Genomic DNA, 144,179 nt, shown 5'->3' with positions numbered 1-144,179 from the left:
GAAGGAGAAACTAACTCCTCAGGGCAGTCAAGCGGCTTGCATGGGATCACGCTACTGGCTGAGCCAGGACCACAAACCTGAACTTCCATTCCAGGGTCTGTATTCCGGTCAGTTTCCCTGCTTCAGTTCATTCTGTGCTTATTGACCACTTGCCATGGGCTAAGTGCTATAGAGAATCACACTGGAATTCCCTACTCCTGAGCTGAGTATTGACTAGGTGAAAGGGACAGGGGTGAGGGGGATCTGCCTAACCGCCTTGGGCTTGGGCTGTGCTGAAGCTAGCAGACAGGAACTCCCACAGAGGAGGCGGTGACCCAGCTACTTGAGTCATTACTATAACTGCTCAGGGTCCCCTCTCCCAGGCTGGCTGGAATCAGGGCACTCCTTCACAGGATGCAGAAATCATAACAGGCTAAAAACCTGCGCTAGGGCTTACCATACTTCTAAAATTACTATTAGAGCACATCGCAAATACTTCTATAAGAAAAGTTTTAAAACATCTTTTGAAGGTAGAGAAATTCCTAAGTCAAAACTTGTTGCCAAAAAGCTAAACTCCTATTATATATTTGCTGTTATGTAACCACACAGCAAGGTTGCATAACATAGCAGCAAGTAGTATAAACAACGACCACAAAAAAAAAAAAAAAAAAAAAAACCCTGCGAACAAGCAAACAAACAAAAACCTGCTGGCCTTATTTTTCTGCCTGTAAAAATCAGTCAGGAACGTAGGCAGTGTAACAGAAACAAGAGCCCTAAGTTGCCTTCCTTACTCAAAGTGAACCTGTCCGAATATCCTCACAGTCAGCCAACGAATCTTGAGTCCTCATTGCTGTCAGATGTGGAGTGACAGCCTCAAAGCACACAAAATGGACACAGACCTCAGACATTCAAAGGAGTAATTTGGATTTCCGTTTCTTCTGTCAATGTCGTGGCACAGCAGGGTTAAAATGCCATCTGTGACACCAGCATGCCATATGAAACTGGTTCAAGTCCCAACTGCTCTACTTCCAATCAAGTTCTCCATGAATACCTCTGGGAAGGCAGCAGAAGATGGCCCATGTATTTGGGCCCCTGCAACCCACAAGGGAGACCTGGATGAAGCTTCTGGCTCCTAGCTTCCACGTGGCCCAGATTTGACTCTTGTAACCATTTGGGAAATAATCAGAGGGGAGAAGATCTCTTTCTGTATTTCTTTCTCTCTGTGTAACTTTGTCTTCTCATACAAATAAATATACATATATGCAACACACTTTTCATTAATTCATATTTTAGTAAGAACGTCTTCAGATGAACAATCAATTTTCTTATCAAGGATTTAATTAGCAGTAAATCGTATGCATTATTTATGATGAGTTTACAGGGCAAAAACCAAAAGACAAACAACAGAGTGCCAGATACCTTTCCAGTGTGGCCAGTCTGGGGAGGGCACTGCAGGACGTGATGCCATGACGGACAGAGAAAAGTAAGTAGACTGCTGACCAAGAAACACTTCCCCTCCTTTTTGCCTATGGGTCTCGGTGTGAATTTCTCAACTCAGGAATCAGTGAATTTAACAGCTTAACAATGCAAGGGGGCAGGTGGCATGAAGAGCTGTGGAAAGCGCTCTGCCAGAAGGAGTATGCGGCTACTGTGTTAGCGCTGGAGTCCAGCAAGTGCCAAGCCAACCAGGTCCCTGGCCTCCTGCCATTCACCCCTAGTGGACTGGGTGTATTCTGACAGCTAAAGGCAGGCCAGTGACAAGGGGCATCATTGCAGATGGTGACGAGAATCAGACACTGAAAGAGAGGCAGGTTCAAGTCAAGGCGCTTAGGGATACAGCAAAAGGGTCTCTGACAAGGTGATGTCACATGGAGACACCAAAAATTTAAAGGACATCTGAGAGGTGTACCAGCAAGACATGTTGCTCAGGAAAGTGAATTTCACAAGGATTCCTCACACCCAAACAAAGGGAAACATTGCAAAGCCAGCTGTCTGTCAGAAAATTCTGACAGTAAAAATGCCGTTCGAGATGCAGATTTTCTTACAGTTTCTTTGCTTTATTGATTTGAAATGCAGATCATTCCTCTAAAAGCTGAGCCAGTCTGAATCCTGGAGCCAAGAATTCCACCCGTGTCCCCTGTACAAGTGGCAGAGACACAGGTGCTTGAACCAAGTGTGCACTAGCAGGAAGTCATGTCAGAAGCAGGGGCAGGACCCCATCCCTTTAGGGACGGAGGCATCTCCAATGGCAGCCTTGGCACAGAGCCACGTGTCTGCACACAGATTTCTCACTAGCAGGTGTGATCTCTGTCCCTAATGTTCTCATGTACTTGTCAGTTAACCTGCTCACATCTTCAGGAAGAAAATCCCTTACACTGAGAATATCTGTTCATATCTAGAAATCAACTTGGATTTTGCTAAGAATACTTGTCATGTGAACAAACAGCAGAATCACAATAAATAAAACAAAAGCAGGGGTGGTTCCGGGTTACTCTGTCGGAGCTGGGTAGATCGGGTTGTCAGGAGTAGAAATGAGGTCAGTGCTCACAGAGAGAAAACTCTCCTTCAAGCAGCAGAATTCCAAAACCGTGTGTCTACAGGAGGAAGCTGCTGGCTTTACGGGAGCATGAAAAATTAATTATCAATAGAAAGGTCTTTACTTCTTTCAGAGTCCATATATGTATTGACAAATAAATGATCTTCATCTCCCCAGAGGAAAGAACTCTTCTCTGGGATTGTTTAACCAATTTACTAACCTTAATCAAAGGTTTGGTGGAAAAAATGAATATACTTTCTCAGATGGCTCCCAGAAAAGAGAGACAATGGGTTTTTTTGGTGTTTTAGTTTCCTAGTAAAGCAGTTACTTGAAATACAGTTTCCTAAAAAAAAAAAAAAAGAGATTGTCCCATAAAACATGTGGTCTTACTGTTAAATATGTAACATAGAATACATGTATCTACTTACACTTTCTTATAAAATTCCAAATAGGAGAGTTTTAGAAATTACAAGATGTAAGGATTAAGAGACAAAAAAGTAGAACAAAAATAATACATGCAGCTAGACATTGGTCATAGCAGTTAGGCACATTTCCAAGTTAGGGATTCAATTCTTGGCTCTGGTTCTTGATTTGTTTCCTGCTAATGGGGTCCCTACGAGGCAGTGATGATAGACCAAATGATTATGTTCTTGACATGTACCTGCAGGATCTGGATTGAGCTCCAGCTCCCGGCTTTGACCCAGCCTAGCCCTGGCTGTTGTGTGCATTTGGGAAACAAACCAATGGATGAGGATTCTTTTTGCTTTTCAACTAAATAAAATCTTTTGGAAAAAAAAAATCAACAAATAAAGAGGCAACGTAGAGGCTGAAAGCAAGTGAATGAGTGGTCTGCATAAGGAAATGGGTCTAAGAATGCAGATCCCAAAACCAGCAGAACGAAGAGCTGTGGATGAACTATGTAGGGTTCTGTGGCAACGAGAGATGTCTCTAGCATCGAGGCTGAAGGAAGAGGGGGAAAAATAGGAAGATTGGCTGAAACTCCAAACAGAAGTCAGACCCAGCAATGAGGCTCCTAACTCCCAGAATCCAGGCCACCAATGTGTCCACACCCACACCTGCCGCCCTGGCAGACAATGAGAGACATACTCTGTGGGACTGGTGAGACACAGGGTCTCTCGGCAGATGAAGGTTGAAGACGAGGACACGGAAAGCAGGGAAAACGGGTTGATCAAATGCTGGAAATCTTACTCGTCTTTATCTACAGCTTTCGGAATAGTATTTAACAGGCTTAGACCCCGAGCTGAGACTGGAAGAGTCTTCCCAATGCATGACATGCTCAAAAGAAAAGGCCTAAAGACAATGGCATTCTAGTCTTCCCAATAAACGGCCATGCCCAGTCACCCCAGAGTCAAACGGTGGTTGAATTAGTCAGTAACCTAACTACAATTCCTTCAAAGATGCACACACACAAATACAATCACATTCAGACTCACAGACCCACACACATACACTCAGACACACAAATACATACACATATACATGTACACATATAATCATGCATACACACATATACCTGCACTCAGGGACACCCCTTGTTTTTCTTTTACCCTTTAACTTGAAGGGAGAAAGGACCAAATTCAAGCAACAAATAAAAGCAATGTGAAGAAGACGTACTCCAGGATCTTCTAGGTTCATTCCATGGTTGGCAGGATTGATTCCTGCAGTCTCCAGACCCCTGATAGGCAACCAAAACCAGGGGGAGAGAGAGGGAGAGAGAAAGAACACTCCCATTCATTGGTTCTCTCCCCAATTGCTTGTAACAGCTGGGGTTAGGCCAGGAATGGCATCAAGGCTTTAGGAATGAAGTCATTGGGCATCTTAACTGGCATCTTAATCACAAGGCCAAAACCCTGCTCCTAGAGTCCCTTCAAAAGGCTCACTTAACCAGGTCATGATCACCCTGACCAATCTCTCTTTTGATTAATTAAGTTCAAGTCAAATGACATCTGCAAGATCCCTTCACCTTTGCCACCCAGTGCAACAAAAATGACAACGCTAGTTCATCAGAGTTCAACAATACAAAATGATTAACTTATAAAGTTTTGCAGGAAGAGAAAAAAATCCTGCCAGTCTTTCATGGCATGGCTGCATAACAGTGCATGAATAATGTTCACATCGTTATAATAATTATAACACCCTGAATTGGGTGTGAATAGTATATGGATAATGAACAAATAGGTTGTTCATTGAGGCTGGCAGTGTGGCATAGTGGACCAAGCTTCTTCCTGCAGTGCTGCCATTTATATGAGCCATTTTGAGTCCTGGCTGCTCTTCTTTTCATCCAGTTTCCTGCTAACAAACCTGGGAAAGCCGTGGAATTGAGTACCTGCCACTCGTGTGCAGCACCCAAATGAAGTTCCACACTCCTGACCTCAGCCTGGCCAACCCCAGCCATCATGGTCATCTAACAAGTGAGTCAATGAATGAAGAGAATGAATGGAGAGATATGTGTGTGTGTGTGTGTGTGTGTGTCTGCTTTGCCTCCCACCCCCATTACTCTGCATTTCAAATAAATAAATCTTTAAAAAGTGAAAGGTATGGGTCCGTGCTGTGTTCCTCTGCAGTACACAAACACCATATGGGTGCTACAAAGTGTCCTGGCTGCTAAACTTCTGATCTTACTCCTTGCTTATGACCTGGGAAATCAGTAGAGCATGGCTTAAGTCCATGAGAGACCAGACAAAGTTTCTGGCTCCTGGCTTCAGACAGACTCAGCTTTGGCAGTTGCTGCAGTTTGGGAAGTGAACCAGTGGATGGAAGATTCTATTTCTCCTTCTCTCTGTAAATCTGCCTTTCAAATAAAATAAATGCTTTATTTATTTGTTTTTATTATAAAGCAGATATACAGAGCGGAGGATCTTCCGTCCGATAGTTCACTCCCCAGGTGGTCGCAGTGGTTGGAGCTGAATGGATTCGAAGCCAGGAACCTCTTCTGGGTTTCCCACATGGGCGCAGGGACCTAAAGTTTTGGGCTGTCCTCAACTGCTTTCCCAGGCCACAAGCAGGGAGGCTGGATGGGTAGCAGGACCATGGGATTGGAACCGGCAACCCTATGGGATCCCAGTGCATGCAAGAAAAGGACTTTAGCCACTAGGTTACCGCGCTGGGTCCCTATTTATTTTAAGAAAGGCTGTGTATAGTAGGGAGGTAGGGAGGGAAGTGACCTAATTCTTCTGTTCTACTGCATTAGAACTACGGGTAATATCTAAAGCTGTCAAAAAGAAAAAGGGGTTGTCCAACATGCTGTTTGGAGAGACGGAGGTAAGTATGCAGAGAGCAGCCCAAGGTGGTGGAAGTGCCTTTGGGAACGAGGACATGAAACATGCAGAGAAGACACGAGGTTGCCATTACTTTTTAGAAATTACAAGACTTACAAATCTGTTGTACAGCTTACCTTGCGAATATCTGTAACTCTGACAGGAAAACAGAAAAGAAAGAAGCACAAATAAAGCCATGACCTAGAGAACTGATTTATTTTTAATATTAGATATATCAGTTATTTAATTCCTTATATAAGTTCCTCTGTAATAGTCACTTTGTTGTTATATTTTAAAATCAAGTACACCAGAACTTAAACATCAAATGAATGCTTCCTTTCAAAGCTTTCCCCTGAAGAAGTTGGGCACTTAGTCCAAGTTGTTGCAAGTACCTGAAATATTTTTGAACTGTCTTTAGAATTTCAAAGCCTGTGGCAAAGTTCTTTAAATAACTTCAAAGGCATCAATTCATGGATTAAATATGTTAAAAAAAGAACCAGAATTCACTCTTAATCACATTAAATTTGAATGGTCAAGCTAGATAAAGCTATTTTGGATAAAAATCAAGGCATGAAAATAAACCAATAAAACTGATTCTTACGACAGCTTATAAATTAGCCGGAAAGGGGACTTTTAATGGGGAAAATATTCCAAAAATATTTTGTTTTTGAAGCATGATTATTACAACATATCAAGTATTATAATATACAAGAGTATAAAGGACATTATGTATGAAAGCATACAAACAGGAATAATTTCTATTAGATAATTGCAGTGATTTTGGGGGGCAGCAGCAGTTGAGGTGATATTGCTTGCATATGGTCAGTGTGTCACTTTTCTGAATGCAGGGACCAGCATGTGGCACAGTGCTCAGGCTGCACCCTGCATGCCAGTGTCCCATGGCGGAGAGCTGCTTCGGGTCCCAGTTGCTCTGCTTCTGATCCAGCTCCAGAGACGGCTCAAGTGGCTGAGTCTCTATCCGCTCTGCAAGAGATCCACACGGTGTTCCCGGCTTTGACCTCGCCCAGAGCTGACTGCTTCCGTGACCATTTGGAGTGTGAGCCAGAGAACGGAAGCTCCCTCCCTTCCTCCCTTCCTTTCTTTCTCTCTTTCTCCTTCTCTTCCCCTTTCAAGTAAATAAATAATGGAAGAAATCTTTTAAAAAAAATCTAGGCAGCAACGTTCATCCGTAAAGGTCAGCAGAGTACACTTGAGTGGACTTCTACCAGACACTAGGCGAGCCATCGAAGATCGATGAAGCAGGGAGAGCCCCTCGAGTCCTGGTATTGCCGTATTGATAGGTTCAGATGAAGAGCATGGTCAACACAACGTCAAAGTCTGCCAGCAGCCTTGGGTTGTTAGGTAATACATAAGTGTTTATTCTTAAAGCACATTTGAGAGTAGCCTAAGCTACACGAAAACACAGACCTGTCACCTGAGATATTAGATCTAATCTCTGATCTTTGCGAGTATGTATAAAAGTCTTCAACACATCACAGGAAAGTGTAGATTATGAAAAAAAAATGCTTTGTACCAAATGTTTTGCACCTAAACGAACCCCTACTAGCTTGTTTTAAGATGTCTAAACAGGATTTGGTCGAGGGCACTGAGATGGATAAGACATCAGTCAGAATAAAAGCCCCTTAGAGCAGCATGAATGCACCAAAATTAGAGCAAAAAAATGGTAGTGTTGGTAGACAAATGGCACAAATGTTCCAAAAAGTTTGTGAGGGTATTGTGCCAACAAAAACCACAGCTTTTTTTTTTTTAAGATTTATTTACTTTTATTGGAAAGTCAGATTTATAGAGAGAAGGAGAGACAGAGAGAAGGATCTTCCATACACTGGTTCACTCCCCAGGTAGCTGCAATGGCCTGAGCTGTGCCAGTCCCAAGCCAGGAGCCAGGAACCTCCTCCAGGTCTCCCACATGGGTGCAGAGTCCCAAGGCCTCGAGCCGTCTTCTATTGCTTTCCCAGGCCACAAGCAAGGGAGTTGGATGGGAAGCAGGGCCGCTGGGACACGAACCAGCACCCATAAGGGATCCTGGCTTGTGCAAGGCGAGAACTTTAGCTACTAGGCTACAGCACTGGGCCCAAAACCCAGTAGTTTACAAATAGATAATTCATTCTTTTTAAAGAATGATTGTTTTTTATTGGAAACGCAGATATACAGAGAGGAGGAGAGATAGAGAAGAAGATCTTCTGTCTGATGATTCACTCCCCAAGCAGCTGCAATGGCTGGAGCTGAGCCAATCCGAAGCCAGGAGCCTCTTTGGGGTCTCCCACGCAGGTAGAGACCCAAAGCCTGGGGCCGTCCTCAACTGCTTTCCCAGGCCACAGACAGGGAGTTGGATGGGAAGCAGGGCCACCAGGACTAGAACCGGTGCCCATATGGGATCCCAGCATATTCCAGGCGAGGACTTTAACCACTATGCTATTGCACCGGGCCCACCAATGGTGCTTTGATCCTGGTGCCTTGGTAGCTCTCCTGGAACTCCCTGCTTACACACATGTGACATGCGTTGTATATCAAACCTGATCATTGTAACAGATGTCTGAGCTAAACTGTGTGAAGTGTTGTTTTGCTGAATATATATATATATAAACTGGAACCCTGGAAATAAACTTTGTCAGCTGCCCAAGAGAGCTCTGTCCCCTCATTTCTTTTCAGTCACATCTCCTCCCCAGGAACCTGCAAGGTGAACTTATACTCTATACACATGTGCCTAAGATTACTTTCACATGTCTTTTTTTTTTTACTGCACAATTTTATTACTTTAACTCTCAGAAGACAATCTCATTGCCAAATTCTTAATGTGAGAATGAACAGGCAACTTGATTTTTGCTTCAAAAAATCCTGAGTATTTCTTTTTTGATTAAAAATATGATTCTATTTAGCCATACTTCAAATATCTTCAAACTGCTTGACCTTCTTCCTAGGCTTCCATTCACTATCCTTTTAAGCTTTTCTTTAGTGCAGTGGTCCCCGCACTTGGGTGTGGATCAGAACCTCAGAAAGTCAAAGAACACAGTGGCCCAGGCTCACTGGGTTGGAGAGGGCCTGGCCCTGTGTATTTTTATCAAGAACTCCACGTGCTGCTGATACCAATCAAAGCCTGAGAAGCACTGGCTTGCAGTTGGGAGACAAGGTGAAGGTGAGCCAGCTGCCTCCAGCAGAGGGGTGATCTAGCCCTGAATAGAAAGCAAGACGAGCCCGTCTAGACAGGGACAATGGCTTCAGAGGCCAGGACTGCTGTCGGCTAGGTTCCCGACCTGACATGCTACTGGGGTTTGTGTGCAAGATTTTTATCTAGAGCTGAAATCGAACATCAATAGAATATTTTTACAGCACAAGTTGCTATAAAAAATGGTTTATTCTGTAGAACTCACCAAAGGAACATTTTTAAGTCATCTGGACACATTGTACCAGGTTAAATTAGAACTGTTAAAAGCTGTGCCTCAGAATTTGCATTTTAAGAATACACTATAACACAGAGGGCAGACAATCCATACATCTTTTCATATTACTGGTTCACTACTCTTCTATACAATAAAAATTAAATGGCAGTTATTTTTATTCTTACAACAAAGTGTTAAGCTAAAATGAGAAGTCCAGATTCAACAATACAATATTTTCTATACCCAGAAAGGCAACTATTTCTCAGATACTTTTTCTTTAAAACTCCAGTCTTCATGTGCTTTGTGTCCTAAGCTATGGCTAATATTCAATATAACCTAAGAGGGCATCCTTCCATTCCAAAGAAAAACTTCATCACATTCAAAACATTATTTGCATATTCATAAGATTCCACCTTAAGGCACAGACATGAGCTCTTTTTCTTGCAAACTATTACATCAATAGGAATATACAAATAAGCATCAAGAAAAATGCAACTAAGAATATTAAATGGAAAAAAAAGTTCACTCACCAGTGCACAGTTTAATATCAGATGGAGAGTATGCTTGTTTGATTGTAAAGTACATTTTAAAAGAAATAATTGTGCTTATTATTAACATAAATATTTAATCTCCATTATCACCAATAATTGCTAATACTGATGCGTGAAATTCTGAGCAATTGCTTGAATTTACTAGAAAACAAACTAGTATGAATTTTTTGGAAAATTTATTTAAATTTCACCCAAGGGGCTACATTTTTAAAATCAAAATGATACACCAAGGCTTATTTGAAAGCATTTTGCTTTAACAAAGGCATCCCAAATTCAGTTGTAATCTAGGATTGAATATTTCCCCGTGAAAATACAGCATATCAAATGCTTGCGACTTGCTTGCCAGAAACCAGTCTGTGTCATTAATCTGACTGGTAACTAGTGGTCATCCTCCCGAGATGTACCTCCTGGAGGTTTGGGCTTAAGGACAACTGTATAATCATTAGCAGAAAACAGATGTTCTTGGTCCTCAATTGGCCCACACCAGATTGTTTCAGTCTTTCCTATACATTAAAAGGGATTTTATTCCATTTGCTGGAAATCCAGATATACAGGGAAACCACCAAAAGTTCATTTATCCCAAAAATATTTCTATCTCACCCCACCCCTGGAGCAGTAAGTGTTGCAGTGTGGCATAAGTATCTGAAACGTGTACAGAATACAATCCCTGGCTGGTATTGTGACACAACAGGTCAAGCTGCTGTGTACCATGCCAGCCACTTCTGGCTGTTCCATTTGCAATCCAGGTCCCTGCTAATGCAGCTGGGGAAGAGCAGAGAGGCTCCTTCCACCCAGCTGGGAGATCTGGATGCAGTTCCAGGTGCCTCGCTTTGACCTGATCCCATCTTCGTCACCCATCTGAGATGATGGTGTGTGGAGTAAACCAATGAATGGACGATAATGTGTCTCATTTTCACTCTGCGCATTGCAAGCAAGCAAATAAATAAATAAATCCTTTCTTTTGAAAAAGGAATCACTTTTAAATGAAAAGACACGAGTCCAGCTAATGGGGGAAAATTCCTGAATTAAAGTGTTCAACATTTATAATTAATAATGGACTGAGTGAAGACAAAAGATATTATCCTCCAGAGTGCAACAAGAACATTGACTTTTTAAAATAAGTTGGTATGAGAGGAGGTTATCATACCTTCCACAAACAGAGGCTGCCAGAAGTTGTGGCTGGCTTAAGGAGCCACAGACTGTGTGCTGCAGATCACAAAAATGCTGATGGGTGAAGCTGAGGCCATTACCTACTCGTGTCTTTCGTTAGAGTTTCTCTGACTTTACCTTTTAACCTCGACTATTCTCCACTTGTCTAAGAAACCAGCTTTAGGATTAGCAAAGACCTTTAGTTGTATCTTCATCAGGACTGAGGGTCAGTAGTGGAGTCGTCATGCACAGTCTTGGAATCCATTTCAAAGTGGGCAGAGAACACTACTACACAGCTGTTGAAGCAGGTTGCCACTAAGTTGCTTTATTGTTTACACGGTTTCTTTAGGAAGCAGTGGAATGGTTTGAATATTCCATTTCTTTCCCATAAGACCCTTTAGTGATCCTGCTCCTGCACCCTGTGTAAGCTACTTTCTCCATTCTTGCTGGGCAGATACAAGCTTATTGTTCACTTGTCTGTCAACTAGACATACTGAAAAGGACTTTATGCATTTTTTTAGTACACATCTAGAACACTCCTCAATTTTATGTTCTCATATTCATGCCAAGACCTCACTACACACAGTCCACAAGTGAGAAAATAGATTACATTCAACTTAATTAAATTCTTATCATCGTTCTCAACTACCAATTTTAAGGAATTTGAATACACCTGAACAGTAAATATTTTTTAAAATAAAATAATAATCTCTAATGATATATGAGGAAAAAATATCCAAACCTCTCATGTGTATTTCTAAAGAAATAAAATCTTTTAATGAGAGTTATTGTTGGAACTGTATTGGTGTTTAAACCAAATCATAACATTGCAGGTCTTTACTGAATGGTCTACATTTCTCAGCAAGATTCCACTGTTAGCTTGGTAAATTTATTCCTAATTCACACACAAAAAGTTATTCCACCATTGATAAGTAAATAAGTTAGCTTTAGAAGAACAGTAACCACTTCACAAAGGAAATGGAGTGATTTTCATACCAGAGTATCGAGAGAAGTTCCAAGTCTGCCATTTCCTTGCTACTATGCAAACATATTTTTTAAATATTCCTATTTGAGACTATGGCAACTCCAAATACTTGGCTCTTTACTTCCCAGATTAAAGAAAAAAAATCACGTTATTTTGGCTGGAGCACCACTGTATTCTACATATGTTTACTAATTAAAACCAAGGCAAGATTCAGCAGGAAGTTACACCAATATTTGCAACAGTGGCATTCCATATGAGAACTAGCACAAGTCCTGGCTGCTCCACTTCAATCTAGCTTCCCGTTAATGTGCCTGGGAAAGCAGCAGAAGATGGTCTAAGTGCTAGTAAAAATACAGATATAACAGTGGGTTCCCCAGACCTGCGGACTGTTCGCCTCCATCCTTAGATTTAACCAGTTGTGAATTGAAAATGTTAAAAAAAAAAAAAAAAAAAAGAAGAAGAAGAAGAAGAAGAAGCATCTGGAGTCCAGCATGGTAGCGTAGTGGATAAAGTTCTCGCCTTGCATGTGCTGGGTTTGTACCCTGGCTGTTTCACTTCCCATCCAGCTCCCTGCATGTAGCTTGAGAAAACAGTAGAGGATGGCACAAAACCTTGGGACCCTGCACTCACATGGGAGACCTAGAAGAAGCTCCTGGCACCTGGCTTTGGATCAGCTCAGTTCCGGCTGTTGTGGCTATTTTAGAAGTGAACCAGCAGATGAAAGATCTTTGTCTCAGTCTTTCTTTCTTTCTTTCTTTTTTCTTTTAAGATTTATTTTTATTACAGAGTCAGATATACAGAGAAGAGGAGAGATAGAGAGGAAGATCTTCCGTCCGATGAGTCACTCCCCAAGTGACCACAACGGCCAGTGTTGTGCCGATCCAAAGCCGGGAACCAGGAACCTCTTCCAGGTCTCCCACGCGGGTGCAGGGTCCCAATGCATTGGGCCATGCTCGACTGCTTTCCCTGGTGACAAGCAGGGAGCTGGATGGGAAGTGGAGCTGGATGGGATTAGAACCTGTGCCCATATGGGATCCCGGGGCGTTCAAGGCGAGAACTTAAGCCGCTGGGCCACGCTGCCGGGCCCTCAGTCTTCCTTTCATTCTGTGAATTTGACTTTCCAATAAAAAAATAAATAAATCTTAAAAAAAATAAGCATCTGTCCCAAACATAAAGATGCTTCTTTAGGTTATAATTTTTGAAATAATATAGTACAACAACTATTTACATAGCATTTGTATTCTATGAGGCATTATTGGCAGCCTAGAAATGATTTAGAGCACATGGGTAGGGATGCATAGGTTGCATAAAAGTACTGTGCCACGTTACATAAGGGATTGAGCATCTGCAGATTTTGGTATCTGCGGAGGCTCCTGGAACCAATCCCTCCCAGATACTGAGGGATGTCTGAACTTTTCTTCCTCTAATATTCTCTTCAAAATGTTGCCATTACTTCTTAGCCCCAAATAGCCCCTCTTTTAGCTGACAAAACACTGGAACTTGTCTCCAGAAAGCATGTATCACTGTTAGTTAATATAGCATCCAAGCTTGCTGTTCAATGATACTGGACAAATACACAATCTAAATGAGGTTCATTGAAGTCATATCTCTAATGATATCTTCTGAATACAATGACTGGTCAAAAATTAAAGAGTGTTAGGGAGAAGGAAGTAAGAGTATATAAAAAATACCTGTAGGTAATTCTTCATTATTTTCCTGTTTGGGCTTTGCATTCTCAAAAGCATTTATATTTATTTTCAGTTGTAATACTTTTTGATTAAGTAGGAGAATATCAATATCCTGGGGTATAAATAGCTTTAGCTGACAGCAAACAAAGACTTCTGGGTAGTCACAGAGTTATCATAAATTTCACTTCCAACAAAAGACATCAGGGTTAACAAAATTGTTTAATTTGCTTAGGCAAGATGAACCTTATGCCTCGGCAAATTATTTCATGAGCTTTATGTTGAATAATGCTCTAGACAGATACTTTTTTTCTCCATTTATACCCAAGTAGGAGTTAGCATGTAGTTTATTTCAAGTGCATAATATATGTGGAAAAAGTGCTTGCAAATTAGAGGAATTACTGTAACACAAGTCTGCCTTAAGACATACAGGCTCTCAAGTTAAATAGGAATTACATTCTTTAGCTAACAGATTTATGAAATGTAATGAAATTTTGCTACTGGGTAGTAAGAATAGACTGTGTAGACTGTTTCAGTGGAGAATTAGAAAAAGTAAGTAGGAGATGATGTGCAAAAAGAACAATGAAATAGGAGTTAGAAACCTCTATGACCTTGAGCTACTTGACCTCTCTGAACTTCCGTTTCTTTCTCCTTAGGGCAGTAATCCTAGTCACCACTAAAATTAAGATCAAATTATAGACTGTACGAGAGTGTGTTTTTATGGCTTTCAAAGAGTCAGCTATGTTAATTTGAAACATTGTTATATAATAGGTAAGGGTCATCCTATCTAGGTGCCTGAAATAGGATAGGAGAAATAGCCTGCCATATGTAGGGTAAGCTGTGCTAATGAATGAAAGACTTTGCTAAAATTCTCCATAAGCCCAGCAGAGCGCTCTTGGCACTGTCTTAGGGAACGTGTGTAGAGCAGGAAACCTGGTGAAAATATCAATGCCAGGATCCCACCTGGATTTGTGAATTTAGAGTAACAAATGAAGCCCACAAGTAGTTTTGAAGGACAATTTTATTGAAGAGTGATGGGTCTAGAATAGAGGCAAGGGAATATTTTTTCTTAAAGAATTAGCTGGTCAATATTTTTGGTAATGCAAGTCACATGATGTGCTTGACTCATCTTTGTTGTCTATGTACAATCCTTTAAAAATCCCAAGAACATGGGCTGGTATTGCAGTACAGAGAGTCAAACACCTGTCTGCAATGCCTACATCCCATCCGTGCATGGGTTCAAATCCCAGTTACTCCACTTCCGACGCACCTCTCTGTGAATGTGGCTGGGAGGCAGCAGATGATGATCCCAGTGCTGCCCATGTGGGAGACCTGAATGGAGTTACAGGCTCCTGGCTCCTGCCCGGCCAAGCCCTAACCATGGAAGCCACATAAGGAGCGAACCAAGATATCTGTGTGTGTGTATGTGCGTGTGCGTGTTTTTAACTCTGTTTTTTAAATAACGAATTTTTTTTTAAATGTAGAGAATATTTTTAGCTCCTCAGCCATATCAAAACTAGCCAGGGGTGGGTAGGAGGTAGCCACATATCGCGAGAGAGTCCACATTGTACTTTGGGAAAAAATACACACACACACACATCTATACATGTGTATACATAGTATTGAACTAACCATATGAATGAATATATTTTTACAACTCTGGGTATACAGTGTTGTCTTACCCGTTTTTGTATTCCTAGAACCCAGTACATCTCCTAAACATCACACTCAGTAACTGTTGAATAGATTAATCGAGAAAATAGGTGATACAGAATTTAAACACTTGTTATAAAGCTTTTTTTTATCAACAATGAGAAGCACATACAGAATTTAAAGCACTATATCACACAGGAAATAGCAACACTGAAACAAAATCAAGCCAAATTATTGGGAATGAAAAATGCAATAGAACAAATTAAAAATTCAGTGTAAAGTCTCAATAATAGAATGAAGGAGGCAGAAGAAAGAATCTCAGAATTGAAAGATATTTCTTGTCACAATGGGGAAACAATCAAAACCTGGAAGCAGAACCGGAACAAGTTTTATAAAGTACTCAACAATTACGAGACACTATTATAAGACCAAATATAAGAGTTACAGGAATTTCAGAAGGTGCAGAAAGAGAAGCTGGGTTTATAAACATATTTAATGAAATAGTAAAGGAAAATTTCCCTAATCTGGAGAAACAACATCCAGAAGGGGTACAGAACTCCCAACAGGGTTGACCGAAAGTAATCTTCACCATGACACATGGTAATCAAGCTCCCTTCAATCAAACATAAGGAAAAGATCCTTAAATGTGTTCATGAAGAAAATGAATTGACATATAAAGGAATGCCAATTAAACTCACAGGAGACCTCTCACAGGAAACTCTACAGACCAGAAGAGAATGGAGCGACATAATCCAGATTCTAAAAGCAAAAAGTTGTCATCCCAGAATACCAAGTAAAGCTTTCCTTTGTCTTTGAAAATGAAATAAAATTCTTCCACAGTAAAAAAAAAAAAAAAGAAGCTGAAATTTGCCTCTTCCAAACCTGCCCTGCAAATGATGTTTAAAGATGTTCTCTTGACAGAGAAAAGGAATAGCACCCACCAAAACCAAAGGCAAATGTGAAGAACGTCCCAGTAAAATAACAACAGAAGACTAAATCAATGAACAAGCCATTGCTAAATATCAGGAACAAATTATCACCTATTTATATTAACCCTGAATGTAAATAGCTTAAACTCATCAATCACACATCATAGATTAGTAGATTGAATTAGGAAGGGAGTAAGAGAAATCTCAGGGCCTATGAACTATATCATAAAATGATAATAAAAAGTGAAGAAATAATAAAAATTTTTTTTAAAAGAAAATGGTGAGAGGTGCAAGGGAGAATCCCCTTTTATATCCCATGACACAAAACTGTATCATGGGGGAAAAAAACAATAAAAATGAATTGGTATTAAAAAATCAAAAATAAATTCAGTCCAGTCTCAGGTATTCTGTTGGAGCAATGGAGGATGGCTGGAAACCAAGGATGTACTAACAAATATTAGTACTAAAGTTTATCTATAGCATTGCCAAAATCTATCCAAGGGTAAGAAAAGGAGGATTTCCAATTAGTTTGCAAACAAGCAGAACAAAATAAAAACAAACTCTACTGGCTTAGTATTAGTATTTGCCAACATTAAGTATTTTATCATGGCTAAAATCTATTTTACTTTTTGTTTAGAAGAAATGTGGTCTTCATTTTAGGGATGGTTTTAGGAAGATGTATTGGGGCAATATTTAGGAAAATATCTCCAGAGACCATGTCTGAGGATGGAAATGGGAATATATCTTCGAGCAAAGTATAAAGTGGCCTCTATAGGAGAAATTTATTGGCAACATATTGATCTCTGTAGTGGTGTATGAGGATGCTGCATAAAACGTGTAGAAAATGAAACTAAAAGACCATTTTAAGGACCCCAATTGTAGCACAGTGGCTTAAACCAACACCTGTGATGCCGGCATCCCATGTCATAGGATCAAGTGGAGTCCTGGATGCTCTGCTTCCAATCTAGCTCTCTAATAATGTGCCTAGGAAAGCAGTGGGAGATGGTCCAAACATACAGGACCCCGTCTGACCCAACCCTGGCTGCTGTGACCATTTGTGGAGTGAATCAACAGATGGAACATCATGTGCTTTCTTTTTAAAAAAAATTATTGATTTTTATTGGAAAGGCAGATAGATATATACAGAGAGAAGGAGATATACAGAGAGAAGGAGGTACAGAGAGAGATCTTCTATCTGCTGGTTCACTTCCCAAGTGGCCTCAATGGCTGGAGGTGAGTCTATTCGTTGCCAGGAACAAGGAGCTTCCTCAAGGTACCCCATGCAGCTGGAGGGTCCCAAGACGTTGGGCCATCCTATGCTGCTTTCCCAGGCCACAAGCACAGAGCTGGACGGGAAATGGAGCAGTTGGGATACAAAGTTTTTTACCCTCTTACTTAAAGAATTAGATTAGTGTTTGCTCTACTTATCTATGTTTTAAATGTGAGTAGTTATATGAATACATTGCTTAATTTAAAGCCATTGAAACTGACAATATGAACACAGTGGTGAAGTATTACATAATGGTGGGTTTATAGTTGTCTAACTAGCCCAAATGTTCTATATTGTAGATTCTGCCTCTTGACCACCTGGATATAAGGATTTGACATTTTAACTCGGGTCAAATGGAGCGTCCACCCTTTTGACTGGATTACTGCTCTGGCTGCTTTCTCAACTGAGATGTGCCTTCTCTTCGAGGAAGCCTCTTCAGTTTGTTGGCTCCCCTGGTCTAAATTTACTCCATCTGACATGGCATGTATCTGCACGTTGTGACTGCCACTCCTTGATATGAAGGAATACTGCTTTCTGAAGCATTAGCCTAAATATGGTCTCCTGCTTCTAGGATCAGTCATACCCATTCCTCTTGAATGTGCTTATCTCTCCATGTCAAACACATTTGATTTGCTTAATAGCATCATTGTAGATATTGATCTATGGAACTTGCCCTGAGCCCTATGTTCTTAGAAAATAACTGCCATTAATAGTTACTTACCTATATATATGCAGGCTTTGTGATCCCAAAGAAGGCTTTCTGCCAAGATCCATCCCTTGTCTTGAGATTTTGGGAGGCATAGCCAGGGGCATCCTTTTGATCCATGGCAAGGCCAGTTAGCAGTCCTCTGATTCCCATCATGCATGCCATTAGTGATTAGCTAAACGATTAATCCCCAAATGGACACAACTTTGACAACAAAAATTGGACAACTTTGAACAGGTTTCTCTTCTACCCCAGAGTCCCATTCTGTGCCCCACCTTTGAATCCTGGAATGCAGATCAGGCTCTCCTAACAGCCACTCCAGAGGATCACTAGACCACAGAAAAACCATTTCTGAATCCACAGTACATCCACATCACCTGATCATTCCACTATCCCATACCTAGTCCCGTCTAGCCTTCCCTTGCCCCTTTCTACAAAAAGAAAATCCCATTCTGCCTGACCTTGCAGATGTTTCACATCTTAGGTTCTGCTCATTCCTTTCATCGCAGTTGCCACACTCCCACCTCACCGTCCTTAAATTACAACAACTCTCTTGAATAAAACCTCTCCTGATCTGAGTGCATATCTCTTTTTCTTTCATAATGTTACTCCCCCAAGCTTGAGTCTGAGAGGTTCCCTGGTATCACCTGGTTTTCCTAATCAGAAGCCTCAGTTCTTCACTAGAATGTAGGCTTCTGAGGGCAGGCTCTGAGCCCTCTGTATCTGGCAGCCCTGCCCCTTTGCTGAGGTCTACCATTAGTAACAGGTGCAAATCAGGTTTAATGACTTAATTATCAATGAAATCAGCAGCCAGGTTTTTGATTTTCCTTTTTCCCCTGTGAAAAACTGCTGTCTTTACCCAGTCATGTCCATGGGTGTATGAATAAAGGTAGTAGACACAAGGGGGCCGGCCACTCAGGTATCAGATCTTTGCTGCTCTGTAGGAATGACGTCTCAGCCCAGGAGTGATTTTGGTTATACAGACTTCTGGCAACAAGCATTGCCATTCTCCACTGTCACTTCTAAAACCATGTGGGAAAGCAATTTTGATTATTGTTGTAGAGGCCATCAGTTCTAGAAAAATATCCCAGAAGAAAATGGGCTTTTTTATTCCTTCTGGCTCAAAATAGTGACTTATACACTTCTGGAGATGGAAGGAATACCAGTTTCAATTTATCAAGCCCATAAAATGTTAACTGTGTCATTTTGTTGAACCTTTATGACATACATCACCAAGAAATGATTTATACCACATCAGAAACATGGCTTCCTTGTTCTCCACTCCAGTGCGGGGATCCAGGCTAGCCTCGAGTAGATAACACAGAGCTCGGCTCCTGTTTTCAGAAATAGCCTCCACACTGAGTCAAAACATCTTTACCTCAAGCTTTGTTTGCTTGTTTTTCTCGGAGGTGTTATCCCTGTCACTCGGTTTCTTGGCCCAAATTTCTGAGCCATTTTCAATCACCTTACCTGGTTAGATCTCTGACTTTCTGGTAGCCACACTCCTTGATAAGCAAGTGTCTGTCCAGTCTGCCTCATGTTTTGTGGGATCTTAGTCAATCTTGCTTCTCACCTCTGGGCCCTCAGACATCACCCACCCAAGTCCACTCCATCCAGACACCTCCAGCTCATAGCTAGTCCTGAAGCCCATGATGACTTTGTCCCAGCTCATGCTGACACACTACTTTCCCTGGATGCTTGCCTGCTCACTATGGCTGCTTCTATTGCATGTTTGCATACTGCTGCCCACAGTTCCAGGAATGCACCACATAATTTACAATGAAAGATCTAGGCATTACAGCCTATTTTCAGTAACTCTAAATGCCATCAAAGTAGCCATGTCTTGCTTAATGGCAGGGATGCATTCTGAGAAATAATTTAGGGTTAAATTTCATCTTCGTACAAACATCATAGAATCTACTCACATAAACCTAAATGATATAACTTAGTATACATGATAGCCCATTGCTCCTAGGCTACAACCTTGTACAGCATGTTAGCTTGCAAACTATTGGCAACTATGATGCAATAGTAAGGATGGGTGGAATACAATATAATACAATATAATAGCTCACAGCTTTGAAGGCTGAAGTTTAAGTTTGGATGACCATGTGGGTTTAGCTTCTAATGAGGGTCACAAATGACAGTGTCAGAGTCCATGCAGAGGAAGGTCACATGACAAGCCAGGAGGCACAGCAAGCAGCTGAGCCACCTCAGGCCATTACAGTGCAGCCTCTTGGGAGAACTATCTCCCAAGGACATGTCTGCAGTGATCTTCTGGCCTCCCACCAGACTCCTTCTAAACACCACAACCGGGGTATGTTTCTTTCCTCTTAGGACTTTGGGACTTAAAATCCTGCATTAATCCAGGAACTGAATCCTGCTCAAATAATCGTAGGCACTGGCCAGGATCAGAGCTCCCAGGACTGAAAGTTGCTCTGAATGAGTTAGTGAGTCAGTTGGGGCGGGGGGGGCGGTGTGGAGAATGTGAAGACTTTGAAGATGTCACTGTACACATAGACTACAGCAAAGTTATGAAAAAGTCAGTAAGTTAACTTTAGGGACAAGCATTGTCATGTTGCAGGTAAATCTGCTGCCCACAATGTTGTCATCCCATTTGGGTGCCAGTTAGTGTCCCCGCTGCACCAATTCCAATCCAATTCCCTGCTAGTGGGCTGGGAAAAGCAGCAGATGATCCAAGAACTTGGGCTCGCCACCCACGTGAGAGACCCAGATGAGCCCCTGACTCCCTGCTTTACCCTGGCTTACATCTGGCTGTTGTGGCCATCTGGGATGGGATCCTCTCTGTAACTCTGGCAAAAACAAATAACTTCTGAAATAATACTATTAACAAGTTGCTATTAGCTTACTATAACTTTGATGTCTTAAACAAAACTTTTTAACTTTGACTCTTGTAATAGTACTTACCTCAACACACACACTGTACAATTGTAAAAAAATCATCTTTCTTTATGTCATTATTCTATAATCCTTTTTACACTAAAAATGCTCTAATTAATTGTTGAAAATTAAGACATGGGGCAGGCATCATGGCATAGTGGGTTAAACTGCCACCTGCTAGGCAAGCAACCCATATGTGTGCCAGTTCAAGCCCTGGTTGTTGCACTTTTGATCCTGCTCTCTACTAACACACGTGGGAAAGCAACAAATGATGGTCTAAGGGCATGTGCCATTGCCACCCATGTGGAAGACCAGAAAAAGCTCCTAGCTCCTGTCTTTAGCCTGGCCCATGGCCATTGGAGCTCCTGGTTTCATTCTGGCCATATGCATAGTTTCAGTTAAGGGTGGAGGTTGGCTATACACTTCTCCTGTGAATAAGGGAGGAGCTGGTGGGGGAAGTGAAAAGCTTTGTATGAAACCATTATGGTTGGTATATGGCATTACAAATTCCTCTAAACGCACAAAACATACATTCTTCCCCCCACTCCTAGCCCCGAAATAGAAATGAAAGTATTTTCCCAAGATATACTAGCATGGGTGCATTCAGTACTTTTTTTAAAGGACAAATTTTTTTCATGGTTAAAAAAAGAGATTGTAGGAGATGTGAAAGGGACAGGCATCAATCAAAAATGTCAAATTATCTGACTGGATGTTATTTTACTTGCAGTATGTGTCTCTATTGAAATCTACTTAAATCCTGAGACTTTGAGATAAATACTCTTCAGGACTATGAAATATGTCAGCTTTTCCAAAGTGTATTTCTCTCTTTTTCCCATCTGTGAAAACATACAAGATATTTAACAAAACAAGTTTAATTCTTTCCTCCAGACCTTTGTAAATGAACTTGTTGACATGCTAACACCTAACTGTTCTACTTTCAAGTTGCTGTAATTATTAGAATGTAAAAAAAAAAAAAACATCTAATTCCTAGAGGCAATAACTCTTTAACATTTTATTGGACTTCACCAGAAGGAAAACACTTCTAAGGCTATGGCTCATTAGGTTTGTGCTCTCAACCATTGCATTGAGACATTAATCTGGAAACTAGATAAATGACAGAGCAAAAAAAAATTTTTTGAAAAATTTAGAAGTGAAAAGTTTAACATGTTGTGATTAACTTTCATTATCTTGATGTTATTAGCAAAAGAAATGAATAATGGGTGCTGAATGAGCCTGGCACACTCCATTTTTAAAAAATCATAAACTCCGAGAATAATTTTTGATTGTAAGTTTTTTTTTAAATGTTGGAACAGCTGATGTTTAATAATTAAGAGCACAACTGACCAAGAGGTCACTCCAGAGCCTGAACTACCTAGCACGTGATAAGAATGCACACTGTGATAGAAGACCTGTTTACACAAAGCACTTGGTTGCACGAAGCCAGTCACCTTGTCTTGGCTTGAAAGACTGAGCGCTGCTGACAGCAGTGCGAATCACCAGCAACTTGCTTCAAGTCTTTTCTGTGGCAGGCCACTTGCTTCAAGCTTCTGGCCACCGCATCCCAGCCTGGGCAATGACGTCTGCAATGTTCTTCTCCAGGTCGTCCATGCAGCTGCTCATGTTGTCAATTCTCCTGATGATCTGGTCGGATATGGTCTGAAATTTATCTTGCCTCTGCTGCAGAAGCGTCTGCACCCACCGTGAGATCCTGCACCGTCTTTGGGTCCATCACAGCCATCCCTGCTCTGTTCCCAGCTTGTGGCCATGTCTCTGACCGTCACACTTCCATTTGTCCGCTGACTGTAAATTTTAAGATGATCATGTTTCTAGATTCTCAGAGTATTCTTGACATCTGTCTTTCATTCAACCGTTTTAATTTATTTATTAATTATACAATGAGGTTTCGTAAAATAAGAAGGAAAGGAGTGTAAGCAGTAAAATAAGTGTTAACTACTATAGAAATTTGAGAAGGAAGGAGAAACCATCAAAGATCTGGAAACTGCAATTGGACATTGACCAGCTCAGGGATCAGATATGAGATTGGAATTCTAATGGGAACATGGGAACCTGCCCGTAGTACTTGTGATCACATTGTGCCATTCAGAAGCGAAATGGTGCTCATCTCTTAATATGCATCTATCTAAAGCATTACCACTTATTCATACATACACTTTCTTTTGTATAAAAATCAAATTGTCTTGACCTTTTAGATTCAGCATTTAAATCCTGAATTTCCATGAAAAGGTGCATGTTGTTCTGAGCAGACTTATCCTACAGAATTAAAATTTTGATTCTATCTAAAAGTAGAACTCTGGCATTCTCCTTCCTACCTGGTCCTGATGACAGTTCACAAAATTGTAGTTTGTAATGACTGGCTGAGTGATGAATCATATAGAGCCTAAATTAACTGTGAGTCCTTTTAATGTTGACTTGTGACTCAGAGAAGCCTGCTTTCTTATGAGACAATTGTATGTTGTCAGGTTTCAAATAACCACACAGATAACTTCTACTCTGGTGGTTGTATTAAAGTGTGTGAGTGGTTTTAATAGCCACATGCGCTTGAAGCCCAGACTGTGAGCACAAAGCAGCTTAAAAAATAAGTCTCTGAGGTGCTGCTAGGAGCGAGGATTCAAACTATTTCAAGGGAGACAACTCCTCGACTACTATTCAGCAGCTAGTTCTCATCATGTAAATGTCCAAGTCATCTATGGTACCTTCCCTTCATAAGTACAGGACAAAGAAAGCAGAGTGACATTATCTCAGTAACTTCCTACGTTACAGTGTTCAAACATCTTACTGTGGAAGTCTTCAAATTTACAGGAAAATATGAAGAAAGGTGTATCTGCATTTGCTTTAAAAACTTTTGTGTGGCCAGCATTGTGGCACAGAAGATTAAGCTTCAGCCTGAAGATTTGGCATCCATATGGGTGCCTCTTTGTGTCCCGACAACCACATGGGAAAGCCAGATGAAGCTCCTGGCTCCTAGCTTCAGCTTGGCTCAAGAATGGTCATTGTGGATGCCAATGGAATGAACCAGCAGTTGGAAATTCTCTCTCTCTCTCTCTTCTCTCTCCATATCTAACTTTCAAATAAATAGATAAATTTCAATCCCCCCATCCATAATTGTACCTTTGATAACAATTTAACCTAATGAGTATTTCTAAGATTTCATATATACCAATATTTGAATGCTTGTTCCATTTACTCTTGTTATTAATTTAAAACTTTACTGTGGTGTACTGGAAGATGGGAACTTTATGATTTTAACATTTAAATGATTAGGGTTCAGGTAGGTATTGGATGCCCCAAATTGGTTATCATGTGGGATGCTTACCTCCTATATCAGAGTGGGTTCAAGTCTCAGCTTCATTTTTGATCAGTAATTTCTTGCTAATACACACGCTGATAGGCAGCAAATGATGGCTAACATCCTAACAAAGGTTGTTTGGATTCAAGCAGGGCCTGGGGAGGAAAGGATGTGGGGGTGGCTATAGGATACGATGGGGGAATCCTTGGGGCTTTGAGACTGCTTCTGTATCTCAACTTCATTCATGTCAATATTCTGTGACATTGTCCCACACTGGTAAGCTGATACCATTGGATGAAACTCGATCAACTGAGTTGGAGAATTAATAATCATTGCTACTGGTGTCCAAAAACAAACAAGAAAGTGCCAAACTGGACACCTCTTCTGAGTAATATGAGGGCGGAACAATTGAAGAAAAATGTGGACTTACCAAAAATGGAGGAAACTCCATGGATGGGCAATATTCACCACTACATTAACACAGTTCCAAGATTACATAAAATTAACTGATTCTCATCTGTTTGGCTGATCATAAGTATTTTCCTGAGAAAACTGAGGACAAAACAATGATTTCCTCAACTGATGAGCACTCTTTCTCAATATGAGGCTTTTGGATGAGATCCCATCAGAATCTTCTGGGAACTAACTTGACTGCAATGTCATCTGATTTTTCTCACAGGTCATTTATTTTGCAGTTGTAAACACATAAGGAAGAATCTGCAGGTGGTTGGGAATCCTGCCTGTTTCTCATCTTAATTTGGGTGGAGCTAAATACCTGCAATAAAGCAGGGTTTTCTTCAGCCTTTCAAGTAGCATCATGGGAAAGATCTGTGACTTTTTCTTTAGTTACTGCCGCTGCCTCTACATTTCATGACTCTTTCTATTTCTATTATTCAATAGCCATTGCTCTAATAAACTGCTCTAATAAATCACTCTAACAAATCACCCAATCCCCTCTGAGTACTTACTACATGATAGACACATTTCAGACACTTTAATTTATTTATTTGCTTGAGATGCAGAGAGAGAGACAGACAGACACAGAGACAGAAAACTTCATCCACTGGCACACTTTTCAAAAGCCCACAGCACCTGCAATTAGGTTGGGCCAAATCTGGGAGCAAGACACTTAATCTAGGCTTGTCACATAGGTGGCAAGAGCCCAGTTACGTGAACTATCACTGCTGCTTCTCGGGGTCTGCATTAGTAGGAGAGCGGAGTCAAAAGCCAGAGAGCAGCAGTGAATCCAGTAACTTTGACAGGGAATGTGACTGTTTCAACCAACATATTAACCACTAAGCTAAATATTCACCCATACACCCTTTATGCATAAATTATTTGTATGCTTATTAACTCCTTAGTAAGTCTCATTTAGTATTTATTAACACTTAACATGTACTAACAGTTAATAAATTAGACTTTATTAACTGCCTAGTGATTCCACATATTATTATCATTTTACAGATGAATTACAGAAAGGCAAATTGTTTATCCTAGGTGACATTTGTGCTACTACACAGCAAAGCCGGGAAACAAATCTAAGCAGTCTTTAATCTTAGAGCTAATGCTGGGAACACCATTCAGTACTGCACTTTCTTTACATTTCATGAGATGGTATTGTACCGTGTAGTCTGTGAGAGTACTCTGAGAACTGTGGCACAATTACAAAATGGAACAGAGGCTCACTTAATCGTTCCTGGCATTTTGCTGGAGCCCAGTGTCAGAATTTTAGCTAATGATAATTACGCAAAAGTGATGGACATCACCTCCAAGCCAAACCCATAAAATCTTCCAACATCACTCCTTTTGCTTTTCTTTCCTTTGGTGGAATTACAAGGATTTCAAGACCTAGAGGAGGGCAGAGGTACAAGCTGGTGGTAGGTTTTGATCCTGCACTGCTGCTGAACAGAGCGAACTCAAGGAAGAGCCATGTAAGACCTTTGCCTTAGTGACAAGGTAACGTGGATTGTCTGGAGTCATTTAAATTTGGCATTGTCAATCCCAAAAGGATAAATATCATATATCTCTCTGATATAAGACAACCTTCATGCAAAATACAAGATCAACAGATGTATAAGTAAACATGCAAGTACATATATAGTCATCAAGAGGAACTGTGTAATAGAGATTATCATATTCAGATGTGAAGATACAATGTAGCATGCATTTCTACTTCCAAATCAAAGATGGACTCCCAATGAAACTGTTAATTATATCTTGACAACAGGATGCTGTACTCTCTGCCATTGTCTATACCTACAATGTCAAGATACACTTAAACAGCAGAATGATGGACTTAGGACTGTTTTTGAAGGACTATACTATTGCGCAATATAGGGAAAATCAGTGGGGAAAGGAGACTTGGGGAGGGGCAAAAGGGGAAATTCCAGAACCCGTGGAACTATATCATAAATAAATAAAAATTAAAATAATTCTTAAAAATTTGGCATTGTGTATTGTTAGCCAAAGCTGAGTATCAGTGGTTGTGTGTTAGTGGCAGCGTTATTACCCAAGATCTCTTGTCTTTTGCTCTTTTTCTTTCCATATATAAAACGAAGTCCTAGAAAATCTCCAGGATTTTGTTTTAAACCCTTTATTCACTTCACTCACCTATCTGCTCAGCAATTTCATGCTTCTGTGATCTGTTCCAAGTGTTTCTCCTCCCCTTTCCCTCTCTTTCCTGAAATAATCCTTGCCTCTGACTTTTGAGGCATGGCCAAAAGCCAATCTGTCCTCTCCACTAGCTTCACGCGTAGACTGGAAACAATGCATGGTGCATACATTGGTCTCTTCTGTCCCACTACTCCAACACCTCACAATTCAGTGAGTTATCCCAACATCTCCCTCTCCTGCTCCTTTCCTCTCTTGCCAAAATTTATAATTTGAAAGGCAGAGTGGTGGAGACAGATATACACACATACAGACAGAGACAGGAGAAATCATCCATCCTCCTGCAAACCCTCCAGATGCCTGCAAAAGTCAGAACTAAGCCAGACAGAAGTCCATACATGTCTCCCATGTAGGTGAGTGACAAGACTTGGATCTCTGTTTGCTTTCTCAGATACACTAGCAAAGCTCAATCAAAAACACAGAGCAGAATGGACCCAACTGGGCACTCTCATCTGGGATAGTGGGTCCCAAAAGATGGTTTAACCTGCTATGCCACATCTACCTGATCTTACCTTTTCTGTTCTGTTTGCCACTCCAGCTGTCACTGATTTTTTCCCTGAATTGCATAGTCTGTCCTGAACTTTGCTTCACGTCAGACTTTTTCTTCCTTCAATAATCAAAGATTAAGTCTTGCTAAAGTCACCAACAGCTATTAAATGCTATATAACAATTAAATGTCATGATTTAACATTTAGAATGATCAACAATTAAAATATTTTCTAGTTTCATCTCATTCTCAAATAAATCCATTGCACATATTATGCTCTAGTTAACTAGCACAACTTTTAATCTGAATAGCTTAGGATGTTTTCAGCTATATGCCAGGATCTTCACATGTCTACTAACACATAAGGATTCATCAAAACAGTGACCTTGTGTGAAGTTCTATCTCAAATGCCATTTTCTCCCCAAAGCAATACTTCCTATTATAAAAAAGTTGAGTATAAAAAATAGAAAGTAATAAAATAATCCCATGTGCACCTAGTATACAGCTTCAATAATTATCAGCTCAGACCTAGACTCAATTCAAGTGTACCTCTACCCATCGCTTTCCCTTTCATTTTCCACGCTGAATATACTCACTCCCCTCTCTTTTCATCTTTTACAGTGCTGTCATTGCTAATAGCATCGGATAGCTCTGTGTTTTGCCCTCTCTCCTAGAGTTAAAGTCCCCTGAAGGTAAGACCCACGTTGCTGCTTTTTAGCACCCATTGAGCTCAGTACAGTGTCTGAGTTTAATAGTAAAAAGGGGCACATTTCTTAAGTTTGAATAGAAGAATTTAAAATTATTTAAAAGGAGTTCTTTTTTCCCAGAGTCAGTAATGATATCTTTTGACCAAATTATCTCCGAACAAAACTGACATGAGCACCAATCCCATTTTTATATTTTAGGAGGCAATCCATGTGCTTCTTCAGTAATCCAATGCTCTGTTTGGATTATCTCAATAATCACTCAATTCTATGCTGAGCCTTAGCTCAGGGTGACATTGGATAAATTGTGCAGAATTAGCATAGTGAATATATTCTCTTTGCCTGTTTCCTTATTAGCAAATTGCATATTCCCATTCTAGCTCACAAGAGAATTAGGAGATTAAATAGGGTAGTCATCTACTGATTATACAGGTTGTGACCACTCAGAATTTCTTCTTTTTTTTTTTCTTTCTAGATATGCTGTCCAAGTTTGTATTTTTTGTTGTTCACCAGCTCTCCTTTAAAGGGACGACGCAATGGGAGAAAGAGGAGGTACAGCTTACATTATTTAGCAGTGTGGGGGGTCAGTAAAAACATGGCAGGAAGGACAATTAAAGCCATTAGCTAAAATGAGGCTATGAGGATCATCAGTCTTTTATTACAAACAACACAGAATCATCTGTGAAGCATTCTGAATTCTGTAGAGAATGTCTTCATTCGTGGTAGTTAGTGTTTGTGTATTTCACATTTTGTTCCACCGTAGACCATCTTAATTTTTTTCAAGTTTAATATTTCATTGACTCAAGAATTTCATTATACTTCAAGAGGATACAAAAAACACAAACTTCATAAAAACCATTGTAAAAATAGAAGGGAAATCAGTGGGGAGGGGAGGGAGCTTGGGGAGGGGGATGGGAAATCCCAGTGCCTGTTAAACTGTGTCATAAAACAAAATTTTAAAAAATCACGCTGGTTAAATTGTGTGTGATTTTCTATTTCTTTTGTCTTTCAAGAAACAGCCTATGTCAGTACCCCTCCCCATTTAAAAACTGCTTTTCCACTCTTCAGGACACATATGAAAAATATTTAAACTTATAAAATGGGTAATAAAGTTAATACATGCTTAATAAACCAGCAGTTTATTTTCTTCCTGAATTCATGTGCAAAACCAAAAATTATTAGTTTTTTAAGCTAATTTAGGACTCCTGAAAGATGTCAAATGGAAAATTAGAATCCTTCATTTATCACCAAACAAAACAAGACAATGAAACACAGAGCTCTATCACAGTCATTCCATAAAATTAAATATTGTTTCATCTAAAGAATGCTTTAGAGAAGGAATTTTTCAAATTTAAACTCAAATTCTGTTTAATATTTAAATCAAAAGAGAAACCACGTGGTACACTTGAAGTTAACTACAAGTATGCAAGCAGTCAGCCTTAATTGTTTGCTAGTTGTTTCTATTCCTGCAAAATACTATCCAACTTGGTATCATGTCTGATATTGTCAAACAACATTACAGCTTATTGCAGTAATTATCAAGGCTCTGGTCTCCATATTTTTTTTAAAGATTTATTCATTTTATTACAAAGTCAGATATACAGAGAGGAGGAGAGACAGAGAGGAAGATCTTCCGTCCAATGTTTCACTCCCCAAGTAGCCGCAACGGGCCGGTGCGCGCCGATCCGAAGCCGGGAACCTGGAACCTCTTCCGGGTCTCCCACATGGGTGCAGGGTCCCAATGCATTGGGCTATCCTCAACTGCTTTCCCAGGCCACAAGCAGGGAGCTGGATGGGAAGTGGAGCTGCGGGGACTAGAACTGGCGCCCATATGGGATCCTGGGGCATTCAAGGCGAGGACTTTAGCCGGTAGGCCACGCCGCCGGGCCCGTGGTCTCCATATTTTAAGGGTTTCACTCGCTTCTACTGCTGGCACACAGAGGACAACATAAAGGACACACAAAAGCTCCGGAAGGCGGACACTCATCAGGAAGCTCGGGGGCTGAGTTAGTCATTTCTTTCTATTTCTCTTTGGCTTTGTATTTGCAACTATTCGAAGTGATATAAGCATTTTCACCTATTGAACACATGGACTTCTCTTTCCTATGCTCACGTCCTCATGAAGAATGATTGTGATAAAAAGAAATATGTAAAAGGAAATAAAGAACTCTTGCTTCGGCTTTTTCTGGACTGCCTACCTGGAGGGAGTAGCCCAAGTAGAAAGCATCGTAAGATAAGTCAGTTTTCACTTGCAGTTCCTGCAGATTAGAAATCCTGCCTTTTTATTTCCTTCCTTGCATCTTCTTGCTCTTGGCATGCTTGTCTGGGGGAGTACATGCAATTCCTTGAATTACTACTGCATTTTGAAATCTCTAGTTTTAGCCAGACAATACCAAATGTACTTTCAAATTTGGCAAGTATTGGGCCCGGCGGCGTGGCCTAGTGGCTAAAGTCCTCGCCTTGAATGCTCCGGGATCCCATATGGGCACAGGTCTAATCCCGGTGGCTCCATTTTCCATCCAGCTCCCTGCTTGTGGCCTGGGAAAGCAGTTGAGGACGGCCCAAGGCTTTGGGACCCTGCACCCGTGTGGGAGACCCAGAAGAGGTTCCAGGTTCCCGGCTTCGGCCCGTTGCGGCTCACTTGGGGAGTGAAACATTGGACGGAAGATCTTCCTCTCTGTCTTTCCTCTCTATATATCTGACTTTGTAATAAAAATAAATAAATCTTTAAAAAAAAAACAAATTTGGCAACTATTAGTTATGAATGTTTTGAATGATGTAATAATGAGCAACAGAACACATTCTACACAATAAGCGTCCCAGGCCAGAGTTAAAGGCATCTGTGATAGCAGAAAGCGCAGTGGGTATGTCCTATCAGAACACTTAAATGATGCGCTGTTTACCACAAAGGGGAACAATTTATTTATCTCTTATCATCATATTCCTTTTACATTATTTACTCTTCATCTTATTCTATAAGAAAGGTATTCTTAGTACTCCTATTTTGTATGTAAGGAAAATGATGTTTAGGAAGGTTAATAGTTTACTCAAGGTCACAAAGATAAGAGAGGCTAGAAGTCACACCCAGTGCTATTGGCCCTCAAAGTTCAGGCCTTTTAGCATTGTAGGATGTTTGTCCAGCCTTGGAGACATTGAAAATCTAATTAAGAAGGAGACAAAAAATACGAGAACAATTGGTAAACAATTATATTGTAACACATAAAACTTACATATTAGTATCTACCTATTCTAGTTGCTAACTCACAGTATTTAACTATCTACGATGTGGAACACCTCCACAATACTTTAAAGAGTGCTTGTGACCTCAGAATAGGAGTTTGCTCTGCACAGTGTTACGAGTGTTACCTAGAAGTCAATAAATAATTCTAGATGCTGCTCATGAGTTAACTGCCCTACATCCATTGATCCTTCTTCCCTTACTCCATCCAGGGATGCTCTCTCTCCCGGCTTCCCTTCTCTGCGAAGCATCTATCACTCAGACCTCAGCATTTGCCTCTTTGGATTCTTGAGAGTTCATCCGCTCAGCCCTGAGGACCATGCAGATAAATCCTGTGTTAGACTCAGTGTCAGTATCTTCAAGAGAGAACAAGGGGATTGCTTTTTTGTGAACAGAATTTTGAAATTACTGCTCCTTTCTGTATTCCTTAGTTTTTCCTCTTTCCTGTCCTTTTACGTCTTAAAATAATCTTTGATAGGCTGCTTCGTCTTCGCCTTTCTGTATTCTGCGAAAGCTTATCTGGAGAGAACCTGGGTCCAAAACAACAGTGCATTCCCTTACTCCTTCAGACATCATTCGGCAACTGTCAAGGCCACTTTGCTAAACTTGCTTCAGAGTGCTTTCCTTCATCCGTTCATCAGGCTGATATCTTCCACTGCAAGGAGGCCATCAGGCTCTCTGCCATCTCTCTGAGTCCATCAGCTTGGTTCCTGCATTGCATGCTTAGGTTACATTTTAAAGAAACGTGCTGTCTATTTTATCTTCGTTCCAAACCTGGTTCTGCTGTGCAGATGGCCGCACCTAGATTCTAACTAGGGAGAATGAAGAATCGTCCGTGGCGAGAACTGCTGCCCCTTGATTCGGGCATCATTTGAACAGACTTTGGGCAGATTCACCATTGGAAGGGAAAGTGAAACTTTGAAGCAGGATCCCATTTTTAGTACAGAAACAACCTGTAATGTCATGAGTAGACTAAGTTACTTAAATGAAGAATTAACGTCTAGACACCAAGTGCTCTGCTGTTTCTGTTTGTTGTTGTTTAGTTTTAAGTAAGTATCCGCAGCACTAATTTCCATGCATTGCAATACACTGAATTTGAAGTAGTAACATGCTTCAATGAGATTTTAAACCTTTTTATAAATTATGGGAAAAAATTGCAGCAATAATAATGGGAAAAAACACGGATTTTAATAGACTAAGCTTCTCTCAAAATATATCTACTTAAAACTACTCTTCTGAAAAGAATGATTACAGAAGGATACGATCAGAAGCGAAAAGGTAGCAGCAAGCGCCTCTGAGGTGAAAGTCCCTTGGCCCAACCAGGAGTGCTGACTTGGAAAAATTGGTAATTTGACACTGTGGCAGAAATAAAATTGTCACGAGCAGAGGTGAAGAGGGATTACATTTGTCAGGAAGAGACTCCTTCTGGATGAACTGTCTGAGGGTTGTGGCATGTCACATCATGTCTTAGAGAGTTAATGACTGGTAATGTTGGAGGAATAGGTCTTTTGTCAGATCATTATAGCAGTCCCAGTTACAACTGCTTCAAGATGTAATGACTGGTTCAGATAAGGGGCCAAAATACTTCAGGTGAAACACGACTCAATCCAACCAGCTTCTGGCGCTCAGGAGAGGGGAGCCAAGGCCACTTCCCTGGCTCCCTCTGAGGCTGAGTCCCCTGGGTAAGAGCACAGAAGCAGCTCTTGATACCCAAGAGAGGAAAGCTAAAGAGTTGGCTTGGCCCTCCACTCAGTGATGGAACTTTCTCAGGCTTCTCACTGCCTTTCTCTAACATAAAAACAAGTGATTTGGGAATTTATTGTTCTCATTTAAGCACCCAGGAAGAGGGAGAAGAAAAAATGAAACTGGAAAATTGAATAAGGCTTGATGAAGGATGTAACTGTTCCTGAATTAAGATCTTTTATTGCTCTTTTAGAAGAAAGGATAAGATTCTACACAGATTAGATACCTCAAGAAATGTCAGGGAGGCAATAGGGAAAGTGTCAGAGGTCAAACAATGTGCAGGGCCCAGCACCATAGCCTAGTGGTTGAACTGCTCCTCTTGTACACGCCAGGATCTCATGTGGGCACAAGGATTTACAAACATGTTACACTGTCTATACTGATCAAGAAAAGGACAGAGAGACACACACAATACATGAATATGAAGAATAGGAGAATATATGGGGATACATCCTAGGAGAATATAACGAAACTACTTAAATGACATGGACAAATTCTTCAAAATAGGTAACTTACTAAACTAACAAAAAATGAAGTAGAACATCTGTCTAGCCCTTCAATTAAAAAAAAAGTGGGTTTTTTTTTTTCAGTTTAAAAAGATGTTTCTACAAGTAAGATCAAACCCAAATGTTTCCAACTGGTGAATTCTATCAAACATTTAAAGAAGCAATTACACTTGCACTTTTACAATAATAATAAAAGGATCAATTCATTAAGAATTTGTAATGTGCACTTTACAATTACACTTTCAGGAAAATATACTTCCCAATAAATACAACAAATGGTAGTAGATATTTAAAATAATTTTAAAGGAATGGCAATATAATTCTAAGTTGAGGTGCATTAAATATTTGTGCTTACAATGAGGCAGAAATATATCTATTGTATAAAGCTGGTTGCATGATGTAATAATTTATGTTTTTAAAACACACCTTTTTATTTTTTAAGATTTATTTATTTGAAAGGCAAAGTAACTTACACAGAGAGAGAGAGAGAAATTGTTTATCCTCTGTCCACTAGTTCCCTTCCCACATTACTGCAGTGGTCAGGGCTGGGCCAGACCAAAGCTAAGGACAAGGATATCCATACAGGTCTTTCATGTGGGGGCTGGTGGCCAAGCACTGGAATCATCTTCTGTAGCATAACTTTCTAGGGTCTATGACACTGAATGGGAAGTAATTTAACATAAGTTTTTACATTTATGCAAATGCAAATATATTAGCTTGTGGAACACCACACTGAGTTTTAGATTCAAGAGATCTCAAATAGTGGACTGCCTGCTTTCAAGTTGCTGGCTAACTCCTCTGTGTCATTCCACCTTCTATTGTCATGTCTCTGGAGAAGCTTGACAAGATGAAGAGGAACCTCTGAAGAAGAACTACTGAAACAACATAGGGAGTTGCAAAGTATTTACATGACACATATATTTTGAGGAGAATTTTGGTATACTGAACCATGTCTCCATGACATGGTGCTTTGATAATGAAAAGAAGCATGAAGAATAAGATGAAGCAGGATAAGAAGTCAGGCCAGAAAGTGGACTTCCAGTATGCTATTTCCATTAGGATGGTCAAGAAATTATTCTCTGAACTGTGTGCATCTAAATAGAGGTCTTCAAGAAGTAGGTGAGAATGTTAGGTGCCCAGCTGCGGGAAGAGAGTTTTGGGTAGAGCGCATAGTAGCTATGAGAGTACTTCAGAAAACCTATGAAGAAACGGAATTTAAGGATGATTTTTACTTTGTTGCAAAAACTTTAAAATTCATGCAAGTTTTTCATAATGCTCATTTACATGAGAATTTTGAAGACTCTTCATATACTACTCTCTATAAGTAGCAAGTTAAATTAGTATAGTTAGATTTAAAGAAACACTAATGATTAGGATACTTTAAAATAGTTAAATTGTTCTTATATTCTAGGCATGACAAGCAAATGTCCCTCCAAGTCTGTCTGAGTGTTCCTTTTATTCTACTACCTCATATGCTAACACTTTCTCTCTTCTCCTTTACAAGGGATCTTCAAAAAAATTCATGGAGAACATTCGTAATGAAAAAAAAAAAATGAATGAGCCTCAAAATAGTTTGCACCAAATGATTTGTGTTTTTAAAAATAATATTTTTATTTGAAAGGCGGAGAGAAAGAGCAAGGCAGAGAGAGAGCTTCCATCCACTGGTTTACTTCCCAAATGTCTTCAATGTCCGTGGGTAGGATAAGCTACAGGTGGGAGGTAAGGACTCAGACCGTCTCCCACAAGAATGGCAACGACCAAATTGTTTGAACCATCACCAGCTCTCTTCCAAAGTGTGTATTAATGGAAAGTTGGAATCTGAAGTTAGAGCTGGATATTGAACCCAGAACTCTTGGTTTCAGTGCTTTTAGAATTTACTCTCAGAAAAGCTTTGATACAAAATTTCTTTTTTCCCCCCACACGTAACTGCTTTAAAGAATTGTTTTTCAAAAAAAATATTTTCAATTGCCTCTCAGAACTAATTTTTCACAGTGTAACTTTAAACTAGCACAGGGAGGTGATTGTATTTTTAAGTTAGTAGTCGTCTCTCTAACTTTCTCTCTGCCCCTTGTTGTCACAACACATGATCTCTTTTCCAGGACAACTAGTTCTGTTTTCAACAGACTAAAAACTATAGCTATCTGATCTGCCCTTAGTCCCACGTCACTTTGATCTCTGTTCTTTGAGAGGTATCTCATTCTCAAACAGCCAGGAGGAACTGGAAGAGTTGAAAAGAGCTCTTTTTCTTTTTGCTTCAGACCAAAATGACCTAACTTGCCAGTACTGGGTGATCTCATGTCTCTGGAATACGAAGCGTGGTAAACAAAGAACAGAATGCATTGTTGACAACACTTAACCAAAAACAACACTTCCGGTAAATGAACTATTACCTAGATCTAAAGTAGCTTACAATGGACTCACTGATATAAATAAATAAACAAACGTAGAGACCCTTAATATAATAAAGCACTAGCCTTCACAATTTCTGCAACTGTCAGCACCCAAGCAACCTGGATCTAAACAAGATCCAAGCAGTTACCTTTGCACTGAATGCAAACATTTCCACTGCTGGAGAAGAGAGAACATAGTATTTTAATAGTTTATGACATGAAGTGTTAAACGTTTTAAATCCATATCTTTAATATTTTAAAGTTAGTGTCTCGTTGTGGGAGGCCAATACCCCAGGGAAACCAATACCATTTTATATGATATTAATATGTTGTCATAAGAGACTCAAAGATTACTGAGGGAGTCCCACAAGAAAGCAAAGAGTATAATCTCTGAGAGACAGTAGACTCCACTTTGATGTCATACTGAAAGGTAGATATTGAACTCCATGAGGTTTTCATTAAATACACACTGTGTTCCACTGGTCCTTTTTTAAGCAGCAAGTCATCCTAGCATCCTGGGAAGTGAAGATATGTTGCAGCATGCATCTCTACTCCAAAATAAAAGGAGGACTTCCAATGAAACTGTTAAATACACCTTAAAAATATGATACTAGATTTTGTACCATCACCTATACCTATAAGGCCATGATACACAATATATGCTTAAATAGCATAATATGGGACTTGTGACTGTTCCTGAAGGACTATACTATTGTAATAACATGTGGGAAACATTGATGGGGTGGAGAATGGGAAGGGAGGAAGGGGAGGTGGAGGGAGGAATCCCCATAACTACAAAGCTATATTATGGAAAATAACTTAAATAAATAGAATAAGCAGAGAGTCACCAATTGAACATCAATAATATGGGTATTAACATTAGCATCTATGCCTGGGACGAAACTGAACACCCTCTCGCCAAAGACTTCTAAGCTCCCCACTTCAACTTCTGTCCTTGACATAGATTCTAGTTTACATCTAGAGACTTGAAAATTCTTATAAGGAAAGAATGACTTATTCAGGAAACTGGCAGCTATGGCCTAAGGAACTAGCATGACAAAATGACTAAGTATATTAATATTAATACTTACAGCTGCCCTATACAGTTCCTACTGTGTTAGGGATTCCTTTAGTTTCTTAATGGATATTAACTCATTTAGCTCCTTCAACACTATGTGAGGCAATCATTATTCCCAATTTACAGAGAACAAGTCCATGACTTTACAACAATGTGAAGTCATTCCTAAAATTACATAGTTACAAACTGCCATAATTTGAACCTAGGTACTTTGGTTCTGAAACAACATTCAAAACCACCTGAACTCATTAAATTAGTCAATCAGTTATTCATTTTTCTCATCAAATATTTATCAAGTATGCATCATGTTCTCAGCAATGTGATAGGCCCTTGGGCATACAAGAGTGAGTTATATTAGATGTGGTGCCTGCTCTCACAGAATGTAAGGTCTAGCAGGAAATATGAGTATTAATCATAGCTACACAAACATATGTGAACTGTAATGTAACCGGTGCACAAAGAAGGGATGAGTGATGCTATGAAAGTCAACCACGGAGAACAGGAAAAGCTTTGCTGGAGACAGATGCATTAAGCATAAAAAAACAGGCAGCCTTCAGACAGAGAGGAAAATGAAGAGATTCAGAGTCAGAGAAAACACTCAGACAAGTCCTGGGTGACGAACAGGAACAGGAATGGTTCTAGTAATTGGTGAACAGCTAGTGTGAAGGGCTTCAGAGGGAGTGAGCGGGAGAGGAATGCAAGACCAGGCTGAGAAAGCAGGTGGGGAAGCCCAGACTTGGCAGAGGTTAGCAGGCTATCAAGGCTTTACCCTAGGACCTTTTCCAAACTGAAAGGTTCTAAAAGGTGGCAGGTGGATGCGACAACTACATGGAAAATTTTGCATTTTAAAAGGATCATTCCAACTTTCATATAGGCAATGGGAAGAGGATGAGTGGATAGGACTGAAAGAGGTGGAAGAACATTGAAAGGGTCTAGGTGAGAGGCTTCTATACTAGCATGACAGTGGTGATAAAAAGAAGGGCATAAAACCAAACTAGCACAGGTGGAAGAGTCGTGGACTCTCTCTTAGTGGGCCAAGACATTTTTGGTTATGTGTAACTATTTTGGTTTCTCACAAATAAAGGCAATCCCCACAGCTGTTAAGATCAACGAAATGGTTGGCAACTGTGTTACAATGAAAGTAAGTCAAACAAAATTCTTTCATAAAAATTAAAGTTTTGAAAGAACTATTAATAAGGAGCCCTAAGAAAGTTCTTTAGAAAATTCATGGAAAATGAAATTAAGCAGTGTCTATGTTGTTTTTTTTTCATAATATATGCTTTCTATAAACTTCCTGAAGACCTTTCTTGTGTGGATTCCAAGAACTATTACTGCACCAAAATAAAAGTATGTTTAACCTCATCATCCATAAATTTTTTGCAGCATACTGAATACACAAGAGCTCATACATCTCTTATAAGGTAAATTAAACTCCAATTCTCAGTCATTTCATATACAATGATGTATTAGTTATCCAATTAGGCAAAACAAATTGCCCCCACAACTTAACTGACTTTAAGCAACAGTAAGGCATTGAGAGCAACTTGACTGGGTCGTTCCGGTTCAGGGTCTCTAAAGAGTCTACTTGTTGGCCATGGCTGTTGGTAACTGAAAGCTCAATTGGTGCTAGAGGATCTGCACCTAACGGGCAAGCTAGCTTTGTTAATTATCCACAGAAGATCTTAGTTTCATCACGTGTACATCTCTCCATATCACTGCTTGACGAGTGGTGGCTGTTCTTCCAGAATAGATAATGCAAGGGAGAATACACTGGAATATGCAATGTTTTTCAGGGCTTAACATTAGAGATCACATAGAGCTATTTCCATAATATCATATTGGTTACAAGAGTCAGCTATCTAATGTAGGAGAGGACTGTACAAATGGGGAAACAACAAGGATCACTGAATGTGTCCTCCACAAATTCCTGTGTTGAAAGCTGAGGCCACTGGGAAGTGACTGAGTCATAAGTGTTCGGCCCTCATAATGAATTAATGGGATAACTCGGGGATGTCACAGAAGTGAACTCTCTCTGATAAGCTGACTCAGTTTTGCCACATTCCCTCACTGGGTTCCGTTGCAGGAACAGCATCACCAGATCTTTGACCACACTTTGGGACACCTTAGCCTCCGCATTCAAGAGGCAAATAAATGTCTATTCTGTACAAATTACCCTGTTTGAGGTATTTTGATAAAAAGACAGTCACTTAGGATCACTCTAAAGCTACCATAGACTAACCACAATATGCATGAAAGTTTATGTAAGGTAAATACCACAATATTTTGAGGCCAGAATCAGGTAACCAGATTCCATTGAATTAACAAAATTGGATATAGGATGTTTCAAGGACCAAATATTTAGATACAGGTTTGATGCTTGCTACACTTTCACACTTAATTCTGGAAATGTAGAATGTCTAAAATAAACTAGCCAATCCACATACTTTTAACAGCACTAATTTCACTAATGAAAAACTCATTACTAATATTCATTATGCTAATTAGCAAGTTCTGGTGCAGTCCAGGATTACTACACACTTCAGGAGTATAGCCTGTTGATTAGCTGACCATATCTGAGAAGGTGAATTCTTGATTATGGTATGCAGCAGCACTTATAGATGTAGCTTTAATCAGCTCACACACATAACCTTGCACAATATTACATTATCCATGCTCAATTATTTGAAAGTAAAGTACAAACATCATAATACTGCCCATGATGTGGAAAGTGCAACTAACAAAAACAAATCACTGTCTTATACAAAGAGAGTCACCAAATGACTGGATGGAGTGATTTACCCCGACAATTACTAAATCACTGAATGATTATTAGCAAGGTATTTCTGGTACTAAGGTGTGTTGCATTAAAAAAGTATTTTAGGGCCCAGTGCAGTAGTCTAGCGGCTAAAGTTCTCCCCTTGAATGCACCAGGATCCCATATGGGCAGCGGTTCATATCCCAGCAGCCCTACTTCCCATCCAGCTCCCTGCCTGTGGCCTGGGAAAGCAGTGGAGGATGGTCCAAAGCCTTGGGCCCTGAACACACATGAAAGACCCAAAAGAAGCTCCTGGCTCCTGAATTGGGTGAGTTTGGGCTGTTGTGGCCACTTGGGAAGCGAACCAGTGGATGGATGATCTTTCTCCTTCTTTCTGTAAATCTGCTTTCCCAAGTGAAAACAAATAAATCTTTATTAGTAACAATTAACACGATGTATAGAAAAAGTTACATAAACAAAAGCAGGACTATACTTTCTCTAGAAGATCAAGGGAGAATCAGTGTTCTCAGGCCCCTCTAGCTGCTGTTGGTTGTCGGCAATCCTGAAATCTGAGGGAACTATTTCTTCATTATTTTAGCTTTTAAGACTTGTATCTCCAATTTGAGCACTTCCTTGGTGAATTCAATCTATTCCTTTTGCTTCTTTGGGGAAATGAATATGATACCAATGAAGAGAAAAGTTACTTAATCAAACAGCAAATGCAGTCATGTGCTACTTCATAACTCTAAGATACTCCTGAGCTATGTATTGCTAGGCAATCACTGTGTGGCCATCGTAGAATATAATAAAACCTAGAAACCATAGTGTAATCACTGGACATGACTTCACAAAGCCAAGTGATACAGAAAACACAAGATATATAATACTTCTGCTGGCATAACACAGCGTATTATTCTACAGAAAACTTTATGAATAGGAGTATATTCTAAAGTAATTATAACTAGTATAGTAAAGCATAAACCAGTAAAATATTAACAAGTAATATGTAGAGTATACAATTTCATGAGTTACAATTTAGTGTCTGTTTACCTATCTTACGTATTTGAGAGGAAGAACGGAGAGAAAGGGAGTGAGGAAGAAAGGGAGGGAAGGAGAGAAAGAGACAATAATCTTCTATCTGCTGCTTGACTCCCATAATGATCACAGTATCCAGGCCTGGGCCAGGATGAAGCAGGAATCCTGGCATTTTATGTGTGTGGCAGTACTTTGGCCAACTTCTACTGTCTTACCAGGTACATTAACAGGAAGCCACCGAGAAATAGAGCAGCAAGAATTTAAATCAGCCTTCCTTAGGAGATGGACATTACAAACAGTAGCTTACATTGCAGAGTCACAATGCTGGCCACATGGTCTATACTTTGATGCAAGTGGCACTGTAGTGAGTTTATTTACAACAGTATCACCACAAATGCATCATTAATGTGCTGCTATAATGTTATAATAGCTAAAATATCACTAAATGATAGAAAAATTTCAACTTCATTATAATTTTGTAGGACCAGCATTGCATAAGAAGGCCTTTGCTAACCAAAACATCATGTGAAGCATGACTGTAATTCAGGATTTATTTATTTATTTATTTATTATATGAAACGCAGAGTTACAGAAAGTCAGAAGAGACAGAGCAGAATGGATCTTCCAACTGCTGGTTTGCTTCCCAAATGGCTACCATGGCTGGAGCAGAGCCGATCAAAAGCCAGGAGTCCAGAGCTTCTTCCAGGTCTCCCACATGGGTACAGGGTCCCAGGGCTTTGGACAATTCTCCACTGCTTTCCCAGGCCATAAGCAGGGAGCTGGATTGGAAATGAGGCTGTTTGAATTCAAGCCATACCCATAGGGGATACCAGCACTACAACCTGCTACGTCACAACACTGGCCCCATTTCAAGGCTTAAGATGCCTACTTCTCACCCTGAAAGCAGACATTTGTCCAGGGTTAGAGTTGTAGGGCCAACTGTGTTCCCTGTAATTCCTCAGCCCTCAATTATCCCTTTTCTTCCAAAGACTAGAATGTAAACCACGAGAATGTAAGATGCCACAATCTAGGTTTGAACTTAGGCTCTCCCTTACAATTTCTTTCCGTATTTCAGAACAATGGTTTTCTTATAAATATTTATATCACTCTTTTGAGTGATAGTAGTAAGTTGTTATTTAATGTGTTACTAGTATAAGCCTAACTCAGTGTGGTGAATAAATTACTTCCATTACTCAGACCAATCCTATTGGAAAGATATGGTTGTCTCTGGTTTACAGGTGGAGAAAAAGGCAGCTCAGCGTAATCTAACTAGTAAATGCTGTCAAAAGACAAAATTTCATAAGCATAGTTTAAAGTTCGAATTGACTTTTTTCTAGTGATTCTAGAATTTGGCAGCATCTCATTCTACAAAACAGAAGGGGTGCTGTCACGAACTGAATGGAAAATAGGGCTTTTCAAGTATAAAAGGGGTGAAGGAAGCAGAAATTAGGACAAAGCAGGGCATACGGAATGTTATTTCCTTACATAGTTAAAGTCGGAAAGTCTTCTTTACTCACTAGAACTGGTCTCTCTGGGGATTTTACTATATTATGTCCTCTGGTTACTTTTGAAATCAAATCAACAATTGTAATGTAAGGCCTTAGCTTGGGCGACCCTACTTTGGTTTGGTCTGTTGGGACCTAAGGCAACAGCTCCTCCCAAAACAATGGCCTTCCATGAATTTAGTCTAACAGTATTAAAACAGATAACTAAACACAGGTTGGCCTGACCCCACAAATATGACTTTCATTTTTGTGAGCCTACTTCTCCAGTTTCCTCTGTTGAAATGAAGCAAAACAGCGGGAAGGAGTCCTGCTCTGTCAGCTCTGACCACACAGCAGAAGCTGTAAGGAGGCTTGCCCCTTCTCCACCATTTCTGGTTCTGCACAGAATTTCAAAAAGCCCATTTCTTTGTCTCTTTTAGCATTTTTGTAAGTCTCACCTCATTTAGGCGCTTCAGGATTCTTGACACCATCTTTTAGGGCCCATGTTACCTTTTTATAATTATCCTTGGTATGTTGTTGCTTTCTCTCAAGGTTTCTGTCAATTCCAATTAGCCAAGCAATTCCTTCTTGTTGGTCAGAATTAGGGTCCCCAGTTGCTCTGCTGAGACATTAAATCATGTGAAAGGCAAGTCAAAAACTTTTCAGATATTTTGATTTTATCCCACTGAAACTTCCAAAAGGTGCCTGGACTTTCTTCGTTGAGTTACATTAACACTAGTGCAGGCAAACAGTATACTGTAGGGCACTGTGAGATCCATAAGAAATTCTTTTATCAAGAATTGCATGTGGCATTTCATGTTTGGGAACCATTTTTCAATCTCTTGGATAAAACACTCTAAGACAGTTTCAAGCTTTCCAATATCTTTGTACATCTAGTTATTCTGATAGATTTGCTTTTCCTCTTCTCCCACCATGTAAAGCAATATTCCTTATTTCTTAAAAACTAATTTATTTGTGTGCCACATTTTGAATTTAATCCCTAATCATAAAGTGAGAGGTGAATGTGGGGAATAAAACCTCTTCAAAGAAGCTATATGTCAAAAAGTCTATGAATTAAGATCAGTAAACAAAGGGCCATGAATTGGGGTAGGAAAAAGAGTGTATCTTAATTTTACTTAACTTTTGAATAAAATTTATCATTTCGTACAATTGTGAAAATAGGCCATAAACCAAAGTGCTATCAGAAGTGATGTTTTCACCTATAAAAATGATAGATGCTAACCTCTTATATTACTAGAATTGCAAATATCTCAAAATATAATTGCTTTTCATTACTTCAAAAACTTTTAGTTTTCTATGGTTTTAATGAAATATTCAATTATAGCATACATTTGTTAATCATGTTGGTGACTTAATAGAGGTAGGCTAAAGGAAAGATTGCTAAATTAAAAAGTTGGATTTTGCTAAAATAATGGTCCCTAGTCTTTCAGAAGACAAATGATACTAAAATTATGAAATGATCTTAAGCAAAAAGAAAATTCAGAGTGTTGCCAGAAAAACATGAAGTTGGTAGCATAGTTGAAAAGTACTTCAGGGTATATTTAATTAGCACAGTGGGTGGTCTCACTTTATTTTATTTTATTTTTTTTAAAGATTTATTCATTTTATTACAGCCAGATATACACAGAGGAGGAGAGACAGAGAGGAAGATCTTCTGTCCAATGATTCACTCCCCAAGTGAGCCGCAACGGGCCGGTGCGCGCCAATCCAATGCCGGGGCAGTGTCCCAAAGCATTGGGCCGTCCTCGACTGCTTTCCCAGGCCACAAGCAGGGAGCTGGATGGGAAGTGGAGCTGCCGGGATTAGAACCGGCGCCCATATGGGATCCCGGGGCTTTCAAGGCGAGGACGTTAGCTGCTAGACCACGCCGCCAGGCCCGGGTGGTCTCACTTTAAATCAAATCACAGGTTCTAAGAGGCAGGTGGATGTTCACATCAGTGAAAAGTCTGAGTCCGAATGGTTTATACAGAGATTCATGGGTGCTGCCTTCATCTAATTCAATGAGCAAACATCAAATTCACAGCAGACCCACAAAATTTTTAAGAGAACTATATTAGCAAAAAGAGTGCCAGCCAGAAGTTAAAGGGACAGAAAGTACCAAATGAAATGTGACTGTAAGACACAATTTTTACAGACAGAAAGCAGACAGAGCTGTGAATAGGGAAGAAAAACAACAACCAAAAAAAGACTGGCTCATTGATTCCAAATCAAGGAACTGTCAATATGTATCCCAATGGATTTCAGCATTCCTGTGAAAATGTGTGCCTCTAGTTTTCTTTTTTTTTTTTTTTTAAAATACATGTGTAAGTGATTGTATTAATTTTAAAGAAGTGTTTGGGCAAAGATTGTATGTGTTTAATTTATAAGTCTTCAGATCAGGAGGAACTATACATAAAGGAGTACATCTGAAGAGTATAATCTACACCTACACTTGAAACACATTTCTAGACTTTGAACTAATGCTGCAATCAAATGATTTCAGGTAAATTTTCTATTGGGTGAGGGAGATGAATGTAGTTTACATATCGAGGAACATGAATCACTAGGAGTGAAGTTAGTATTCATGACTTTCTGAAGTCCTCTTTGACATATTAGGGATTGTCTGCGGGATTAATAGCACATAGAAGTAAGGCTACGAGGCTCTGAGAACTGTGATTTCTATCATTCTCCCTTCCTGAATTACCTGGAACATGTATACAAAGAGAAACATCATCTACAATTTTGTTACCTACAGCTCATATAGGGAAGGCAGGATAAAGACTGACATCTCTTTTGGACTAAATTTCAAAATAATGAATTTATTTCACAGCATTTCTCAACGATAACCAACAAGGTATTGTCTGCTTTACCACTATTATAAACTCACGGATTTAGCCATATGGCATGCTCCAATCCACTAAATTTACCTATCCTTAATTTACAAAAAAGTTTATTTTTCATCAATTACTAAAGGCAGAGTAGGAAAGAGGTATAGATAGATATCTTCCATCCACTGGTTTACTCCCCAAAAGCCTACAATAGTTGAGGCTGGACCAAGACAATGCCAGCAGCCTGAAACTTCATCTAGGTCTACCACATTTGTGGTAGGGATCCAAGTACTCAAACCATCACCCATTGCCTCCCAGGATGCATTAGCAGGAAGATGGATCAGAAGCAGGTAGCTGGACTCTCCTACTCACATATGGGATGTGGGTATTACAAGCAGATCTTAACCCGCAGCACCACACATTCCCCCATCATCCTTACTAACACTCCTGCTTGGTCAGGAAGATGCCTCACAGTTGTTTCCTCCGTTCATTCGACATGATTCAGTTTATAAGGGCTTCCTTGCCATCTTGTATGATGACAAAGTGCTATAGGCTCATCTTTTACAATTTCTGTGCCTCACAGAAATCAATCACTACTAAAGGGTTTATGGAGTCTTTTGATTAGTGGTATTTATACACTTTTTTTTTTACAGATTTTACATTTCTCTATTACAAGATCACAATAATATTCTGCTATCTTATCTTCAAAAAAGTTGCTAATTCTTTTGAAACTGGTTTTTCTATATGGTATTAACTAGGTATATCCAATTTAATTTTTTCCCCATAAGACTATCTCACATAATCTACTAAAATGTTCTTGCTTTCCCTACTGGCCTGTAATATCATATTGTCTTAAATTAAGGTCCCTTATAATAACGTGTCTATTTCTGTGATTATATTTTCGGATGAGTCCATTTTTCTACCCTTAAGTCAGTATCACAATCTCCTACTTCCTGCAGCTTCACTGCTTTACTGTGATATAATGCATACACTATTCACTTACAATTCAGTTGAAAGAGCTTGAGCATAAAGATATGTGCAAGCATGACCATAATTTTTAGAACATCTTAATGTAAAAAAGAAATCTTGTGCCTTTAAGCTATGATTCTTTTAAGCTTCCTTCTCACATGAACTTGGAAGTAAGTCCCAAGCAGCCATTTCTACTGTCTCAACTGACTTTCTGTCATATACATATGGGACACAGAGAGGAAGTTTCTGTCCGCCAATTCATTCTCCAAGTGGCAGAAACTGCCAGAACTGCGCAGATCCGAAGCCAGGAGCCAGAAGCTTCTGGGTCTCCCATGTGGGTGCAGGGTTCCAAAGCTTTGGACCTTCCTCAATTACCTTCCCAGACCACAAGCAGGGAGCTGGATGGGAAGCAGGGCTGCAGGGATTAGAACCAGTGCTCATATGGGATCCTAGAGCATGCAAGGTGAGGACTTTAGCCACTAGGCTACTACGCTGGGTCCACAGTTTTTTTGTTTTTGATAAAAACATTTTAATAGTTTGCTTCATGATTGTCAGACCATTTATATTTTCTATTTCTTGTTTAATTACTTGAAGTCACATTTTCTAGAAATTGTCTATACTTTCCTATTATGACATTGCTCATGATTTCTACTATCCTACATAATTTTTTTTGAAAGCTTTTTTTTTTTGAAAGATTTATTCATTTTATTACAGCCAGATATACAGAGAGGAGGAGAGACAGAGGAAGATCCTCCGTCCGATGATTCACTCCCCAAGTGAGCCACAACGGGCTGGTGCGCGCCAATCCGATGCCGGGAACCTGAAACCTCTTCCGGGTCTCCCACGCGGGTGCAGTGTCCCAATGCATTGGGCCGTCCTCAACTGCTTTCCCAGGCCACAAGCAGGGAGCTGGATGGGAAGTGGAGCTGCCGGGACCAGAACCGGCGCCCATATGGGATCCCGGGGCCCTCAAGGCGAGGACTTTAGCCGCTAGGCCACACCGCCGGGCCCTATCCTACATAATTTATAACAATTTTCCATTTCTAATATCCTTCAGTTGTGAATGCTCTTTCTTTCTTGGATAACCTTGTCAAGTATTTCTCAAGGTTATCACAATGTTTTTAAAATAATACTAACTTGTTCTTTTTTTTTACCTTCTGTATCCAATATTTGTTTTGTCACATTTATTTCATTAGCATTTTTTCTTCCAGCATCCTATTGTGTTGTTACCTTATTAACTTTAAATTTCAATATCCCTTTAAATTTTTCTCTTTTTTGAACTATAGTTTTGGCTTCAATTTCCAAGTATTAAAATGCAGTGTTTTGTCATTTTCCAGTTTGGAATATGTATTGTCTATCAGTGAGAATTTATATTGGATTTGGCCCCTCTCACCCAAGAGTGCTTCTTATTTTCCAAATATATTTCCATTACAAAGCCAACATTATCAGGATAGAGTTCATATTTAAATGCCCCCTTCATTTATTTTTATTACACTCACAACAAAATCCAAAACCCTTTCTGACTTTCCAAGCTAGTGTTATGTAGCCCTTTCTTTTACCTCCAAAGTTCTTAGATACTATGCTCCAAACATGTAGGCCTTCCTTTGGCCTCTGCGGGTAGATCAAACCTTTGGTTTTGCATCATTGTTCCCTCTGCAACCAACAGTTTCTCCAATTTTTGCAAAGCTGAATTCACTTGTCAAATACAAACAGCTTTCCTTAAAAACCTCAACACTTGATCTTAGCCAAATACAAAGATTGCACTTCTAAGCCTCTGTAGCTTCTCTGTAATTCCCATCATCCTCACCCTTTTCCCCCTTGCAATGAATTTTGGTCAAGGACTCAAATATATTCTTAAAGAAACAAGCAAATTTCTCTACCTCAAAACAGGTAGTCAACAAAAAACACTTTTATTCTCTGAGATGAAAAAGATGGGGTGACATTGCCTGAAAACACTTAATACATTTTAATCATTAAAAAAAGTAATTTGTGTAACAGGTGTTTTTTGTGCTGTAACAGACATAAATGTGTCAAACATGAACATTAAGGGTATGATTAACCAAGGATTATTCATCAACTTGAAATACACCAAAAAAAGGAACAAAGAGCTCCACAATCTATTAAAAATGATAAGCAGATAAGAAAAACTGTAATTTCTTCTTGTGATTTTTCCTCCAGCACCAATGGGCTCCATTGTGATCATAATTCCAGTTTTACTGTCATATGGAAGGAAATGCTTTGTGAACCTCAATAAGGCTGCCAGGTTTAGGACAGATATAGAAACCTTGGTATCAGAAATGAAAGCAAACACTTCCCAGGATGCACTGTCACTGACAGGCTGATCGCCACCTTGCTTCTCCACTTTTTCTTCCTCTGGGATAGTTGCCCGCTTCCGCTGATACACCAGCAGACCACTCCATTTCCTCTCCACAAGCCCTCCCTCATCCCTAGGGCTGGTCTATTCACCACCATGTCCCTACAGAGGAGTAGCCAAACCCTCAGGGAAGTTGTGCTTTCGGCCATAACAGGATCTGTGTGGCAAACTCTTTCCCTAGCCCTTTCAATTCCTTATCTCCTGTAATTGTTCCATTATTCATCTTCTCCATAAAAAATTTAAATATATGTATAACTCATACAGTCTATGCATCTCCTAATAATCACCATAAAATTCAGCTACCCCATAGTTGCATCCTTTGGGGGTACCCCGGAACCTTTAGGCCCTGGATAGTCTCCCCCAGGGACCGTGGGTAGCCTGGAGTGCCCCTGTATGCCCACAGAAAAGCCATGACATCCATAGCCACTCTGCCCAGCTCAACCTTGCTAACTTCTGAAGTTTCCTGGTTTCCCTCCTCTTTGCGGGCTTGATGAAAACACCTGACAGTACGGCAAAGCGAGATCTCCTGAGTGAAATTAGATCTCCACATTGTGCAGATGCACACTAAATCTGACTCAATAAAACTATTATGTTTCACATGAGATTCTGTAAAACGCCAAAATAACAGACTGTTACGGGTGTTATAAGAAAAAAACCACAAAATTTTAAGAAGTCTGTGGGAACTTCATTTCTTTCCATCTTTTTTTTTTTTTTTTTAAAGCTTAAAGTCAACATCCACGTGGTAAGGTATTAAGCTAGGAAGGATTTGCTTCAGTTGCACCGGTCTTGGGATATGTCCTGTGGCTTCAGCGGTATGCGGGACGGGTATCCTCCAGGAGGGAGCGGCTGGCGGGTCCACGGAGGCGCGAAGACCCAAAGGGCGGGTCAGCAAGGATGAGGACGGCTCTGAGCAGGCTCCATCACATCATGAAAACCAGAGGGTGCGGGACCGAGGGACCATTCCCAGGTAAGACCGCGGCTAGTCTCCCAAAACGCGCGGGCTGTGGGGAGCACTCGCCCCTCAGCGACCGCGGGCGGCCTGCTATCTCCCAGAACGCGCGGGTTCCAAGGACGACTGTATCCCTCAGGAGCCACCGACGCGGCCACCACCGCCAGCGCGGGAGACGATCTCCACGCGGCTTCCCCAACCTACCTCAGGTTCCTCACAGGCGCGCCCCGGGCCGCCACCCGCCCGCCACCTGCCTGCGCTGCGCCTGCGCCTGCGCCTGCGCGCCCCGGCCCGCGCTCAAGGTCAGCGCCGCCCCCCGGCCCCTCACCCAGCCTCCGCGGAAGCGGCCGCCGAGGACGTCCTGCGTGGCGTGGGGTCGCCGGCGCGGCGGGGACGGGGCGGGACTTCCTGTCCCGCGCGAGTCGAGCGTCCGGCAGAGCCGGAAGAAGCGCGAGCTGGCGCTCTGGAGAGGTTGCCCGGCTGCAGGACGGAGAGCGGGAGGTGTGGGACGGTGCCGGCGGCTCCGGGGTGTGCGGCTCGCCGCCCGTCCTTGGCGCCATGGTGAGTGTTGCTGTGGGGACAGCAGTGTGGCGGTCGAACCGGGGGTGGGAGAGAGCGGTCCGAGCGGCGGGCGAAGCCCCAGCTCCCGCCCTCGGGGTGCCTGGGCCCCCCAGGAACCGGCGGACCGGCGAGTGGGAGACCTCGTGCACTGGGCCCGGGGCGCCAGGTGGTCCCGGAGTTGACCTTGGCCGGCGAATCGCCGCTTTCCTCCGCCTCCCAGCCGTGGCCACGGACTGGGAGCCTCAGAGATGCCTTTAGCTTGTGAATGGGGTCACCGCGGTTCCCCTGTCCCTGGGGAGATGGACATTTACCACTCGAAACTACTTGGCAGTCGTCTTTCAAACTGTAAACGGAAAAGATGTCAGCCAAGAGTTGCGGGCTTCATTGACTGAAGAGGCGAACAACGGTTTTCCTCCTCTGGGGAGGTGGGGTGGCAGGGTGCTGTGGTAAGGGTGGTAACGAGAGAACATTGGCCTGAGGAAGCGTGTTCTGAGGAGGAACTGTGGAAAGAACTGTGCCGCATCCAGGCAGTGGCAGACCAAAGTCCAGGGTCCTGGGGAGGGAAAGCACTCCAGGTTTGGGGAGTACGCATTTTGTTCCGTGCAGACACGTGGTAGAACAGGTCATTTATTGAAGTGACCTTGGAAGGTGTAGGTCCCCAGGGGCAGCTGTGGCGAAGTTGTTGAGAATTCTTTGCAGTAAGCTGTTTCCACAATACGAGAAGATAGAGGGATTTCTAAAAATGTTTTGTTTGTTTGTTGGAAAGGCATGGAGACAGATAAGTATTTCTCACCTGCTGGTTCATTTCCCAAGTGCTGGCAGTAGTCGGTATTGGACCAAGCTAGAGCCAGGAGCCCAGCATTCAGTTTAGGGGTCTCATGTGGCTGCCAGGGCCCCCCTGGTAACACAGACTCGTGCTGGGAAACAGGGCTGTGACATTGGTATGCAGGCATCCCAGGGGAGTTTGGAATGCTGGATTGGGTGTCTGTCCTAGATATATCTGACCTTTGCTGTTTTCCAAGATTACAGGGCCTGGTAAAGATCAACATAGTAAGTTACCTTGACCTTCTGAAGTATTTCAAACCCTTATCTGTCTTGGAATTTACCTGTAGTTTGTCATGCTTTTTCTGGGGCTGAAGTTACCAACATTCCATTTCTGGGTGTAATGACTGAGTGACTTAAAAGTTTAGAAGTATTTAAAAAAATTGTTTTTGGGGACCAGTGCAATGGCTCAGTGGCTGAATCCTCGCCTTGCGTGCGCTGTGTTATGTACCAGCTGCTCCACTTACCTTAAGCTCCCTGCCGGTGTCCTGGGAAAACAGGTGGATGGCCCAAAGCCTTGGGACCCTGCACCCACATGGGAGACCCAGAAGAATCTCCTGGCTATTAGCTTCTGATCTGCTCAGCTCTGGCTGTTGCAGCCATCCGCCTTTCCAATAAAAACTAATCTTAAAAAATAAGTCTTGCTTGTTTCTATTGGAAAGGCAAATCATATTTATGGAGAGAAGGAGAGAGAAGAAGCTTCTTCTGGTCTCCCACACAGGTGCAGGGCCCCAAGGCCTCGGGGCATTCTTTACTGCTTTCCCAGGCCATAGGCAGGGAGCTGGAAGGGAAGTGGAACAGCCACTTTAAAGTATCTTGCCTTTTCTCCCGTATGTTTTCTTTTTTAAAATTTATTTACTTGAAAGAGCTAGAACTTCCACTTTCTGGTTCAGTTCGCAAATGGCTGCAACATTCAGAGCTGAGTCAGGCCAAAGCCAGTAGCCAAGAGCTTCATCTGGGTCTCCTGTGTGAGTTTAGGAGCCCAAGGACTCCTCCACTGCTTTCCCAGGCCATTAGCAGGAAGCTGGAGTGGAACTGGAACAGCTGAGATTGGAACATATGCCCGTAAAAATGCCCACGTGGAGGGCAGCAGCTTAACTCATTACGCCATTTTGCGTATGGTTAGCACACCTGGTCTCTTTGCCAAATCTTATTGGTAGGAGGATTTTTACAAGTCATCTTTTCGTGTTACTTTCTCATGACCACGAGCTATTTACTTACTTATTTATCCATGGTAGAGTTCCTTTAAGGAAAACATAAAACCAGTAAATGTTGATAGTCTTTGCAACAAGTTTCTAGAATTAGAGGATTGGATTGTGAAGATTTGAGATAAATGTTATGTGGCCTTGAAAAGGGAAAAGGAGACTTTCCTGCCCTAAATGGAATGACGCATTAAGAAGGAACTTCACAAAGTTGTTCTCTGTTGAACAAATGTGTGATTATAGGCTACCAGGTGTAATGCCAGAAAGTCTTGACACTATAGTTTAGGACTTTTTAGTAACCCTACTACTCTTACTTTTTTTTTTTCTAAAGCTGTGTGTGTTTGAAGGGCAGAGTTAGAGGGAGAGAAAGGGAAGAGGTCCGCCATCTGTTAGATCATTCCCCAAATGGCTGCAGCTGCCAGATTGGGCTAGTCCAAACCCAGGAACCAGAAGTTTGTTTTCCATGTCTCCCAGATGGGTAAAGGGGCCCAAGCACTTGAGCCATATTCTGCTCTTATAGCACATTATCACAGGGAGCTGAATCAGAAGTGGAGCAGCTGGGTCTTGAACCAAGGTCCATATGGGATGCCAGCATGCCACAATGTTGACCCTCATGGTTTTATCTTAGTGATAAATAATTAGAGGCTTTTTAAAATATTTGTCTTGATTGCTCTTCATTTATATAGTCACCCTGCCCTTTACGTAGTGCTTAGTTGATTTATCATGGTTTTAGTTAAAATGTTATATCATGAACAGTAAGATCTTCAGGGAAGGTTGGAGATGACTTGCTGATTGTTGTCATTCTGGAGGTGGGGAATGAATGAGTCCCATGGAGAGCAGTTCTCATTGCTTTGTAGCTAGCTAGTGACAGAACTGCTTTGATCATAGTATATTCAGTTATTCAGCACATTATGATATTCACAGTGGAGTTGTTTGCTAAGAGTTAACATTGGGGATACGCATTACATGTTCTTAGCTTTGTATTGTATACAACTTTAAAGTTAAGCTGAGATTTCTATTTCAAATTTGGTTAATGAGCCTTCAGTAGTGTACTTTTTAAAGTCACAATTTTGATTTATTTAAAGTATTTCTTAAGTATATATATATATTTGAAAGGTAGAGTTCACAGAAGGAGAAAGCTAGATCTTTCCTCTGCTGGTTCATTTCCCAAATAGCCACAGTGTGGCTGACCTGAACCTAGGAACCTTAAACTTCATCCCGGTCTCCCATGCAGTTGTCAGGTGCCCAGATCTTTGGGCCTTCCTCCGCTTTTCCAGACATTCTAGCAGGGAGCTAAGTGGAGCAGCCAGGACTTAAACTGGCACTCAATTGAATTTGGTGTTACTCTGCTGTGCAGCAGTGCTGTTTCCCAAAAGTACTTGTGTCCTAGATAGCTTCTCTATTAGATTGGGAGGGTTGTCTCAGTCAGGCATATGTACCTTTGCCTCTGAGTTGAATATGTAGCATAATATAATGTTAGTGGCTCTGAAAGTGAAGTTTTCTTTATGCTAAAATTCAGTACTTGACACATAGTAGTCTCGTGAGTGTAGTGAAGAACAAGTGGGAAATTTAAGCTTTATCTTTGTGTTTAGTCAAAGTATATGTGTAATTTATATTGAAAATCTGCCATCCTAGATATTTTCTAGGAGTACAGGTGGGGCCAAAGAGATGAAAACCATGTTAGTGGGAAGGAAATGAGTAAATCAGTCGTCGCGGTTGAGCGTTAGTTTGGAGTTAGGTGCATGTTTTCTAGTAGAAGCCTAAAGTAAAGCAGGTTTTACAGAGGAGAGCGATGTTGAAGACTTTGTGAGAGTGAATCTAAACAAGATGATGTATAAGTGTCACCTGTGCTTTTTAATTGATTGTTTTTGTATTAACTTCTCTTGAAAATACATCTGCAGTAATACTTTTTGCAGTGCTGGAAAATACTCTTATAGTCAAGAAATAGTGGCAGGATTGAGGATAGCTTCTTCAGCTGGATCTATTGCTTGTCACTTTTATCAATACTACGATGAAACACTTATGGTTGTTTCAGCTAGAGATCTTTTAAGATGTTTGGCTAACATTTTTAAAAAATATTTTTGTCATTTTAATGACTAATATTTTATATGAAATATATAATTTGTTTAGTCTATTGTAACTGTTAAAGATCTTTTAAAATAACGGTTTCAACAGTAATATGTTAAAATGAGTTCTCTTTAATTAGGATGCGCTGTTCTTGTGAAAAAGTATCTTTATGCTTGTATTTTTGTTTTTGTTCTTCTCTCTACCTTATCTATTTATATTTAGGACAACATTGCCTGATTCTTAAATTTGGTCAGTTAAATGACTTATCAGAAAGTAGGGATCTGTGGTTTTGAATGTAGCCCTGTCAGACTCATGTGTTATGCTATGTTGTGGATATAAATCACAGGAAATTTAGAAGGTATTTAGTTTTTTATTGAGGATTTATGCTTTTTTATTTTAAAGTGCATTGAATTTTTTTTAAGGGAGAGACACAGAGAGAGCTTTCATCTGTTGGTTCGCTACCCAGATGGCCACAGGGGCCTACGCAGAGCTCCCCAGGGCCAAAGTACCACTTAACCCTTCCTCTGCTGCCTTCCCAGGTGGGTTCACAGGGAGTTGGATCAAGAAGGGTAAACCTGTCTGTGTAGGATTCCGGTGTTACAAGTAGTGGCTTAACCTACTGTTCCACAGTACCGACCCCTCTTTGTGTATTTTCTATTTGAAAGGAATTTTTTTTAAATGTTTGGTGCTGGTGAACAAAACAATTCTGTGAGCTTGGAAACCCATCCGTTTGAGTTCATATCTGATTGTTGATAGCTATGTTTTATATTTCTCTTCGTAGTATTAAGCTAAATTGCATGAAATTGCCATTCTGTTAGTGGAGACAGATATTGGAAATTATATGATTCAGTCACTAAATATAAAATATCAGCAAATACCCCTTATCAGCTTTTTTGCTAAATCCTGTTATTTTATTTTCGTGTTTGTAAGTGCTCTTTATTGTAGCTTTTGACCCAGTTCATGGTGTCTAACAGAGCTGTGCTAAAAGAATATCAAGCAAAGGAGGCAGCCAGTTGCTCTAGCAGTTGGAATGTGCACGTCACGTATCCAAGTATGTGATTTTGATTCGCAGCTCCTGACTCCAGCTGCTTTCTGGTGCAGACCTTTGCAGGCAGTGGAGATGGTCCAAGACGGTGGTTTGCTTCCAGCCATGTGGGAGACTTGATTCCAGCTTGGCACAGCCACTGCCATTGCCAGCATTTGGGGAGTAAACCCATAGATTGGAGTGCTTTTCTCCCATCTGCCCTCCCTGCCTGTCCCTCCCTATCCCTCCGTCCCAAATAAATGGTTCTTTTAAATAGTTTTAAATGTGGATGTATGACAGGTTTCTTTTTTAAGATTTTTTTTTTTTTAATTGGAAAGGCGGATATATAGAGAGGAGAAGAGACAGAGAGGAAGATCTTTCGTCTCTGATGCTTTACTCCCCAAGTGACCGCAACAGCTGGAGCTGAGCCAATCCAAAGCCAGGATCTCTTCCGGGTCTCCCACGCGGGTGTAGGGTCCCAAAGCTTTGGGCCGTCCTCCACTGCTTTCCCAGGCCACAAGCAGGGAGCTGGATGGGAAGTGGAGCTGCCAGGATTAGAACCCATATGGGATTCCGGCGTGTTCAAGGCAAGGGCTTTAACAACTATGCTATTGCACCGGGCCCATGACAGAGGTTTTTAAAGATGTTTACTTCCAATATGTTCTTAAATATGATAGAGTATGGTTTATCTTAATCTAAAGGGATTTTTCCACATAAAGGCCAAACTGGTAAAAGTGGCATAAAACACTTGTGAACAAAGACAGTTCCTTCCCAGACAACATCTCTCGTATCCCAGGGTTGATGCTAGGGGATGACTTATATGCCTTGATTTAGTGTGTGTGAGAGCTGGAGCTGCTCGGCTAAACACTGATTCCAAATGGCTACATTTCATCAGGCCTTTCTGCTACTCTTCCTGGCCTCCGCTCAGTTGCATTGTTGGAATGGTTGTCATCTCTTGATGTACTTCCCCTTCAAAGACCCTGAGCTTGGTGTGGTTATTCTTGCAGGTCTCCTTCAAACCTTGTCCCCACTAGTACTTTCTGTGTCTGATGTAGCCCCCTAATTAGCCTGGGTTCTGTCACTGCTGTAATCTTTGTAAGTTTCTAACTTCTCTAATGTTGTGTCTATACTTCCTAATCATGTAGACTTGTATCTTTAGCAGTCACTTAATTCTTGCGTTCTATTTTGTCAAGACTCACAATTTTGTCACTGCTCCCCCCCACCCCACATTATAATTATCAGCAGAATTCCTCTCCCCATAGTGGTGCTTAGAGGGTAATCTGAGATCTAGAAAATACTGTGCAGTTTGTTTTCAAAAATGACTGTCTGCTAGAAAGCAGGCCGTGTGGAATCCTGGCCTGTTCCTGCTGCCTAGGCTGAGTTAGTGTGTTCTGCAAGGCCGCAGTGTTCAAATTGAATGTCTCTCCATCTGTGTTTGTGTTTCTTTGGAACTGGGTGGATGAGGCCTCAGGTGGTGCTTTGGGTCTCCAGAGTTTCTGATCCTTAAGCAAAATGTTGGTTCTTTCACTTCCTCCTTGTGTAAGTACATTTCCCCTCATATATGTATTGTACATGTGTTTGTATCTGCAACTGCATATATAAACCAACAATAGATTTTCCTTCTACTACTTAGTTTCTCCAAATAATTATGCATATTATCTCTGTTTTATCTTCCATGACCACCTGAGCTTTACCTTGCTCTGCTGAAGTTTGCCCTGCAAAGATAATTGCTAATCTTATGCCTAATTCTTTGTCCACTCTGAAGTCTTTAATTCTTTTTTATTTTGCCCTTGTTTTTGTATTTGTTTGGGTTAAGATTTCTATAGTGTTGCTTGGGCTATTTCCACAGATTTCTAATTATGTAAAGATTTATTTTGTTTTTATTGGAAAGGCAGATTTGCAGAGAGGAGAGACAGAGATCTTTCATCCACTGGTTCACTCTCAAATTGGCCGGAAGGGCCAAAGCTGAACCTGTCCAAAGCCAGGAGCTTCTTCAGGGTCCACCACAGGGACACTAAGTCCCAAGGCCTTAGGCCGTCCTCCACTTTCTCAGGCCCCAAGCAGAGAGCTGGAAGGGAGAGTAGAGCAGCTGGGACGCAAACCAGTGCCCATATGAGATCCTGGCACTTAGAGGGCGAGGACTTAGCTATTGCACCGGGCCCACAGATTTTTTATTTTTCTGCTGACACTTTTACTTTCCAACTATTTCCCCCTTAATGGCGGAACTATACTTCCAAAATACAGTTGATTTGATTCTTCCCCAGGCTTGGGATCATGGTATTTTTTCCAAGTACCTGCAGAGAAATCCATTGTGTTTATCTCATAGCAGAATCCGGCACTGTGGGACTTCTCATTACTTCTGTGTCATGCCATTTGTTCTCTTTGTAGGTGTAAGTCTCCCTGGGTTCCCTTCCTTTCTGGTTCTAGTAGTGGCTGCGTTGTTTCCTTGTCAGATATAACTTCTGTGAGCCCATCTCCCCCAGACCGTCCTTGAATTGTTCCCAGAACTGGGCACCCACCTTTGCCATGCCCCGTCTCTTATTTTGTTCTTAGTGGTGGTGAGGGACAGTTAAATATTTTCAAGAGTTTGATAAAATCATCACATGATGAAAGAAGTGACTTATGTGTCTCACCTTGAACTTTATCTGAATTCATTGTAAGACCTAAGATAGGCTAGCTGTAGCCAAGTCTATCGTATTTACACTTCAAAGCATGGTATAATTTTCTGGCTGGGTTTTATCTAAACAGAATGTATCCATTGGAAGATAAGTTTATCAGTTGAGAATACGGAAAAACTATGCAGGTAGCCAAAGTGGAACATGTTTGTCCAGAGATGTTTGGGGTAGAGAGAATTTCACATTCCAGAAAGTTACTCTGGGTGTGGCACATCATAAGACATCAGCACTGCTTGAGTAGAATATTCTTAGCAAAATTAGCTGCTTCCTGTTGTAAAATGATTCACCAAGCAGCTTTCCTTTAATTTGGTTTTCAGTGTGTTACTACAGTTTTCAAATTAAACACATAAACACGATTATTGCTGGTATGCAGATTGAGCCTCCTAACGATATCAACAAAAGCATGTTTTTTGTGTATTCTGAAAAGCTGAGGAAGCAGACAGGTTTCCATCCTCTAGACACCTTACCTATTTGAGGCATACTTGGCACATAGTCACTTGAGTGTGGTGAAGAATTGCTGGCACTTGTGTGCTTTAGTTATTTATTTTTTTTTACTTATTCAGAGGTATTTTTTTAATTGATGTTGAAAACCTCCCGTCCTAGACACTTCTCTGAGAGTGCAAGTGGAGCCAAACAGGTGAATACTCCTTTTTTGAATTTCTTTCTGTCTGCTTCACTGTTACCAACTCTAATAGTCTGCCAGCCACCCAGACCAAGTCACTTTTTGAGACTGCTGTTTTATTCTGCAGTTATTAGCCATCAGGTGTAGTCATACTCAACACTTGATTGGTTTTCTTCTCATGTATCCTTTATCTTTGTTCTTTCCTCCTCCTTCCAATCTTACTCTTAAATTTTGTCTTAAATAATTATATGGATATAGTTTTCTTTTCTGTTGCTTAATTATTTTGTCCTCCACCCCTGCCAAAATGAGCTTTGTGCTAAACACTTCAACTGAATACTTTTTTTTTTTAAGATTTATTTATTTTCATTACAAAGTCAGATATACAGAGAGGAGGAGAGACAGAGAGGAAGATCCTCCATCCGATGATTCACTCCCCAAGTGAGCCGCAATGGCCTGTGCGCGCCGATCCAAAGCCAGGAACCTGGAACCTCTTCCAGGTCTCCCACACGGGTGCAGGGTCCCAAAGCACTGGGTCGTCCTCGACTGCTTTCCCAGGCCACAAGCAGGGAGCTGGATGGGAAGCGGAGCTACCGGGATTAGAACTGGCGCCCATATGGGATCCCGGTGCGCTGAAGGCGAGGACTTTAGCCGCCAGGCCACGCCGCCGGGCCCTCAACTGAATACTTCTTTTGAAGATTGTCAGTGATCTAAACTTTGGTCTCTATTTTACTTCGCACTCAGTGCTATTTGCTAGAATTGCCCTCGGTTGAACTTGGCTTTAGCTGTGCCATGGAGTTCAGGTGTATATGTTAGTCATTTCTTATGCCCTTCTTTTTAACTTGGATTTCTTGTAAGTCTTTGGGTAGTCTGATTTGGGTTGGTTGGAGCCTGTTTTGCTCATTTGTAAAAACATGTAGAGGTGGTTTATTTAAATGCTTGAAGTGTGATTCTGAAGTGTTATGTGGACCTGAGTTGAAGCAACAAAAGTGATAATTTCTTGAAGTAAAAATGAGTGAATCTAAAAAAAAAGTCTGTTTCAGCATGTCTGCTAACATTAAAGCATGTAAACAGTCAAAAAGTAGTAGGATCATTGGATAATAATCTTCTTTGCTTGTTCCCCTTTTAATTTATTCAGGAATTTGGTCATTGAAAGCCTTTACTGTGCTTTGAGTTCCAAATTTATATACAAATATTATACTTTCTAATGTTAGGCAGTGTGTGTTAATTAACAGGCAAGCTGGCTTAATGGGCTATAAGAAGATACCGACTCTACTGACACATATTCAAAAGTCAAACTTTACAGCTGTAGCATCATATTTATGTGGTTTTTTTTTTTTTTGTATTATTTGAAATTTTTGGTATTGCCAAGCAAAGTGAAACCTCGCTATTTGGTATATTTTATTTCTTAGAGAATTGTTTAGTTTTTCTTAGTAAGGATTTTTTAAAGCCTACTCGGAAACTGTTACTGACAAAAATTGAAATGATCATTCTTCTAGAGACTAAAGGCAAATAACTTCTTGCTCTTCATGGCCTCAGGTTAATAGATGTGGAAAGGTTGAAACCTAAGTTAACCCAGTATTTCACCCTTCTTGGGTGCTTATGAGCTATTTCATAAATGACTTTTCCACAGCTTCAGTTATCGGGGGAATCAAGGCCCAGGGGCAATGAATCCAGACAGAAACCATCTCTTTGGCCAAGTTATTGTTTCGAAGCGTTAATAAAACCATTAAGGCTACTTGAGCCAATGACCCATCTGGTTGTGTGCTTTGAGACTTCAGCTGTGATGGACTTTCAGCTTCGCTGCATCTCTGTCCAGTTCTAGCAGTTTTCTGTTGTGAAATCCATGCTTAAGTTTATGGCCAAATTTACTTCAGTATTCCTCTTTAATTAAAAATAATGAAAAGCATTCAGGAAATTTAAATTTCCAGAAATTTCAGAAATGTGACTTCTGCATAAAAATAGACATTCAAGCATGCCAGGTTGGTGAGTTTAAATGGTTGTCTTAGTTAATGAATGAAACAATTTCTAGTTTCATATGAAAATCTCTGGTATAAATTGTGAATTTCATGTTGATGGCTTAAAAGTTTATTATGTATCAAATTGATCATATATAATTCTCTGAAGTGATTGCCATTTTAAACATATATTCCAAGAAGTCTTTTCTAAATATGTCAAAAGGAAGAACTGTGGTAAAATATTTTCCTCTTAATTTTGTAATTATCTCTTAAAAATCAGACAGATGACATTTGCTTTGAGTACATATGAAGTCATAAAGAGGTGATAGGATAAAGTAAAGGAACAGAACAGAGTTACAAATTTTACATTGAATTTATTTTATGAAGTATTGTTTGTTTGAAATGCAGAATTTGCATAGAGAAAGGGAGAGGGAGAGATCTGTCTTCAGTGCTAGGTGCCCAGAGCTTCCTCTGGGTCCCCCACATGGATGGCAGGGGGTACAAGCACTTGGGCCATCCTCCACTGCTTTCTTAGTTTCATTAGCAGAGGTTGGAAATGCAGCAACCAGGACTTGAACCAGCACTGACATGCAGTGCTGGAGATGCAGGTGGCACACGGTCCTCTGTACCCTAATGCCAGCCCCTGAGTCGAACAATGAACATTCAAAGGTTAACTACAGCACAAAGAATGTGTACTAACTCGTACTATATTTGCTTTTTTCGGGATTTCATTAACTCCTTCTTTGTCTCCATATTTGATCAATCTGCTGTAAGTTCTTCAACAATATTTCTAGAGGATATTTCTCCTCTGGGTACCGAAGCTACCACTGTAACATAAGCTTCTTCATTTGCAGTCTGGGTTATTGCAGAACTCTTGTGATTTCCTGATTGTTACTGACAAGTCACATTTTTTTTGTTTTTTGTTTTTATCTTGATGTGGTTCACATCTATAATAATGGACCCAGCAGCGGTTATGTCATCATGTTAGTGATATGAAGGGAGGGAGGGAATTGGACAAGATTTCCCCTTTCTTGGCTAACCACATTAAATATGTATTTCTTCCAGGTCAAGCTTTCTAAAATGCCACATAATAGCTGTGAAATGTATTAGCTGTGACTAAGAAACAATTTCTGCTATTATGAAGGAAAAAATCATGCCTACACTGCAATGCATGATTATATAATACATGTTTGTGAAAGATTATACAAATTACCTTGAAAATTCTAAGATGCCATCACTGCTTTCAAGGCTAGGTTGAAGTTCACTTGCCCACAAAACTTTCCTGTCTAAAAATGGTCTTTTGCCTTGAAATCCATACTCTGAAATACACCAACCTTCTGATAAAGTTGCTAATAAATTTCTTAGCCTTGTTCTGCCTGAAAGAGTTCTTTGTAATGGCATTCATTGTATGGAGATTGCAGAATCTGTCTCGAACTACGCAGAAAATAGGATTGTAAATTCAGAAGATCAGAAATAGGAAAGAAAACAGCAGAAATGTTAACATTGGTGTTAGGTGTATATGAAAATAATCTGAACTTACTCAAGTTGGTAGAATTTAAGGCATTAAAATATTCACAAATAAAAACTTAGTTGAGAAAAATTTGGTAAACGTTTTAAAAAGTTTTGCTTAGGAACCATTTTATATATTTTTAGAGAAATATGTGTACTTATTTTTTTAATTTGACAGTTGGTTTCTCATAATTGATTTGTAGGCATTCCAGATAACATATAATAACATATAATATAATAACCCTTTGTGGTATGAGTTTCAAATACTTCCTCCAGGTAATCTTAGGGTTGTCTTTGTATTGTTTATTTCAGCAGAAATTTGAGTGTTGTCAACTTTTTTTTAATGTCTTGTCACTTATGAGGATGCAGTTTTTGAATGGCTTTCTGTAACCTTCACTTTATAATAAAATTGTCATTTTTCAAATAATCATAAAAATGTTACTAACAAAAAACTTCAGAAAGTTCATATAAAACTGCATACTGTGGGAAAAAGTAGTGAGTTTTATTTTGGGAACCCAAATAAACTTTAATTCCATTTTCTATAAATGTCCGATTTGTATTGATTGATTGATTGATTTGAAAGGTGTAGAGGTGGCTCTCATATGCACTGATTTACTCACGGACTTCCTGTGCCAGCTGAGACTGGGCTCAGGTGAGGGTCAGGAACTTCAGGTGCTTGAGTAATGAATGACCTGCTGCCTCCCAGGGTACTACTTAGTGAAAGCTGGATGTGGAGGCAGATGGGACCAGACTAAGGCATTCCATTCTGGGATGTGGATGTCACAAACTGTGTCTTCAGCTGGTATATACCAAGCACTTACTCTGTGAAAATTGTGTTTGTTTAATCTGAGAGATAACTAGGTTGACAGGTAGGTAGATACGTGGAAGGGCAAGCATCCCTGGGAGGTGGAAACTCAATCCACTTCTCTCCCATGGGTGACAGGGACCCAGCCCCTTACAGCTACCACCTCTTGTTCCCTGAAAACTGAAGAGAGTGGTTTCGCAAAGCACAAATACAGAAATTTTCTTTGCGTACCACAGGACAGACACTAGTGACTTTGTGAACTTGCTGTGTCTGAGTGCAGTGCCAGGTAGAGAGAGAGGTGTGAAGAGCAGTGTTTGAAGAATCAGGAAGGCATTGGCTGATGTGACACACCCACAGGAAGCTGCTGGTGACAGCCCAGCGCTTCAGTTTCTTTGCTAATGGCTTTGAGGCCAGTTCTGCATTTCTGTTACCCTTCTTCATAGTTAGTCACTCATTGCTATCCTAGAATTTAAGATAAGGCGTCCTACTTTAAAGCTTGCAGTGCTGGTGTCCTACGTGTGCTGAGTAAACAGAAGGAAGAAATCGCTGTTCTTTGGCTTTCTTTGGAGCTCCTCAATTTATGTAGACTATTTATTGTAGATCCATTTTGAATATGTTGGTAATTCATTGAACTTTTGTTTATCTTGGATAACTTGTTTTGCATTATGAGATCATGTACTGTATTTTAAACTAAAATCTGTGATTCTGAAAATCCTAAATACCGGAGTGGTGATCTATTTTAATCATAAACTTTTTTTTCTCAAGATGTGATTTTCAAAATGTACAGAAAGTATTCCTGCAATGTTCCAAAATCCAAGCTCATTTGTTGTTAAACTTGTCTGTCTGTTTTTTTACACAGGGAGTGATAGGTATACAGCTGGTCGTTACCATGGTGATGGCCAGTGTCTTGCAGAAGATTATACCTCACTATTCTCTTGCTCGGTGGCTACTCTGTAATGGCAGGTAAGGCAAGGATAGGGTGATTGTGGCTGGCACTTTCAATCTACAGTTTACCAGGCTGGTTAACTGCTTAGAAGTTAAGTTAAAATAATTCCTATTTGTAAAAAATATGACAAAGGAAAAAATTTGGCTGTCTTATTTCTGTTACATGGGATATTAGTGTTTTATCTGTTTAGCCCAAACAAAGCCATTAGGACAAGGAAGAAGTCCGTCCCCTTTACCCCTCCGTCCCTCTGCTGTGTCCTACCAGCAGCATCTGGCCACCAAGACTGCTGTGCAGCTTCCAGTTAGCCTACAGTAGCTTGTCAACAAGGGGTGAGAAATAAATTGCGAATGATTTTCATCACTGTTGATAAAATGAGTCCACTCGTATGTCCTGTTGGTAACTTCATTCAGAGTCTTAATGACAGTTAAGGGTTCTTTGTTTTACCATAATGAATTTTAAGCTGTGTAAGAAACGGAGGGTGAAGTTTTGCTGTGGGATTTTACTGGTGTCTGCTGAAAACTTGGTACTATTCCCACTCCTTCCACAAAGGACCGAAGTTACCTTGCTGAAATACATACGATAAAATAATCAAGTCCAAGGACATGAATTAAGTATAGTTGATGTAGTGAGATGAAAGCCAGAAATACATGCGTACAAAATGCACAGCAGAATTTCGTGTAATTATGAAAGGTAAGTGACAAAATTAGTACAATTGTTTATGTCAGTTATTCATTCACTCTGAATAGCTAGCTTCTGTTCGTCTTTGTCCAGTTTCTTCGGTTCATATCTTTTAAAGGCAGGAAGTAATGGATAGCTCTCTCACTAATGATTTCTGATACTGTGAGACAAAAAAAGCCTTTAGGGTCAGTGCATCTACAAAGCTGAATTTCCTTCATAGAATTTATTGTTTTTAACATTTATTTATACTCTTGATGTGTCTTTCATATTGGTTTTCAAATATAGAAATGTGTTACTTAGACTTAAAATCCTTTATGGAACTCTGAAACATTCACGTCTGTAAAGTGATTGTAAGAAAAAATAGCTGTTTATACATGTTTATAATGGCCAAAGTTCTAATAAGGTTGAATGCCTCTGTCAGGCTGATTTGTAAGTGAGAATCAGTCATCTGTGACCACGTTTTACTGTCTAGCCTTAATATGCCCTGTGCAATCTTGCTTACCTATTTTGCTTAGCAAAACTGTTTTCCATAGATTGTGAAAGGGTAAACATCAGTGGTGCAGGTTATTGTTAATTATATGTAAATGTAATCTTATTAAGTAAACTATGTAACATTCATTAAAATAGAATTTTTTTTTCCGCTGAGGCTGCCACATTTCTAGTTCCTATGCTTGGGATCCAGTGAGGCTTCGGCACCCATTTTGGCTATCGAAGTCTTGACCATCTTCCTCTAGTTTTATTCTGTATGCATTTTAAGTGTTCTCCCATGTTCTAATTTCCATATATATCTGTAAAATTTGTATACACCAATAAAAACTAACGCTTTAGAAATCTAAAGCCCAGTTATCTTTAATACTGAAGTACTGTCTTATGTTTAAAATCTTTGCCTTTCACCAAGAAATTGACATGCAGAATTTGAGGAAGCGTAAAGCCTTTAAACATGAATTCATTTTCTTTGTGATCTTGATGGAGTAAACAGATTAGCCTTTGTATTAATCAGTGCTGTATTTGATGCTCAGTTGCCATGGAGATCAAGATTTTATGCTGTCCTTAGTTTTGTTGTGTCTTGTGTTTTTAAGATCATCATCCTTTTAGTTAGCATTAGTCCTTTTGAGATCATGAAAGTCAAAACTTGCTGAGTGATGTTCCTCAACTCAGTTGAGTAAGATCATTGATTCTTTTAAAAAGATTTATTTATTTGTAATGCAAAGTTAGAAGGAGGGAAAATCAGAGAAAGAATGGTCTTCCATTCACTGGAAGAGATCGGTTGGGCTGATGGTCCAAAGCCACAGGCCAGGAACTTCATTCAGGTCTTGCCCGTGGGTGCAGGTGCCCAAGAACTTGAACCATCTCCTGCTGCGTTCCCAGGCATCTTAGCAGGGAGCTAGACTGAAAGTGGACAGTGGAATCCACACTGCAACCAGTATGGTCATGCTGGCATTTCAGGTGCTGGCTTTATCCACTGTGCCACAGTGCCAGCCCTGATCATTGATTGATGCTTTTTGACCTAATTACCATTTCATCAATTTCTTTGATATGGGATACTTTTTAAATAATCACAAAAATCTGGAAGTTGTTTTTTGCTTGGGCCAAAATAGTGATTTTAAGTTTTTATTTATTTAAAAGAGAGAAGTTGGAGGGAAGGCAGGCTGGGTTTGGGGGGTGTCTTCCATCTTGTGGCTCACACCTCAACAGCACACCACAGCTGCTTTGGCTGAACCAGGCTGAATCCCAGAATCCAGAACTAAGTGTGGCTCTCTCAGACAGACGACAGGGACTCAAGTCCTTGACCGTTACCACTGTTTTCCACAGAATGCATTAGCAGGAAGCTGGAATTGGGTGCTGGAGCCGGGACAAACGCCCACGTGCTGTGATGGGAATGCACCTGTCTCAAACTGGTCCTAACTGCCGCACCAAGTGCCTCCCTCTAAACATCAGAATTGAAAACTTCATCTCAAACCATCTGATGGAAATTGGATGGAACAAAGAGAAATGGGAGCACATTTCTTGGGGTCTCTAAATGTGTAAAAGAATCTGAGGGGAGAGGTACACAAGAGCTTTTTAAAAACTATGGGTAGCACAGAATGGCTTGGGGGAATGACCTAATTGAGTAGAATTATTTAATAAACCGTTCAGGTGAACAGATACATAGATATCGGCAATGTATTAATCATGACTATTTCAGAAAAAGCTACATATTGTCATATTTATGCCACATGTATCCTTAACTTCAAATTGTAAATGAGCGTTCACGTATTAACTAAAAGTTATGCCTTTTGTTGTGTTAATACTTGTCCACATTTCACTTTGACCTTTGTCCATTTGAAATGGAGAGTTTGAAGTGGCACCTGACTGTGGTATGCTGAATTAGCCACTTCCCTAAGGAATTAGCACCTTGAAGAAATAAGTAAAGTATACCTGGTTTCTTAAAAAAACCAGTCCTCTTTTAAACAGTTAACTAATTTTCAGTTTTTCTTAAGTATTACTGACTGATAACATTATATATTTTTAACTTTTTAAAAATTACGTGTTTTTAGTGAGGTATAGTTCTATCCATACTTCCTTTATATTTTCATAAAGCCTTTTGTTGCCTCATTTGGATCTATACCCTGTAAACTAGGTAGGAGGGGGGCCCGGCGGCGTGGCCTAGCAGCTAAAGTCCTCGTCTTGAAAGCCCCGGGATCCCATGTGGGCGCCGGTTCTGGTCCCAGCAGCTCCACTTCCCATCCAGCTCCCTGCTTGTAGCCTGGGAAAGCAGTCGAGGACGGCCCAATGCATTGGGACTCTGCACCCGCGTGGGAGACCCGGAAGAGGTTCCTGGTTCCCAGCGTCGCATCGGCGCGCGTCGGTCTGTTGCGGCTCACTTGGGGAGTGAATCATTGGATGGAGGATCTTCCTCTCTGTCTCTCCTCCTCTGTGTATATCTGGCTGTAATAAAAATGAATAAATCTTTAAAAAAAAAAACAGGTAGGAGGGAAAATGCATTGGAGTGTGTTATGACCTCTGGAATGAACACAGCTTTCTCACTCAGTTTCCTCAGACGGGAATCAGAGCAAACTGGCAAGTTAGGGCTTGGGAGCCCTCCAGCTGTATCCTACAAGAGCTGATGCAGCTGTCCTCCAGTGGTGCCCTCGGTGTTCAAACCTTCCAGCACAGCTCCTCTCTTCCTCCAGCAACGTTAGTGGATAAGAGAGGTGGCTTGTGAGTCTTTCGGCAGGTTCCTGGGTGTCAAGCTTAGAAACAGGTCATTATGACTGGGACCTTTTGGATTATTTCTGTGCAGAAAAAGCTGGGCATTGTAGGTTTCATTTAGAACTATGAAATTAAAAATGATTAAGTAGTGCAAACTTTGTCAACAATAAGTGATATCTCCATTTCTTGCAAATGAGAAAATGGGCTTTAAATGATTTGATCAAGTCCACATGCTGAGAAGTGACACAGGCCTCTTGTTTTAGAGGTCTGGTTTTTAATTTCATGCAGCAGTCCCTCAGCTCCTGGCTTGTAGTCTGGATATGGGGGTGGAAATTCATTTATAAGGGGGACAATTTACAGATTTTAAATCATGCACTGTTCAGAGTGGCATGATAAAAACTTGTACTGTCATCTTCTCTTCCTATTCAAAGCATGAACTAACACTTTTTCTAGCCTCTCCGTGTTGTTTATAGTTCTTTAACATCCACTTAGCTTATCAGGTTGGCTGTTCTGCTGCTCTGATGTTTATGTTCTGTTAGCTGCTGTGCAGCAGCCTAGTACCACATCACTTACCTGTGTCATTCACCTCACTTCATCTCGTCACATAAGCATTCTATCACCTCATGCCATCACGAAGTGGGTGAGTATGGAATAATAAAGCACTTTGAGAGATTACATCCCTGTAACTTTTTGCATGTTATAACTTTTATTACTAGTTATTGCTCATCTTGTACTGTACCTAATTTGTAAAGTAAGCTTTATAATAACTAAGGACATACAGGAAAAACATAGTGTCTGTGGCATTTATCTGTGCTGTCTTTGGACTCAGGCATCCACTGTGTCTTGTGATACGTCACTTCCCTAAGGAGAGAAACTGCTTACTATGTTTATGACTGCTCGTCCACCTCCCCATCTGGCCCTGGGGCTGTCATACCTGAACAGTTTTAATTTTGGAGTAGGAATAGAATTCCTCTTACTGTTTAAATTTATTCCCAATTTCTGAATTATGGGAATCTTAAATTCTATTTCTCAAGTTTTCTTAATTAAAAAATTCATATTGAATATCCATAATCGAAAATCCAAATGAAGACTGATATGATGGCATAAGGAAGATTTCGTGTTTGACTTAATGTGATTAATCATAGTTAAGATGCAGGCGCAGTGTTTGGGTGGCGTGGTGTGGCAGGCTCAGCCACTGCTTGTCAGGCCAGTTCAGCTCCCAGCTGCTCTGCTTCTCACCCAGCTTCCTGCTCCTGTTCCTGGGAAGGCAGAGGACGATGAATCAGCTAATGTTATCTAGTACTTGACAGTATTCTAAAATCTTAAGAAAATTTGAAATCCACTAAAGTTTTGATCTCAAGTACTCTGAATAAGAGATACTCAGTCTGTATTTCAGTAAATGTTATTTGTTCTCCTGTTCTCCATGTGTTTGTGACTGTCGGGTGATATGGAAGGGATTCCTGCTCTAACTAGAATTTGAGTAGTGAGATCTCTGTTTAGTCTACCTTTTTAAACTCTAAACCCATGAAATGTGTTAGCAACCTGAGAGAATTGTGACCGAATCACCTAATTCTTTCATTGTGTTTCTTCTCTAAAAGAAAGCAATGTCCTGAGAAATTTCTCCAGACCTACATATAAGTTGCTTAACCTAACATAAGGAACACTTGTTCTGACAGTTACCTCTGTTATCTAAAGATGTTCTTTTTCATGTCTAACATGTAATGATTTGTGGTCAAAAAAAAAAGTATTATCTACTTTCTATTGTACTTAAAGTTACTTTTTGTTTTGAAGTTTGCTTGGCTCCTCTTTCCGTGGAAAGGTAAGTGATAGGCTGCGTTCTTTGTACATTTGAATAGTGGGTTTTGCATGAGAAGAATACTGCTTTTTCTGGATGGTAGCCTCTTTGCTGAACCCGCTTTCTGTTTTCCTCATGTTTCGCTCAAACTTCCTACATTTTATGCTTATTTCCCTAAGTCCCACTTTGCTCCTTCTCCTCATGTGTCCCTAATCGACAATATTAGTCAGATTTACTCTGATGTGTTAACACCCCCTCATTCAGTTACTTTTCCTGCCTGTTTTCTGTTGCATGTTGCCCAATCCCACAATCCAACCGTTCCCTTGGTGACTTAAACCTACTATTCAAATGCGCAGTAGTGGGACCTGTGACCTAAGGAAAAAGTGTGAGCCTTCAGCTACTTCCCGTACATGGAATGCCTGAATCCTTTGGTGTCCTAACTGCCAGTTCCAGAATATTACTGTTGCCAACAAACAGCAAGAGAATGGTATTTTTGCTTCTTGTTCTGAAAGACTGTCTAGATTTTAAGTGCTGTTTGTTTTCTCTGAAGGGTTTTTTTTTCTGATCAATATTAAAAAGATTTAGAATGGAGAAAGTTGTGAGGTTGTCTTGAGTGACTGTCTTTGTAGTTCAGGTCGCTGTGACAAGGTGTTGTAGGCAGGATGACTGATCAACAACAGAAACTTGCTCATAGTTGTGAAGCCTGAAAGCAGAGATGAGAATGCAGTGTGGTGGGGTTCTAGGGAGTCCCTTCTTTGTAAGCCGCCTCTGGCAGAAGGGGAGCAGGCTGAGCCTCCCATCACCACCTCACCGGGGGTGGGACTCGATGACAACTCTGTTCATAGCAGTGACCTGTGCTGTGTACCTTGAAATCAAGTTTTATATTTAAAGTTTTTTAAATTTTCTGGTCAGTGATTTTTTTTTATGTGCCCATGTTCAGATTTTCATTTTAAATTCATGTGAGTTTTACTTCTAAAGTTTCTGAAGTGGCTTGCTGTAAGTCACATTTCTTTTCAAGCTTTTAAAAGTAAAGTGGGGGTTAATATATTCTATATTTTCCAGCACATATTGCTTCAGTGTTGATGAAATGATTTTTGGATGATTATTTAAATAGTTTACTAAGGTATGTAGCATAATACTGTTATATTAACTGAGTAATTGACAGTCTGAACATAAGTTTAAAAAAGTGGCTGAGTAGCCAAAGTAAATGTTACGAGATACATCAAAATTAATTTGTCTAAGTGTAAGAGCTTCAGTTTTTTAGTGAGATCTTATTAATAGTCTGTTTTTCTTTTATAAGTAGATATAAAGAGTGACAAGGAGAAAATGTGGTAGGGAAAGAGAGTGAGCTAGGGCAAGACCTTCCATCTGCTGCTGCACTCTCTGAATTACTATAACAACCAGCGCTTGGCCAAACTCAAGCCTGGAGCTTTTTAAGTTTATTTTGTCCCATTTCAAAAACTGTGAGGTAGACCTATACTAAATTAAAAAAAAAATGACAAGTTGGTAAAAATAAGAGGTGATGTACAAACCCAAAGACAATCACTTTAAGTTGTGTTACAATTTCTAATATTTTATATTAATGTTTTCCCCCTTAGTTGTGATACATTTTATGTGTCATTTTACATCATTCTACTTTTGATCAACACATTAACAAAAATTTTTTTCTCATTGTATTTTTCTGACCATTAATAACTGCTACATAGACTCTTAAATCATAAGCTTTTTTTTCTTTTTTAAAGATTTATTGTTATTGGAAAGCCGGATATACAGAGAGGAGGAGAGACAGAGAGGAAGATCTTCCGTCCAATGATTGACTCCCCAAGTGAGCTGCAACGGGCCGGTGCGCGCCAATCCGATGCCGGGAACCAGGAACCTCTTCCGGGTCTCCCACACGGCTGCAGGGTCCCAAAGCTTTGGGCCGTCCTCGACTGCTTTCCCAGGCCACAAGCAGGGAGCTGGATGGGAAGTGGAGCTGCCGGGACCAGAACCGGCGCCCATATGAGATCCCGGGGCTTTCAAGGCGAGGACTTTAGCTGCTAAGCTACGCTGCTGGGCCCATAAGCTTCTTGAAAGGTTGCTTGAGGGATGGAGAAAAATAGCAGCAGATTTCCATCTGCATGGTTCAACATCTGCAACAGCTGCAAATGGATGAGACCAACACGGTAGCTGGAAACTCAGGTGAAGTCTCCCATTTGGGTTGCTGGGACCCGGTTACTTGAGCTGTCAGAGCTGCATCTGCAGGTCCATGTTGGCAGCAAACAAGTGTCCGGATCTGGAGTAAGGATTTGAACCCAGGCATTCCAGTGTGGGGCACGGGCATCCTCACAGCTGCCCTCTTAACAGCCGGGACAAACACCTGCTCTGAAATGTGACAAACTTATATTTGCTCTTCTAGCCTATAGTAAAAAGGCATAGTGCAGCATTTGCAAGCAGGTGGTCATTTTGCTGAGGTATGTGTCCAGCAAAAGCTGAAAATTGAAATGAATGCAATATACAGTGAGGACTCTAGTAGTTTGGGATCCAACTGCGTACAAGGCACTGATGAAATAAAATCATGCAACCAATAATACTGGGTTTTACTCGGAACCCATGATCTGACTTCAGCCTGTTCTCACTGCCTGGCGCTGTTACTATGCTCCACATTTTACTAAATGCTTGTTCCTCAAACCTGACGCATGCCTACCTCAGCCTTACCCAACTCCTGGAACCAGAACCCAAGCCCAGACCCATAACCCCAAATATGTATGCACCCTTTTGGACTGATTGATTGGCTTATGGAAGAAGGCACCACAGTTACGTGAGCTCCAGGTTATAATACCTGGTGGCCTTGGTAATCTACTTCCTGATTTCTTCGTGTTGTCTTCCATATCAGAAGTTATACCACTGTCTCCAAGTCATCAGTGTGGGTGTTTCACCCTGTGTTCTTCACTTTTTCACTCTCTACCCTTAGCAAGACCTGCTGAATTGTCACTTCTCTACTGTTCTTTCTTGCCTCGTGCTAACAGAACAACAGAGACCTTAAAATTCAAGTTGAAGTGTCTTCTCCCTGATAGATCATTATTTTAGCGTCACATCTAAATTCCACATTACAAACTTTGAGGCTTTTCGTAATGTTTCCTTCTCATCTCTTCAGCCTTCCTCTTGTGTTCGTCCTTGAAGCTGCTGCTGTACGGCTTTTACATCGCTGCCGTATTCTGTTCTTCCTGGCCTTGGGGCTTTTGGAGATGCTGTTCCCTTCCTGGAACGTTCTCTCCTTCTTGCATTTTGTGCAATCTTTAGGTTGCTGATTAGAAGTTTTCTTTACGCAGTCTATGTTTTCATCACTTGTTCTTTCATATAATATCACAACTTATACCTTTTTGTTGTTGTTGTTGGTTACATTCTATTCCATCTGGCTTTATTGGGATAATTCTATCTCTGTTGTGTATCCGAGTGTCTGAACTCTGCTCTCTGTAAGGGGTGAGTGAATGAATGCAAGAGAGAACAAGTGAGTAATAGGTTAGAAGTAAGTGGTCCTCAAAGCATCGAACATCCTTGGATTTCAGCTTTGAATGGTAATTTTTACTAATGAAGATGACCCTGGGTTACCCGTTAGAGCTATAGCAAATGTAATCCAGTTTAGAAAAATGGGTTTGCAAAATAATATTAAAGTTGATTTTTTTAAAGTAGCTCTTAGAAAATCAGTCTTAATATATTTCATTATTAAAAGACTCTAAGCTAGCCTAAGTTTTCTCACACTAACAAATCTTTCACTGATTATGAATTATTTCTCAAAGCTGAGCAGCAACTAATATTAGTTGTTGTAAAGTACTTCCTGCTTAAGTATTCTTTTAAATGTGGATTTAAAAATGTACATTTGTGGATTCTGTATTTGCAGTTTGCGTATTTGTTATCTGTTTGGAACCAGCTTCGCTGGTCATCCATGGACATAACCGGGTTGCTGACAAATTGGGGTGGTCCTGTCTCCATGTTCCCAGATGTGGTCAGATAAGGCCACGCTGCTTTCCTACCAGAACTTGAGATGGAAACAAGATCCATATTGGCTGTGTTTCTTCGCATCTCTTGTTTGTTGGTGGTGAGCTCTTTGCTTAAACTGACCTTAAATCACAATGCTGAGTTACTGGGTTGTAGTCCACAGCACAAAGATGTGATGTGCCATACACAAAGAAATTGCTGAGGAAATTCAGGGAAATCAGGAAAATGCTGGTTTTATGATTGTACTCATTAGATAACTTTTCAGGCATGAGGTAACATTATTGGTATGAATTCAGTGTTAACAGTGGATGTAAAATAAGGTGTCTCTAAACAGAAGCACACATTGAGCGAGGCTATGTATTGTTCAGTGTATGAGAATGTTGTAACCAAAGGCTCCCAGGAACCTAACCCTATATTTCCCGTAGGAGCAAGGTTCCGCTTCACGGCGACTTTGTAGACCATAACTACCGCGAATAACGAGCCGTGACTGTAAGTTAAAATTCTGGACTCTAGAAATTTCAGGAAGTTCCTCCTTTATGGGTGGGTTACATGTTTTACTTTAAGACCATTAGACTGAGAACTGGATTATTTGGCTTCAGTGATCCTTTTTGAGCACTTACTGTATGCCAGTGACTGTACCAGCTTTGAAGTACACAGAACAAGGACGTCCTAAAATCCTTTGGTTAGGGTGCTGTTCTGTTTCAGCTCACATGGTCTGACGCCTGGGATGCTGAACTACCCAAAGTTAGCACAGGATCCTTAATGCTGCCCTCTTAGCCACCAGCCACGAGTTCTTGAGTTCTGAGGTACAGGGGCAACAGATTCAGGTGGTCACCATGACATGACATTCACTGGTTTTCTAGGCTGATTCACAGAACTCAGAGAACACCTGACTTGTGTTATAGTCTCATTGTAAAGAAAATATATGAGGTAAGATCTAGGAGGAGCACAGAATTTCCACACCCTTCCCCTCCCCCCACCCCCGTGGAGTTAGAGTTCATCGTTGGCACATCAGTGAGTTGATCAGCCCGGAAGTTCCCTAAACTGTGGTGTCCAGGGGGTAATAAGGAGTTCCATTACATAGATATGATTTCATATCACTGATATAAATAATTGAACTTACTCTCCAGTTCGTCTCCTCTCCCTTGAAATTGGGTGGCAGAAGGATCCGACTCTAGTCGCGAGCCTGTGCTTGTGGTGCTGAGCCCCTGTCCTGGAGCGGGGTGGGGTTCAGGGTAGAGCGATGAGCACACGCAGCAGCATGACGAAGATAACCCTGTCATCCTGATGATTCAGAGGACTCCGGAACTCCGTGCAGGGATCTGGGAGCAAAAAGTAGATACCATGGGGACTTCTAAAATTTTATGGAAATGGAATTAAATTGTAGAAATGAAGAAGTACAAGCAGTTTCTCAGAATAAGCTCCATCCAGTTTAACACACTTTGTAGTTAATGATACCAGCCATTTAGTCTACCACTAAAGAACTGAGAGTTAACCCATCTAGGGTGTTTTGTTTGTTTCCTTCTAAGATTTGAAACAAAAAGAAGACTCAGAGCTGTGAGGTGGATGCCTGGTTATTTCCTGTTTAACTCTAGTAGGATTATCCTTGTTAGCTGAAAGAAACAAACAGGACCATTGTGATAGAAGAACTCTGCTCTTACCCACTCTCCTGTCACCCTTGGACTTTTTTACCCCAATTAACTATGTAAAGATTGTCAAAAATATAATAAAAAATGGAAAAAGTTAAAAAAAAAGATTTCTGCTAAAACCTTCCAAGACGGTTTTCTGTGAAAACATCAGCTGACTTTCCCCAGAACACTTGTCTAACAAACAGATTTATCATTCTTTGACCCTGCAAAAAGTCAGCAAGTGAAATGCCTTGGCCCTTCCCGATAGCTTGTCATGACTTTGGCTTTGAATGCTGGACGCCTTCCTCCTCTTGGTAGCCATTGCTTGGTTTGCACTTTGTCTTCAGGATCATACTGGAAGAAATATTTCAGGACCTAATCCCACTTGTTTAAAATTTCCCCTGGAAATCCTGATATTTTCTGTCTGACTGTTCTGGGCATGACAATTTTGGCAACCATAGAGCAGAAAATTTGCTCCACTTAGTTTTTTAGTCATTGTGGTGTGATTTAAATCATTTAAAACGTCTGTGGTGTTGGTTATTGCTTCTGCTGTTAACCCTCACTTCTCTTCAGACAGGGTATGAGCAACATTAATTTTTTTCCTTCCAGTGTGATGTAGTCATCTGTCACTGTGGGCTTCAACATTGCCTTCCTAAAACAAGTTACCCATTTGTAAGCTTGATTTATTTGGGGCATTGTCCCTCTAAACTTGTGCTAAAGCATCATTGATTTTACTGCTCTTCCATCCAAACTTCATCATAAATTTGATGTTTATTCTTCGATGTTATTGGAATTCATGTTGCTCTGATAAAGTCTCTTCTGAAATTAGTATTCTTGGTGCCTGCAACCAGATCCCATTCAGAAATATTACTGGATTGATATTGGTGAGAAAAAACAATGTTAAAATCTATGCACAGTTTATTTTAACATGCATTTTCTACAGACTTCATGAAGATTCTTCAAGTTTTTATTGTACTAAAAGCAGACTGCCTTTAAACAAACAAACAAAAAAGATAAGTATTTGTCAGGTAGGGGGTTCACTAGCAGAAAAAAAGGTATATGCAGAAGTACCAAAAAAATGAAAGGATCTGTGTGGAGTAAATGTCATTTAATCAGGCTAGAATGTGTCACATTCCAATAGGGAAGAGGAGGAGATGGGTCAGGTCATGAGGAGCTGTGGGAGCAGGTGTCACACTCTGTACACACTGGGCCTCCCAACCTTACAGAAGAGATAAAAAAAAAAATAAGGAATTCTTGTGTGTACCTATCACAGTTAGTAGCTGGTAGCCAAACTTCTTTCAGATATACAGATACACTCACCTTCAACTCTTTCCCCATAGCATATTATTTTTGTCGTAGATATCAAACACATTATTGCAGTCATAGATTTGCAGAATGTTTCTGAAGTATATGGGCTGGAAAAAACTTGACCACAATTTCATTATTAGAGCAAAGAATTTATAATAACTGTTTAGTATAATCAAATATCCAGTCTGTACTCAAATTGCCAATTCTTTATTGTTTTCAAGAATAGAATTCTAGTTTCTAATTTTTTTTTTAGAATTTGTGATATTGTATTAAAAATGTAGCACTACTTCGATCTGTTTCTCCCTTTGTAACAACAGCAGTTGGACCTTGCCTTGCTGCCTTTCCCATTGCTTTCTCCTGTGAGGAGCATTGGAAAAGATTTAAACAGGTGTGTGCCTGGTAGGATTTCAATTATGAAAAAATAACTGACAGCGGGCTGGATAGATTCGGTGGCAAGCCTGCCCAGAGAAAAACAGGGAGGCTGATAAGACAGTGTATGTAGAGGTCAGAGCTGCCAAGGAGGATGGGCAGAGCTGAAGCCTAAGCAGGCACTCTCGCATTTTAGGAGTGGCAGCCCCGGATTGATGGTAGTGTGGGAAAAGCACATGGAAGACAAGATTTGAGTATCAGATTTAAGTGACTGGTAGATAGTGGAACTACAAGGTGAGATGTGCAATCCGGAATGAGTCCATTCTTGTTCCAGAAGGAGTATGTGATTTGTTTTGGGTATTTGGTGTGAAATTGAATATGGTCAGATCTTGCTGAGGCCTTAAATAAAGAAGTGTAGGTACAGCCAAGAGGAAAGAATTTTATAATGCTCTTACTGTTAGATACACACAGTTTGGGAATTCTCCAACTAAATGGAAAGAGAAGTGAAAGACTGTGTGACAGTGAGAGCATTTCAGCAACTCAGGTCACCACCAGTCCTTTCAGGTGAGGGTGAGTGTGCCCCTGCCTGCATGTCTGCAGGTGGCATCTGATGCACTGTACTAGTGAGCCCCATGTGATCTTAGTGCATGTCGATACAACGTTGCTTGCAAGGCTGTGCCGACAACCAGGCAGTCTGGCATCCAGTAAGTGCTTGGTATTGGGCTGAAGCCTTTTGTGGTACACACAGCAATAACTAGTTTGCATAACAGTTTTCACTAGTTCCCCTACAGTGTTGTCACAAATAAGGGACTCAACAACTGTGTGTACAATGAATAATCCTGGCGATGTTAAGTGCTTTGTTTAGAAGGGTGTTTTGTTTTGTTTTTTTTCCCCCTCAGTCTGAGGTGGTATCAGCATCCTACAGAAGAGGAGTTAAGAATTCTTGCAGGAAAGCAGCAAAGAGGGAAAAGCAAGAAAGACAGGTAAGTTATAATGTTGTACTTAGAAAATGCAAAATGTTAATCCAGTTAATGTACATATGGTTTATGCCTTGGTAAAAGCATCATTTGCCAAGTATGTCGTAAACGGTTGATAATTTGAAATTAAAAATTCACGAAAATCCAGTAACTAATGATATGCAAGTATGAAACAGTGATTAGTTTCCTCACAAATGGTTAACCTTATTCTGTGTTTTAATGATGAAAGTGGTATGACTATTATCATACCACTTCCACCTGAACTGCTGGCATCCAGTTTGGAACCCGTTGGAGTCCTGGCTGCTCCACATCTGCTCTAGCTCTCTACTTATGTCCTGGGAGAGAAGCAGAGGAGTGCTTGGGCCCCTATACCTATGTGGGAGATCCTGAAGGAGTCCTGATTCCTGGCTTCAGATTTATTCAGCTCTGGCTACTGCAGCCATTTGGGGAATGAACTAGCGCGTGGAAGATATCTCTGTCTTTAAAATGAAAATAAAAATAAATGTTTTCTTAAAAAGAGTACAACCTTCACAGAATTCACTTGAAAAATGTCGGTTGGATTGGATTATTTTTTGAGTTTTGCTGTCTTACTGTGTTGTTGGGCAAATTGACCTGCTTTTGGCCTCTGGTTTAAAATACAAGATGTGGCTGTATACACATATTGACAGTTCCCACTTAGCCCTGAGTAGTCGGTTGCTGACGTGAATTTTCAAAGAGAACTGCGTTTTTGGGTGAACCCAGGAACCTCATCTGGGAAATGAGACTCTGGAGATGTTTTCAAGAATCCTTCCAGCCTTAACGCTTCTCAGTTCACATTGGTTCTTGAGGAAAGTGCCTGTTGCCAGCTGTTTTGCATCCCTGCTGGGATCCGGAAGGAATTCTTAGGTGTTCTCTGCCTAAATATCTTCATTCTAGAGTGGCATAAAGCGTTAAGGGCTACAAATTGTCACCACACTTTTCATGTGTATCATAAAAATTATGTTCATCTGGCTTAATATATTTGTAGGTACTAAAAAAATTCTTTGAAACAAATTATTATTTGGCATGAAATTAAAAAATTGGGAAGATCATCTTTTCTAATTGTCACTCGTTCACTTGCTATGAATACACCGTGAATTTCGTTAAAGTATTGATTCCTTTATTTTAGAAGAATTTTTTAACTAAATAATTCCTGCTGAAAATTATAGTTTCCAAACCATCTTTGCACATAGATTGAGTCCATACAACAACCCTGAGTATTACCTAGTAATTTAATTTGTTAAACCATAAGCTATTGAGCAGAGATGGTGAGTTGCAAATTCACATCATAATTGAAGGACCAGAATTTTAATCCAGGTTTGGTTTTAATTTCTGGGCTTTTTTTTTTTTTTTAAAGATTTTATTATTATTGGAAAGCCGGATATACAGAGAGGAGGAGAGACAGAGAGGAAGATCTTCCATCCGATGTTTCACTCCCCAAGTGAGCCGCAACGGGCCGGTGCGCACCGATCCGAAGCCGGGAACCAGGAGCCTCTTCCAGGTCTCCCACACGGGTGCAGTGTCCCAAAGCCCTGGGCTGTCCTCGACTGCTTTCCCAGGCCACAAGCAGGGAGCTGGATGGGAAGTGGAGCTGCCGGGACCAGAACCGGCGCCCATATGGGATCCCGGGGCTTTCAAGGCGAGGACTTTAGCTGCTAGGCCACGCCGCCGGGCCCTTTGTTTTTTTAAACTATTTTATCTTTGCATTTTTACTGCTATCATGTCTAACATTTGTAAAATTTGGTTTTATTTAGTATGACTCTCCTTTTGTAAGCGTTTTGATTCTTAGATACATTAAAAATTGTAGTTTTGCAGTAGTGTTTGTGTTGTACCTGTTGTGCAGGTGCAGTAGGATGTGCTGATGCCATCTTGTTCCCAGTAGCAACATTACTGTCGAACTTGTTGACATGCTTTTACTGATGTTTCCCCAGTTGATATTTAATCAAGAGTAAGTGCAAAATTGCCTCACAGTATTGAATTAATGTTGTTTTTCAGTTTTATGTTCTAATTTGTATGTCTTTAAAAATTAAATTGGTAATGATACAAATGAGTGTGAAAAATTCCTGTATTTTCCCTTATCTGAGTTTCAGTAAATGCAACACAACAGCTAGCCTTCATGCTTCTGGATTGTCCATGTATGTGAGTTTTAATGTATTTTTTCAACTTTGACTTAATATGTACAGATGTATTTATATATACTTGAGTATTTGTGTACACATCTGTGTATGTGTATACTGAATATATACCAGTATACGTGCCCTTCATTTGTTTTCCTCTGTGGCTACAGAAAGAGGTGTTATCTTAAAACCATGTGAGAGTGGGAGGATCCTAAGTGTTGTAACAATTATTAGATAATTATTTATTCATTAGGTAACTTCTAATTTAGTTAGCTAGATTTTCCTGGCGAGCTTCATAATCAGAAAATTTACATGTACATTTTGCCATTCCCTTTTAAAAATGTTTTGAGTGAGTTCCTTTTTGATGAATTACTAGAAAATGTGACTTTCTTTTTCACTGTGAAATTCCGAGTCCAGTTTATATTAATTTGATGTGAGCTTTTGGATAACACTATACTTGCTCTTGTTGTTCCTTTGTTGGTTTTTATAGGAAATACAATGGTCACATTGAAAGTAAACCACTGACCATTCCCAAGGATATTGACCTTCATTTAGAAACAAAGTCAGTTACAGAAGTGGATACTTTAGGTAAGGGAAATCTTGGCAAGTCTTAATTTTATGATAGTAAAAATATTTTCATTTTATATTTTTATGGCTAGATTATTTTGTATGTTTCTCTAATTGTTAAGTCAGTTTACAGAATATGAAATATTTTTACTAATTTATAATCTCAAAGTGCTTTCATTTGAATTAAATTTCTTTTCTGCTCCATCTAACTTGTATTATTTTTCGGAAGAGGATAACTACTCAAGCTTGTCGTTTGTACTCAATCTTGGAGTTGCAGTTTCTGTTTACAAAGCTGAGATCGCAATTCTGATTTTCTCAAGTTTTATCATTGTTTTTTATTTCAATACTAGCCTGTCATATCACTTAAAAAATTGCATTTACACGTATATTTAGAATTTTCAAAAGTGAAGGCTTGTATTCATTAAGCTATGTACTACAGTGTTCCTGATTTCAATTATGCTTTTTGGTTAGTTTGTTTTGATATTTTAATAGGTCTGTAAGTGTCATTTCATTTTTAAAATATTTCTTTGTGAAGATTTTTATCATCAGGTTTCATTATTACTACATTGTACAGCTAAAACTTTTTGAAAACAGTATAGATCATTTTATTATGTGCCAGTGGAAGAGTATAAATTGGTGTTTACTTGTAGTTTTTGGAGTCTTTCTAAAAACTGATGTTGAAATTTTGGACTACCTTCATGCTCTGTTAGAAGTACACTGGAATATTTTTACCTTATAAAAAAATTAAAGCACTGAAAATCAAAATGTGATGGGATTGTTTTTATTTTCAGCTCTTGAAAATAGTTAATTGAAGGGAATATAGTTCTGTGGAAGACCAGTAACATTGCTTCAGCTTTTCTTACATGACAGAAGCAGGAATAAAAAGTATATGTATTACTGTAATAAGTAACAAAATTATATAAGTAGTATGCAGTTATTAATCCTTCATCAGTTAATGCTTACATTAACTCATAATGTCACAGAGAAAAGTGATGTAAGTGTCTGTTTCCAAGATCAAGTTAAATTCTAACATCAGAGTATTGTAGCTGGATCTTTATCCAACAAAAGTTATAATTTTAGTTAAAGCATCTACATATTTGAAACTGTATTCTGATGGGTTAAATAATTTTGAGTAATCATTTCAATCTTATGAGATAATGAAAGTTCGTTTTGGATGCTAACATTCTTGATCTACTTCTTATATTATTAATTTCTCATCAACTTTCTATTGCAAACCAAGAAATAAACTCTAACATTCATAATATTGTGCATAAGTCCCCATTGAGTTGTTTATGAAGATTTAAGTACAACCTTTTCAAAATCTTACTTTTTCAGCGTTGCATTACTTTCCAGAATACCAGTGGCTGGTGGATTTCACAGTGGCCGCCACCGTGGTGTATGTGATTACTGAAGTCTATTACAGTCTGATGAAGCCTGCGCAGGAGATGAACATCAGCTTAGTCTGGTGCCTGCTTGTTTTGTCTTTTGCAATGTATCCTTCAAAACATCATGAGGGTAAATTTAGGAATGCATTTTCCTTTTGCCACTAACAACCATTAAAGCTCACTGTGATTTGAAAGTGATTTTAGGTTATTAGAGAACTTTTCCTTTATTGAAAGCTACTTTATGCACCTGAAAACATTTTTGAAATGATAAAGGTGAATTGTTTCTGAAGTTATACAGAAAGATGCCACTCTTACACTGGAGCTCTGTTTTCTTGGCGTTCTATAATGGAGAACTAATACTGTATTTCTGCAGATTAAAAATAATAAATTTTAATTACATTCTTATATGGTCTGTTAATTTATACACTAGGAAAAAATGTTTTCAGAAATGCAAGGTCTTAAGAAAATATGCTTGCCTAAAGCTGGTATTGGAGGACCAGTGTGAGCAGGAGGTAAGGTTGATCTCCAGCAGAATGAGGAAGTAACCCAAGAAGGAGGAAGACACAGACTCCTTGAGGAAGAGAGCTCTGGGGGAACAGCTAGGCCAGAAGCAGCCCTAGGAAGATGATGATGGAGGCGTCCAAGAGTACAGCTCTGCAGCAGGTAGTTAGTCCGGCCAGAGACCTCTTTAGGACACCAGTGCCAATATGCCAGGGATGCTTCCAGACATGCTGATACTTAAGGACACACACAGGCACACAGGAGCTTACAGTTGAATTGATAATACGTACAGAGAAACAAAACGATTGCAAAATTCAAAGAAATACAAATAATTTGCCTGATGGTTTTAAAGGCATTTTATCTGGTACAAGGACCAGAATAAAGCTGTTAAGAGTCAACATCTTCATTAAGAGTCTTGTGTATTGAGTAGAGATACTGACCATGCATGCCAGTGAGAAACATCTCCAGCTAAAGAATATTACATGGATTCTTAAGACGACAGTATTGAATTCAAGCATTTGAAATGCTGTGTGGTTAGGCAGAATTAAATATATGAGAATAGCACTCAGAATAGACATCAGTCCGTAGATTATCAAATCATGTGCAACACACCAAAAATATTTAACTTGATAATTACTGATAGCTATTTTTCATGTTTCTTTTCAGTTATTTTAGTAAGTTATTATGCCCTTCAGATATTAGGCTTTGAAAAAAAAAGTATTTATTCTTGAGACAGAGCAGTATGACACTTAGAAAAGCAGCCTGTTTACTTCTTTCATAAAATAAGATACAAGTTTAGTTCTGTTTACTCTGGAAATACATTGCTATACATGGGCTGTTTGACTATAAAGGTCAAAGTTTATGGAAGTCTTCTAGATTTAAGATGATATAGTGGTTGCTAGTACTAACTGATCCTCATAGTCATTTCATGATCTTTGAATTCATAATGCCTAGACGTTATTTTCTTGCATTGGATTTCAAAGATTAATACAAATTTGTAATTTATGCTATGAATTTGTATGTTATCTTAAGTTCTGTTAAACTCCAGGATATCACATGCCTTTTGTTTTTCAGAGTGAATTACAGATAAAATTTTTATTAAAATCTACAATGAATTAAATTTTTTTTATTGTAAAGTCAGATTTACAAGAAGAAAAGATACAGAGAGAAAGATCTTCCTTCCACTGGTTCGCTCCCTAAATGGCCACAACAACAGGAACCGAGAGTCAAGAGCTTCTTCGGGTCTCCCACATGGGTACAGGGTCCCAAGTCTTTGAGCTGTCCTCCACTGCTTTCCCAGGTCATGCAGGAAGCTGGAAGGGAAGTGGAGCAGCTGGGACACAAACTGGCACCCATATGGGATCCTGGCGTATACAAGGCAAGAGCTTTAGCATTAGGCTATGACTCTAGGCCCCTATATTGAATTTTTTAAAGATTAATTTTATCAAATGGTATGTGTGTACATAATTTTTTTGTATCTAGTCAGTGCTAAAAATGTCATAATGAAACCAACAGCCATTTCCATAGTCTGGTGTATTTCTCCTTACTGTTACCTTTCTGGCTGGCTGGCTGGCTTTTAAAAATCTCTACTTCTGAGTATAATGCTTTGAACTGCCGATGTTACTTATTTTGTTGTCATGAAATATCTGAAGCAGGGCAGCTTTATAAAGAAAAGAGACTTAGTTTGGTTCATGGTTCTAGGCATTTCATGTGGTAGTGTTCTTTCTGCTGTCGGGCTCCCTGTGCAGTAGCGAGGATCACACGTCAGGAGACAACAAAGCTTGCATGTCCATGTCTGTGCATGTGCTTAGATCCCTCCTTAGAAAGCAACCAGAATTCAGTCCTGGGATCCCCTACCCTGCTACAGTCTAATCACTTCCCGAAGGTCCAGGAAACAGCATAAATGGATTCAGTTTTCAGCCTCTTAGTTCCATTAACTTACGCATTTAGCAGCCAGATCATATTCAGGCTCTAGCCATGTATGCGTATTGTAAGGTACTGTCTTCTTCTGTAGTCTTTATAAATTTTTGATTTCTTTGTGCTGATTATGAATTCCATCAGAATATTAGTGGTTGTTCAGCAGGTCACGTCTAACTTCTTGGCCCTTCTTCTCCCTCCATTCTTTTGTCCTGGGCTTTCTAGCCAGGAACATAACCATTAATTGTGGAACCTTTTGATGGTCATCCTCAGAGTTCTAATTTTCTTTCTCCAAAGTTTAACTTCCCGTTTCCAGAAACTAGTGTTTTTCTCTCTGTTCCCGAGTTTTGTTGGTACTTTGCAGCACGGCTTGCAGATTGTAAGGTGTTTTTGGACTTTGTAGCTTTGCAAGTGTCTTAATTTTGTCTCCTTGTTACTTGGCATTTATTTGGATATAGAATCTACATCGCCAGCATTAATATTTCTCTTCATAATTTTGAAGACATAGTTTCTGTATCTCACTTTGAGTGTTGCTAAGAATTACAACTTCTCTGACCAAAAGACCTACCAAAGTACCAAAGTGAAATTTTCCAGATTGCACCTAATAGCAAACTTTGTTAACCTAGAATAATTGATAAACTATGTCAACACTAAAGGAAAACAAATTAGATGTAATCTGATCCTAGGATGAAGCATGCTTGTTCTCTTATCACGCGTCATTTAATGTAGTGCAATCTCTAAGTACAAATGCCTAACATGGTATTCCTTTCTCACAAACTGCTAGAAAAACCTTAAAACGAAGTATTCATTGAGTCCTACTTAAGGACAAAATCTCAAGTATCTCAGTGTGAAATGTACATGTTAATTTTTGACATGTTACACTCTCATCTAGCATTGCCCACACGTTCAGCTTCTCATAGAATGGCCCCCAGACTGACAGTCAAGTCAGAAAGTGATAGCCACATTGCTTTAGATCTTGGCCTGTCCCCTGGGCTGCCCTGCTGACTTGTCTGCCCAATCAGAGGCCACGGCGGTGCTGTGTCCTGCCTGAAGCTTACCATTCTCTCTCCTGCTGATCAGTCCCTCACGCTTTGGAACCTATTGCACTCGCCATGTAAGCGTTTGCCACCTGAAACTGCAGAGTGGCCTGCTGTCGAGGGTGATGACGCTCTGGAGTGTATGGCTGACTCCTGGCTTTTTGGTCTTGATTGGCCTTCATGGAGAGAGAGTTGCTTTTAACTACAGTTTAATTTTAGAGGTACGGGATTCCACAATCAGTAGTGTGGGGACATGGCCATAGGGACAGCTGTGGAGAGGCAACAGGTCGATGCCCAGTTCTTCCCTCCTTTGTCTTCCCACATGGACACGTAACCAACTGCTCTCTAAAATTAAAATTTTGCTCCCTCAAAAAAACTAAACCTGAGGCACAGCAGAGCTGCCATTAAATGCACTAAAAATAGGAAGATCACATAAAACCCAAAGCAGGGACAGCTGTTCCTCAGCTTGTAATGAAGTCTTTATAAGCCCATTTTAAGTTGAAAGTGCATTTAATAGAAGTATACCTAACCTACTGTCCATCACAGCTTAGCACACAGGACAGTGTACAGTGTTTGTCCCCCTTGCAAATGGGAGGCTTTCGGAGCCCTGCTTTGGCGTGCTGCCCAGCATCACGAGCGCTGTAATACACAGCACTAGCTGAGGAAAAGGTCGGAATTTAGAATTCTGTTCCACTGAGGCATGTATTGCTTTTGACCATTATAAAAAGAAAAAAGTCTGGAACTGACTGCATTCCCTCTGGAAATGGACACAGCAGGTTTGCACATTCCAGTAAGTAGCAGAAGAGATCTCTAGGTAAACCAGTGGTTCCAAAGAAGACCGGTATGTGATGACACTGTGCTTTCTGAAAGAAAACCTACCTCAGTATTACAAAGTTAGGCTTCAGTGAAATCAGCCAAGCCTTGCTTAAATAGAGATCCTAATTAATGCTTAGTGTCCGACTCTAAACTGGGAAAGGAATCCTCATACACTAGAGCTGGGAACAGAACTTTATCCTTCATGGACTAGAGATGGGAGTTAAATGTGCTTATATTAAAATCCCATTAATCAGGGCCTGTTGTGGTAGCCTAGTGCTAAAGTCCTTGCCTTACACACACCAGGATCCCATATGGGCCCCGGTTCCTGTCATTGCGGCCCTGCTTTCCTTCTAGCTCCCTGCTTGTGTGGCCTGGGAAAGCAGTCAAGGACGGCCCAAAGCCTTGGGACCCCGCACCCGTGTGGGAGACCCGGAAGAGGCGCTTTCCTGACTCCTGGCTTTAGATCAGCTCAGTTCCAACCGTGTGGTTACCTTGGGAGTGAATCAGCAGACAGAAGGTTTTCCTCTCTGTCTCTCCTTTCTGTATCTGGCTTTCTAGTAGAAATAATTTGTTTTAAATCTCATTAATCTTGGGGAAAAAAAACCAATGTCCTGTTCCTTTAAATTGATGCCGTTTAAGTGATACCAACTGGGGCCAACACTAGCACGGGGTTAAGCTGCCTGTAGCACTGATTGAAGTCCCTGCTGCTCTACTTCCCATCCAATCACTACTATTGTGCATGGGAAAGCAGTGAAAGATGTTTCAGTTGCTTTTGTCCTGTATCTATATCCACTGGGATATGCAGATAAAGCTTTTTGGCTTCTGGCTTTGATCTGGCCCAGCCCTGGCTGTTGTGGCCTTTTGGGGGGTAAAGCAAAGGAAAGTCTCTCCATGTCCTCCCTCTCTAACTCTGTCTTTCGGAGACATCTTAAAAAAAAATCGAGGTAATTTTTCCAGTGTTAACTCTGTACTGCTATATGCACGGTGTCATATCTACTAGACAAAAGGAAGATTGACATGTTGAAGAAAAAAATTTACACAGTAATGCTAGGTGATTTTAAGAAATAACACATCGGAACAACACAAAATACCACCTAGCAGGAACGGAATGTTAAGATCCCACATCGTTCTGCTAAACTCTGTGTAGTTCAGCTGCTGTGGCATCAGCTAGCAGACATGTAGATTCTGGATCCAGGGTCGCTTGAGCGCAGGTTTGGGATTTTTGTTTTGTTTTAATGAAGTATTTATTTGAAAGGCAGAGTTACAGAGAGGAGAGATAACATGGAAAGATCTTCCATCTTGCTTGCTCATTTCCTAAAACTGCAAAAGCTAGGGCTGCGCCAGGCCAGACCCAGCAGCCTGGAGCTTCTTCCAGATCTCCCACATGGATGTATGGGCCCAGGTGCCGAGGCCGTCTTGTGTTGCCCTTCCCCAAGCACACTGGCAAGAAGTTGAGTTGGAAAAGGTGTGGCCAGGATATGAGCTGATGACCATTAAGGATACTGGCACTGCAGCCAGTGGCCTTACCCACTGCGCTGTGATACAGGACCCTACATTGAAGTTTTTACTTCTCTCTGCCATGTTTCTTTGTTCTTTAAGAGTTCCCTGTGTGTGTGTGTTCTGTAAAGCATGGTAATGGTGTGGTCACTGAGGATTGTGAGATGCTTAGTAAAGCTGGGCCCAAGCTGAGGACTTCGTGACTCCCGATGCTGTGGAGTCTGGAAGAAGGTCCTCCGTGGTTCTTATTGATCTCGCCTCGGAGAGCCAAATTTTGCCCGTCGTGCTCTGATTGATTTCCGGTGGATTAGTGTAAGGGTGCATTTCAGGTAAGATAAGCTCTTGACAAGTTTCAAGTCAGTGTGCGTGCTGACTGTAGCTCTTTTGAAGCGTTTAGCTGGAACTTCCTTTTCCCTGGGTGTGTTTGTTCAGTCTTCATGTGAACTAATGACCCTATATACCACAGTTGGTCAGTGATTATTAAGCAGTTACTGATAATTCTCCCATTTCCGTTGTTGGGTAATGACAGGTGATTCTTGCAACCTGTTTTCTGTTTGTATCAAGTTTTTGACAAATATGCCCCAAAAGGTAGCTTTCTAAAATAATGTCTGCCCTAGCTTTTCTCATAACCTCTCAATAAACTAGAAACGTGAGTATGTGTTATGATTGCATCCTGATGTGTGGGTACAGTTTTCCTTGTCTTGAAAATCTTAACATCTGTCACATTGTCTTGTTCGTATGTCCTAGTTAGAGTTCAGTGTTCATACTTTCACCTGTTCGTCACTTCCTTCTTGAGAGGCAGATGGCCAGGTCGTAGAGGAGCTGGCGTCAGATTTTGTGAGGGTTCAGGTCCTCTGCAGAGTTGTGTGTGGCTCCCACAAAGATCTTTGTGGTTTTTCCTCAACCTTCCCTTCTGCAGCAGAGTTCTGTTTTCATTAACTACACACTATTTTAAAGCCGAGGACGGCGGTGAGAGATCCCTTTGTGTCACCTTTGGCCTTTTCTTCTTCGTCAAAGCAATGGCAGTTTTGATTGTAACAGAAAACTATCTGGAATTTGGACTCGAAACAGGTAATCTATTGAAACCTGTTTGTTACTAGATTTAGCTGTTTAAATCCAGTTTTTAAATCTATTGTGAATATTTTTTCAGTGTTTGAGATAGCTGCATCCATGAGGATTTCTTAATTTTAAGAATTAAAAATTGTTCTGCTAAATTAACCATCATTAATCTTAAATAGTCCACTTTTTCGTTTTTGTTTTAGGCAACTTTTTGTTAACCTTTATTCAGACATTGTCCTTTCATTTTTTTTTCCTCAAATAAGTTTTGATAATGCTGAAGTTTACTCACATAGAGAATTAATGCAAATTTTATGCACAGTCATGGAATGTGCAAGTATCAAAGGCAAGCTTTCAAAGACCTCCTGCTCATAACCAAGTTTCATTGCATTATGGCATAGTAATTAACACATGAAAGAGCTATGCTGGTCATCAAAATTTAAGATACTGCTTTTTTAGCATGTTTTTTCCCAGGTAAGATTCTGTGTTTTACCTCTTTGTTAATGATTATCATTATCTTTGCAGGGTTTACAAATTTTTCAGAGAGTGCGATGCAGTTTCTTGAAAAGCAAGGTGTAGAATCTCAGTAAGTTTTTGAAAAATAATATTTAAGGTTTTGATTTTGCATTTATATTAAAGTATAAAAACTAAAGGATTGTTTGTCTTAAAGAAGTAAAAAGAATTGTATTTTTAAGTTGGGCTGTCATTTGTAAAAACATTGAAATTTTGCAGCGGTGTTGTTAGATCTTTGATAGAATTCTTAATGTAGATTTTTTCTCTTACTCAATTTCTCTGCCTTCAGGGAGTAAACTAAGTTTAGATTTTTAAGTCATGTATCAATTTTATGTTGCAGTAGTAGGTTGAGATTTTAGGACTGTGATTAATGAGGTGCATTGTTTAGCTTACAGTTGACCGAGATCTTGAATTAAGTGCAGTCTTTTTGGAGTTACTGTAATTTATTGGGTGACTAATCAGTAGAAACAAAATTCCTAGAAAGTTAACTTATAAAGTTCATCAACTTTAAAAAAATTTTTATTTTTAGGGGTCCTGTTTCAAAACTTACTTTCAAATTTTTCCTGGCTATTTTCTGCTCACTCATTGGGGCTTTTTTGACATTTCCTGGATTGCGACTGGCTCAAATGCACCTGGATGCCCTGAATTTGGCAACAGAAAAAATTACACAGTAAGCGGAAAATGTACATAAGCACATGCAGATAAATATATGTTTTCCATCTTAATGAAGGTATATTATTGTAATAAAATCATAAATTATTATGAAAAGTACTAAGTAACCATTTGATGTTACACCAGTTCCTCTTTCAACTATGAATAATTTCTTCTATTTAAGTCTTACTCTTAAGTCTTGAGTTTAAAAAAAATGATATGTCTTTAATTATTAAAATTATTCCATCTGTTGAAGTGGAAATACCAATGTTTATGTTAGAGCCTCATTCATTTAGAGGCTTGTGATGCAGTAATCTCTGCAACTTCAATGTAGAGCAATGGGAATTTCTGTTTTAATAAATAGAATCATTTTATTCAGCAGTATTGGTTTAAATGTTACATAAATTTATTAATTTTAGTGTTTTCATTTGTAATATTTAAGATATTTTTCAAAGTAAAAGTTGTTTATGAGCTACTATTTTTCACTGAAGTTGTTAATCTATTTGTTAGAATTATGAAAATAAGTATATTTTGGTGATGTAATCCTGTGCTTACACAGTTCCTTTTCCCTCCCGAGTTCTGTGTTAGTTTAGTACAGGTCCAGTCGTAGTAGATCTGTACATGGAGTTCGGAGTTTTTTCCTATATTCTTGTGATTGGCACAGATTTTTGTTATTTCCTTGGCAGGAAGGCAGGATTCTTTCTGTTTAGTTCGTAGCTGATCCATGTTCCTATCTTAACATTTTGTTTTCCAGTGGAAACCCAACTTGGCAGTATTCCACGTTGATCCATATATTCATGCTCATTAAGTTTCCCTGAGTGGCCATATTTCCTAACATACCTGCTCTTTAATACCCTAGATGTAATGACGCCAGTTCTCTGGTCTTTTCACGTTTTCTCTCTCTCACTGTTTCTTTTCCTGTAGTTTAATTCTGACAGTCGCCTTTCCTACCTTCCCTCCATTCTTCTGCCTGTGCGTCGTGCACCTGCTTCCCTTTCTGACTTCTCAGCGTATACTCCTTTACTCAGCGTGCTCTGGGCTGTATACTGCCTGGCTCCCACCCACCGTCTCTTTAATGGCTTCTTTTAAGACAAAACCTGGTTCTCCCGTCCTCTGTACGTACACTTCAGCCCACTAACCCCAGTGTTAGGATTTAAATCAGCTGAAAAGGGTGGGTGGAGAGGAGCCCTTCACAAGCAACTGAAGCCGCTGTGGGCTGCTCCTGGGTACTGGAGTGTTCCCTAGCAACACTGCATACCTAATACTGTGGCTTTCTTCCCCCGCACTCGCCGCTTACCCAGCGAGGGGATGAAAGGATCACTTTATGAAAACATGGAAAGCATTTAGTGGTGGTTAGGAAGGCGGGGGTGGTGGTGCCCAGTTTAGAGTCCTTTTTAGCAAAATGGGGCTTTTTTCCCCCAGTAGGGACTTGGGGTTTTGTTTTATTTTTGGCTCGTTGCAGCCCTTATTGTGTTGTTGTTGTACCCTGCCTTCATACAAAGGTGTGGGCAAGCTAGTTCTGTGTGACAGTGACATGACTGGCACAAAGAACAGCACACTCATCCGTCCATGGCTGGGCGCTCGCACTCATTGTCATAGCAGAACTGAGAACTAGGTGCCAACTCTCCCTGGCAGATGGTCGCAGGTTCCTGACCGAGCCCCATTTTCTCACACAGCTCACTGTCATTTGCCTGTGTATTGGTGTAGTAAAATGGTTGTGTCTGTATATTTTAAACCCTCCTGTTTAGCTCTCTGGCATGGCTAATGATGGCAGTAGTTTACAGAAATTAAATAGTCTGAAGAATTTGCCATTTTTAAGAAAAATTTTACTAGCCATGTATTTTTGAGGGACATAAAGTTGAACAGCAATTATTAATAAATTTAGTGCTCACACCTGAAAAACTCCTTGTGTCATATATGTAAGTGCATTCCCTTGTTTATTCCCTTGATTTATGTGAGCTAGGAAGGTTAGTTTCATTGGTTCATAGTCAACCAAAAGGAAATGACAGTGTGGGCATCAATTGTGATGTTAACAGTGTAATTTAAGCAGGATACGCGAACCTTGAATGTCAGCAAGTTCCACAGTTACCGGTCGGTGCAGTCAGGCCCAGTTGCTTAGTGCTCTCTGGGGCTAGGGCCCTGGCTGATGACCAGCCCTTCCCTGTGCGTCACGGGCAGGCACCTTGTTTCAGCTTGCTCTCAAAAAGTAACTGTCCCTCTCTGTATTGAAAATGTATTGTATTTATTGACTGTGTAAGATTAAAGTTCCTACTTGCTGAATCACAGGTGTAGTGTAGAACTGTGAAAGAATACATTAGAATAGAGGTGAACACATCTGAATGTTAGCCCTGTGTCTGCTTGTAGCTTGTTAAGCCATGATCAGGTCATTTAACTTGCTGAAATCTAAACATGCTTATCTGAAAAGCAAGGTAATGCCATAGTATCTCAAAGACTAAAATTGATGCTAAATGGTAACAATAAATGCAAAGTTGTATGATAGTAGTACTACAAATAATGTCTTCCACTCGTTTTAATAACATCCAGGTTTTATAATGTTAGTGTGTTGTATTTCTAGATTTTTATACTTATTTCTTACTTTCAGAACATTACTTCATATCAACTTCTTGGCACCTTTATTTATGGTTCTGCTCTGGGTAAAGCCAATCACCAAAGACTACATTATGAACCCACCTTTGGGTAAAGAAAGTATCCCTTTGTAAGTATGGGTACCCAGGGTTAATTTTTGTTTCATTATGTAATCAAACTGCTCTCCTAAATGTCATTTATTTATATTTAAGTTTTCATTGATAAATTATGCACTGTATTTTTCAGAATTAATAGAAATGTTAAAATATGCTATAAAATGGGAGCTACAAACTATCATTTATCCTTTTGGGGTCTTCATAAATGAATATCCTGTACTAACTACTCCTATGTACTTACTTTTTCAGTGTGGAAATTGTAAAGGAAACAGTACTATAAAGACAGTCCCTATACTTCACAGTTGTTAACATCATTCAGATTGTTTCATCCTTTTTGAGTTTTTCTTCCTTGCTCTTTTTTCTTTTTTGAGAGACAGAGAGGGAGAGCTCTCATCCACTGGTTTACTCCCCAGATGCCCTTAATGCCCAAAGGTGCATGCCCAGCCCAGGTCTCACACTTCGGTGGGCACTCTTCCATCATTGAGCTATCACCACTGCTTTCTGGGGTATTCATTTGCAAGACACAGTCAGGCGCTGGAGCCAGGTGTTGGGGCCTGGCATTCCGATGTGGGACTTAGCCATCAAACCTACCAGGCTAGATGCCAACTTGGCTTTGTTTTCTGGTGAATTATTTTTCTAATAAACTAGAGACATGACATTTTTACCTATAAGCATTATACTTTTCAACTCTAAAATTTATGAGAGCATTTTCCACAATAATTGTATTATCGTTGCACCAAATAAAATTGAAAAACAATGCCCTGACATTATAATTTAGTGTTTGATACTAATTCATATTTATCCACTTAATACAGCTATATTTTAACAGAAAGAAGCCATAGGAAAACAAATAGCTTAGTAAAAGGTATTGAAATGGTGCATACTGTTTTAGCTTTGTGTAACTCTGGAGTGCTAGAAAGCTCAGCTCCAGCTCGGCTTCTCCCTGACATCATTAGGTAATCCTGCTGGGCCTCTGTCTCCCTCGCTGGATATGAAGGTAGTGGGACACACCTCACAAGGTCACCTTTGGAGTTCAGTGGACAAGCTAGAATTAAGTGCTTAATGAATGTTCCTTTCACTGCTTTGTATCTTCAGAATTAAAATAGAAAAACTTGACTAGTTGCTGACACTACATTGTGTTTTTTATATTACGTACTTCTTCTAGATTGATGCAGAATTCCTCTTGGCGTAGATAGTCAGCAATGAATGTGACAGATTTTTTTTTTAATAGTGAATTCTTTTTTTAAAAAAAGATCTATTATTAATTAGAAAGTCAGATTTACAGAGAGAAGGAGAAACAGAGATCTTTAATCCACTGGTTCATTCCCCAAGTGGCAACAATGGCTGAGAATGAGCCAGTTCAAGGCAGTAGCTTCCTCCAGGTCTCCTGTGCAGGTGCAGGGTCCACAGCTGCTTTCGGCCGCAAGCAGGGAGCTGGAAGGGAAGTAGAGTAGGCAGGGCATGAATCAGTGCCCATATAGGATCCCAGCATAGTCAAGCAGGGATTTAGCCACTAGGCTATCACACTAGGCCTCATAATGGTATTTCTAACTTGATAAATTCCCCAAGTAAATAAAAATAAAACTCAGGATCCTACGATTCTAGATAAAATCTCAGAGATACTTGTAGTTCATGCTTTTGATACTGAAACCATTCCCAGTCTTTCCTGCATATTTGTCATAGAAACAATTTCATATTCTATGATTCAGTTATCTGATTAATTGGAACAACAGAGAAAGTAGTATTTATGATCTATCCATTTTGTACCTTTATTATGCTATGTTTTAGTGCTTTACATATTTTATCTCATTCCTACAGAAGTTTCCAGTTTGTGGTTACTGGTCCCATCTCTCATTTATAGGTAGATTAACAGACTCATAACTTTAATTTTGTGGCTAAGACATTTTTCAGATTTGGCATTTGTTAAACGTTAAGGAGTTACATCAGCATTCGCTTTCTGCTTTTCAGCCTGACTGGTCTTTATTCCGATTTCTGGCTGGTGAACGCTTTGCTTTGCAGGAACTGGCATCAGATTTTCCCCTCAGGTGGATCTTCCACAATGTTTGTGTTTCTGCTCCAGCCTAAGCCTACTTCGTTGCACCTGTTGCCTCTTTCTCCCATCTCCACTTTTGACCGGGTTTATAAACAGTTCCAGTACAAGTTGTCTTTCTGCTGCATTCTGCTCTTTTATTGTGAGTTAATGATGAAGTGATTAGCCAGAAGTGACTTTTGATTTTGTTTGAAGTCCAAAGCCCATGTGGTCAGTTGTGAAAGAATAGCTGTCAGGGTCGGATGAAGGAGAAGTGAAGTGACCAGTCCTTTTTCCGTCACAGAGAAACTGATTTGTGCAAAGACCTTTATTTGTAGTCAGAGGTGAAAGGGTTATAATGCAATTCCAACCTGGAAATGTATTTAAATCCATGCATGCTGTATCAGTGAAAAAAATTTTGTTTGATGTAGGTGAACAGAGTCTGTGTGTTCCCTGAGCACATGAAGAGAAACCAGAAGGGCTGTGTGCGGGGAGGCCCTTTTGGCGTGCTCGGCCATCGAGGTCATCTCTGTGCAGCTCTTTCCTGCAGTGCACACTGCTGCCTGAGCTACCTTCACTCAGCAGCTTAGCTTTATGAGCTGGCCTATATGTCCCAGAGTACTGTTCAATGATTATTATCCTGAGTTCTGATTCATGGCCTGATAGCCTCACAGGCTGGGAAATAGCTGTCTTCAAGACGCTGCCTGTCTGTTCTCTTTGTGGTGCAAGACCAGGGAGGCTCTAGGCTGTGGATTGCCTTGCATCTTGTGTACTGTTATTTTCACATAAATGACTTCTTAATCTTGTTCCTTACAGTGGAAATGTACTTATGAAATGTTACAGTTCTTCCCTACCAATGGATTTTTCTCTTGATTTTTATTTCCCTGTGCATTAATGATCTTGTAGAAAGAAGCAGAGTCCAGGTTTTGTCCTGTCTCCGTCTTTCACCTCCGTTTCATACGGTTCAGTCGGAATTGTGTACTTTAACTCTGTTTCCTGCAATGTTCCTAAACATTATTCCCCAAGCAACTTGGCAAGTCTTGGACCGTTAGCTTGTTTCACAGGAGGGACTGGGTGATAATGAAACCTATTTTGAGGAGATGTGTTATAAAACTGTAAAAATCGCTTCCCATTTGTTCTTTACATCTGCGTTCTGCCCTCATGTTTCTTGGACTTTCAGGAGGACTTTCTAGGTGCCAGGTCCTTTCTGGCAGATGAATTCATTGATTCCAAAAGTCTTGTTAAGGACCTGATGTGTGTTGGAGATTAGTGTACGTACCAGGGATGGTCCAGTCATTATTTTCAAAAATGGTCTGTGGCCTTTATCAAAGCAGAAACCGTTCTTTTTAAATATGACACTGGCACTGGTTCGTGTCCCTGTTGTTCTGCTGCCGGTCCAGCTCCTTTCTAATACCCTGACACAGGCAGCAGAGGATGGCCCCAGTACTCGGGCCCCTGTGATGGTGAGTGTTGGAGATCCGTTGAAGCATCTGGCTCAGCTCTGTTCATTTTAAGCAGTTGGGAAGCGAACCAGTGGATTGAAGATTGGTCTTTTAAAGTTCTTTGAAGAATCCTCACCAGTAGCCTAGCGTCTGAGACTGTCATAATGGCACCTTTTCTCATGGCATCCTGACCCTGACTTTGAGAAATTCCTCATAACCAAGCCAGCCACCACACATAGCAGGCTAGGTTACTGTAGGCATCTGATTGCTTCATGCGTCAGAATTCTTGATTTTCCAGTGGTCCTAACTAAACAGCAAAATAAAAACCCCATTGAGATATGTAAACAATCAGGTAAAATTGTAGCTAGTAATAAATAGACATTGACTTCTGTCATGTGGATTCCTTCTTTGCTTTCAGCTTCACTTTAAGAGCCCTTAGCTTCTCTTTTCATACGTTTTTCCCCCCATGAAGGAGGGTAGGTAATGGATCTTTTATTTATTTAAATTTTTTTGAAGATTTATTTATTTTTATTACTAAGTCAGATATATAGAGATGAAGAGAGATAGAGAGGAAGATCTTCCATCCGATGATTCACTCCCCAAGTGAGCACAATAGCCGGTGCTGTGCCGATCCAGAGCCAGGAGCCAGGAACCTCCTCCAGGTCTCCCACACAGGCTGCAGGGTCCCAAGGCTTTGGGCCGTCCTCGACTGCTTTCCCAGGCCACAAGCAGGGAGCTGGATGGGAAGTGGAGCTACCAGGACTAGAACCAGCGCTCATATGGGATCCCGGCGTGTTCAAGGAGAGGACTTTAGCCGCTAGGCCACGCCGCCGGGCCCTGTGTTTCTTATTTTCTGTTACTTAGGATATTTTTGTGATACTGATTCAGTTCAGTTACACAGGGAAAGCATTCTATAACTTTGTGATAGAATGAGGTGGTTTTGTGCCTCCAGCTGTAGCTAAGTGGAATTTTTTTCTTCTGTGGTGAACATTAGTATGTAGCTAGCAAACCGGCATATTGTGGTCTTTGAGAGCACTGTATCAACTTTTTAATCTGTAGAATGACAGAAACTACATTTGACACTCTGCGCCTCTGGTTGATCATCCTGCTGTGTGCCTTGCGCTTGGCCCTGATGCGAAGTCACCTCCAAGCATATCTCAACTTAGCTCAGAAGTGTGTGGATCAGATGAAGAAGGAAGCAGGACGAATAAGTACAGTTGAACTACAGAAAATGGTAAGTTTTACTCCATAGTCAAAATGAGAAGTAGCACACGCTGTTACAAAAATAAAAAAGGAATTGTTTCCTTTAGTAGATAGTGATACCCAGTACTGTACTGAGTGAAGGAAGGTTCTCAGTTCCTCTTCACTGAACTGATCCTTTCAGTTGTGTTGGACCAATCTGTAGTGTGCCTGCTAATGCTAATGAAAGCCCGCAGCATTACCAGATGTTTAGACTTAGTAATTTAAGGGTTGGAAACACTGATTTGGTGGCCCAGTCCGTTTCCATAGCATTACTCTGTGTATGGCATGTGTTTGGCCTAATAGGGCCCTTCAGTAGGAATGTCCCCAGCATCACAGCAGCCTGTAAGCACCGTGTCTTACCTGGAGAGTGGGTGCTGGAGCCTCCGTGCTTTAATTGTCTCGCGAGGTCAGGAGCATCTGTGGAAGGACAGCAGCCTTTTCTCTCCATTTTACTTTTCATATGTCTTTGTAGTCTTACAGGCCTCAGTGAAATCAGTCAATGTACAATGGGGATTTTGGCATTTTGTTTATGAGAGGTTCACTACACTGCTCGTGTATGCCTGCTGTTATTTGTTTTGCTGCTTTTAGATAACTTTCCTGAGACATTTTAGCATTTTGTTTTATTTTTGAAGTATAAGTGAATGTACACCATTTGAATTGGTAGTTAAGAACTTGCTAACTTTATTGTTTGTGTTTTAGTATTTGGTATATTCTAGAAACTACATTCAGAACTTTCAGAAGTCAGTTTGGGACCATTTATGGTGAAGTGTAAACTTACTAACCTTTATTCTCCTTTCCATAAAAGAGTTTGCTTATCTCTGAGCATTTCACTCTGACAGTTAAATGGAAGTTTCTTTCACTCCTGACATGGCAGCTGTTGTAATAGATACTTAAGAATGTTGTTGGTTGCAGGTGGCGCGAGTCTTTTATTACCTTTGTGTCATTGCACTGCAGTATGTGGCACCTCTGGCAATGCTGCTTCACACGACCCTGCTTCTGAAAACACTAGGTAGGCACACCCTGGCAGCTGGCACCCCCTTCCTGCAAATTATCTCAAAGAAAGTAGGGTTGCTTAAAGTGTTTCTTTCCTTCTCAGTTTCAAGAGGAAGCATGGAAAAATTTTATTGGTGGAAATTGGTTGAAGAGCATCATCCTAACTTTAAAACTCAGGCTCTAGTGATTTTATAACTGTGTGCTTTACTTACAGGAATTTTTTCAAAGGTAAATTCCCAGATTTACCCAGCAACTTCAGTGAATGCTTTTGGTCTTAATTACTAAAGCTTCATTTGAGGTTTTGTTAGTGCCTGACATTTAAATTATTACAAGGCGCTCAGAAACTTACATTCTTAGACTCCCATGTGAACTTGTGTTTCAGATAATGTGTGTTCAAAGGGTAAAGAGTCTGAGGATCACCTGCAGGTAGCTCAGTCAGCTCTCTAGTGAGCTCCGTGGGGTTACTCAGGACTTCGCATTGCGGCACTGACCCATTGCTGAGATCAGGCAGCCTGCCAAGACGGAGGGTGAAGAAGCCAAGAGTAGTGCTGGGGTGGGCTGATGAGAGGCGGAAATGCTCTTTTAAAATGCATGAAAGGTAAAGGGGTAGGCAGCTCAGTTGTAAATTATGTGACTAATATCCTGTCCAATGTAGGGACATCTATGATAAAAAAAAAAATTTCTGGAAGCTATTAATAGTTTCTCATACTGTAATCATAAGGTGATTTCTGAGAAAGAAATTTATTCCTAATGTAGAAGTAGACGATTTCCAGGAAGTCATTGGGTCTGTTACTTTCACTCATATAGAAATACTTGATTCATATCTTTTACAAGGAAAAAATTGTTGATTATAGTGCCAGATTTTACTTCACTTAATTGAAAGCTGTTTCACAGTTTAATTACATTAGGTGTGTTTTTCATGATTGTAGAAATATCATTTTACTTTATTTTCAACATGAAATGATTTACAACGCCACTGAACTTCCTGTTCCTTAATGTCAAATTTAGCCCATATACATATATATATAAACTTTGGAAGTAGTTCTGCTTCATGTTTATTTGTGTCTTACATTTTCTAGGTAATCATTCCTGGGGGATTTATCCAGACTCTTTGTCTACCTTGCCGGTTGATAACAGCCTACCCTCTAATTCTGTTTACTCTGAGTTACCATCTGCTGATGGGAAGATGAAGGTGACTGCCACACAGATAACAGTGGCACTGAGCAGCTTCAAACACATTTTCACTCCTCTGCTTTTCCGAGGACTTCTCTCCTTCCTGACGTGGTGGATCGCTGCTTGCCTCTTCTCCACGAGCCTTTTTGGGCTTTTCTACCACCAGTATCTGACTGTGGCGTGAATCTCGGTTAGCAGAAGTGGATATCCAATTCACACTTCAAACCCAAGGATGTATGCCCTTGAAGGGCTGACAGAAACCAGAAGAGAGCCAAGTACAAAGGAAAAGGCATATCAGAATATCTGTTTTAACTGCTTCCTCTGTATTCTCAGGGTGAATTTATGTTATAATATGTAAAATCACAGAAAAGATTGTTAACTGTTACACTGTGGCATTGGAATTTTAACTTTGTATTCCCTGATGTGTGAGGGCTATTTACAAGGGTAATACTTCTGATTACCTTGGTTTACAGAAACTTCCAGCAGTCTTTGAAACTTCTTGAATGACTACAGCTGTTGATTCATTGCTCTTGGTGGCGTTAAGGTACTGTTGATGCTCATGTGGCTGCCTGTAGAACAATCTTCAAACTGAGCCATGCAGTAGGGGAGGGCAAGGAGCCGAGTCCTTTCTGTTGGTAGCATTTTAGTTGCTCTTCAGGTGACAACCATCAACACCAGCAGAAAGAAGGAGATAGCTACTGTATATTACAGTAAGGGAAGCTGCAGAGTTTATGAATTTTAATGGTGACATAGATGAATATCTAAAAGTACTGTTACTCCAGAGTGGCAGGACTATCGTTTTAAAATGTGTTCCACCCCACCTGAGAGTTCTTTACAAGTCATTGGCCATGTGAACATTGCCATCTTACTGTTAAATTGGGGCCTCTATCCTCTTCCTAAATAGTTCCCATTAATGATCCAAAAATATTTATCAATACTGATCAGATGTCTAAAAAATTACTTTGTAATCCTGCTGACTACCTGTATGTATTGTATATATATTATATATTAAATATATAATATATTGAGATTATAAAAGTTGAAAATATTTGATTCTTATAATATTTTAAGTTGCTGAATGTATATTAAAAAATGATTTGAATGAGATGTATGTAGAAATTTTATTTCTGTCTGGAATGTGATTAAAGTCCTTTTGGAAACCCAACAGTGTACAGTTTGCTTTGCTTCTGTGTGAGAGTAACTACAATTTTGTAAGCACTTCAGTGGTTTCTCCCAAATCAGAATTCTTTGTTGTTTTCAAAAATCAAAGCCTTTCCTCCCTTACCAAATCTTCAATTATCATTTAAACCTGCATTAAATTGGACTTACTGAAGATTTTTAGTCTCTAAATGGGAAATATTTTTACAGACTAGAAATTGAAGTAATTTGAATGAAAAAAGGGGAAATGAAAAAAAATAAGATTACTTTAAATGATTCCCAGGTCTAAAATCCAAAATGGTGTTCAGTGAAATGCAGTGTCAGTTGACATTCCTCAAATATGTTCAATTTTTGTGTTTGTTTTTCCTGAAAATTTTTTGAATTAAGTATCTACAATAGAAGTTAAAAATATAATGATTACAAAAGATAATTGAGGTCCTGGCGCAGTAGCCTGGTGGCTAAAGTACTCACCTTGTGTACGCCAGGATCTCATATGGCTTGTGTCCTGGCTGCTCCACTTCTATCCAGCTTCCTAATTATGGACTGGGAAAACCCCTGTACCCACATCAGAGACCCTGAAAAAGTTCTTGGCTCCAGGGTTTGGGTCAATTTAGCTCCGACTGTTGTGACCACTTGGGGAGTGAGATTTTCTTTCTGTATGTCTGCCTTTCTGATAAAAACAGATAAGTAAACCCTTTTTTTTTTTTTTTTAATGATAATCTGGATTTTATTTAAAAAAAAATAAATGTATGTTCTTCCATATAACTGACTTGGGAGACTACAGCTCCAAGCTTGAATCTTCTGGAATTACTCTCATGGCTTAAGGTTCACATTCATTTGAATACTTTTCAGTATAGCAAATTCTTGTCTTTTGGTACAGATTTGAAGGTTTTGAGAATTGCTGATATTTTGGAAGACTGTGGGATGTGGAAACTGCTGAAACAGTGAAGTGAATTGTGGATGTGGACTGATGGTACTTCAGGTGTGTTTCCAAAAGAAGCATCTGAGATATATCCGCATCAATGAAATAAATCTTTTCGAGTAAGTTTGTATTAACATTCCTTTTGTTTTATGTTTGGGAGTTTCTTCTGCAATTTTCAAGTGAGATTTTCATTTGATATACCTGTGGTTGGGTTTTTTTATGATCTTTAGATTTTAGTGTTTAATAAATTGACTGATTTGTAGCCATGGTTCTAAGAACACAGTGACATTTCCCTCCTCTTTTTCTTCCCCCTCTTCTATCCTACCATCCTTTTAACTTTTGAGGTAAGATGTTTTTAAATTTACAGAAAAAGGTGACTTCATTTCGTATGGACGATCTCACATGTGGGACTTGGAAATGGTCTCATTTGCTGTTAATGAACATCCTTGTGTAAAAGCCATGGCGTTTTTATTTTTGACATTCAGAGATTGTACAAAGGAGTGGTAAGGGAGGAAAGCAGAAACTTTGTTATTGGGTGGAGTAACATCTATGAATTTCTGATTCAACCTTAGAACTTGAACTCTCCCGAAGTATACTTTGGGCTTGGGGCAACCTAGATTATTTGAGTAAATTTGATTTTACTTTGCTTAACCTTTCAATGCAAATTTGGACTCATTGGCTTGTTTATGCATCTTGTATGTGCTGGGAATTCCGTTCTTTAATGGCAAGAGGATTTGTACTTCTTTCTTCTTTGAGACTCAATGGAGGAGCTCTTCCACTGGTTTCCTCTTCAAATATACATAATGCAAATGCTCCTGAAGTCCTCCTTTTGGGGACACAGAGAGAAGCCAAGAACTCAGTCTCATCTTCCATGTTTGTAGGAACTCGTGTGTCTCATAGGATCTGCATTACCAGGACACTGGGTTCAGGATCCAGAACCAGGAATGATACCCTAATGTTGGGGATGCGGATATCTTAGCAGCAGACCAAATACCTGCCTCCAAATAATGCAGTGATTTAGCCAGATTAGGTCAGAAGATGTTATACTCCATGTAATGTACCTCATGTCAGTAACTTTTAGTATGTATGCTTGCCACATTAAGTGTGACCCTCATAACCTTGCTTTGTATACTTTAGGAAAATTTTGTTGAGTTTGTTGATTCTTCTTTATATCTCGTCAATCCAATGCACTCTTAAAATAGCTGTATTCTTTGTCCTAATCCAACTTATTGGTCTTAATATTCTTGTACATTTTGATTATCTTTGTCCTTTCCCCTAGAATTCCAATTGCTTTGCACAAAATGACCAAAGCATGCAAACATAATGGGTTCATTGTCTTGTTTCTGATACAAATATCATTGGAAAAGTAACGACATTTCTCTTGAGTTATGATTCACAAAAGATATTCATCCATTAATGGAATTGATAGATCCAGGAAGCAATAGTAGAGTTCATTATGAAATCCATAATTGGAACTTTACTAGATAAACTTTATCCTTTCAAATGAAAAAAATTAAATTCTCAGTATTGCAAAGTAGAAGGTCTCAACATTCTCTGAATTCATACACTTTCTGAACCATCACATAATTGAAAGTAGTCTATCAAGGTAGGTGCCTCTATGTGGCAAAATAGAACTGGGTTTTGAATATGGATGGTCCTTGTGTCTTCACAGAGCTTTAGGTAGCTTACAGAATAATTTCAATGCACTGAATTAATCTTAAACTTGAACCCAGGGTCAGGAAATTGTCAATGCAGTCTCACTTTTTACTTCAGCTCATGTCTGTGGTGCACACCAGCTTTTTGCCTGACCTGCTTTTATTCTGAGATGGGCACTAAAGATGTCGAAAGGCTGATGTCAACGTTTTTCTTTAAAATAGTATTGGGCCCAGCATGGTAGTCTAGTGACTAAAGTCCTTGCCTTACACACCCTGAGACCCCATGTGGATGCCAATTCATATACTGACAGCTCTGCTTTCCTTCCAGCTCCCTGCTTATGGCCTGGGAAAGCACTCGAGGACAGCCCAAAGCCTTGGGACCCTGCATCTGTGTGGGAGACCTGGAAGAAGCTCTTGGCCCCTGGCTTTCGATTGGCTCAGCTCTAGCCGTTGCAGCCACTTGGGGAGTGAATCATCGGATGGAAGATCTTCCTCTCTGTCTCTCCTCCTTGTTGCATATCTGACTTTCCTATATATATATTTTTTCATCAAAAAGAGAAAGTCCTAAATCTATATGTTCCCAAAGAGTAGACACTGATAGTTATGAAACAGAACAGCAACAGTAGCAGAAAACCTTCATAGTGATGGGATAATGATAGAATAGTCCAGAAACAGGAAGAATGGACACATACAAGTACAACTAGAAATTCTAAAATCAGTTTGACCTATGTGTATGTGCACAAATGTAGAACTCCATTCAAGAATCCATGAAACAATATGGCCATATTTTGGGTCATAAGAGGTGAAAATATTGCAGTCATTCATAATACTGATTACTGTAGAGTTAAGTGAGAAATTTAAAATATGACAGACAAATTCAGCTTTGTAATTAAGCATTAAAAGATTCAGGGATCAAAAACCAAAAACTTGGAAGTGTTTTGAGCTGCAAACCAAGAACTGTGAATACTCATCAAAATGTGTGGGATCAAAATAAAGAAGGTTAAAAATGCCAGTAACATAAGGTTATTCACAGAAACTCTGGAAGGGCCAATCAAACCTAAGAAAAATAAAGTCAAAATCAGTGATACGCTACCCATCTGTGTAACAGGTAACGATAAAAATGATCCTTTTGGAAGATTAACAAATAACATGGTCCAGGAAAGAAGAAAGAAAGCCAGTATCGTGATTGGAAAACATCTACGTAGAAGCTTCAGGATGCCAGGAATAAACAGTTGAAGATACGAACAGCACAGTCAACAATGGTCGCGAAAAGCAACTTAGGAATATTTTGTACAAAATATTTACACTGAAATCTAGAAACTGATGAGGAGGTAGACAAAAAACAGTGTTGATATAAATTCAGTAGTTAAAACTAGCTTTAAAAAGTTGCTAACTGGTTCTAAATTTACAAGGCAATGTAAATACTTACTGGCAAGTTGGAACTTTATAACCAGTGTGAAAGACAAATCCATCAGGGAAGAGAAGAGAAACCAGGATGTAGACCCACACTAATTTTAATTTTGGGAAAAATGTCAAAACAATGGAGACAGAAAAGTCATGGTGAAAGATGCTGCTAGTATAATGGAATATCTACATTTTTTAATATGAACTTCAATCCCTACATCATATTACACACAAAATTCAGGAGCTAAATGTAAAAACTGAAATCATAATTATTAGTGATTTTAGTGGTGGACAAAAACATGTTACTTAAACCACAAAGTAGAGGCCGATGTGCTGTATGTTAAGGCGCCCTCTGTGAAGGAGTAGGCATCTCATGTGGGCCCCACTTGGAGTTCCCTGCTGCCCCACCACCAATCCAGCTTCTTGCTAATGCTTCAGGAAAAGCAAAGAGAGATGGCCCAAGTGCTTGGGCCCCTGCCATCCTCCTGAAATTCCAGGCTTCTAGTTTTTGTGGTTATTTGGGGAGTCTTTTTCCTTCCAACCCCGCCTTTCAAATAATAAATTACCAAAAAATTGAAGTGATAACCATAAAGTTTTTAAATGCAGAAACAGACCTCATAAGAACTAAAAAACTGCTCATGAGAAGAAAAAAAAATGTTAAGAGGACAGACATTCACAGCTTGAAATATATCACTTGAAATGATGAGACAGATGGTCCTTAATGGTTAACATGGCCACATCCGTGTCAGAGTTCGTGAGTGCCACACCCACTTCCTCCCCATGCAGACCCTAGGAGGCAGTGTGGAGGGCTCAAGGGGACGGCTTTTTACCAACCCTGGAAGGACCTGGATTGTGTTCCTCCTGCCTTTGGCCTGACGCAAGCCCTGGTTGTTCAGAGCATCTGGAAAGTGAACCAGCTGATGCAACCTCTGATTCTCACATACATCAACAGAGCCTCAAAAAAAAGGGGGGGGGGGATGCTAAAACAGTGGGCATTAAAGAACTGAATAGGCATTTCACACTAGCAGGTGGGAATCCTCCCTGTCACTCAAGCTAATATTAAAGCTATTTTAAAATACGAAAGACTTCAGAGTGCGCAAGAAATTGGAATAGGTATTTCACATTAACCAAAACCATATGAAAACATGTTCAGCCCTTAAACTTGATTGTGTTGATCATCTGTGCAATTTTCTCTGTTTCTTAATGTAAGGATTTTTTGTGGTTCTTGAAACACTGGCTTTTTATCTTGGGCCAAGTGACAGGATAATTAATTAGCCTTTCTTACTAAGGAAATCATGAAAGCTACGGTTGTAAAGCATTGTTGAATGTTACAGTTTTGTTTCTGCAGAAAAATGTGTTGAATGAAAAGAGTGTTAGACTCTTAAAAAGTGCCTGGATTCATTACATAATATGTGGAGTAAAAGTACTACATGAATAAAACATAAATAGGGGACCCAGCACAGTAGCCTAATGGATAAATCCTCACCTTGAAGCTCAGGATCCCATATGGGCGCCAGTTCATATCCTGGCTGCTCCGCTTCCCATCCAGCTCCCTGCCTGTGGCCTCAGAAAGCAGTAGAGGATGGCCCAAATCACTGGGACCCTGCACCCACATGGGAGACCTGGAGGAAGCTCCTGGCTCCTTGGCAGTCACTTGGAGAGTGAGCCAGCAGATGGAAGATCTCTCTTTTGTTTTTATGTCTCTCCTTGTCTCTGTAAATATACCTTTCAATCAAAATAAATCTTAAGTTTTTATCTGCTTGATCAGACATGTGGGGTAAAATTGGTAATGGTTTCCTTAGCTTTAAGTATTTAACAGAAACAGGTTCTTGGCAGAAGTTTGCGGATATTAGTTTAATTTTTTACCTTTGTTTTATCTGAAAGGTAGAGAGATACATTTTTGAGACCACTTGCTTACTCCTGAAATACCCATAAAGTCAGAGCTGGGCCAGGCCAAAGCTAGCAGCCCAGAACTGCCTCAGGGTCCACCATGTGGAGTAGGGACCCAATGACTTGAGCCTTCGCCTGCTGCCTCCCAGGGTACACATCAGGACGTTACAACAGAGTACAGATTGAAACTCGGGCACTCCCATATGAGATACGGGGTTTTTTTAGTGGCATCTTAACCTCTGCCGGATACTTGCTCCATGGATTTCAGTTTTAACAAATCCTTTTTAAGTGGAAAACCATTTTCGTGGTCTTAACCACTTCATTTGTGTTGTAGAAGTACCATGTTTATAATTGCTCAGCTGTGTTCATTGCTGACTTGCAGAGCAATGTGAACATGGTTTGGGTCTTGACTGAACTTGCTGTTGCTCTCCATTTTTCTCCAGGTTCTCATCCATTCCATCTGCTACGCCTTCCAGTTCACTTACATCCTTTTTGGCATTGTCTTGGTTGTTTTTTAATCTTAAGAAATTCACGTTGAGTCCTTTTTATTTGTTCCATGTCTCTTAATGTGTGTCTTTCTCTCTACTTTCTTGAACATACAAATTAAAGTTACAGTATCAGGCTCGATGCCTCACTAATTTTATTATCTGTGTCATTTTGAAACTTGTGTTTCTTGATTTATTTTTCTTCTTGTTATGGGTCATACTTTCCTGTTTGCGTTCCTAAAAATCTATGAATGCCAGACATGAATTTTGCCTTGTTCGAGTAATGGGTAATTTTGTATGTCATTATTCGTAAATTTTATGCTGGGATCTAGTTGGGTTACCAGGAAATCTAGAGACCATTTTTCCCCCTTTTGAGCCTTGCTTTTAAGATGAAAGCAGTATGTGCTGATGTGCAGCCACCACAGAGGCGGTACTCTTTTGAGCCCCTTACTGATGCATTGCACATAACAAGGCTATTCCACTTCCCACTTGAGGATAGGTGCTGAACCATTTCCACCCTTGTATCATCCCAAAGATTGTTCTTTTTCTGATGAGTGAGTCCTAACCACTGGGTAATTCCCAGTACCGGGTTGATCAGATCTCAGCTGAAAAAGAAAGGAAGTATTTTCCACACTTGGCTTTCTGGTCCTCGCCTGTGAATTCCAGTTGGTTTTGCCTCATTGGCGTCTCAGTTTAGGGAGATCCTTGGGCTGTGTTTGAAGTTCTTCCTTGGGCTGTGATTGACATATGGGACAGCCAATGGGACAGAGGCAAGGTTCTACCTTGAGAGTGCCCTTTCTGGTCCTGAGCTCAATATCTGAAAATGTTTTGAGCAGGTTCTTTTATTTTGGTAAAATAATTGGATGTATATAGTCCCTATTAACTCCAATTTGATTGGAGATGCTAGCTTTAAAAATACATACATATTTATTTAAAGCCAGTATTAGATGGAAAGCTCTTCATTCAGTGTTTTATTCCCCCAAGTGGCTTTGATGGCCAGGGCTGAGTCAGGCAGGAGCCAGGAGCTTATTCTGGATCTTCCATGATGGTGGCAGGGCCCAAGCACTTGGCCCATTTTCTACTGCTTTTTCCCGGGCCATTAGCAGGTGACTTGACAAAGTGGAGCAGTTTGGACTTGAACCCATATGAGATTCAGATGTCACAGATGGCAGCTTTATCTGCTTTCCCTCAAAACCAGCCCCCAGAGACCCCAGCTTTTGCTGTTAGCTTCCTTCGGGAGACTTTATGCCCCCACTAAGAGTTCATTTGGAGACAGGCTTCATACACATATTATCTCACAAATATGTGTCATGCAACACCATCAGTCATCAGGGAAATGTCAGTGAATATGACAACGAAATGTTACTACATATCCACTGAATGGCTAAAAGAAGATCTTGGGCCCAGTGCAGTAGCCTAGTGGCTGAAAACTCAAGATCCAATATGGAGCCAGTTCATGACCCAGCTGCTCTACTTCCCATCCAGCTCCCTGCTTGTGGCCTAGGGAAGCAGTCGAGGACGGCCCCAAGGCCTTGGGACCCTGCACCCGCGTGGGAAACCCAGAAGAGGGTCCTTCTGTCTGTAAATCTGACTTTCCGACGAGACATGAATAAACCTCATGGCACTGGCAGACCAGTGGAGAATAGAGACTCACAAATCGAGCTGTGTACATTCAAGTGGTTGGTTTCTGACAAAAGTGCTCATAGCATACATCTGGGAAAAAGTATTAATCTCCCTAACTGTTCTGAAGAACCTATGGTGTCCTTTTTGTTTATTCAGGCAGAAGGTTTCTTGTCTCCAGTTGTGATTGGGCCACTTCTTGCTCTGACTTCATAAAGACCATTGTTATGAAACAGTTCCAAACCCCTATATAAATCCTTGGCTGGGCCTGGGACTTCTGGCCAGGAGCCCTCTGTTGGGGGCCTGGCGGACCCCACTATGCTAGCTGTTGTTCACTTTACTTGTGCTTGTTTAATATGTTTTTTTTATATGGTTTGTTCTTTCTCCCTTTATATCCATTTTGTTTTTCCATTTGTGTTTGTTTTGCTTTTATACTTCATTTCTTTTTTGACATTTTTGTGATTCTTTTTTGTCACTTATTTCCATCTTTTAAAAATATTTTAAGAATTCTTAATTTCCATTTCTTGTTCCTTTCTCCATGTTCTGTTTTTTCTTTTAATCTCCTTTTTAAATTTATATATTTTAATATATATATATTTTTAAGATTTATATATTTTTTTAAAGAAAAGTGACTAAGAGGGAAATGGAGAGGCCTAAAATGGCTGATTTGTACTTTGGTGTTAATACAGTTAGTATTGTTTATCTCCATAGATTCTTTTTTGTGTTTTCTCATTTTTAATGTTCTTGATACATTTGTTACTATACCAGTTAACATACTTTTTATCTTTTAGCAATATTTGCATAATTGACATTGTTAATTGAGGTTGGCTTTAGAGTTATCCTAGGTGACGAGTTATTGTTGTGGAGAGAGTAGTAAGTGGGTACCACCACAGAGGAAGAGATCAGAGATGGATACCAGGTCCTGGGCACCACCAGCCAGGACAGATGCGACCCGCAACACTGCCAACCCAGAAGCCAGCACCCAAAGGCCACGTAAGTCACCTCAAGAGCCCACAAGACTCGAGTGCCCCAGCTGTGGCATGTGTGACTGGGAAGGACATGCATCGTCCAAACATCATGTGGCTATTGCAGATAAAGCACATAGCAGACAGAATATTTGTTTTTATGGACTACGTGAACAGGGGAGCCCTAAAACAACATGACGAGCGTGTTCACCTGTTGGACAGGCATCATATGACTGGGTCTGCCAATGAGCAGGTGCTACAGCTGCGAGGGGAGATGAGGTCATTGCAACCTCAGATTGCTGGGGAGATAGCTTTTTTACTGCCTACCTACGAATTAAACTACATTCAAGGTGCACTAAGACTGGACACAAAATGTTTCTGTTAAGATTGTCAGTTGTCCACCAAATAGAGACATTTTTACACTAGTCTACTGTGACACCTCAGTTGAGAAATATGTTGAGTTTTATCTGGTTTAGTTGTGAAGGAATCCCAGCCAGAGCTGGTATGACTGCGTAGCTGGAAGAACTTAATCTGAATGGTATGGAGTCAGGAATCTGAAGATAAAATCCAGTTAGGAAGTTGTACTAACATGATGGTGTGACAGTGCGCCTCGTCTGTAGTTTAAACCTTAACAGAATCTACTTGAACTCAAAGAAGAACTTCATGGTCTTTTAAGTGCATAATCTATTTCCTGCTCCATTCCTTTTTTTTTCCTGGCAAAATGGTGTCTGTTATTTCAAGGGCATTCCCAAAGATTTGCATCAGCAGATTCCTGAATGCCTCTTGATGGATGACTCCAGTTTACCAGGTTCCTGGGTGTAACGCGCGCACGCACACACACACACACACACACACCCCTACCACAGCTATCTAACTTAAAAAGATTTTTAAAAAATGTTTAGAACCTGATTACTTGGTACAGTTGAGAAGTGGAGATTTTGTGCATTGTGTCCTTATGACCAATTTTTTTTTTTTTGCACTTGGTGAACAACAAAAACAAAGAGGGGGAAAAAAGCCCACAGAACAATTTCACACCTAAAATTGAAGGAGTTGATTACTGTCATTTTGATGATGTGCCTTTTATACGTTTGCAGTGGTTAAGGAAGACTTTATGGTTTGGTGCATGAGCACTTTAAAGTGATTCAAAATTATTGAGGAGCTACAAATTTTATAAAGTGCTTCAATTTGTTACCGACTAGAGCAGCAGTGGAACGATTCTGAGGAGCTTTTAGTACCATGCATAGCCTGCAAATGCGCTCATCATCATCCCAGGTGTCGCTCCTGGGCATGTGGGGGCTTCCAGCGTTCCTGCCCGGAGACTCTCCATCACTAACAGCAGCGGAGCTGCTGCTGAGGAGCCGGGAGAGGGTTGGCAAGGCTGTGAGGTCCAAAGCAGGCTTCCCCGAAGGAATTTCGATAAGTCTGTGGGAAGTGAAAGTGAAGGCGAGTTTTATTTTTGGTGCACATTTTCTTTTTTAGTTCTTGCATATGAAGAGTCTGAAAAGTTCACAGAAGAATTTATTTTCTTGCACCAATCGACTTTTTGTTTGTGGGTTTGTTTCTCTGCAAGGCAGAGAGAGGATGATAGAACGAGGTAGTTTCCATTCACCGCTCCGAATGATGCTCACAATGATTGAAATCAAAAGCCGAGAACTGAATCTGGATCTTCTGTGTGTGAGTCACAGAAGGAAAGCAGCGCAATACATTTGTTCAAAGACAGCAGTGGCACGATTACGCCATTTTAAGATCAAAACTTTCTAACAAATTAATTTACCCTCTTCCTCTTTTTCTTTCTTCCATTTTTGTCTTCTTAAAGAACCACTACATTATTAAAACAAACTATACTGGAGCTTGCATTACAGCATAGTAAGTTAAACTCCCACCTGTAATGCCATCCTCCCTTACCAGCACAGGTTCAAGTCCTGGCTGCACTACTTCTAATCTGCTAATGTACTCAGAGGAAAGCAGCAGAGGATGACACAAATACTTGGGCCCCTACAGCCTAATGGGGGACCTGAAAAGGGCCCCTGACTTCTGGCTTTGATTTGGCCCAGCCTCAGCCCTGTGACCCAGCAAATGGAAGTTTCTCTCTCTCTCTCTCTCTCTCTCTCTCTCTCTGTGTGTGTCTTAATATGCCCCCCTCTTTTCCCTGTGTCTCCGTCCCTGCCATACACTGTAGCTGTTTTTCAAATAGAAATAAATCTTCAACATTTTTGTCATTATTTCTGCCTTTATCAGCCAGCTTGCCTTTTTGTCCTTAAATAGCCCTAGGTATCCCTGTTCTGTTGAAGTGCCGCCTTCTGTTGTTAGGAAAATGGATAGATGGTAACTTCCAACTCCCAGCTTTAGAAAGGAGGCCCCAGATCAGATGCTTGTCGGTGTGTGCGCTTGTTCCCCTTGGAGTGCCCCTTGCTGTCCCAGGCAGCTCCGCTGAGGAATTGCAGCCAGGCTCATTCATCCACTTGATGGAATATTTGATTATGGAGCAAGCACTTGGGTATTTGTGAACAGAATATGAAAATATCTAGACATTCTCTTTTCATTAAGGTAATCTAAGCACTAACATGTTAAATTGCCAAAACTTAGTAAAATAATTAGGAATAAGATATTTTGCCTGACTTCCTAAGCAGATAATCAACTGTAAAGAAGGAATGTTTGCATATTGAATTAATAGTAGATTTCACTTCAACTCCGAAATCGAGCAGATATGGTGTGAGACTTTTTAACCTTGCCTCAGGGCTGTGGTTTACAAGCTGTGCTGAGTTTGCCTAAATGTCCTCTGAGAATACTTGACAGAGTTGATCACAGAAAAGCTGATATGCCTTCCATGATTCCTTAAGGAACAATTGCTTTTTTTTTTTTTCAAAACAAACATTTCTGATTTAAGTTTCTATGGGTCAGTAATACAGCCATTATTTACCTGGGTCGTCTTCACAGGGTCCTGTAGACTAAAATCAAGGTGTCTTTCAGGTCCCATTTTCTTTTGGTGCTCATAATCTTTGAAACTTACTGAGTTTGGTGGCGGAAGACAATCTGTTGAGGTTATTTCGTGGATATTCTGTCGCCACTGAATACAGACCATCCCTATTTGCTTCGAGGTTAGCAGGAAAGCGTCTCCCCAACCTTGTTTCAGTGCGGGCCTTCTCTTAAAAAGAGTCGTTTGATAGGGCTAAGAAAATTAGGATACTCCCTCAGTAAGATTCAATAGAGTAGGAGCCTTAATTAAATGCTAAAAACAAAATCTTTGTCATGTTTATTAGAAATAAGTCACATAGGAACAATGACTTTTTAATTCTGTAAAGGTGGTTCTAGTTAGATATGTGCGACCATGTTTATAAGCCAAATATTATTTTAACTTAAATGTTCTCTTCCCTTCTCACATCTACCTATCCAAATCTTATCCCCCCCCCCCCCTTTTTTTCAGCCTGGGTATTCCAATCATCATGTCTTAAATCAGTCTTTACCACCTTTGAATGGCTTTTATTTTGCTCATGCTGCTGACTCTGCTGATATATATAGCTCAATCCATTTTGTCTCCCAAGCCTGATAGTCTGCTTTAAAATCTTGCCTGCTCACACAATTCTTTCACCCTTTGCTGGACACACGTTCATCAGTTGACCACAGTTGCAAGTTGTGCTAGGCAGCGGGGATATGGTGGAACTCGGACACGACCACAACCTTCTGGAGGAGAGCTATGCAGTGAATGAATGGACTAGAGTCAAAACAGGTGTGCTATTTGCAGAATCAGGTAGAATTCTTGGATCCATTTGAGGCTCCTGCAGATGATTTTGAGAAAGGAGCTAAGATTCCATTGTTTTGGTTGGCAAAATTATATGTAGTAATCGAAGGACTAGAGTGGGTATGCTTGCTTTTGCTACAAGGAGGATCGATGAGTTTCTTTCAACTGCTTTTGATGAAAAGATGCTCCCATAAATGCAAAGTTGTGCCTTTTAGGTTCTTCTCACCAACACAAGGACCTGGCAGTCCGTGTTCATGTGCATGTCACATTTGCAAGCATGGATTTGAAAGAGTTGCTAGACTGTTCAGATACTCAAAGGCTGAGTAGGAACTAGCTGAAGCTTCTTTCTAGTTTGGACTGCAAGTTAAACTTACTACTGATGGAAAGTTGTCAACAAGGTGCTGGCATGCTTGTTGAGTTGAACTATAGCTTGTGATGCCAGAGTCTCATGGCAGAGTATTCTTGGAGACCTGGCTGTTCCAATCCAGCTTTCTGCTCGTGTGCCTGTGACGGCAGCAGCAGATGACCCAAGGACATGGGCCTCCGCCAACGATGAGGGAGATCCACATGGAATCCTAGGCTCCTGGCTTTGGCTTCTACCAGCGCTGGCTGTTGTGGCCATTTGGGGAACCAGCAGATGAAAGACCTCTCTGTGTGTCTTCCTTGATCTGATTCACTCTGCCTTTCATATAAAGTAAATCTTTGAAAAATCAATAAAAATTAACTAGGTGGAATATTTTAAATAAAAGTAATGTGTTTGCAATATAAAATTTAAGACCTTTATTTAAACATAGCCTTCTGGTTCAATATGGTGGTAAGACTCCAGCGATATTAATAAATAGTGAAAAACTACATTTATTTTTTTATAATTTATTTTTTTTTATTAATTACATTGCAATATGTGGCACATTTTTATATGCACTGGGATTCCCCCCGCCCCTCCCCAGGCCCTCCCCCCACGGTGGATTGCTCCACTTTGTTTCATTACCATAGTTCAAATTCAGTTGAGATTCTTTCATTGGAGGTATTTATCAGGCATACAGTCCAGCATCTTATTGTTCTGGTAAGTTCAATAGTTTCTTAGTGAGACCATCTCTGGTCTGAAGGTAGAGCCAGCAGAGTATCATCCCAATCAATTAAAAACCCCAACTTAATATTTACAACCAATTACAACATTATGGCATTAATTGACATGGTATTGATTAACCAGTATGTTAATAGGAAAATGCAAGTTCTCAACCACAACCTGTGACTTCTTCATAGACATTTCCATTTTGGTTTATATTCAGCCGTGTTCTATACTCCTTAAGTGGCTACAGATTGCCATTCAGCTGTCTCATGTCTATTTTAGTTTTAGTATTTAGCAGTTTATAGCATTGAAGCATGGTTTCTCTGAACCTGGCTGTGAAAAACTATCTTTAAAGGTTAAAAAAATACAAGAAGAGACAAAAAGTAAGCAAGAGACTATGGAAAAGTTGGAGGGTGGAAACTGCTGAATGGAGCCTGAAGCAGCTACTGCTGAAGAAAGAGGCAGAGGCAAAGGGTGGGTGTGTTTGTGTACGCTCTGTTGGCCCTGGAAGGCTCCCACTTGAGAAAAAGCAGGAACACAAGAGTCAGATGTGTGATAAAAACATGTAAGCATGAGAACCCAGCCCAGATGACTATGGTCCAGGTCATGCTGCCTCCCTCCTTTCCTTTTCCTTTTCCTTTCCCTTTCTCTTGCAAGTCATTCTCAATGTGAGTGCAGTTCTTATATTTTTGGAAGCACCTGCTCATTTTTCAGGATTTTTCTTTTATTCCTACCTTCTTATATTTCTGTTGATACATTCTATGAGCCTCGGTGGAACCCTGTTCTGAGTGGGGCAACACCTCATGGCTAAGAGCCCTGTCTCGGTAAGCAGGGCCCTGGCTCCACGGCATGATCAACCTCTCCTTCAGGTGGTGCTGAGCAGTGAGGTGACCTCAGAAGGCTGTGATGGCCTCACGTGGGGAAAGGCCGTTATGGTCCATGTCTCAGAGGGTGTTCCAAGGGGGACGGAATGAGCAGGTTCACTCACACAGAGCTCTGAGGCCAGCACCTGACGCTGACTTTCCCAGGCTGCTTAGCTCTGGGGCCAGCACTTGATACTGACCTTCACAGGCCACTTATCATTCTCCTCCTTCCACCTGCCTCATCTAGAAGAGTTCTTTTAAAAATCCTATGGTGATGGACTGCTTAGCAAAACTTACCCAAATCTTTGTGTTTTCGTTTTGTGGTTTTAATTGAGGAGCACTTACAATAGGGAACCCATGGTAGTAATTACAAAAAAGCTGCACTTCTCTCATGGGCCCAAATAGTGAAAGCCACATTGGATGCTCAGCCTATTCATTCATTTATCTGTTAACTCACTCCTTCCCTTAGCTATGGCCCAAGCATTCTGTTTAGGAGTAAAGTGACCACACAGTAATGTTCCAACTCTACAAAAAGACAGACAAAATATGGCTTCTGAATTGATATTTGACCGTGTGTCTGTATGCTAGCTATTGTAAGAATGATGATAACAGTTTCTGGGATTCTGAATGGGCCTCTGTTAAGTCACTTGTAATCTGTTAACACTGAGCAATTAAATGGTTGTGGAATAATGTAACAGTATGGGCCAAAAGATTCCATCAATGAATGCAAGAGGATCTTAGGCAGCTCACTGAAACAACAACAACAATAAAAGGGTAAAGTTTTCAATGTGCTATTCAACTTTTATTCTGTGAGGAAAAGAAAAATGCCAATGCTTTAATTGCAATCATAATTTCATGAAGCATTCCAAGTTTTCCTTGGAGACTTCATGGCCAGCGATTGACTATCCTTGTGCCTGTTTGGATCGAAAAGGGCTTGAGAAAAGTGCAGTGTCTGCTGGCACAGTTTAATCACTTAATACCTTGTTCCAATTGCAAACGTAACCCCAGCGCATTCAGATGATGGAGTACCTCTGTTTGATCTGTCTGTAGCTTGTGCAGCCACTGATATTTCCAAGGGAAGTCTTGCGATTATCGAGGTGGAAATTAATTCCATAGACTTGGGGCTGAACCGAAAAAAGAAAGATGCTCCATCTTGTAAATCTGCTGAGGATAATTGTTGAAGTTATTTCTGAGAGTAAATAAGCTTGGTGCCAGTCTGGAAGGAATGGGCTTGGTGGGGACTGGGGATTGGGAGTAGAGGTGGAATTGGAATTGGGTGGGGGCTGGAGAACTGCAAGAAGATTAGGAACAGACAACTTAAAGGGTGCTGCCAAAGTGTGTATTTCCTAAAGAGTTCTTGATATTTACAGTTGCTCAAATGAGCAAGATGTCTTCCAGAAGCAACCACCAAATTATCAAGGGTATTATTAATTCAATAAATTTCAGTAAGAAGAGGGGGGAAAAAACCCTCAAACTCTTTTTAGGAGTATAAAATTCTGATAGCACCATTCCTAGGAACTCCATTCCCTACAACTAATGGCAATGAAAGAGGAGAGGTTCACCTAGATTGGATGCTCATAAAATAGCTAAAGAACCATTTTCATGCAATTGGAGAGCTACAGTGAGGCACACATGAAGACACAGATTGCAAGCAAGAGAGGCTTGTGGCATAGACTTCTAAATGATGGGTTTAGAGTGCTTGCTATGCTAAACACTATCTAGCCACAGACCCAGAGGCTCTGCACAGGTTCCAAAAGTTCATGAGCTCTCCCTCAGTGGACTATGGTTTTTGGAGTTCACCTGATTCCATTGCTTTCTTGGGCGAGTCAGTTGGGGCCCAGAGAAAGGCACCATCTCTTTCAAAATCAGTGGACACTAAGAGTGTGGATATTAAGTGTCGTGTTCGTCTTACAACTCTGGCTAATATTGTGTACTCCAGGTGTCTGGGAAAAACAGTCCCACACCCAGGCAGCAATGCCAGGACGGTTGTGGTTGTGCAGGCAAGAATGAAACCTGTGAGGAGCGGTCAGCGATGGTTGGATTACTTTAGGAAGTCTGATAGTGCAAACAGAGCCTGTGTTGGTGCTGGCCATATAAAACATTCTAGGACAATAATGATGTTTTGTTTTTATGTCAGTGCATTGACATAAAATATTTCAGCAACAAAGATTTGAACCGTAGGTGTTCAGGTGGGAATTCTCAAGTTAACAAGGCTGAGATGTTGTAAGGCTTATTTTCCATGTGCTGGTCGAGAGCAGATGATGTCGCCACAGTATGTCGTACCCACAGTTCACAAGGTGTGCACTAAACTTTAGATCTACTCTGTGAGTAGATATTAAAAGGAAAATTTAACTTGTAAAAAGTGTTTGTGACTTACACTTACTGCATTCTCCAGTTCTCCCCAAACATACTAGGACACTACAAGGTAAAAAGCAGAACTATTCTGAGCTTGCAATAGTATGTGTATTCTTATTGTGTGTCTGTCTTTAAATGTCTTCTATTTCTAACCCAATTATTATAATTACTTTTCCAGAGCGATTTGAACACAGTTGTCTAGGAGATTTATGTGGAGGAAGAGATTTCAACATGATTTCGCACCATTTGAATATAGAAATCCTTCTGAATTGCGATATTAATAAATTTGTTAATGAATAGTTTCGGTGCATGAATCCAAACGCAGACAAACGCCACACGTGCAGCCAGGACGGGTTCTGATCTCGCTGCAGTTCCTGGAGCTGCGAGAAACTTGTGTAGACCCCGGGAGTGCAGCGGGGCTCTGTGCCCCGGGCTCAAGGCTACGCGCCTCGCCCTGGGAAACCCAGTACCCAGGCGCAGCTCCGGCTGTTGGGGCATTGCCGCCACCTCCGGAATCGCTATTGTCTAGAGCTCCTGTTAGATAGGCGTGGTCCCAGCTTCTGCGGGCATCCCCGACCTTACCGAGCTTTAGGGAGGGGGACTTAGTTTGACCCTAGCTCCCCCCGCCCCCGACAAAAAAACTGGGATCAAGAAGGGGTAAGCGCCTGATAGTCTGGGGTTGGCAGCCCACTCCCTCCGCCGGATGTCCGCACTTGGGGCGCAGGGGCCACCTTAGCCAACCTTGAGCCCCAGCCAGGGCCAGAGCGGGCCCTTGACTGGGGCTACTCTCCGCACCTCGGGTCCCGCCAAGGCTTTCAAGACGCATTGCCAGGCGCTGGACCTCGAGCGGCTCTAGTTCCACGTAGCTCTCCGATCCCCGTGACCAATCGGATCAAAGGCTCAGGCCCCGGTTCGGCTCCCAAGAGCTCAGGAAGCGTGTCCTGCAAGTTGTGCCAATTTGGCTCCGGGGGGTTCCTTCGTCTTCAGCTGCCGTGTTGGGGAACTCAGGCTCGCTGGCAACGGGAAGGGGTGCAGGGGCCCAGAACCCGTGGGAACACAGAAGGTCCTGGACGTGACCAGCGGCACCCCTGATTCTCACCTCTCCCGCAGAGGACCTTGCTTGGGGTCTGTGTTTTTGTTTCGTTTTACTTTTGATGTTTTACTTTCTCCTTCAGTTGGGAAGCGCGTGCCCGGTTCTATTTGTTGCTTCTCTCCCCGCCTTTTCTCCAATACAACCGTCGGGCTCCATTCCTCCTCCCCTTCCTCCCCACCCCGCCCCCCCGGAAAATGCAGTGACAGCCTTCGTGGGTCACCTGTCCCAGGGCTAGAGCCCACCTTCTCAACCCACTGCTCTGGCCCTCAGCGGGCATAAGACTAGACCCCCCAAGAGCGGGATCCTCCAACTCGGGGCATGTTTCTGCCCAGGGCAGATGCCAGCTGCTGCCAGGGCTACTGTAGTCAGGAGAAAGCATGGGCCAAGCCCACCCAGATCCTCTGTTGGACTTCAGGGAGGCGTTTTGGGGGGCGACAGCCGTTTGTTTTGTCTGTCCCTAAAGGAAATCAGGCAAGGCGGGGTGAGTGTGGGGATGGTAGGGACCATGGAGGAAAAGGAACAGGTGACACTCAGATTACATATTTTATATGAAGAAATGATACACACAGCATGTTAGATCTTCTGAACTGGAGTTCTGAGCCTATAGAATACCCATTTTTAACACCTCCTTGTCTCCTAACGGCCTTGATTGCTGAAATTGCTTCTAATTGGGTGGCGCCCAAACCGGAGACGCATGACAAACAGCCCTCACTCTCACAGAGTTAGGTAATGTCTTCGGTTGTTTATCTTTTCTGATAAGGAAAACGCTGTAGAAAACTCTTAGAGCTGTCCGCGGTTTTCCTAAGGGGTTTGTGCAATGGGGGCGGAGGAAGGTGAGCTAGGGTCTTGCATTTCACAGAGCGTACCTCATAATGAACCCGAGTCTGACACTGTGCAGACTAAACAGGTTATGCCAGCCCTTGAACTTGCGAATCCAGGCTGCCTTTCTTTATACAATTACGCAAGTTTTCAGTGAGTCTACTTGACTCACCCATTCTCCCTGGCCCAAGGTGCCCCTAGCGCCAGTGCAGCCTCTCCGGGCTGCTCACCAACCTGGACGGCCACGAGCAGAGAGGTCACTGCCCTGCGGCAGCGCGCCCGCGGGTCGTGAACTTGGGGGAGTCCGCGCCCGGGCGGATACCCCAGGTCCAGGGCTGCAACGTGGGTGTGCTGGGGGCCGGCGTCCAAGGTGGGGGCTGGGTTCTCCAAGGCGACTGATGGAGGCTCACTGGGACTGGTGGAGGCTGAGGATGCTAGCGACAGCGAACCCGTCCGATTGGAGCCACACACCCCTTGTTTCTCCTTCCCGCAATTTCACCTTTTCAGTTCCTGAAAACAGGCCCAAAGAAACGGGTGGGGAAGAACGCTTCCTTTCTGAGTCGCCTTCTAAGGCGCCAGATAAAATCCTTTTTTTTGCATGGTTTCCCATTTAGGAAAAGAATATCCCAGAAGGGCCGAGTCGTGGGGGGAGCTTGGGGGTTGGAGTGGACCCTTGGCCGGGGAACGCCCACCCAGGGCATGGTGCACCTCCCCAGGCCAGGCGCAACTTGTCTTTGTGCATCAAAGGAGGAATGCTTCGACGTAGAGAAACCCCACGCTTCTGCCGCATCCATATCCCCGCGATGACTTTACTAACTCCAAAGAAAGACGTGCACAGTTAAGAATTCCCGACTGAAGCCTTCCAAACTCGGCCCCGAGGGCAAGGCTGTGCCTGACTCTGACCAGGGCTGGATGCCCTGCCTCCACTTTCACCATTCTAAGGCCCTGGGACGCCAAGGAGGCTCAGGGGCTCAGAAAACTGGGGGTAGGTGGATGGCGACCTCAAAGGAGGGGGCATCAAAACTCACACGTTAAAAAATAAAAAAATTTAAAAAGGGGGGAGGATACTGGGCGATTGTAACCCGATTCTCTGGTTACAGAGAGAATCTCTGTTGGTAAAGAAGCAATTGCCTGGAAACGAAGTTGGCATTGAAATAGAGCCAGGGAAACCCCAGAGCCCCTGGGCCACACTGGGACTACACGGAGGGGGCCTCCCGCCTGTTATCCCCCTTTAGAGAAAGGAAAAGGAGGAGAGAGGAGGGAAAGAAGGAGGGAGGGAAAGAGAGAGAGAAAGAGAGAGAGAGAAATATTTAGCAAGTTAAGAGGTTAAATATTTGAACAGATTTGCAAACAGACAGCCTTTGCTTTCCGGGATGTGTATAATGCCCTTTGTGGTGCTGTCTGGCTGCCTGCGAGGTGGCGAGGGGACCCCCTTCCCGCCAGCTTCTTCTCTGGGAACCCACCGGGAAAGCCCAAGGACTTGCAGAACAAAAACCAGGGTCACCCTCCCATGCAGGGAGGCGGATTCTTCGTGCACCGTGGCTTCCAAAACCCGGGGGAGAAAAGAAGAGCGAGCCCAGGTGCATTTGCTCAGGTGTGCTTTCTTGGGCGCCAAGTACTTTGGGAGCCAGACTCAGGCTGGACCCCTCTTTCGTGCCCGGGGCCCTGTGTGCCCCTAAAGCGAGGCTCCTGCGCGGGCCTCCTTCCCCGTGCCTCCCACCAGGGACTCCCGGGGCTGAGCACCGCACAGTGCGGGTGGCGGCCGCCGGAGGCCGCTGGGCAGGAACGTGCGTGCGCGTGCTGGCCGCTATGCACGCGTCTGCACGTGTGCTTATATGTGCACGCGTGCGCCCGGGGCTGTGCACCATGCGTTCTCTGCTGCATGCCTAACTGGAGCCATTTTATTTCACGCCGGCCTGTGGGAGTATCATGCAAAACAGTGTCTTGCTGCCGGACCGGTTTGGGGGGCTGCGGGGTGAGAGGAGGGGAAAGGTCCCCGCAGGTTCTCAAGTATTTTCTCTGTCCCGCACGTGGCTGCATCTGGATGCCCTCCCTGAGGTCTGTGCGGGTGCGTGCATGCACGTGCATGCCTTGGGGCGCGTGTGAACGCGTGTGCAGTGTGTGTGTGTCTCCCCGAGGTCCCGCCGGGCTCGGTCCCGCGTGCTGTGTGCCTCGGGGAGCGAATGTGCGTTGTTTTCATCCGTGTGCTTCCTGCCCTGTTTTCGTGTATTGTCTTTCTCCACAGCCCGCACATCTCACACGAGAAATCTTTCTGGCCAAGTACCTTGTGCATCTCTCCCTCGAAGAATACATATTGATGTGATCATCTGAGAGGAACGGTGGTCTCCCAAGAAGGAGCTGGAGGAGAGAGGGGGTGTTCATCTCTCCTAATGGCTGGGGCCGAGCCCACAGACTGGATCACACACAGGCTGTCTCCGCACTCGGCGCAGAGCTGCGGGTGGGGTGGGGGCGGGGCGCGGAGGCGGCGAGCGCGCCGGGCTCTGCCCGCGGGCAAAGCTGGGGCGTCGCGCCCCCTGGCGGCCGGGCTCCCCGCCGCGCCGGCCGCGCCCGCCTCAGCCTTCCGGAGCCTAGCGCAGCCCGTAATCGCCTCCAGGGAGCCATTCAGGGGCCGCCTCTCAGGCCCAGCCCCCGGCCGCCAGCCAATCACGAGGCGCCATGCAAATTGCCTGACGAGGTCTCGGGGGCGGGCGGGTGTTCGCCTGCGCAGCTGCAGCGGCGTGCTGGGGGGCGGGGGGAGAGCTCATGCATATGCAAAGTGTCCCTCCCGGCGTCGCCACAGCGCCCCGACGACGGCCCGGGCGGGAAAGCCTGAACCCTTGAAATGCTCTCTGCAAGGTCAAGTCTGAGGCTTGCCGAGCCGGAGAACGAAAGGCGTCCAAGGCGGGAGGCTGTGCCCCGCAAGCTGATGTTGAACTGGCGTTCGCCTCCCCGTCCCCTCCCTCCACACACGCCAGCCGAGCACACAATGTACGGGGACGCGTCCGGGAAGCCAGGCGAGGGGAGAGCGGGCGAGAGCGAGCGGGCGCGGGGCGGCTGCCGGGGGAGGGCGGCCTGAGGGGACGGCCCCTGAGGAGGCCGGCGAGGCGCGGGAAGGGGCTCGGCCCTGGCTGTGGACGACGCCGGGGAAGCCTGAGGGGATGTTCTAGCGGGACCTGAAGTCGTTTCCCCCTCAGAACAGGAGGAGTGAGTGGGAAGATTTGAAAACATTTTTGTCAGGGCCTGCTCCCTCAGCGCGTTCTGAGGAAAGGCTCTTGGCGCGCCGGGGACCTTGGGGGGCTCTCGGGTGACCCTGAGGTCAGTCACGGGAGAGGTTGGAGATTGGGGGAGGGGGTTCCCGCCTAGGAGCCTCCCCCTTCAAGGGGCAGAAAGAAGGAAGGCCCTTCCCTGAGGACCAGCGTCCCCTTGGAGTACGGGAACGGCATCCGTGCCTTTGGTAAGGGGAACCTTGAGTTGGAGAACTCGCGTGATGGAATGTTCCCGGCTGCTGACGTCACAGCCCAAAGTCCCCCTCCTGCCACACTCTCCCCCTCCCCCCCGGCAGAGATACAACTATGCTGTAGGAATTTAAGTTTGAGGTGGACTCCAGGGTGAAGGCTACCCCTGGAGAGAGGGACTTGTTATTCATTTGGATTTGAGTTCTATGAATAATGCTTACTTCTTTTTTTTTTTTTTTTAAAGATTTATTTTACTTTTATTACAAAGTCAGATATACTGAGAGGAGGAGAGATAGAGAGGAAGTAGAGCTGCCGGGATTAGAACCAGCAGCCATATGGGATCAAGGCGAGGACCTTAGCCACTAGGCCACGCTGCCAAGCCCTGCTTACTTCTTTTTAAAAAGTTTATCTTAAAATGTATTTCCTTTACTTGCAACGCAGAGAGAGTTGATGAGAGAAGGACAGAGGCTGTGCCCATTCACTGGTCCCTTCCCCAGATGCCCGCAGCAGGCAAGGCCAGGAGCTCTGGACTCCTGCTCTCCCTGGTGAATCGCGGGACTGGACCAGTGACGGGGAAGCAATGTGGGTGTCCCAGCGGAGGGCTTACCTGCTCTGCCACAGGGCCCGGACCCTCCCCAAGGTTTCCTTCACACAACAGCAAAGCCAGAGGCAAGATGAGAAGGTAGAGAAGTGTAGGGACTTTGACTGGAAGCCAAGGCCTCAAGCGTGATTAGCAGGCTGTAATAGGAATATTCAGAAGACAGTTCTCTCTTCCTGAATGTGTGAAAGAGACCTGCAATTATGGGAAACTTTTATACTTCTAAATATAACTTTTAATTTACATGCAATAAAATCGGTTTGTTAGGGGGAAGGCCCATTTTTGAGCTGTACAAAGGCAGAGCTGTGAGGCCCCCATTTCAAGCAGGAAACTTGGGGAGCAGTTCTTTATGCTGTCACTCCCAGTGCCCTAGGCCTTGGAGTCCACTCATCTGTCCTCCCTCCCTGTGGCTTTGCCTTTTCTAGAATGTTGTCTGGAGGGACATGCAGGTACACGGGATGTCGCTCTGTGGGGGCTGGCTGCTTTCGCTCTGTGTGCATCTCAGGTTGGTTCCTTCTGACAGCTGAGTAGTAGTTCATGGTCTGTCACAGACCGCCTAGCCAAGCGAAGGTCATCTGATTCACTTGTGGTGTAGGGTTTCTAGATTCCAGGCACTGGGTCAATTAGAGTGCTGTCATCCGCCTGGTACATCTCCTGTGAGTGCATATTGTATTGTGCGTGGTAACTGTGTTCGGTGCCTCCTCCCAGGGGCTAACTCTTCAGTCTGGTGTTAAATACTGTCAAGTGTCAAGCTAGGCAAAGCCCAACAAGCCAAGTGTGTAGAAGCACACATATTCACAGTCTTGGAAGAGTTATCCAGCAGCTACTTTAGCTGTAGTGAGCCCAGTAGGAGGGCACTGAGGCTGACTGCTGGAAGCATGCATGGATTTCCATGTATGCAGTGAGCGTCTGAGCTTCTGACTCTGAGCGTCCATGCCTTTCCTTGCTTTGGAAATACTTCCTAAGTCCTCCCTGGATGGTGGACCGTTGCTCTCAGAGGGCGCAGCTGAGCCTTTCTGGCTGCAGACTTGCCGTGTGTCTAATCCAGGTTACATCATCCGTGAGGCAGTTCCCAGCCCCTGCCAGGTGTGACAAGAATTCTCAGTGCTGATTCTTCCTGCCCACCCTCCAGGCTTTGAGTCCCCTGGTTTGTTTCTCACAGGGAGCCTGAGAAGCTAGTGGCTGTGCTGTACATTTTAAGAACTCAGTAGAAGCCTGGAACAGGAAGCTCATGGGTGTAGGCGAACAATACAACATCTTGTGGATGGTGGATTTACAGGGGAATGGAGGGGTGAGCGTTGGCCCTGCACTGGCGGTGACGCTGGCAGGGAGGCCTGCATTCCACACTGGCATGCTGGGGCTCCTGTCCTAGCTTGGCGTCTAATTCCAGCTTCATGAGACCTGCATTAAGTCCCAAGCTTTGCCTTGGCCTAACCTTGGTCCTTGAGGGTCTTTGGGGAGTGAGTCAGTGAATCGGAGCCCTTGTTGTCCTTTAAACATATAGATAAAGTAAGTTTTTAAAAATATTTATTTTTATTGTAAAGGCAGATATACAGAGAAGAGAAGAGACAGAGAGGAAAATCTTCTGTCTGATGATTCACTCCACAAAGTGAGTGCAGTGGCCGTTGCTGTGCTGTTCTGAAGCCAGGGGCCAGAAACCTCCTTCAGGTCTCCCACACGAGGTGCAGGGTCCCAAGGCCTTGGGCCTTCCTCGACTGCTTTCCCAGGCCACGGCAGGGAGCTGGATGGGAAGTGGAGCTGCGGGGATTAGAACCGGCGCCTGGTGCGCTCAAGGCGAGGACTTTAGCCACTATACTATTGTGCCGGGCCCAAGTTAAGTTTTTTAAAAAAGTGATTCTATTTTGGTGCAACATGATTTTGACATGTAGGTGGCTGTTTGGCACAGTATGCCTGTGTTTGAATCCCAGCTCTGCTGCAGTTCCAGCTTCCTGCTGCCAAACATCCTGAAGGGCAGCCTTAGTCGTGACTCTGCCACCCACTTGCAGACCTTGGCTGCTCCAGCCCTGGCTGTGGTAGACATTTGGGAAGTGAACTAGTAGATGAAAACTCTGTTTCCAACTTTCTGCTTTTCACATACGATAAAGATTTGTTGAAGTATTTTTGGTTTGTAATATGCATTTTTTCCCCAGGAATTTCTTGGAAACCCTTTGTATAAGCATTTCAGGGACTGGCATTGTAATGCAACAGGTTAAGCAGCTGCCCCAGTGCTGCTGACGTTCTTGTTGGAGCACCAGTTTCAGCCCTGGCTGCTCTGCTTTCTACGTAGCTCCCTGCTAGTGCAAATCTTGGGAAAGCAGCAGCAGACAGCCTGAGCACTTGGGCCCTGCTCCCAACATCAGAGACCCCACTGAAGTTCCAGATTCCTGGTTTCCACTGGCCCAGGCCTAGCCATTGTGGCCATTTGAGAAATGAACCAGCTGATGGAAAGCCTCTCTCTTTGTGTCATGCTGCCTTTCAATTAAATCTTTCTTTTTTCTTAAAACAAAACAAAACAAAACAAAACAAAACAAAACCAAAAAACAAAACCCACTTTCGAATGTATGCCTCTGAGTTCCAAAGTCAGGCAACAACTCTGATTTTCCTTCTACTATGTACCTTATTTATACAAACACACACACACACACACACACACACACACACACACACGTCTGGATTCTCATACTGATTTGAAAACTCTTTGTCAAAACTCTTTTGTCCCAGAGAGCAGTCTGGGACATGGAGAGTGGTGATGGTATTGGGTTTGGTTGCTGAAACAGGCTGGTCTTCCAGTTTCTAACTGTAATCATTTACTACATGCCAGACTTCGGTGTTACCTTTAGTTTTAGTTTTAATAATCAGCATCACCCTCTGGGTCTTCAATCTGGAAACCGAAGCTTTGTCTGACCACTCACCAGAAGGAACAGTTAGTGAGATAACACTAGGAATTTGCTTTGGATAAATTCTTCAGTAAAGGTCATAAATCAAGTGATGTAAATGCCACATTTTAACTTTGTTAGGAATCTGTGCCACCTTTGAAAAAAAGTCTTTACCTGTTTGTAACACAATTTTATCACTTCTAAAAGGGTTAAGGAACAAACATGTTATTTATGAATCTGAGATTCCCACAGCAAGAACGAAATTATGAACCGTAGGTGTTGCTGTTACAGATTTTGCTCATTAATCATGCCAAATTGTGTTGATCTGGGCCCCTACCATTTGCCTGGTTAAGTAAATTACAACAAATTCAAGCTTCATGTAACTTGGTGCATTTGGAATATTTTGAGAAAGTGATAATTTCTCCCAAAAAAGTGAATTTGCATTCTTTTATTCAAATAAGATCATTTAGGAGCATGCACTCCTGACTTCTGTCATTACTGCTGCAGTTGTGTTTGTAAACATTGCCAGGGTACCAAGTGCTGGCAGGGGAGGCTCCTTAGAGCTCTTCTGCTGAGAGACCTTCTTGCTTTGTACTGCCGACAGACTGCTGCTTCCCTCAGAGGGAGAGTGTGCTTTCTAAAGAGAATGAAACGACTGATGAAAGAAGGAAAAAGGAAGAAATGATTATGGATGAAGCCAGTCAAGCCTTTTCTCTTCCAGGCTCTGTCTTTTCAAATGAGATCCCATTCAAGAGTGTTTCCTGTAGCATACTGCAAGTTGGTGGCTCTGGCTTTTTCAACTCGGTTCTTTCTCCTGTAAAGTGGCCTAAGTGAGCGCCTTATCATCATGCTGGAATAATGACATCTCAAGGCCTGTGTGCTGCATTCACAAGCAAGTCAAGTCCCGCCACAGGCTTGACTCAGCAGAACCTGAGCAGGCTGCTTAGTGCACTGATGAATACCATTGCCCCTAGGAATTCGACGCAGAGGTGCCCGGAGCTTGTGTAAAGTTCTCTGTGCCATTTGAAAAAGGTACTTGGAGAACAGATAGGCTGATTTTTAATTTTAATGTTTTACTCATCGGTTTAAGTACATTTATGGTTTGCTTTGCAAAATGTCAACAGACATCCCCAGTGGATAACATTTTAAAAAGATTGAATTTCCTATATTTACTCTAAAATCATCTCAAAAATGTGGTCATCAATGCCTACAGGTTCATTTGTTCAGACATCCCATTCAAAGGATTATTAAAAAGAACAAAAAGCCAACAGCACTCATTGCCCTCATTGTCCCAGATTCTCCTTAGAATTCTAGCAGGATGGAGCTAAAGGTTTCATGTCAGTTTTGGTCCATTTAAGAAGGATCCAAAGGGAGTTTACACTTACAAAACAGACGAAAGGCACTGAGAAGAAATTATCTACTACCCATTGGTATTTGTGTTGGGAATTTTATGTTATAAACCACATCACATGTTTGAATGTTGGATTCAACAGCTGGTGGGTGTGTTTTTGCAAAAATGGTCTCATTGGATGTAAATTATCTCACAGAAACCTTTATGATTGATTGACAAAGGCAGTTGTTACACCCACCTTGTGATGAGGGATACTGAAGTTCAGAAATACTTCTGATAGCTGGCAGTTTATGAACTGCCTATTTAATTTGTGCCAGTCAGTGCTCTAAGAACTTTGTGCATTTCTCTCCATTTGTTCTACAGAACACAGAAGGAAGATATTATCATTATCTTCATTTTATAGATCCAACCATAGAGAAACAGAAGGAAGTATCTGTCTGAAGCTACACTCTGAGGAAATATAGGACTCAGATCGGAATCCACTCAGATTAATTCCAGACCCAAGTGCTTACCCATCACACCTATCTATACCTATTTGCCTATTTGACCTATTTTGAGTGTGGGATCCTAAATTAGAGTGAGTCTTCTGGTCCCTTACCAAGGACTTTTCAGCTGTGTATCTGTTTGGGGCTTCTCTTGTTTTACTTTTCTGCATCTTATTTTACTCTCTTGCCCAGATCTCATCTTCTTCCTCATGGAATGTGTGTTTTCTTCCTACAGGAAAAGGATGATTTACTAATTTTTCTTACATTCCCTGTTATGTCTGCAAATTCTCCTGGCAAAATGTATTGAATTGAGTCAACGTTGTAAAATTCCTTGAATCTCCTAGGTGTGAAAACTTATAATCGGAATTTTTGGTCATGCAAAAGTAGTTGACAATGGAAAGAGAACAGGGGTTAAATCAAAAGAGGAACAGAATGCAGGTAATAGGAAAGAGCAAGGAAACAACAAAAACAGCAATATTTACATGACCCATGTGCCAGAAGCTGTGAATCAATGCATTTGGTCCTGCTGTAGTGTTCGTTTTGTAAGCAGGCAGTTTGAGGTGCAAAGGTGAGGTGGCCAGCAAACAAATGCATGTTGTGGATGTGTGTAAATAAAAGAAATGATGCTATCTACCTATCTATCTATCTATCCATCTATCTAATCTGTGTCTGTCTCTCTTGGTTTCCTCACTCACCAAGCCAAAAATATTCCCTAGTGTGTGTTGCTTTATTTTTATCAGACATTTTCTGCTGTCTCTATCCTACCCTTTGGTAGGATACTTTCCTCTTCTGGTCTCTGTGTGGTACTCTAAAATATCTATCTAATTTTGTGCCTCCTTGGTTTAACACACTCAAAGGTCTCTCGTGGCTTACAGGCTATGTGAATTGCTATACCATAGTCCTTTTGGGTTTCCCTGGGCGTTTCAGCCTCCTGCCCCAGACCTTTGATTGGGATTGGTTGAAGCCTCAGCAGAACCATGTCAATTCCTTTCTGACATCATCCTGATCGTTCATTCAGCTTGGATGCCCATTCATGGACCATTGCCCACAGAGTTGGACCTCAGTTTCGAGAGAATTTTAATTTATTTGATTTTGTTTTATGACACAGTTTCATAGGCTCTGGGATTCCCCCATCCCCTCCCTGTGCCCTCCCCCCATGATGGATTCCTCCACCTTGTTGTTGCAGTAGTACAGTTCAAATCCAGTCATGGTTCCTTCATTGCAAGCATGTACCATGTATAGAGTCCAGCATCTTATTGTCCAAACAAATTCTTGTCCAAACAAAATGTCTTAACCACATCCTGTGACTACCTCATTGACATTTCAATTTTAGTTTATACACAACTGGCTGCTATAAGCCTTAAAATGGCTATAGGGTACTATTCAGCTGTCTCGTGTCTATTTTCATTTTTATACTTAGCTGTTTATAGTATTGAAGCATAATTTTTACTGAACTTGGGGAATTTTGGGATAGTCCAATCCAACTTATAACTCTAGTTAGGCATATGTTAACAATTGAAGCACAAAACAGTTTTAGGAGGGGTGTGCAGAGAAATCTTCAATACCTTAGAGAAAAATTTCTAGACCAATCTAGCATTGTGCAGATTTGCAGTGTCCCCAGAGGAAGTCCACTGGCCATCCTTCACCTCGTGGAACTCAGGTGCTCGGTGTCTGCTGCAGTCTGGTGGCATCCCTTCCTGTTGCTCTGGTGAACTCTGTGGAACCCTTGATTTAGATCTGCTTGTCTGCAATTATACCCCATGGAGAGCTGCATCGTGGATTTGCCACTCAAGGCATGTTTTCCATTCACTGTCCTTCATTTGACCACTGAGGAATCACCCACAGCGATCAGCAGTCTTGACAGTCGCTTCCTCTAAACCAAGGATCCCTTCACTTTCTTGCTGCAGCGGCACAGCTTGTCTGCTCTCCAAGGACCAGGATCACAGACATGTGATGCCTCTTCATGTCCCTGCGTTGGCAAGGGATATAGTTCCCTTCCTTTATGAATATTATTCTGAAGGAATTTCATGGCATTTTCTTGCTAAAGTGATAGCAACAACAACAACAACAACAACAAAAGCCATGCATGTCCCCAGCAAGTCATTCTGTTGATTAGTTGTGTTTAGTGGGACACTGTGTTTAAAACAAAAATATTGGAACTTAACAGTACATGTAAGTGAGAATTTCTCTTTTAAAAGAGTCACTTGCTATATTACAATTAGGCTGCCGTTGTTCAAACATATTTTGAATTCTTCTTCAGGTCTCCAGAGCATGCAACATAATCTTTTTATTACTCCCAGAGAGAGCCAATATTTGTGCTTGAAAATGGGTTTGATTTTGGAAGGAGCCCGATGTTATTTGGCTTAGTCTTGTGAATAAAATCAGCATGAAAAGCTGTTTTTGATCCAAAAGGAGGTGAAACTATAAAGATATGGCACTGATTCTGTGAGTGTTACCGCATCCAAGGGGAATTTCCAAATGTAGTGTCAGTGATGGGACATTAGAGTCAGGAGTGTGGATCCCCCAAATGTGACTGCACCAAGAATGGCACAGATTTGTATACAAGCATTCAAGTGTATTTGGGACCAGCTGGTCTCATTACCATCTAAGGCACAGCTTGTATACCACATGCAAAATTCTTGCTGAACATACCTGGTAAAGACAAATATTTCTCAATTTGTTGTGAACCTGAATTCCTGGAGTTTGTTGTTAAAAATTGGGTTCTGATTCACAATTGTTGGGATGGGTCCTGAGAGTTAGCATTTCTGTAGCTCTCAGGTGCTGAATCAAGGACCTTTCTCTCTTTTTTCTTCTTATTTGAGAAACAGAAAGAGAGAGAAAGGAGAGACAGAGAGAAGAGGAGGTTAAGCCAGAGAGAATGAGGGAGAGAGAGACAATAAGAGTCTCTCCCCCACTGATTCAATCCTCAAATGTCCATGTGTCTTGGGCTGTGTCAGACTGAAGTCAGGTGCTGGCATGTCAATCTAGCTTCACCCCCCGCCCAATGGCCACCAATCGAGTACTTGAACCATTGTCTGTTGCCTCCTAGGGTCCGTATTAGCAGGAATATAGACTCAGATGCTGGAGCTGGAAGTCAAGCCCAGGCACTCCATGAGGGATGTAGGCATCTGAACCGCTAGGCTCTGTCCAGGAGAAATCTCTCTCTGAGTATGGATTAGTGCCTCAGGCTTTTAAAAAATAGCCTTTGGCTTAGGCAGGGACACTGCTACCCACATTAGGTTATGTGGATACTTTAGCAACATAAATGTTTGTGGTCACATGAATTTTCATTTTACTTCAGTACAGAGAATGCTCTGCGTGCTTGGTCGATAGAGAAGCAGCAGTGACCCTGTGCCATTTCCTCTCCACTGGATGTTTTCTTCATTCAGAATGGCATAGAAACTTTTGTGGGAAAACTGATGAAGTCATTTAAATGTCCAGCCTAACTATTACATAGCAACTCACATGAGAAAAAGCAAAACGTATTTTGATATATTTAAAGCTGCTATTTCTGATTTGACAGTTTTTGAGACTGATGTAACAGAAGTTCTCTTGCTAGCCAGCTAAAAACAAAATCCTATTTCACAGCTGAAATGTAAATAGCTAAGATGTAGTTGGAGGACTAAATTTCACAGCCACGAAAACACAGCTGTGAAGCAGAACTTTGGAAAATGTAATGAAGCCAAATAGTTCTGCAATGCTAATAATGAACATTTACAATAAAGATGAGGAGGATTTCGTTATAAGATTTTTTTCATGCCTACACTTATGTTATCCATTTAACTGGACATTCTCAAAATACTTGCCTGATATACATTTATTAAAGGACTACTATTTGTATCTTGTTAAAACTAGAAATGCAGTGATGATATAAGTATGATATTAAGTCATTTCTTGAATGGGTCTTTAAAAGTTACATTAACTATTTTGTGTCTGGCTATTTTTTTGTGAGTTAATTTTTTTCAGGTGATAAAACTGGTGCATGCCATTTGGAAAAATAACAAGATACAGAAGAAAATAAAAGCAAAAGACACATCATAAAAATCCTATTACTTTTTTGTGTGTGAAGTTTCCATTAATGTAATTCAAGCTATTATTATTTTTGTTTCTTCAATGTAGTTTTTTTAAAAACTGAAAATAATTCTTGCCATCAAATCACTAGAAGCATTTCAGTTGAATTTTCATATGTAGACCTTGTGTTTGAAAGTGGACAATAACTGTGGGAGCTGTGTGTACACAAAAGGGTGTGTGTGTGTGTGTGTGTGTGTGTGTGTGTATTTAGGGTGAGGACTGGGATTTTTTTTGAGATCAGTCCTTTCATAACATACCAGTCCCCTCTAGACTACAGCAAGGAGCTGGAAAAGTGGCTGGGACTCCCATTTAACTTTGTGTGTATCAGTAGATCTAAGATGGCTTGTGACAGAACTGATTGCATCATATGCAGGCTGCATTTGTTTTCTCAGTTTTGTGATAAACTTTTGGACTGGTGATTTTGGATTGGGGACAGTGGATTTGGTACTTTTACTAAAATCTGAAGAACACAGCACTTACGTATTTTTATAATTTTCTAGAAGTTTTGCATTCCCAGTTTTTCAAAATTTATATTTTGCAAGTCAATAGGACTAACCTAATACGTACCTTCATATGTATACACTCCCCAAATTGCCACAGTGGCTGATGGAGCTGAGCAAATCCGAGGCCAGGAGTTTCTTCCGGATCTCCTATGTGGGTGCAGGGGCCTAAGGAACTGACCCATCCTCTACTGCTTTCTAGGCCACAAGCAGGAAACTGGGTCAGAGTAAAGCAGTAGAGCAGCGGGGGCTTAGACTGGTGCTCATGTGGGGTGCTAGTGCCATAGGTGGGGGTTAGCTTGTATGCCACTGTGTCTGCCCGGCCTTTATGTATTCTTGATAGTAGCTTTTGGATCAATGCAAGCTTGAAATCTTAAAATATATTTTTTATTACTTTTTTTAAAAAAAGGTTTATTTGTTTAATTTGGGAGGCACAGTGATAGAGGGCAAGAGGGAGAGAGAAAGAGAGCTCTTCCATCTACTGGATCACCTGCCAGATGGCCCCAATGGTCAGAACTGGTCCAGTCTGAAGCCAGGAGCTTGGAGCTTCATATATGTCTCCCACATGGCTGGCAGGAGCCCAAGCACTTGGATAACTTCTTCTTCCTTCCTAGAGAAGGCAAATCAGAAATCAGAGCAAATCAGAAATGGAGCAGCTAGTGCTCAGACCTGGGCTCTGCTGTGGGAGGCCAGTATTGGCAGGAGCAGCCAAGTTCACTCTGCCACAATGCTAGTCCCTCTATTAAAATCTAGATTAGTAATGTAGAACAGAAATTGGCAAACTTCCACCTGCAGGTCAAATTTAGTCCACCGCCAATTTTTAGAAACAACTGTCTTGGAACATGGCCATATCTGTTCATTTACGTGTTGTTTATGGAGACATTTGTTCAAGTGTTAGGGCTGAGCTGCCAGGGCAACAGTGACTTTACTACCTAGACCACTGCTGAAATGCTGTAGGAAGAGATATCTCCTGGATGGGTCAGCAAGCTTTTCTTCTAGAACGACTGTTGCCGGGGTCCGTGTGATGGATGTAGGGAAACAGGAAGGTGTGAGAGACATTGCTTCCATTGCAGGCAGGGCCGCGAAGGAACTCCCCGCCGAGCAGGGCTCCGGCAGGACGTTGTTTTGATCACCTGAATGCAGCCCGCTCTCCATTGCCGGACACCGGACTTCCCCACGGAGTTTTCAGTAATCTGCCTAGGCACTGTCTGCCCCTGCGGAGTTAACAGTTGATGTATGGTATCTGTGCTAGCTTGGAAGTTGATGTTATTGATATTTGCTTCTAGCATAAAGGTTTTTTACCTACTACTGCTACGGCTGCCACCATTGCTATGTTAATTAAAGGTGTCCCATCCCCAGGCGCCAGGGACTTGTTTACAGCTCTTCCTCTCCTATTGACGGTATGCTAATCAAGGGTGCTAACTTCCCAGGTGTGGGGGAAACCCATTCTTTCCCTTCTCTGATCTTTGGATCTCGCCTCCTGTTTCACATTTCCTCTCTTAGTTGATTCAAGAGGTATGAGCCTGCCTTAGGTGAGACAAATGGCAGAATTATCTTTAGCAACACCCATTTAATCATGACGTAAAAGGTCTGAGCCAGAGTTTAACTGATTCTGTATAAATAAAGCGGACGGCTTTATTGCCGTGTCCACTATCTTCAAGGAATTCTGGTGGTCCGTCTCTTTCTTTGCGCCGACTCCACGCACACTTCGCGGGTTTCGAACCTCGGCTGGAGCTGGACTCCGGCAGACTGTGAACAAGTATGGATCATAGTTACCATGACAATAGGAGATATGAACATGGAAAATTTGCCTGGGTTGCACAGACTAGCGCCTGGAGTTTTGCTGAGGTTTTTTTCTGCAGGAGAATTGACTTAGGCTTAATGTCAGGAGACTCAGATACCCTGGAGGGTGTGGCTTCTGTGGTGCTGGGGAACGGGTTCTGGAAGGAGTATCCGCTTGAGCCTGAATGACGGCTGAGGGCTGGTTCGATGTCATAGGTCAAAGGTGTTGGGGGAGGAAGTATGAAGCTGCGGTTTATCCAGTTTCCTGGATTCTGGCGATTTTAGGCCTTCTCTCCACTTGTTGTTCCAGTGTGACTAAGACAGCAAGCCGCAGAATCAGCACCTGCTGTGTTGTGGTAGGGTCAACACTTCAGAAATCATGGTACTAAAATTCTTGGAAAAATTCCAGGTTAATGATGGCTTTGGGGGAAATAATGATTCATCGCATGTTTTTATATTTAGGAAGAGGTTGACTCCTAAATGATCAATTAAAATAAGTCATTGTCTTTAAAATTAGCCAAATATAATAGGGTGAGTAGTTAAGAAGAAAATATTGGGCAGAATCACATGGACATCTTGAATCAAGGAATGGTAATTTTGTGTGTTTAACTAATAATTGTCCTCTGGTGGGTTTATTTATTTGTTTAATATTCTCCAAGGTGGGGTTTGGCGGAGGGGGAAGATTCCTTTCTTCTACAGGAAGAGTTAACTATAGAGCTTTTTTTAAAAAAAATATTGCTTACTAAAAAAATATGTAAAAGGCAGAGAGAGACAGGGAAAGAGAGAAAGAGAGATAGCTTCACTCTTCAAAAGCCTACAATAGCTGGAGTTGGACTGGGCCAAAGCTAGGAGCATGGAATTCAATCTAGTTGCTCTCAGTATTGGAACCATCTGGTTGGAGTGGCTTTAATGCACTTGTTTTTCCTTCCAATTGACTGGTTTTAGTTTTCTCTTGAAAAATGTTTTTTTTTTTTTTTTTCCATTTTTATCAATTCTGTCTTCTCCATAGTCCCTGTTTTAGGTACCTACTTTTAGCCATTTCTTATAAGGTCTTGGATTTGTCCCTTATTCCATTTGTCTCTTCTATCAGGTTATCCATGAAGGTTGTGTGTGTTCTGGGTGTCACAGAGTTCCCTTGGCCGTATCGTGGTCACTCAATGCTTTCATTTCTGGGTCCTTGAATTATGACTCTTCATTCAGCTTTGAATTTAAGTAACTGAGTATGCATTCTTCATAACTCACCTGAATTATTTATGCTGCACCTGGTAAAGGATTATGGTGTACACTTATTGTCGTATTTTAACTATTTTTTTGTAGAAGTCTGTTGTGGGCTAAGGAGTTTGTTAGCACTCGCTAAGCTGAGCACTACAGGCAATGGGCTTGGGGCTGAAAGCACCTGGTCTAATGGAACTCAGCTGTATCCAATATTGAGAGTGTGGACTAAAGCGTAAACAAGAACTAGGTGAGAGGTCAAGAGTGGAGGCAATAAAAGCAGGCCTCGAGAGAGGCCGGAGGGAGACATTTCCACCATCTCTGGTCTCCATGTCGGTGCCTCATCCCCAGATCCTTCTTCGTGCCATGTTACCAGCCTAGCCGGTTACGACAAAAGTCTAGTGTTACTAGTTCATGATCTCGCTATCTGATTGCCATTAAGTAAAATATAGGACTGTGATGTGACTATCCAGATTTCCACAATTTCTAAAGGTAGATTTATTTATTTTTTGAAAGAGAGTTAAAGAGAGATAGAGAGGGAAAGAGAGCTTCCATTTGCTGGTTCACTTCCACCGTAGTTGGGATTAGACCAGGCCAAAGCTAGCCAGCTCCATCTGGGTCTCCCACATGGGAGTAAATGTCGAAGCACTTGGGTCATGTTTCTCTGCTTTCTGAGGTGTATTAGAAGGGAGTTGGATAGGATGTGGAACAGCTAGGACTTGAGTCAGAACCCATGTGGGATGCCAACCTTGCAAGTAGTGGCTTAATCCACTGTGCCACAACACCGACTCCTCTTATAGTTTCATAACTATAGTACCAACTGTGTGGTTCACGTATGGTGAGAAAAACCTTAAAGTCTCTACTGAGATTCCTAGGTTGAGGGAGAGTATTTTTGTTTCCAGTATGAGATGTCTGGGAGACTGGCCAACACACTGACATTTCCTGGGCATTTACATTTTTTTCCAACATTGAGCAAAATATTTATTTTTGGCATTGTTCTAAGAAATTCAGGAAGTAAGACAGCCATAATTGTGTTGACTCAATTTTCTGTCTGTTATTCTCTGAACATGTTTCATAGACACACATACTGTTGTGGCCCTGTGGCAGTTTTCATTCCTTATATTTTTGGAGGAAATAAGACCTGATTACTGGCTAAAAGATGATTATGTGGGAGTGATTTGGGGGGGAGTATCTTGAAGTGTTTGAACAAAGAGATGTGCTTCGGTGTTTCCTTAAACTTGAGAAATTACGGCCCAACACAGTGGCCTGGTGGCTAAAGTCCTCGCTTTGAACACGCTGGGATTCCTTACAGGCACAGGTTCTAATCCCGGCAGCCCTGCTTCCCATCCAGCAGCTCCCTGCTTGTGGCCTGGGAAAGCAGTAGAAGATGGCCCAAAGCCTTGGGACCCTGCACCTGCGGGGGAGACCTGGAGGAAGTTCCTGGCTCCTGGCTTTGGACTGGCTCAGCACCAACCATTGCGGTCACTTGGGGAGTGAATCATCAGACAGAAGATCTTCTGCTCTGTCTCTCCTCCTCTCTTTATATCTGATTTTGCAGTAAAAATAAATAAATCTTTAAAAAAAAACTTAAGAAATTAATTTCCATATGCTAGCCTTTTTTTTTCTGTGTGGTCCTCTTAACAACTTAGGGTGAATAATTGTCCTCAACTTTCTTCTTCTTGTGGATAGATTCAACCAGTGTCAAAGATGTTCAGGACAGTTGGTCTAATGACAGCGGCGAGAAGGAGACACAGAAAGGCGTAGAAAACTCGTGGGTTTTCGCTCTTCCAGACAAACTTGGAAATGCAATGAAAATCAGTTGCAGAGCATGTGAGTTGATGGGAGATAAATTATATTTTTAAGAGAATTTTTGTTTAATGATAGAGATCATATTCTGTGTGAAATACCTGTAGAATATTTGTCAATAACTTCAAAGTGATCAGCTGCATCTTTCTATATTAGCATAATTCACACATTCATGGAATTCTCATATGCAGCATCTCTAAAATTTTTACTGTTTACTTAACTGTCTGTTTACTTCTCTCTTTCAGATTTCCTGGTCTCAAGTTTGCATATGTTTGAATGTGTGTTCTTGTGTCTAAAAATCATTTATTTCTCTATCTCTCCTTCTCTCTCTGTAACTCTCCCTTTCAAATAAACCTTTTTAGAAAGCTGTTAAGTGGATTTGTTTGGCTCAGAAAACACCACTATATTCATTTAGCATTAATTCAAAATATTGAATTAATGTTAAGTTTTTTTGTATTTTGTTTTCTTGTTTGGATTTTTAATCTTAGTCTGGTGAGAAATATGCTAAAGAATTTGTTTCCTGCAAAAGGAAGGATTTAGGTGAACATCTTGTTCATATTGGTTCTAATCAGAAATCTCCAATGTACCTGAATCAAATGGCCTCACTTCTTATAGCAATGTTGGAACATACTTCCTCATATGAACTGTGAAGCCAAGGGGCAATGAACCAGACTGTGTTCTTGCACACTGTGAGCTCCTCCACAAAAGAGCAATGCTCTGTTTGTTTCCCTTCTCTACAGCCTAGAGGAATGTCTGGCCCACAGCAGGTGCATTCTCGTCATGGTGAACCCATGACTAAATGCTGAAGTTGTGGGAATGAATGGATGTGGTGAAGTAGTGAAACACAGCCTAGGTGAAGACAAACATTCCATGAATGCTTAGTGACTCTACAGGTCTTATGTTGTGGTTTGGTATTGTGGTAATACCGTGGAAGAAACGAATATAGATCTGCAGCTCTTGCATGGAGAAGTCTTGCAAATATTTTTTGTCTTCAGTGATTTATTTATGCAGAAAAATCTAAAATCTTTAGCACTATGTTGGGAAGTTAACATTTTAAAGTAAATATTAATGTGTAATTGTCGATTATGTACTCCCTCGTATTGTTAGTTTCTAATACGTGTCTCATTGCTTCAGCTAGATTATTAATTTGTGTCTGGGCTTTCAGCAGCTTTCCTTTTTCTATACACACTCCCCACACCACTCAGAGTACGATTGTATGTGACCATCTACAGCTTTCCACATGTGTAAAACTTGGAGATAATGCCTTTCATATGCTGCTCATAACAAGGATATTTATGGTTTGAGTCCTGTAAGAATTACTTTATGAAAAGAAAAAATAACCATTTTATCAGTTTTATTACTGTTATATAATGTGTATTTAGAGAATAAAGCTACAAATGCATCTGGATTTTGGCATTTGAATCTTGGTTTGCTACTGTTTGTGTTTTGGGAATGATGCACATGTAGTTGAACCTTATTTGTTCTCTTATAAGTGGAATTTGAATGTCTTCGCTTCATAGCATTGTTGTGTGTTAGATTTGAGGACAGATTTAACTTTTTCTGAGTGTGCCCAATGCATGGTAGCTATTTAAGGAGTGTGAGCCTCCGCCTGTATCTTCATTTTCAGTCCAGTTCCCATGGTAATGCAACTGACTCCACAGACACCAAGTACAGTGGGTCTGTCTGAGCTCAGTAATTTCCCATGAGTTCCAGACCTGCATTCCCGTTGCCATCCGCAGAAATATGCATTTGCCTCTCCACTTGGCCCATAAAACCTGACATGATCCAAGCAAATTTCTTTTTAAAAGGAAGTTCATTTTTTTTTAAAGATTTTATTATTATTGGAAAGCTGGATATACAGAGAGGAGGAGAGACAGAGAAAGATCTTCCATCTGATGTTTCACTCCCCAAGTGAGCCGCAACGGACCGGTGCGCGCCGATCTGAAGCCAGGAACCAGGAACCTCTTCCGGGTCTCCCATGCGGGTGCAGGGTCCCAAAGCTTTGGGCCGTCCTCGACTGCTTTCCCAGGCCACAAGCAGGGAGCTGGATGGGAAGTGGAGCTGCCGGGATTAGAACCGGCGCCCATATGGGATCCCGGGGCTTTCAAGGCGAGGACTTTAGCCACTAGGCCACGCCGCCGGGCCCAAAGGAAGTTCATTTTAAAAGAAGATTTATTTATTTATATTTCAAAGACAGATTTACAGAGAGAAGGAGAGACAGAGAGAAATCGTCTTCTATCTGCCGGCTCACTCCCCAAATGGCCACAATGGCTGGAGCTGAAATTGATCCTCATCCAAGATCAAATAACAGCAAGTTGGGTGGTGGGTGGGATTTCTCCTCAAGAGCCTTTCTTATCAAGGGGCAGAGCATTCTCAGATAATTCTCAGAGAACATTTCACACCTCATTGGCTGGGACAGGGTCACTTTCCTGTGCCCAATACAAGTGTTGCCAGGACAGTAAATTGTCTGCTGCTCTTAATTCTACCTTTGCCATTACATATTTATAACTGAATGACAGACTGAGTGAGAGAGGGAGAGAGAGGGAATCTTACATCCATGGATTCGCTTTCTCCAGGTCCATAGTGGCTGAAGCAGGCCAGGTGTCAGTGGGAGCTAGGAAGCCCATGTGGGTCTTCCACGTGCATGGCAAGGACCTGATGACTTGAGCAACCACCCAGCCTTCCAGGGTGTATTTCAGCAGGCAACTGGTCTAGGAGTGAAGCTGAGATTCAGCATGTGGGTGTCTCAGGCAGTATCTTAACCATTTAGCAGGTGGTTACCTGAAGGCCCTAGGTTTGTTAGTGAGAATGTAGAGGACTAGGGAACCTCCCAGGGAGATATTTAAGTCTGTCATGCATTTTGTTGAGTATAGTGCCTTGAGTCCAGTTCTCAAGTAAATGACATTGTCTTTAGATTTCCTGTATCTTCTATTGCTATTGAGTATGACTCCATCCAGCCTTTTACTCCTTGATTTTTCTCTCTGTGGCTCTTCAGTGAATTTAAAAAGATCAACTCAGGGCCCCATGCGGTAACCTAGTGGCTAAAGTCCTCACCTTGCATGTGCTGGGATTCCATATGGGCACCAGCTTGTGTCTGGCTGCTCCACCTCCCATCCAGCTCCTTGCTTGTGGCTTGGGCCCAAAGCCTTGGAACTCTGTACCCACATGGTAGACCCAGAAGAAGTTCCTGGCTCCTGGCTTCAGATTGGCTGAGCTGTGGCCATTGTGGCAACTTGGGGAGTGAACCATCAGATGGAAGATTTTTCTCTCTGTTTTTCCTTCTCTTTGTAAATTTGACTTTCCAATAAAAATAAACAAATTTTGAAAAAAAATCAACTCAGCCTCATATTAAACATTAACGTGTGGCCTGCTTATGAAGTCTTTCTCATTCTCCCCTCCTTTCTTTCCACTTCTGCAGCACTTTCCTCCTATTCTCGAAGCTGCCCTCTGCGTAGATTTTGCATTCAAATTTTGATTACTCACAAGCTTCCACAAAATTACCCATCAAAGACATTGCCAGCCTTGCTGAGATGCGGCTTACTGCACCTGCTGCAAAACTGCTGTGCTGGAGTGAAGCTTCTCCCCAGGAGTGAGTCATGCTTTGCCTGGGTTTAGCCGTCACAAGGCTTCACTGGTTTTGTTCCTTATAGTAATATAGGCAGTAAGCTCTGAGCACTCATTAATATCTGTGCTCTATTGTAAAGCATGGCTGTTAATCGAGAGATAAAACTTTAGGTGAAGTTGAAAAGGTCATTAAATTCTGGTTTAAGGAAATGCACAGGAAAGGGATCATTTTGTAGAAAATGTGATTTATGAGATAGCTAAGAGCCTGGGAAAGTGCTTGCACTTTCTGGAAATTGTGGAATGGATTGCTTCTTCTCCCATACCTGCATATTATAAGACCCCTGGAAGACAGTAAAATATCAGGATGCAGGGAGCAAATCACAGATGGGTGCACTTCAAAAACTTAGTGGGCAATGTGTATTATGAAAACACCAGGCATGGCCTTCCAAAACTTTTTCTGCTGCAATAAGCTAACCTTTAATTCTCTCTTTTCCATGAACTTTTCAAGGTACTTTTTTGTATAATGTGGTGATTTTGGAAACAGAATTGGAATCGAGTTGCTGCTCTGCCAATTCTCTACAAAGTCCCATGTGGCTTTTGGGAAGATAACTTGAAAATATGAACACTTCTTTTCCACAAAGTGATGATAAAAACATCCTTCCCATAGTAGGTGTAGAATAAGAGGAATAATATGTGAAAAGACTGTCTTGTAAATGGAAATACAGAGACGATGAACTGATTACCATTGTGTGTATTCCTACAAGTAACATCATGAGAGCAGGTGCTCAGAAAAAATTTATTTAATGAATGAATAAATGAACTGAGTGAATGGGAAACTGTCATATTAACATGCTTGCAACAAATTTACTTTCCTTTTCGTAGCAATGTCTCCGAGGTTCTAAAGTATATATTTGCTTATATTCCAAAAATATGAATGGCAATAAAATTATTAGAATTAATTCTCCGTGGATGATATCAAGTTCTGTATTAGGCTGGATTTTTAAAAAAAGATTTATTTATTTATTTTATAACAAAGTCAGATATACAGAGAGGAGGAGAGACTGTGAGGAAGCTCTTCCATCCGATGGTTCACTCCCCAAGCGGCTGCAATGGCCGGACCTGAGCCAATCTGAAACCAGGAGTCAGGAGCCAAGAGCCAAGAGCTGCTTCTGGGTCTCCCATACGAGTCCAGGGTCCCAAGGCTTTGGGCCATCCTTGACTGCTTTCCCAGGCCACAGACAGGGAACTGGATGGGAAGCAGGGCCACTGGAATTAGAACTGGCATCCATATGGAATCCTGACGCATGCAAAGCAAGGACTTTAGCTTCTAGGCTACTGTGCCAGTCCTGGCTGGATTTCTTCTGTGAGTACATTGGCTACTTATAAACTGCTGGGAGTGCAGTTCCACTGTTTAGTGCACTGGTTCAGCCCTTCACATGCATCACAATTTTATAGTTACTCTATTCATTATTTTGTGGTTTCATTACCATCTATAATAATCTTTAAACACTCAAATATACCGTAAGGTGCCTTGCAATGCATTGTCTTCAAATGTAACCTCTTCAGTATTTTCTGTGTAATATCTGATGGTGTGGTATTACATACAGCAATGTTAGCCCATTGTGTTTCAAAGTTTTACCTTTCCAGGGTCAGAAATAAGGCAGGCTCCACTCTCCTGGTTAGTAAAAAAATTCAAGGAGGAGAGCTGCCATGGTGGCACGTCGGGGGCAGGTTACTACCTGCATTTTTGGCAGTCCATAGTGGAGTGCCAGCCGGTTTGAGTCCTGGGTGCTCTGCTTTGGCTCCGACTGGCTGCTAATGTTCCAGGGAAGGCAGAAGAAAATGCCCCAGTACTTAGACCCCTGCCACTTACATGAGGGGAGAGGATGGAGTTTTTGGCTCCTGGCTCTGTCTTGGCTGAACCCTGACCATTTCAGCATTTGAAGAGTGAACCAGCACTCTTTCTTTGTCTCTCTGTAACTCTACCTTTCAAATAAAGAAAATTTTCTAGTTGCATTTTTAAAAATTTATTTGAAAAACACAGTTTTAGAGAGAAGAGAACACACACACACACACAGAGAAAATCTTCCATGCATTGCTGTACTCTCCAAAGAGCTGCAGTGGCCAGCTTTGGGCCAGGGTGAATCCAGGAGCCTGAATCCTCTTCTGGATGTCCCACAGAATTCCGGGGCCCAAGCTCTTGAATCATCTTCCATTATTTTCCCAGGTAAATAGCAGGGAGCTGAATTGGAAGTGGAGCAGCCAGGTTTCAAACTGGTATCTTTATAGGATGCCAGCATCACAGGCAGAGGCTTAGCCTGTTATGCCACAATGCCAGCCCCCCAAAAAATATTTTTAAAGAAAAATATTTGAGAACCACAGAAACTTTTCAATAACTTTATGATGCTATCTGGGCTAATCAAGTCTAATATACAACAACACCATGAACTGGACTGGATGTCCATTAAATGGTTTAGTTCTTCCTATGATGATCTCAGTTCTTATGGAGAATATGCACTGCTCTAGTTACATCATTTGCAGGTATGTAACTGTCATAAACTAGTAGACAAGCAACATCCTGGAATTGTGCATCAGGATGTTTTTTGTGTAATTTCTACTGCTGCTCCAAGTTGACTTTTTCTTTCTTTCTTTTTTTTAATAATAGTAATAATATTAATAATAATGTTTAATAATAATGTTGACTACTTTTGGTTGAAGTTGTCTTCAGCTTTGGTTTCAACAGGTGGTCAAGTATTATATGATCTGGTCTGCTATTTCCTCTGCTTAGGTTCTAAAACCTATCCTCTTCTACTTTCCGTGTCTCTTATAATCTAGTATGTGTTCCAGCTGCCACCATTTTTGGCTTAATATGCCCTAGAACATTGTATGAATTTGAGGATGGCCACAACCGGAGGGAGGAATATTTGAATGAACCCACTTAGCTTTGACACATGCAGACATCATTTCAGCGGTGCTGCCTGCAGGCACGGTAGTAGGTAAGACAGAGTGTGGCTGTCTCAAGCACCAGAATATGACAAATGTGACTAGGTTGTGGATCTGGCAGCAGACTGTCCAGATGAACCCTGCATGTAGTCAGAAGAGTCGTTTTATCACAGGGTGAAAGGTAGAAGGTGAT

The 144,179-nt window shown here is 41.3% G+C and overlaps 1 protein-coding gene and 1 pseudogene across 5 annotated transcripts; one reads left to right on the top strand and one right to left on the bottom strand.

Moving 5' to 3' along the window:
- Nucleotides 1–22,342: 22,342 nt before the first annotated feature.
- Nucleotides 22,343–22,820, bottom strand: LOC118760361 (heat shock factor-binding protein 1-like; annotated as a pseudogene).
- A 27,130-nt stretch (nt 22,821–49,950) lies between these two features.
- Nucleotides 49,951–100,466, top strand: TMEM161B (transmembrane protein 161B). 5 transcript variants are annotated; one of them, XM_004586214.2, is made up of 12 exons: nt 49,952–50,098; nt 63,639–63,742; nt 77,573–77,656; nt 80,276–80,373; nt 81,688–81,844; nt 88,425–88,576; nt 89,087–89,147; nt 89,604–89,744; nt 92,328–92,441; nt 96,958–97,132; nt 98,053–98,149; nt 99,213–100,466. In XM_004586214.2, exons 1-12 carry the CDS (start codon nt 50,096–50,098, stop codon nt 99,488–99,490), a joined length of 1,464 nt encoding a protein of 487 aa, XP_004586271.2. In that variant the 5' UTR covers nt 49,952–50,095; the 3' UTR covers nt 99,491–100,466. The 5 variants fall into 5 exon arrangements, with proteins under 5 accessions (XP_058512382.1, XP_004586271.2, XP_058512383.1 ...); XM_058656399.1 differs by lacking the exon at nt 98,053–98,149 and having other exon boundaries at nt 49,951–50,098; nt 99,213–99,468; XM_058656400.1 differs by lacking the exon at nt 63,639–63,742 and having other exon boundaries at nt 49,980–50,098.
- Nucleotides 100,467–144,179: the final 43,713 nt, after the last annotated feature.

The sequence above is a fragment of the Ochotona princeps genome, chromosome 28, assembly GCF_030435755.1.
Source record: "Ochotona princeps isolate mOchPri1 chromosome 28, mOchPri1.hap1, whole genome shotgun sequence".
In the NCBI taxonomy this organism is placed as follows: domain Eukaryota; kingdom Metazoa; phylum Chordata; class Mammalia; order Lagomorpha; family Ochotonidae; genus Ochotona; species Ochotona princeps.
This window is presented reverse-complemented; position numbering and strand designations above follow the sequence as displayed.

Coding starts and splice junctions, on each gene's coding strand:
- TMEM161B (XM_004586214.2), top strand. Junction 80,374..81,687: donor TACAGAAGTGGATACTTTAG/GTAAGGGAAATC, acceptor TTACTTTTTCAG/CGTTGCATTACTTTCCAGAA. Junction 97,133..98,052: donor CAGTTGAACTACAGAAAATG/GTAAGTTTTACT, acceptor TGTTGGTTGCAG/GTGGCGCGAGTCTTTTATTA.